This window comes from Dasypus novemcinctus, chromosome 4 (genome assembly GCF_030445035.2).
Source record: "Dasypus novemcinctus isolate mDasNov1 chromosome 4, mDasNov1.1.hap2, whole genome shotgun sequence".
NCBI classification, from domain to species: Eukaryota; Metazoa; Chordata; class Mammalia; order Cingulata; family Dasypodidae; genus Dasypus; species Dasypus novemcinctus.
The window spans coordinates 63,100,566-63,244,744 of NC_080676.1; the positions used below are offsets into that span (position 1 = coordinate 63,100,566).

Consider the following 144,179-nt stretch of genomic DNA (forward strand, 5'->3'; position numbering starts at 1 on the left):
GGGTGTATGTTAGTTTGGAGCTATGTACCCCAGAAAAACATGTTCTTAGACTTGTCCACTCCTATCTGTGTGAACTTTAGTAAACAGGATCTTTTGATGAGGTTACATAGGTAAATATGTGGCCCAGCTGAGTCAAGATGGGTCTTAATCTAATTACTGAACACCTTAAAGGGAAGGTCACACAGAGAGAGAGAAGGCGGGAGGGAGAAGCCAGAAGCTCAACACCAATGGAACGCAGAATAGAAGGGAGAAGTCAGGAGAAGCCGCCATGTGCATTGTTATATGGCAGAAAATCCAAGGACAAACGATCACTGGCAGCCTTCTGGGAACTCCAGTCTTCTGGGAGAAAGCATTGCTTTGATAATGCCTTGATTTTAGACTTCCAGCCTCAAAATAATGAACCAATAATTTTCCATTATTGAAGCAAATAATTGCATTGTATTTATGCTAGCAAAGAGGAAACTAAAACAGGTTTTGGTATCAGGAAAGGTGCTATAGAAAATGCCTAAAAACATGGAAATGGCTTTGGATTTGGAAAATGGGTAGACGCTGGAAGAATTGCAAAGTGCTTGATAGCAAAATCCTAGATTGCTTTGAGGAGACTTCTGATGAGGACTTAGAAGAATTTCCATCTCTACTTCAGCCAGCCAACTTCTCCTGGGGAATTCATTGAAAACCTTCATCAGAATTTCCAGTTTGTGACTGCCCTACAGAATTCAGAATTGCCTCTTTCCACAGTTGTGTGAACTAATTCCTATAACAAATTTCATACTATTTACATTTTATATATATATATATATAACCTGTCAGTTCTTTTCCCTGCACAACCTAATACAGAGGATATATGGGAACTCTATTTTCTGTATGACTTTCCTATAAACCTACAACTTCTCTAGTAAAAATATATATATTTGGGATTTCACATCAGCCCCTATGCCCTAGGTCACCTCTAGCAGTGAATGTGGTGCATGGCAGTCCCTGGACACCCTGCTCAGGTTATATCAGCAGTCCCAGCCCTAGGTGCCACCTGCAGGCCTCCTGCTGCCTGGCCCCCTGGTCCTGTTCCCAGTGCCCTGAATCATTCCACTGTAACCTCCCATCCAGTCTGGCTCTGCTCAGGGCACCCCACCTGTAATGACGCTGTCTCCAGGGTGCACCCCGCAGGCCATGATGGCGACACAGCCTGTAAGAAGCAGCTGCAGAAGAAGAAAACCTGGAATGGGGCCTCTGGCTGCTGGAGGCAGGAAGACCTCAAAAAAGTCCCAGAGGAGCCCCTACATGTCGAAATTCAGGTGGAGCAGCTGGCCTAGGACGTCTTAGTGTATGGAGCAGCTCAACCTCTGTCTCATGACCCAGAGATCCAGCCCAAAACAGAAAGATCAAGCTCCTGGGGCAATCCAGACCCTGTGCAGTGAAGGAACCCCCTTCCCCAGAAGGGACAGCTGATGCATTCCTTATTTGGGGACTACAGGGCTCAGAAGGAAGCAGAGTGGAGGGAGGTCCTGAGCACTCTCAGGGCCACAGACCACTCAGTCCAGGTGGAGTCTGTAAATGAGGCCACTAGAAAGAAGAGCTGAAGGATCTGCAGGCCTTGTCCAATGGGGGCAGCCAAGGCCATCCTGGACACTTCTGATGAAGAGTTTATGTTCAATTTCTTTTAGTCCTCTTCCCAGGGTGAGGTGGGAGGCTGTCTTAAAAGTGCAAAGCCTTTCCAGGAATGCTCTGCTAGGTTGATGTGGGGTTGGTTCACTCTTAGTGGATCACTGAATCAGATGTCATGGTTGTTGGGCAGATATAAGACCAACATATCGGGGCTCTGGCAGACAAGCACTTATAAGTTCTCTTTTGAAATATCCCTCCTGCCAGAAGAGAGAGGTGCATTTAGAAAAGCTTCTACAATTAAATGAAGCATTCCATGTGTTGTAAAAGGAAAGTTCTGTTCAGTTTTCATGATTAGGTTAGTGAGGGATCTGTATATTTTATCCTGGTACTTACTTTTGAAAGGGTACCTTATCAAACAATTGATTGCTTTATGCCATTATGTCACATTGCCCTAATAAATCTTTATTTTTGATTGAAAAAAAAAGGATACCGAATGAAAAAGTGCTAACCATCTATGTTCGAGAGACATAGGCAGGATAGGCATCTGAAACTCCTGTGTCTAAGCTCATGGTGCTTGGAACTGAGCAGGCATCATCCTCAGGGACTTTGTTATTGGGAGCAAAGAGCTTCTTGCCCAGTGGTTGTAGCCAAAGACCTGGATTAAGTCTCTGGGGGTCAGTCCTAGGCCCTCTGCTTTTTTGAATTAGGCTTACCGTGTGCCTTAGTTCTCCTCCATGGCTTTGATGGCATCTTTGCTGATGTCTTCCAGGTTTATATTCCAAACCAGATGGATACTTGGACACCTGCTGCCTGTTCAACATCTTCATTTGGATGTATTTTTCAGCAACCTTTAATTTTATTTTTAAAGCATTTCAAATGCGTTCTATAGCAGTGACACTTCCTCAGAGATATTTATGTTATGTCTCTTGTTTGTTTTATAAGCTACTTTTGGAACTCTTTTTTTCTTCAAAAAGCTGAAAAGTTCAACCAGTTCTTTTTTTTTGTTGTTAATTTTAATAAATTTGCCCACTCTAAAAATATGTGTATTATATATAAATTATAAATATAATTATATAAGCCAGTTAGCAGGGCTAGTTCCTTCCAAAGATTAGGGGAGAATCTCTGTCTTTGTCTTTTCCAGGTTCTAGAGGCCACCTGTATTCCTTGGCTTGTGGCCCCTTCCTCGATCTCTCCACATTCAAAGCATGTCATTCCACTTTCACAGACCTCCTCTCCAATGCTGGTTCCTCCTGCATTCCTCTTATGAAGATCCTTGTGAAGATATTACACCCCCTCTGGGTAATCCAGTATAATCTCCCTATCTCAAGATCCTTAACTAAATCATTTCTGCAAAGTCCCTTTTACCAAGAAAGGTAATATATTTACAGGTTCTCTGGATTAGGATGGAAATTTTGTGAGGACCACTATTTAGCCGATCACAGTTGACAAGGTGTCAGGTGATGGTGGCAGCCAGTTTTTGACTGGCAACTGCATCGCTTGTGTGGCTCTGTTTCTTTGCCAAAAAGCCACACCTCTTGCTGCCACCTAATGTGTGGGGGCCAGAATAGAATCCACGTCTTCTGAATGTAGTGTTTTTTCAGACACAAACCTCACACAGGGGCCATCAGCCAACGGCAAAACTGTATTTACATTAAATTTTGCAAATATCCCATCTTTGTATAGATGGTAATTAATATTTGCATAATGCTTTAAAGTTGATAATGTCCTTTTTATTTAAAAGTCATTTAAATCCCTATAGTAACCCTCTGAGACAGATATTATTAACACATTTTTACATATGAAGACGCTAAGGCTCAGAGGGGTAAAGTGGTTTGCCCAAGATCACCCAGCTGGTAAGGGCAAGACCAGAATGCAAATCCCAAAAGCTCCACTACACTCAACTCTAATAAACGGAATCTACACTTAAATCCACTTCACTAGAGGTTGCAGTTTATCTTTTGGTGACACTCTGAAGTTAACTGGGATATCCAGTGAGCTTTTGAGAGAAAATAAGGTAATAAATGTAAAAGTGCTTTGTAGCAGTATGACTCACTACTACAGCAAGTTATTGATGGCATTATTATTATTGTTGATATTTTCACCATCATCACCATCATCATCAACAACTGCTATGGAGACCAAGAGAATTCAAACAGGACAATACCTCTAATTGCTGTGTTTCAAACACTGGCCTCTGCTGCCTCATTGTCCCTGGGGACAGTGTCACAATAGCACAGCTCAGGCTTATGTGGTTTCTTGGCCACGGCACAGGTGTGACTTGACTGGCAGAAGCAGGGCCCTGAATGGCTACGCCAAGCTCCCCTGCCCTTTTGGATTGATAAGGCAGTTCCTGACTCAGAGAAGCAGCAGTTTCCAAACAAATTCTCTTTTTGTGAAAGGACAGTGATCTTTCCAGGTGCAAGGTGGTATTTGATAGTGTTTCCTGTTTTTCCCCTCTTTCTTTCCTCTTTTTTCTCTGAGACCATTTGCCCTGCACTTCAAATGTGTCTAATTTGGTGGGCAGGAGGGGACTGGGTGGTAACAGGTAAGTCCCGTGAGAGCCAGATGCAGAGCTGTTGCTTACACCTGGCTGCTCTCGGGCAGGTGGAGCGCCATTCCGCCAGCCCCCCGCCCCCTATCTTTTTTAAGACCAGCACCAGTTTCTGAAATTTGCAACTTCAAAACCAGACCAGAGGACTCCTGAGAAGAAATAGCCAATCCTCCCTCCAAGTGTAGCAAAGCAGTGATCCGGGCCCCACCTCATTTGAGTGAGACCGCGGAGAGCCTGCGCACGTGGCCCGCAGGACCACAATTAGGAAGTACTCGCTCTCTGCTCCTCACAACGGCCACCCTTGTTGGGCAAGGGGAAGGGAAGGGAGGCAGGTGCATTCAAATCGTTCTGATTTGACCACCGAGAGAAATGGAGCGCTAAAACTCAGTGTGGTCCCACAATGAGTCAGGATAGGGACAGAGAGGGGCGCCCAGAGCCCTTTGACCTTCCGCTTGGGAGTGAGTCCTGCTTACCTTGGCCAGCTCTGGGATTCACAGCATTTGGTACGGGTCTTACTTCTTGCTTTCCATTGCTATGGGGCAAGGGGCACTCACACACATGCTTATTAGACACATTCCCTCCACCTGAAATGTGCCCACCAATCCCATTCTCCCATCCCCAACAGGGCTCCCCTCTGCCTGTTCAAATCCTACCCACCCATCACACCCCACTCATATCCTTCTTCTTCTATGAAGCCTTCCCTCATCTCTGGCTTAGAGGAATCTCCTTATCCTTATAACCATCTTCATCCCTTTTCTCAGATATTTATGTATATTATTTTTAAAAATGAAAATAATTTCTCACCTATTAAGTCGGGCACCCTGCTAAACACTTTCACACTTGCTGTTTAGTCTGCTGTTTCTGTCTCTCTAATATTAGAAAGAAACTCCTTGAAGACAGAGACGGTGTGTGACTCACCACTCCATCGTCTGCCAGGCACTGTGCTCTCAATACATAGTTATTGGGCTAATAATTTTAGAAAGCTATTTGCAAAAGCCGTAAAACAGTGGGGACTTTGAAGTAAGCATGGAATGATCACCTTGTCCCAGTGCCACTCAAGGTAGCCAGGGTGACCTCAGTGAGAACTGTCCTTAGACTGCTGCCTGTGGAAGGGTCTTTGGGTCTGAGGAGGGCCAGCCAGTCTGACTCAGGGTGACCACAGGCAGATCAGCAAAGGGAATCTTCACCTAGGAAGGAGTGGGGTCAGGGAGTTCTAGGCATCTGCTAGAAGCCAGGAGGGATGCAGGGTCAAGAAGCAAGTAAGGATGGAATGGAGAGAATGAGCTGAGACAAGTTCAGGACAGATGCCGGAAGAGGAGGGCCTGGAGTTCTTATTTATGTGGCTCTTTGTGCCAGGGCCAGGCAGTGCACAGTGCAGAAAATGTATCTGTTCCCAAGTAACAGGCCTAAAGGAAGCTCCACAGGCTCTCCTTCCTGGAGGACTGGAACTATTGGTGAGGAAGTGAGTGCATTTGCTGTAAACCAATACTTACCTTTCTTAGTTTCAGGGCCTTCACCAGTTCATGAGGATCTGAGAAACAGCTAGAAAACCAAAGGAGTTGGACTGATTCTCAGTCATGGCTCTACCATGACCTGGAACAAGTTGCTTGACTTCTCAGTGTCTCATTTCCCTACCTCTCCAATGATGGGATGCAATTAGAATGTTGCTAAGCTTCCTTTCCATGTCCCTTGCTTCTCCTGCTCTAAACACATCATGAACAAAGCCCCTCCTTTCCCCTTTCCTTCTGTGCCATGGTTTGACATATCTCTTTTCACTGTGATTGATCCAACTGCCTGTAAATTATACCTTTTTACTTCAGCTTCCTTCAAGAATCCATTTCACCAGTTATACTCATTACTCCTTTTTTTTTTTTAATTGCTTCCCCCTCTCCCCCACTGTCTGCTCTCTTGTATCCATTCACTGTGTGTTCTTTTGTGTCTGCTGTATTCTCAGGGGCACTGGGAAACTGTGTCTCATTTTGTTGCATCATCTTGCTGCATCAGCTCTCCATGTGTACGGCACCACTCCTGGTCAGGCTGCCCTTTTTTTTTTTTACGTGGGGCGGCTCTCCTTGCAGGGTGCACTCCTTGCACGTGGGGCTCCCCTACGCAGGGGACACCCCTGCGTGGCAGGGCACTCCATGCATGCAGCAGCACTGTGCATGGGCCAGCTCACCACATGGGCCAGGAGGCCCTGGTTTGAACCCTGGACCTGCTATATGGTAGGCGGATGCTCTATCAGTTGAGCCACATCCACTTCCCTCATTACTTCTTGGTAATAGTCTCTTCTATTTCCTGAATTCCTTTCTTTCAGCCTTTCAATATCCTTGAATCTCTCTATTCTTAAACATAATTTCCTCATCCAGTGGCCAAGAAATCTTGCTCCATTTCAAGCTAAACGTATTGAGTATGCACTACTTCCTCCATAGTCTCCTTCTCACCTATCCCCAACTCCCTGGTTTTTGACACCCCCATAAACAGCCCCCCCCCCCCATACACACATACACTCAAATCCTCTTTCTGAGGTCCCTGGTGATCTCCTCATTATATAACCTTCTTGCAGTCTTCATCTTCCTTATACCCCTAGGGATGTTTGCATTGAAAACCAATCACTTCATCAGTCTTAAAATTATCTCCTAGTTCCCAATCTCCATTGCCTCTTTTCTGCTGTCCATGCTTCAAAACTGGAATTCTTAAGGATCCCACTTTGGGTCTTCATCTATTTCCACCCCACCGATCTTCCTGTGAGACCTTAGGATTCTAGAGATTTAATTGCCATGTCTATTTTAATGTCCCCTGAATCTGTCTTCAGCCTCTACTTCACTCCCAAATATCAGATTTGTCTTTCCATCTCCAGTGGAGTGTTTTGCAGAAGATTAAAGCTCAGCATGCTGCAAAGAGAATTCATTTCCTCCCCCTTGCACCCTAACTTTACTAAAACTCATCTATGTCCATTGTGTTCAGTTCAAGTTAGTGGCATTCACATCCGCTCTATCTCTAAAGCTGGAAATCTCCGTCATTCTCAGACACTTCCTTTCCTTTGCCCTCCACACCCTAGTCATCAAACCCTAGGAGATAAAGTTCATAAATTAGTATCATCCATCCTATATGCCTTGGTTCAAGCCCTTACTAGTTTTCAGCAGGACCACTGCAACATCTGCACTCTGTACTCCATGTCTCCTCGGATTATTTTCTTAAAAACTAAACATAACCCAGACATGCTTTTGCCTAGGGAATTGAGACAAAACTCCTTGGGTTGGGCACATAACTCTCCCTTCACAATCTGATCCCAAACTTCATCTTCAGTTTTGTCTCCTGCCTTCCCACTGTACACAGCCACTCTGAACCTCTTACAGCAACATACCCATTTCTTTCACAATTTTGATCCTTTGCACACACTGCTCCTTCTTCTGGATGTGTTTTTGCCCTTCTTTGATTGACAAACTCTGTCATATTTTCAAGACCTAACTCGGATTTCACCATCTCTGTGAGGTTGTCCCTTATTCCCTCCAGGCAGAACTATTTGCGCTGCCCTAATCTCCCACAGCACTTGTTTATATCTCCATAATAACACTTACCACACTGTATTGTAATTTCCCTTTTCATGTGTCGGTCACTCCATTATACTTTAAGATCTAGGAGGTTAAGAACCTGTACTTATGAATTTTTTATATCCCCAGGGTCCAGCCTAAGATATGCCTCATAGTCAGCCCTCAGAAAAATAAGTATCAAAGAATTCAGTGAATATACTCAAAAGTTCTCTACCCTAAAGGAAACATCACACCAAAGTGAAATTGACTTGGCTGCTAACCCCAGCTTTGTTGTTAATGATTAGGAGGAGGATGGACTTTGCAGTCAAACACACTAGAGTTCAAATCCCACCTCTACAATTTATAGCTGTGTGATCTCAGGCAAGCAACTCCCAAATCTATGCCTCAGTTTCCTTTACTCCAAATGGAATAACACCTACCTCATAGTGCTGTGGAGGATTAAATAAGAAGGTGACTATGTAAAGTGTTTCCCACAGGATCAGATACCTAAAAGTGCCATGACCATTACCATAAATTATCTGGATAGTCCTGCACCAGATCCTTCCTTTCACTGGGCCTCTCTGGAATCTGCCTTTATAGAATAAGGGCTTAGACTATTATCCCTAAAGTTCCCTCCAGCTCCATTCCTGTAAGATTCTACTGCAGATTCACTCCATTCAGCCCTGCCTAGTTTTATGACCTCCGAACATTTCTTAGGCATAAGCTTTCTCACTATAACAAAAGTCCAATTGATTTGCCGTACTAGAGCTCCACAAGGGCATGGATTGCTGTTCTCCTGGAGTATCTGGCTCAGGGCAGGGCATGAAGAATTTACTACTGTCTGCTTGGTTGAAGCAGAGGAAAAGAGGTCTGTCTCTGAGGGGTTAGTACTGACAGTAGGGACAGGGTGGTGGTGGTACAGATTCCCAATCACAAAGTAGGCTCCTGTCTTAAGTGACTTTGTGAACTTATTTAGAAAGTCCATGTTTATCCCCAGCTCATTCTTATTAGTGTCCTGTTAATACCTTAGCTTGAACTGTGGCCACTGCATCTCACACAGAGCGCATACAGGAGTCTATTTAAATTTCTTTGGATTCTCTCAGAGAGGAGGTGTCTCTCTCCCACATTTACACATTTACATTTTATTTTTGACATCTTAATATGATTATTTTTGTTCTTGTAAAGTAATGGAGTAAAAAAGAAAAATAGTTGGTTGGGTTTCTTTCCCCAACACTAAAAACAGGGACAACAGCCAATTCTTTGGAAGCCAGTTGTTTGGAGTAAGATTTGAGGTCTTGCTGAGTGAAATAATTAGGCACCTCTGAAGAACAAAGCAGCAGAGCATTGTGGGAAAACAACACACACGGGCCACTTGGCAGATCTTGGGCAGTGTCCCGGCTCCAGGGCAGTAACTCTCTTCAGAGAATCACCCAATGCAGGGGATAGAACACGAGCTTTGGCATTAGTCAGACCTGGATTCAACTTCTCTTCTATTTGCCAGCTCTGAGATTCAGACAATTTCCTAAATTCTAGAAGACTCAGTTTCCCCATCTGTAAAATGAAGATAAAAAGAGTGCATTTTGGGAAATGGACTTGGCCCAGTGGTTAGGGCATCCGTCTACCACATGGGAGGTCCGCAGTTCAAACCCCGGGCCTCCTTGACCCGTGTGGAGCTGGCCCACACACAGTGCTGATGCACTCAAGGAGTGCCCTGCCACGCAAGGGTGTCCCCTGCGTAGGGGAGCCCCACGTGCAAGGAGGGCTCCCTGTAAGGAGAGCTGCCCAGTGCGAAAGAAAGTGCAGCCTGCCCAGGAATGGTGCCGCACACACGGAGAGCTGACACAATAAGATGACACAACAAAAAAAGAAACACAGATTCCCGTGCCACTGACAACAACAGAAGCGGACAAAAAGAAGAACATGCAGCAAATGGACACAGAACAGACAGGTGGGGCCGGGGGGGGGGGGGGAAGGGGAGAGAAATAAATAAAATAAAATAAAATAAAATAAAAAAAGAGTGCATTTCCCATGGTGTGGTTGAGAGAATTAAAAGAAATAATGTATATGTGTAGATATTCAATAAATATAAATTCTGTTCTGTGGTGAAAGCACAATATTAATGGAATGAAACTTTTACATCTTTTTACCCGATCTTGTCCCATAAGGGACTTAAGACCGTTTGTATGGATGCTTCTAATATTAAAAAGTGAAAGGAATGGAGAGAGAGAGTGGAAGGAAGAAAATGAGGCAAAGGGGAAGTAAAGATGACAGAGTAAGACGGACTAAAAAAGAAAGTTTGACTTGCAAAATGCACACAAGTCCTGTGGCCTTGGTAGATGTGTGTCAAGGTTCAGTGTTTATCTGATGACCAGTCTCTCAAGAAATACCCAGCTCTTACTCACTGAAAAGCCAAAGCAATTTTTTACAAAATTTATGGTAAATAAGCCCTGGAAGTCAGAGACTCTAGCTCCCGTTCCTTCTCAGCAGTTCTTTCACTGTGTGATGTTGGACAGATTGTGTTACCACTCTGGACATTGTCTCCTCATCTGCCCATAGAGAAGACTGGACCAGATGAACTCCAAAGCCTTTTCTAGCCCCAGCATTTTATAACTTTATTCTGTTACGCAAAATATCTGCAGTCTCTTTTTCTGAGCATTTGTAATTCCTGTGATATTCTCATTGAAATTCTTCAGTATACTCCAATGAAATTAGTTCTTCATTTAGAATTGAAGGTTTATTTCTTTCAGTTTTGTCATAGGTAGATCTCATGACAGAACTCAAGGAATCAGCATTCTCAGTGTAATAACCATGTGTTACTTAAATATACCTTACAATGGAATCACTTAGAGTAATTAATACTAACTTGGGCATATCTGAGTTTCTTCAGATTAAAGGTATTTTATCATTCCTTCGACCTTTTATTATTATATTTGATAAATAATTTTTTAATCATTTCCTTTGTTCTCTTGGGAAAGTCTCAGGGCTGAGGAAGGGAGAGTCAGGAAGCAGCAGGTGAAAAGGCTGCTATACTCTGCTCATGAGAATCAGAAGTGTATCCATCAATTGCTCAGACATGATTTGCCTGCCTCTTTGGTCATGACTTCTTGATTTGTATTCCTATTTCCTATGTCATAATAGAGACTCAATTGAACTGGCTCTCATTTGGGTCAAAGGGTAAGAAGAAGAAATCTATTGGCTATTGAGGGCAGTTTAGCCTCTACAACATCTCCCTCATCCACCACTTTATTCCATGTTTTCTGAGCAAGCCCCCATGGTCTCTCAGCAGGAACAAACCAAACAGACAGCCTTCCCAGCCATTGCTTCCCTCATTTGCCCTACTCACCTTCTGCAGATCTGTGTGCCCTGCCTCACAGCTTCCCCTCAGGCACAGTAAGTAACTCACCCTAGAACACACAGCCACCAAGGGCAGAGCTGAGGTGCCAAGTCAGGTGTGTATAACCCCAAAGACAGCAACTTAATCCTCACTGCTAAACTGAATCTCCAATGGAGTGTTGTATTAAATTCTTCCATGAAAATGTTCTCAGGTTCTCCATTAAAATACCTTTTTTCTTTTTTGGGTCTCTGAGTCCTTTTATATATCAATGGTTCCCGAAAATGGTCTGCACATAGAACTATCTGGAGATCTTTTAAAACATCTGAAGCCCAGGATGCAACCAAAACCGAGGGAATCAGAATCTCTGGGGGTGGGACATAGCCATCAGGATTTTTTGAAGCTCCTTTGGTGATTCAATGTGCAATCAAGTTTTGGAACCACTGGTTTATACCAGTGTTATAACATTTAACATAGCCCAGCCTTGTGCTACAATTACTAATTTACCTCTGGTTATAAACTACAAACTACTTCAAAGCAGAAGTTTTATTTTATTTCATTTTGAAACCCCCATAACACCAAACAGAAAAAGAGTGGCTCTGTGATTATTAGCAAATGATTGCATTTGTCCAATTCAGGTTCAATTAATTTAAATGAGCAAGGTCAACTTAGCAAGAATCCAAATGACAGAATTGGAAATGCCCCATGTTCAGAAAGTAGACCTTGAAGTGGAAAAAATGCCTAGAGATTGTGATTGCTTAGAATAAAAAGTGAGGGCACTAATAAGGTGTTTAACAATTTTCTCCAATCACAAGAAAATAAACTGGAAAGTGTGAGACCTTGTTTTTAATCTCTGCTAAGGAAACAGGTGTAAGCTGCCACAGGAATTATGTGGATTCCACATTAGGAACCAAATCCTAATGTCTCAGAATGGGAAAACCCTAGAATGGTGATGAAAGAAGGCCATAGAATCAATCATTCATCTCCATGAAGGTTTTAGAAAGGATGAGACCATGTGTTGCCTTCTGTTCTTAAATGAAGAGGTTGGGTAAAACTTCCGCTAAGAACTACAAAGAACATTTCATTTTTTCAAGCTGGCAATGTGGTGAGTTCCTGATTCTCTCTGAGGATTATAAAACAATCCATTGTATTGGGTCCAGGCTATAAATTCAGGCTTGCAGATTGCTCAGAAGACAGTTCTAGAAAGCAAAAGGCAGATTGTCCAATCTGGCCGCTCCATGTGCCAGGAGTTATTAATTATGTCTGTTCTAATAACAAGAGCTGGGAAGCAGCAAACTCAAAACATGCAGGCAAAACAAAACAAAATAAGATGGTGGTTTGCCTTAATGGGAGGAAGGAAGAGGCAGCAGCTATAGCACCAAGCTGGGTAAGCTGGGTACAAAGTCTGCCAGCAACGAATTTCAGCTGCAAGTGGGCATAATCATCATAGTAGCTACAGGGGTCATGGAATCCCAGTAGGCCCCCTGATATCTGCTCAGTGATTGACGAGGTCACCTTCTTTTCTCTGCTGCTCTGGGGTGGGGGTGGGAAGATGAGAGAAGTCATCGAGAGGTACTAACCAGGATTTTTTGTTTGTGGATCATAGATCATCAGAGTTGGAAGGCACCTTTCGGATCAAATCAAATAGTCAGACCCTAACTGTTTCTACACATGAGTAAACTTCCAGAGAAGCTCAGTGACACCTTCCAGATCATACAACAATGGCAGAGCAGGACCAGAGTCTTCTATATTCATCTGCTTAATGGTCAAGGGTAGCCTCCCTTTCTTCCCACCTAAGAAATTGTCTCCCAGAATTGCTAGCAGCCTCACTGGGGCAGATGCCTAAGTGTTTTTGCCTGCATCTTAGGTAGGGCCCTGGATCAGTTTGTTTGGTGAATGGCCATCTCTACCCTTCTTAGGACTCTTCTCACTGTCGAGGCCCTAGGAATTGAGACTCCAGGAGGCTAGGTCATTTTCTTGAAATGGTACATGGAAGCCACTATTTGGTAGTCATTCATTCTACCAATGAGGCATATGTAGGGTTAACAACGGAGACCATCAGATTTACCTGAAGATGCCATTCCCTGACTTATATACCAGTCTGCTTCCTAAGAGATTTCTAAGACCAAAATCTTAGAGAGTTATGCTCCTTTCTGGTCCTCTGGACTCTGATTATATTGAGGACATGAACTTGTTCTTCTTCGTCTTCATATCCTACCTGTCAAAAAATTTTAATAAATGAACAGGCCTAGCATTTAAAGGGAGAAATGAACACTTAGAGGAGAGCAGCCAGGGCTGTGAAAAAAGATAAACGTTTGAATAGGATAAAGGATGACTTAAGAAATAAGGTATCTAACTTGGAGAAGAAAACACCCATTGGGAAAATAATTGTTGTGGGAAACTGGCTTACCTGTTCCCTATTTGTTGCACTTGCCCCCAATTATTGTAAACGTTGCTGTGCTGATGAGGAACAGCTGCTTTGGAGTTCCTAATAAATATGATGTGGAAACTAGGGTCGAAGCTGTCAGTTCAGTTCCAGAAGCTGCGAGCTCCCTGGTTCCATCCTTGGTTCCTCTCTCGTGTTTCTCTTTGTTCATTATTTCTGTAAGTTCTGCGTCGCCTTGCCTTTGAGCAAACCTATTGCTGAGCTCGTTCTCAGCAACTGGTGCCCAATGTGGGGCAAGTGCAACAAATAGGGAACAGGTAAGCCAGTTTCCCGCAACAAATAATCACCATCTTTAATTAGCCAAAGGACTGCCTTTGGGAAAATAAGGAATAGGAAACAGTAACTATGGGGAAGAAGACTTCAGATGAATATAAGAAGTTCTAGAAAAGAAAGTGAACAATCTGTCTCTAGTGAGGACACCCTCTTGATAGAGATATGGAAAGGAGGGGTGAATCGACAAAGAAGGGCAGTTGGCCTATAAATTCTACATGTAAGGAATCCCAGACACTTGGAATAGAGGAGGTTTGGTGGCACTTTTACTGGCGGCAACATTAAAGGTAGGAAATAAATATCTGGCATAAGCCTGAACTGGAGACAGTGGGTAAAACAAAACAATGACAATGGAAAAAAAAAAAAAAAAACAATTGGGTCTGAGGGTAGGACAAGCATGCTTGGCCCTAAGATCCTCTTTCTAAATTATAACAATACTGATTATTGAGTGATTCTATTTCCTAAGCCCTGTATTATAACTTCAACCTGACTGATGACAATCCTGATGCAGCAACAACTAGAAAGCTCCATTTCATACAAGTTCAACTTCAAACATAAAGGAAAATGTTTTGTAAAAACATGCTGGCAAGATTTCTGTGAAACTGGCACACTTGTGTGTGGAACACAAATTGAAACAATCCTTTGGAGAGCCATTTGGCAATATTTCTCAAGAGCCATAAAAGCTCATCTAATAATCCCACTCCTAGGGATTTACCCTAGGGAAAATAACTCCAAAGAAACCGCCTGTATGTTCAAAGCTCTTTAAAATATCAAAACCTGGAAAGAATCCAAACTCCTAACAATTCAGGAATGGTTAAATAACTTATGATATAATAACTCTGTGGAAAATTATGTAGCCATTAAAATGATAAATGGGATGACTCTGTGGCAACATGAAAGTTACAAGTAACAATGTTCAAGGAAAAGAGTGGAACACAAAAGTATGCATGTGCTCTCATTACAACTCTGTAAAAATACTTACAGCTAGAAATTAAAAGGGACAGCCAAAAGATATAAAAAGTTCTTATCTTATGGGCTTTTGTGTATAATAATTGTTTTTGTGTTTTTTAAAAAACAAAACTCTCACTATAGTTGGAGGAATTTGAGACTTATAGGACATTGATTAACATTCTTACTTTACAATTGAAGAAACTGAAGCCCTGAGAAAGATAATGTGTCTGTACCACAACTGGTTAACTACAGAATTGGAACTAGAACAGAGAAGCACAAAAGAGAAAGATTATGTGTAGATTATGTATAGAGAAAGATTATGGAAGATTATGTGTAGAGACATATGGGGGTGAAAAGGGCGAGAAAAAAAATAGGATAGCCTATAATATAAATTCTCAGGTATGGGCAGCAAACTCAATCAGTTTAGGAATATAACCTCCATTTCTCTCAACTGAAGACCAGCTACCATTCTCTCATCAAGAGATAGTGGATCTGGAAAGGGGAAAGGGAGGATTTTTGTTTTTTGTTTGTTATTTTGTTTTACCTGATCAAATATGTTTTGCCTTCCCTCTAACTGAAAGATCAAAACCACAACACTTGTAGAGGATTGCTTCAAATAGTTTATTACCTGAAGAGGAACAAAATTTATTTCATGAATTCCATGCCACACATGCTGCCTGAATTACACACACAAGCTTCCCTTCTGGAAGCTTCTCTAGCTCTGGTGATCTGAATATGAGTCCAGTCATGGGACAGAAAGGAGCATGCTCAGCCCTCCTCAGCTCTGATTCCACAAATCCAAGCCACTGCCATTTCCTTTAAAGATCATCACATTAGACCCTTCCTCTCTGTTCTCATTATACCACTTCCTGGAATCATGGTCTTGTCAATCATTCTGTAAATGTCTCAGATACTATGCTAAGCATGGAGTAATAATGATGAGTGAGACACATATAGCCCCTGCTCTAATGATACTTTCCTTTGAAGAGTAGAGAGAGACAATTAGCATGCAAACAATTAAATGTGATGATCTAAAATGGTGATGAGTACCATTAAAACCAACCAACCAACAACCGAACAACCAGAAATTTCTGATAAAAAGTAACTGGATGAAAGACAGGGAAAGCAGTGCTACTCTGGATAGATAGGGTAAGTTAGGGGAGGCCTCTCTGTGATTGAGACATGCAAAAGCCTGAGGGAAAAAGTATTCTAAGAGAAGGAATAACTAGTGCAAATGCCCTCAGACCCTGCAACTGGGTGCATGTAAGGCACAGAAAGAAGGCTACTCTTGCTGGGGCACAAGGAGTTTATCAGTCAGGTTCAACCAGAGAAGCAGAATTAGTAGGAGATGGATATTAAGAGACTGATGGTGAAGAATTGGCTAACACATTTGTGGGGGCTGGTTAGGCAAGTCCAAAATCCAGGGGGCAGGCTGCAACTCTTTGGGCATGGAGAGAAAACAATTGTCCACAGGCAGAATTTTGTCTTCTTCAGGGAAGCCTCGGCTCCATTCTCAACTTTTCAAGTCTTTGAATCAGGCCCTTCAGGTCATCTAGGATAATGTTCCTCACTTAAGGTCGACTGATTATGGACTTTAATCACATCAGTGAAATAGCTTCATACTACCACCTAGATCAGCGCTTGACTGAACAGCTGGGGACTGTAGCCGAACTGCCGCAGAAGACTGACCATCACAGTAAGCAAGACGAATGTCGCTAAACAAAGCCAGAGGGACAGAGTAGCGGCTAGACCAGGAGGGCTTGCCAGCTCTGGAAAGGGGTTTATTTGAAGTGCCATGGGAACCCATGGGAGAGTTACAAGCAAGGAGGCAATATGGTCTGGTTTATATGTTTAAAATCTTACTGGCTGCCTTTATTTCTAAGAAAATTGCAATTGTTCCCCTCAGCAACAGTCTCTGCCTCTTCTTACTGTGGCCAAAGGGGGTCTTTCTAAAAGGTGAATTTGATGTGACACTCCTCCACCTGAAAACTTTCTAAAGCTTCCCCTTACCCACGAGATAAAGCTCAAGTATCCAACAAGCTTCCACACCACCTTCAGTTCCCCCGTAGCACATTTCCTGCACCCCATACCACACTCCCTCTTCAGTCACCCCACTGGACTGCTCACCACTCTCTTAGTAGGCTGCACACCCTGCCAAGGTGGGCTTCGGGACAGGCCTTTTTGCTCTATGCTCCCTTTCCTCTCTTTTTTGTTTCTAGAACTCTTTGCATTTCTTTAAGGTTTTGTTTGGATGTCACCTCTTCTTAAAAGCCTTCCCTCATTCCTCCAGGTAGAGTAGATTAGTCATTCCCTCCATTTGTGCATAATCTTCTTTGCTCATACTTGTATTATAACACATCACATTGAATCATAATTATGTGTGTGTGTATGTGTAATAAACTCTTAGAGAGCAGGAACTGTGTCTTATTCATGTTTTTGCATCCAGAGCCAAACACAGGCTGGGCACATACTGTTGGTGGATATATAATGAATGAATTGATAGATCATTGGATGGAAGGATGGGTGGGTAGATGACTGAATGAATGACTGAATGAATGAATGCTGGCTATCGCCTTCATTTTACAACCAAAGCCACTCTGAGCTTGTTTCTCATCTGCAAAATGAAAGTTGAGATTAGGTGATTTTAAAGGTTACTTCCAGTTCTGATGTTCCAGAGTCTGAGAGTCAGTAAATCACAACAAGCTGTTGATCATTGGATTCAGACAGACTTCCTGGTCTGAATAACACAAAGGGTTCCCAGGTTCAAAGAGCCTGTGGAGCGCTGACCTCACACATCTGCTACACCGGGATAAATACCTGGGCACGGGCTGAGTGTCTTCCTGTCCCAGTTGGCAGCACTCGCAATACCCCATTGTACCTGCTGAGGGAAGAAGCCTCGAGCAGAACAGGTTTCAAGCTGGCTTAGCAACAGCACAGCTATACATTCCTGTAAATTTCCAGGGCTGAGAGGGCCTGGACAGACATGTGTGCGCCGCTATGTTACACAGCTCTAGTAGCTATCTTCCCTCACCCCATTGTCTTCTGGATGTGGTTTTCAGAATAGACTTGTACAAGTTTAGGTCAGAGGCCAGGGCAGAAAGGATTCCTAGCTCAGGCTTCAGCAGAAGAGAAAAGAGGGAGGGCGCGCTTCTTCCCTCTCTATCGGTCTAGAAGAGATTCGTTTCAAGCCAGGAAACCTGGCTCAGTGCCAAGTACAGGCCAACCTCTATGTTGGGGATTATGGGGAATAAATGGTTCCTGCTCTATAAGGAATTTACTTTCTGGTTAGGGAGATCTGTAATGTACTTAACCTGATATAAGTAAGTTATTTGGGGAGCAGAGAGGAAAAAAGGCAAAGGGATCAGGGAATAATTAATAAAGGAGGAAGTGTATTCAAAAGACACAAATGAGGATTGATCATGTCAATCAGGAAAAGTCCTGGAACAAAGGTAAGGAGAGATCAAAGTGCTGGACAGTGGGAAAAGGTGAGCATAAGGCGTGTAAGAGAAGCAAGGGGGATATTTTACCCTGTTGAAATAGGTGGGGCAGAAGAGGTCAGTGAGAAGCTTGCCTCATTCTTTACTTGACAAATATTAAGTGCCCATTCTTACCAGGCAGTGTTCCTAGCTTTGAGTGCCAATCTCCAAGGTTTAGAATGCCTCTCATAGGCAAAGAGGGCCACTGAGTGTCTTGAGAGAGGGTTGAGGGAGAGAGTATGGAGGGCCCTGCTCCCTGACTGCTCCCCTTTCTTACTTGGGTGACCACTGGCAGGAGTGACTTGGCAGTAACTCAAACTTCAGTGAAGGTTTGGATACATGACCTCTCTCATCCCTTCCTAGGTGATCAATTATCTATTTATCAACAGAATGTATTTGCAGAAAATTCCAGAAAAACACATGCACATATACACATGTGCACGTGCTCGAACACACACAGAGATCTCTCCAAGAAGGAAGGCTCCTGAAGCAAAAAAAAAAAAAAAACAGCACTATAGATGGCAGGTATCAAAAGTACCTTTCTGGCAACTGTAATAGTGGGATCAGCTCCCTCAGACACTAGCATTTAATGTGACATTTTCTCTTTCATTCTGGGAGGCAGAGGAGATCTTGACCCTCTGTGGTTTCTCATGTGCAAACTGCAGATTTCCAGGCCCATGATCAAAGGCAAGAGTGGAAGCTAAGAGAATGCTAAGAGAGAAAGAGGCAAATCAGAATATGAAACTAAGGAAGAGAAAATAGTTCTAAACCAACAGAGAGGCTCATTTTAAAGAGATTTCATCCTGCCTTGAAAAAATGCAATCAGCTTTATAATGCCTTCTTACCCAGGGAGGAGTTTACAGTGAGTTAATTTGGAAGGTATGTGCATACAAACTTACCTTAAAAAGTACTAAAGAGGCAGAGATAGAAATGAATCAAGCTTCAAAATCTAGGCAAAGCAAAGAAAGATGCTAGGAATTTAAACTAGTCTTGGGTGGCTTTTTAAAAAAAGTCACTCTTGCAGATGTGGGGAGTTGTTTGACTCTCTGCTATTTTTGAAAAGTTTTCATTTTGACTGGATTCTGGGGAATTCATTAATCCTTTACCCTGTGAACTGTCTCAAAGCCAAGGTCAGGGCTTTTATACAGAAGGGGACTTTGACAAACTTCAAACAGAATTGATATGGTAAATTCTTACAGTCCCTGAACAAATGGACCAAATGAGCAAATTTCTCCTCCATCTCACTATTTCCCATTGTGCAGAACCTCCCAGCGTAATGTAGGAGTCAGACTGCTAAAAGGAGCCCTCACCCTAGACCCAGATGACATGGGTTCTAGTATTGACTCTAATGCTTAAAGGCCATGAATCCATAAACTGGAGGTTCTTGACTTCTTAACCATTTTTGTTCCATGGACCTCTTTGCCAGTCAGGTGAAAGCCACGGACCCGTACTAAGCCCACACTATACTATGTATTATTTAATAAACATAGCACCCCCGTACCAACACATCTCCACAAGAATAATGTTTTTTGAATTTCATTTCCAACTCATGAACCCCTGTCATCAGGGATTTGCTTTCCCTCACAAGGCCTTACTTTTCTTTTATATGAAAAAATGGAAGTAGGCCTATTATCTCTGTGGTCCCTGCCAGAATGAATGCCCCACGAATTGAATTTGTTCAGACACCCAACTGGCCAGATGCTTTTCTTTTTCTCTTGGGGAAAAATAAATAATGGTAAAACAATATCTAACGGTATACCACATACTATGCCAATATGTTTAGGTTTATTATTTCACTTGCCAACAAATGGAGACACAGAATGAAATGATTGAATTAAACAGCAACAACTCCAGTGGTTTGCTGGGGATGGCTACAGATGCAGCCCAGTTTTCCATATCTTCTGAATTTCCACCTAGGATCCTAGGAAATGAGAAGTTGGGGTCTTAATGCTGGCATTAGGTACTAAAAGATCCTGAAGTATTTTATAAATCATCAAAGAAAGTTTAAATCATACTCAGTAGCACTTTAGTGTTTAGCAAAACGTGTTGCAATTTACTTCTTTGGAAACCAAGAATCAGTAAATGATATAGATGGTAACCAGATGAACTAGAATTTTCCATTACCCAGAATACCTCATTCCCTAACCATTTCAGGTAAACAGAAATTTACTATGGCATTAGAATAATAATAGCCTACAAGAACTAGATTCTGATCATCGCCGGCTTGCCAACTGTCCAGCAATGCGTCAACTGCAGAGATGGCTTGTACACTCCAGCAGGACATTGCTGGGACCCAATCAGACTCCATTTCAGAAATCATGGGCGGTGTTTCCATGGCGCTCTGCCCAAAAAGAGGTGAACTAAATCTTGCATGAGAGATGTACATCAACAGGGAGCTTTGCCTAGAACACTGTGACCTAAAAAATCATATTAAGGAACTCAGAATGCAGAGTCAGTTTCAGACACCAAGTGACCTTGTGCAAGATACCTTGCAAATTGCTTTGCCTGCTTGACTCCCCCTAATGAATGAAGACTGCCTCCGTGATTACCCACGCCAGTGCCACACCCCAGCCGGGGGCAAACATTCTGATTTTCACTGCCCTATTTTTTTTTAAGGCAGCCTGCTCCTTCTATTAATCATCTTTCTGTTTGTTTAGTTCTGGGAAGGCAAGCACTGATTCACCAAGGGAAATATCGTCTAGTAGTTAGACTGGAACAGTATCTTTCCTGCATCGTCTTTTGAAGAGCCTTCCATTTTCTCTTGGCTATCCCTTAAAAAGGGATGCATGTAATACATTCTTGTGGAGTTTAGTGCCAGGTAGGAGTGTGCTCCCCCCCCCCCCCCCCCCCCCAATTAACCAATCCATGGCTCCATTCTACCTTTATAGGATGATGGCGACTGTGTAATAAGATGCATTTCTCTTTTTGGTTAAGCTGCTTGGAAGTTCAAAATCAAACTATATACTTCATTAAAATTAATCTTGCTCTTATTCTGGGTTTTCTTCATCCTAACTGTCCTCCTCTTTCATGACTAGATCTTAATCTTCTGTCCACATTTTAATGAGCCTGTTATCTCATGTCAACTATTATAAGTTACTTCAAATCTTTTTTGGAAGTAAGTGGCATGCAAATAAATCAATAATACAGACTAATCTTCCACAAAAGCTTTCCAGATGTGAAGAGTGATTTGGATGATTAATGCTTAGTCTGTGATGAAGACTGAAATTTCATTTCTAACACAAATTAATCATTAATATTTTAAAGTTTATATATAACAACGATGAGCCTTTGCATCACCCTTACCATTTGCAAGGTAAATGCTTTTGCATATGTGATCTCATTCGTAATTAGTGTTCACACTTTACCGACAAGGAAAGTGAGGTTTAGAGAGATTAAGTGGCTTGCCAGAGATCATAGAGTTAGTAAACTCAGATCTTCTGACCCTAAGCCAAGTGTTTCACTGTTGTTTATTTCCCACAATATCATCTTCTTGCTCACTGATTTCTTGTTTAAACCAGATTCTTCTCATAATCCCTAAACAAGTTGTTTTTGTGTGTGTGTGTCAATCAAAATTGAGCAAATAAGCTCTCTTAGCAGTTAATTCTCTTGCTGAGATGATCTGCAGAAAGTCTGGAAACCACTGATTTAAGATCTAAAATCTCAAGCTTGAAATGGTCACTTTTAGGAGATCTGACCTTCCTGAGATACTGCTTTAGCTTAATTTAGAAATTATATGCAATTCTGCCAAAGGATTATGGGAAAAACAAAGTCTCTTACATGTTTTTCCCTCTAGATAAGTTATTTAAAACACCACTCTTATTCCCCTATTCCTCCCTAGTACCTTATAGCTACCCAGAATACCAAGTCAATGGCTTGTTCGGACTGTCAAGGAGAAGAATGGTCCATCGCTTCTTAGGATTAGCTTTGAAAGTACAATGATACCCTTTATGTTTAAAGTCTCAGGGTCATGATGTTATTCTACCAAGTGGGCCAACTTCCTTTAATGTGACTTTGAAAATATGGTGTCAGTAAGCACTACATCTGTATTTTTGTTTTCTCCTGTTGTGGGCTACCCATCTATTGTCAACTACTAGTTGAAACACTCTGGAGATAGTTTGTTCAAAGGTTCACTGCCTGTAGGACGTTCTGTGAGGCCAAACTCCCTGAAAGAGGAGTGCATCCAATCACATTGTCTCTGATTCTCCCTCTCCAGGATCTGGCCAGACCCAGTTCTGGTTTCCCATTAGGCCCCAGATCCTGCCCACATTCTGGGGGCTGGAGAGGCTAATCTCAAAGGGCTAGAAATGAGTCAGTTTCCAGGCTAGCTTCGGGCATGCGGCTTCCTGAAGCACAGACGAGGAAGCGCTGAATTTCAGAGTGACTTTTTTTTCTTTGCATACCATATCCGGAACTGAAACCACCAATTCATTTCACTTAAGATGTCACACTACACTCAGATCATCAATAACATTCCAGAGATAAGATACCGAGGCTTCACCAACTGAGTCATTCTGTCTCCTCTCTCTTTTCTTTTGGTGATGTTGGCTGCTGCTGCTGCTGCTGCTGCCTTTTCTTCTTTTTTATTTAGCCCTGACAACACATAATTTGGAGGCCTTTGTTTTTCACAGGTGTTTATGAGAACGAGGAGTCAAATATCTAAAAATCTGCTGAGGGGTTGACCCGTAACTTTCTGCTTTCCCTGACAAGCCAGCCTAGCTGACTGTGAGTGCAAGTTCATAGATTCAATATCCCATTCCACAGGGCAAGTGGCTTTGTTGAGAGCTTCCACATTCACATTCACGTAACAGGTCACCTCATTAACCCATGAACGTGGTTAAAAGATGGAGTCTGTGGAGAGATTCATGCAAACCACCCTCACGAACAGGAAAGCAGCTGAAAAGATACACATCCTCCTGATGTGGGCCGTAGCACCAACACGTTAGGAGGAAGAAGGGTCTCCGCCATTTACACAGCACGTTACAATTTACAAACCACTTTCACATCCTTTCTCTCTCAATTCTCACCAGAACTTGTGAGATCAGCCAGCCGAGCATTAGCCTCCCGATTTTAGAGATGAGGGGACCCGATGCTAACAAGTAGATTGATGGGCCCAAGCAGTGACAGCATAAAAGCCAGTGTCCTCATACTAGCAGCCAGCTCTATTGATTCCAAGTCCAGTAGCCTTTTAACTACTAATTAACCTACATCTACTATAATATTACATCATTATCCATGATATAAGGTTACACAGTCCTTTACTGGCATTTTTAAATTTCAGGTTTTTACAGGATCAGGGTTGGTGCTGTTGCTCATAACTTTCGTCTTACCCTTCTGGGCCTCTGCTTTCTCCATTCAAAGTGTGGAACAATGGTATAGTAAATGCACTCAGTTGTTGCTTCCATCTCTACTGGTCTCTGGATCTGCTTGTCAATGTCTCCTGTACCCACGGGATCATACAAAGATGTTACCCAAAGTGTTCATCATGGAACGTGTGTCCCCAGGATGGTGATAGTGTCGCATAGTGCTAGGTAAAAATGGTTACCAAGTTCAAATAAGTTAGAGAAAAGCAGGGTTATTCAAAATGAAACAGGTTGCCATGCTTCTCAGAGGCTTTAATGCAAATGCACATTATAAATCTCCAGCAGTGGGAAGGTATGGCTCTACGGATATACAACATTCCTTTAACGTGGCTCTAACACAGGGATCTTGTGGGATTAGTATTCCATGGAGCCCATTTGGGGACTTTCTCTAATGATCCCATTGGTCTCTGAAAGCAACTGCACAAATCGCAAGAGAATTTTTACAAGCACCCCAGCACCACAGCCTCCCCCCACCCCGCCAGTGCTGTGCTCACCAGGCCATGGAGTGTGGTACTCCAGGCCTAATACCAGCTAAAGTCGAGCAGTTCCAGCTGCGCAATCTGGATCCCATCACGCAACCACAGAAGCCTTTGTGCTTTTTAAAAAATTCCTCCAAGCCGTCTGAAAGCAAGGACTTGCACATATTGCCTGAATATGGGGCTAGAGGCAGTGCCTTTTATTGCCTTGGAAATTTACTGCCCTTTCATTTCCCTGAGTGCAGGATCCCATCATTCTCCTATTATTGGAGAAGAGGGAGGAGGCCAGCCAAGGATTTTTCATTCTGCCTGTTGTCATTCTGTCTCCCATGACTCTGTCCACATCCCTTCCTCTTTAGAAAAAAGAAATTCTAGCTTGTGTCATTTCAGAATCCTAGACTCTCAGAGAGACCCTTAGGGGTGTGGCAGACCAAAGGAGGCTTTCCTCCAGCCCGCGGCCCTCTCTTCAGTTGACTTTCCCCCCTCAGCACCCCTTCCATGGCCTCTGTTGAATGGCTCCTGCATGGAGGCTCTCCTCACCTCCAGAGGCATCCTGGCTCCACATCTCAACAGCTTAGACTATTGGAAAATTCTTATCCAAAGTCTGCCTGGTGGGAACTTCCTCTTATCAAAGGCTCCAAACAAGCCCGATCTTTTTCTGCAAGCATGGAATGTGTTTCTACCAATCTGACAGGTCACTATACTCATCTTCAAACCACCTCTTAAAAGTCCCATCCAAGAGCAGCATATAAATCCATGCTCGAGCCAAGCATATTTCCTGCTGAGTTAACCTTCAGTCATCATTTCCAATCTCTGTTGCTCTAGTGGGGTAGGCTTTGTAGTGCCAAAGTAATTATTTACCTATTTAATTGAGGATCCTCCTCTCAGAGTTTAGACTTCCTGCCCTGGGTGTAGGTCAGTAAACGCCATCAAAAAGTCTGGCTAAGTGTTTTCTACTTTTGTCCTCTGCCACAATTGTGTGTGGTTGAAGATCGCTAGCTACATGAGAGGCTGAGACAAATTATCTTTAATCCCAGAATGACATGACACGTCCTGGCACTCAACCATGCAGTGGAAACTTCGGGATGAAAGGAGGCACACAGGCAAACTGACACTTAAAATGGCCTTGCTACTTCTGTTTTCTTTGCAAGAAAAAAAAAAAAAGTATTCCCATTTTCCTCCAGTAGAGAGTCTGCAGTCTTTATTAACAATCTTGTTGGTGCTTTAAGATCTTATATGAATATTTCACATTCATCATCTTATCAATCCCCATAACAACAATTTCAGGTCAGATATCATTTTATCTTTTCATATAATTTGATTGTTTTGTAAGTGCCTTGGTATTTCTAAGGCTGTGCTTATGGGTTAGAGTTTTAATCTTTTGTTATAGTGCTAGAATCCTGAACTGTGGTGTTAAAAGTCTTGGGTTCTAATCCCTGCATGACCTTAAGCATGACACTTTCTCTCTTTGGCCCTCAGTTTCTCCATTTGTAAAATTGAAGTGTGAACAGGTGATCTCTAAGAACCCTGATCCCGGCCAACCTCTTACAACTGTATACCCTTGTTCAGAAATAAACAGAGAGAGACAAATAAATAAAATAAAATAAAAATAAAAATAAAAAAATAGCTGAGTACAAGGAAGAAGGCAAACCCTTCCCTGCTAGTTCCCACATTCACGCTGAGTGAAAAACAGCATCTCCTTAACTTGTCATCCAAAAAGAACGACTCATCCCTAATCATTAATTACAACAGGCATACTGACAATCATTTTTTAATGTAGAAATTCTGCTTGGTTCAAGTAAAGACATTTTTGAGAGAAAGTTCAAGGTCTGAAACTGTGATGGTATGTGGGACAGGGTGGGGGTGGGGACAATAAACCAGACAGTTCACCTTAGGGGTAACCTCTTTGGTTTATGTAAAATATATGACTCAAAGCAAATTTCTCTTGTAGGCTGCCGTGCCTGAGTGAGAATGAAGCCACGCTCAAAAGGGACCGAGTCCTTCATACAAATAATCAGCTACATCACTGTGTTCTGTATTGCAATGTTTAATTTCCAGAGGAAGGATAATCTTCAAACCACATAAATGATGATGCTTGGGGGGGAAGGGTGGGAAACAAAAAGGAAAACCGACCTCTCCTAAATGTAAAAATTTCTATATGAACTTGTCTATTGTTTGTATTTCACACCCACATTCTTGGTGCCCATTATCTCTGAAATCATTTCAGTTTCCAAAAACCATTTGAAATACTCCTACACCCAGGCCTTTTGATAAACAGTCCAGTTTCTACAGAGAGAGGCGATACTGTGTGTGGACATGTGTGTGTATGTGCATGATTGATACTGGGAGACAAAGAATGTCGGACTGTGGGGAGAGGGAGGGAAAGTGAGAACACACTTGTGAATTACACAGCTCATAGCCTGAGCACCTGCAAAGATAGGAGATTTGCTGTAACATATAAAGGAATTTGACAGGCATGGATCTTTCCTCCGTAGAGTTCCCCTTTGAGATTGCAAGAAACTTCAGGGGTAATTTCACTCAGATGCTAAGGATAAAAGTAAAAACAAAAGTCAGAATAAAAACAATAAGCATTTCTGAGCACTTTCAATGATCCTAAGAGCTTTGTACAGATGAACCCATACATTGCTCACAAGTCTGTGAAGTTGATCCCCTTATTATCCCATTTTACAGATGAAAAAGCTGAATCACAGAGAAGTGAGCTCCCCAGTCTCTTGATCATGAACTCTGAATCAAAAGCCTGTCTGACCATCATGAAGACTCAAGATGCCACTTTCTCTCTGGGAAGCATTTTTAGTGAGATGGAATCTCACTTTCCTCTGAGCAGCCCTGAGCTTTCTCATGGCACCAAAGCTTCTGCCTGAAGCTACAGTTACCTAAGCACATATCAAATCATCTCTGTTATAGTTCTCTATGCACATACTAAATCATCTCTGCTAGATACTAAGCTCCTTGTAATCAGGGGTGGTATTGAACGTACCTCTGCAATTCCACAGCACAGCAAAATGCCTGACACTGTGTAGGCACTTAGGAAATACCAGTTGAGTAAACGAATGAAGAAACCCAAGTTTCAGACCTGAGTTCTCACAGTCATATTAGAAAAATCAATACAGCCACTTCTCTAGAATTAAAGCTAGCTGAATCTCGAGACATATAATTTTAAATAAAATGTCCCACTCATTTTTAGCCCTGAATTCATCTTCACCCCTTGCATAGCAATGGTGGGTGGCCTGTCCATCTGACCTGGGAAATAGGCTTCCAAAGATGTATTGTAGTAAGAAAGAAAGCTTAAGTCACGTCAAATTTTGGAGTTTTTTGTACTCTACATTGTTGATCCTGAAGTCAACTTCATACAACTTAAGTTGATATAATTCATCTTCACTGTTGAGGAGCTCCTCATCCTTTTAGAAACAGAGCAGAACCCTGTAAAAACACAGTTTAAACCTCATCCCTAAAGTCCAGCCAATCCATACAGAAAAACTGAAATGTAGCAAGACACCTCTGATGAAGGTGTAATCTTACAAGGAGCTCCTCAAAATAGATGAGCCTCCAGAAAGATTACCTACTTTAATCAGCTTTTTTTTTTTTTGGTACACGGGGATAATGTGGCTTAGAACGGAGGATGGATCAATTTAATAATAGAAGTGAGAATAGACTGAGGACAGATAACTACTAAAGAAGATACCTCATTGGCCAATATCATTTTTGCTAACCTTCAGGACTGGGTTACAAGTCAGTGTTTCCTAAAATAAAACCCACCTGTTTACATTTGGGGTAAAGTTTGATTTGGGGTTAAGTGCTTGGGCTTAAGCAAGAGTAGTCCTAAGGGACTGGATGACAAGGGGTCTCTATTTTTTGAGCCTATCAAGTCAGGATGAGGTGAATTAGTTAGTTGGCCTCAGAAGAGCATGAGTCACCATTCTCACCAGCAATAAATCCAATTCCTGGCACAGAATGCATCAAATGCAAATTGACAGCTGAGATTGGAGCATGCTGGCCTCTCTCCATCCAGGGGTCTTCAGTCCATGTCCACACTGGTTGAAAATGTTACATTGTCCCCACCAGTGATCATCAAAGTGCTTTAAAAGAGTAGTGATGACTAAAAAAAATCAGTTGCTGATGACAGAAAAAAACGGGTAAAAATTAACAATGCCTCACCACACAGGAATGACATGCAGGTGAAGGCAGAAGTCCCATGCTTGAGATCTAGCTTTGATCCTGAAACAATGCATGACTTTGAACTCGCCACATGACTCTGTGAGCCTCATTTTCTCCACTGAAAAGTTGAAAAGGGTGGGCCAGGGAATGCAAAGATTCCTTTCAGCCCCAAGATTCATTGAGCCTATGAATTTATCATTTCCTTCTTTTTCTAGTGTGGTTCTTTATTTCCTGGAGTGGGCAGCTGCTCAGAAACTTCTCATCTCAGCTAATGGTCTTGACATCATCAGGTAAAGACCATTTGGGGGCAGGCAGAGTGCACGAGTCTTAACGTCAAAAGAATGACCTTGGTTTCAGTCTTAACTCTATACTTTGGTGATTGTAAGCAGGTTACTTCAGTTTCCTTTCTTAACCTCCAATTCTTCCTCTGAAAAAGGCAAGTAATAATACCGATTTCAGAGTTGTCTATTGTCAGGTGAGATAATGGTTGCCAATGTGCTTTGTAACCTGAAAACCATAAGGCATTGAGTGGATGAGGATGAGCATGAAGATGTAGATGACAAGTCAAGGACACTTTCTGATTTTCCATAAAGATACAAATGAGCTATGGGTTCAGGGTCAACAGATAAGTTCAGGGCAGGGAGGGAGTTGATGTATCTGAGCTCCTGTGCTCTGCCTACCATGAGAACTCCACCAGAGGCCCCCTGCATGAAACCTTTCCTTAGTTACCACCAGCACTGCTCCATTCCCCCAGTCCAACAGGAACTCTCACAACCTCATGCAGCTGTCTTACATCTCATACCTTCCTCCTCCTCAAGCCTGTCACTGCCAGCCCAGCTGGGGTGTCAAATCAAAACCCCTGTACAAATATGTCACCCTTACCTCTTTAGGCTTTTAGATGATCTAAAAGAAAACAGCAGAGGCGCTCCCTCCACCCACACACGTACCTTTGTTTTGAGGGCTGCCTCGACTGGCTTTGTGACAGTTAGAGCTCCTGGCCAGAAAAACTGCTCCATCTCCAAGTTGTCTTTTAGCACCTGAGTGCTGGACACATGGCAGGTTACCTGGCATTTTTCCAGTGGCAAAGCATGCTGGTGTGTGATAAGAACAACACATTACCTAGAAATCATAGCTTTTCACATAAGCCCACACTGTGCAGAGCTGCAAAAGACTTCAGGAGCTACCTGGTTTAACCAGTTGTTTATAGATGCAGAAACTGAGCCCTAGAGAAGAGAAGCGATACATAGAATCATTGAGAAGTAGAAATGGAGGGAACATTTTTTTTTCCTTTTTAAAATTTTGTATTGCAGTGACATATAAAACATAGCATTTCCATTTTAACCACATTCAAGTGTACAATTCAGTGTTGTTAATTACATTCACAGTTTTGTGCTACTATCACCACCATCTGTTACCACAACTTTTCCTTTACCCCAAACAGAAGCTATCTAACCATTAAGTAATAGTAACTTCCCATTCCCCAACCCCACCCATGTCCCCAGTATCCTGTAATCTACTTTCTGTCTATATGAATTTGCATAGTTTAGTTATTTCATTAAGTGAGATTATACAATATTTGTCTTTTTTTTCCACTGGCTTATTTTACTCAACTTGTTGTCTTGAAAGTGGTTCATCCATGGTGAAACATATATCAGAACTTCATTCCTTTTTACAACGTAATATTCCATTATATGCATATACCGCTTTTTGTTTATCCATTATCCGTTGATGGGCACTTGGGTTGTTTCCACATTTCACAGTGAATAATGACACTGTGAACATGGGTGTAGAGATATCTGTCTAAGTCCCTGCTTTCCTTTCTTTCGGGTATACACCTAAAAATCAGATTTCAGGGCCTATATTTAACTTTCTGAGGAACTGCCAACTATTTTCCATGGTAGCTGTACCATTTTACATTCCTATCAACAATAAACAAGGGTTCCAATTTTTCCACATCTTTATCAGCACTTGTTATTTTCCTCTTTTTAAATAATAGCATTTTAGTGTGTGTGAAGTGATATCTCTTTGTGGTTTTTGATTTGCATTTCCCTAATGGTTAATGATGCTGAGCATCTTTTCATGTGTTTTTTTGACATTTGTATATCTTCTTTGGGGAAACATCTATTCAAGTCCTTGTCATTTTTTTAACTGGGTCATTTGTCTTTTTGTTGTTGAGTTGTAGGAGTTCTTTATATATTCTGGATATTAAACCCTTAACAGAGATATGGCTTCCAAATCTTTTCTTCCATTCCGATGGTTGTCTTTTCACTCTTTTGATAATGTCCTTTGATTCACAGAAGGTTTTAATTTTGATGAGGAGTAATTTATCTATTTTTTTCTTTTGTTGCTTGTGCTTTGGGTATAAAATCTACACATGGTCCTGAAAATGTTTCCCTTTTTTTCTTCTGGAATTTTTTATTTTTAGACCTTATATTTAGGTCTTTAATCCAATTTGAGTTAATTTTTGTATGTGGTCTGAGGTAGGAGTCCCCTTTCATTCTTTTTCATACATATATCCAGTTTCCCAAACACCATTTGTTAAAGAGACTATTCTTTCCCCATTGAGTGGATTTGACACTCATGTCAGAAATCAATTGACCATAAATGTGAGGTTTATTTATGAATTCTTAATTCTATTCCTTTGATCTGTTTTAGTTTCTCTACTGCTAAAACAAATACCATAGAATGGGTTGACTTAACAACAGAAATTGTCTTGTAGTTTCAGAGGCTAGAAGGCTTGCCTCCTCCCAGAGTCAGTATCTTCTGACTAGCTGGCAATCTTTGGAGTTCCTTGGCTTTTCTGTCACATGATAATGTACATGGTGGCATCTTCTCCTTTCTCTTCTGCCTTCCACTGACTTCTAGCTTCTGGCTGCTCCCTGTGGCTTCTCTCAATGTACAATTTCCTTTGCTTATAAGGACTCAGCCATATTAAATTTAGGCCCACCCTCATTCAGTCTGGGCACACCTTAACTAATACCACCTTGAAAGGTCCTATTTACAAATGGGTTCATACCCACAGGACCAGGGGTTTAGACCCAAACATACCTTTTGTGTGGGACATGATCCAGCCCCCAATAATGTCTTTGTGCCAAAACCACACTGTTTGATTACTGTGGCTTTTTAATCAGTTTTAAAATCTGTAAGTATGAGTCCTCCAACTTTGTTCTTCTTTTTTCAAGATGGTTTTGACCATTTGGGGCCTCTGATCCTTTCAGATGAATTTGATGACTGGCTTTTCCATTTCTGTGAAGAAGGCTGTAGGAATTTTGATTGGCCAAAAGGGATCTTAAGAACCATCTGGCTTAAACTTCTCATTTAGCAAATGAGGAAACTGAGGCTCAGTGATGTTAACAGACTTGCTCATGAGTGAAAGAACCAGTACTGAAACCCATAACCTCTAATTTAAAGTTCAGGTATTATTTCATGAGACCCCATGTAAGGTACATAGCATGAAAGCTATGTACTTGAAATCCAGATTCTAAAGATATGTAAATAAAACAATAGGGTATTTTATCAGTGTAAGTTTCAGTGAACAAACTTACATACACTTTTGGAAGCCCCATATTACCATAGAAGAGATACATCTTATGTCCAGGATGTGATGATGAGCTTAATTAAATTTGTGGTAGAGGTTTAAAATATATGGGTATAGGCATAAAGTAACTACTAAGAACAACTTCCACCCCAACTCCAAAACCCAAAGGCTTGTAAAAGTCAATTTCTATTCATCACTGTAGTTTATCTGTGATAGTTCACAATTATGGCTTACTGAGTGAGGTTGAGGCCTGGAAAGGAATGAGTCTATGTGTTTCTTGGGCCCACAGCCTGTTTTGGAGCCAGAGCAGTGGTGTGGGGTAAATATTTAACAGTAGCTCTCTGGGGTGGGAGGTTATAGCAGGGGGGAAGCCCTAATTTGTAGTGTTTGCCAATTTCCTTCATGTGAATATTCTCACCATGGCTGATTACAGGTTACCCATGCAACATCATTGAATGTGGAGTTTGAAAGAGATGCACAGTAGCACACCATTATGCAGTAATTCTACCATATTGATACAAGAAACACGAATAACCTCAAGAGCACATCTAGTAAAGTGTGTAATAAAAATAGGAAATAGTGAGTTTTGAGGACATATTACCTTTGTTTTTAATATAATTTACTTAATTGTAAATGTATGTAAGTTTAAATGGCAATGCTTCATAACCAGCTTGCATAATTGCTGAAAATTCAATAAGCAGCTCTTGTGAGCCAGAACAAGCCTGCTCTAGCACACCCCTGGGCTAGAGAGACTTGGATTTGAATCCTGGCCTATCCTTCTGCTAGCTATGTGATGTTGGGGAAATTTTGAATTTCTTTGAGCTTTAGTTTCTTCAGCTGTAGATAGTAAAAACAATAATAATCTCATAGGTTTATTGGTGATGATTAAATGAGATAATGGTTAGCATAGTAGCTATACATAATTAATGCTAAACAAATCACTATTAGTACCTTCAAAAGTCAACTTTATTCATTCAGTAAGCATTTTTCAGGAGGTATATTTTATAACTTCATATTGTACATTGTCTCCAGTAGTATTAGGCACTATAGGGTAGAAAACGCTTCAACGATTAATCTTTTCCTGCCCTTAAAGAGTTCATGATCCAGCAAATTGGATATAAGCATAACCTAGCAGCAAGCTATGATCAGTTCATTAAAAATAGACTTAGAACTTGGAAAGAGCAGTGTGGTGGTGGCACTACCCCAGTGCTCAGAGATGGTAAGGACTGTGCCCTGATGTTCACAAAGAGGCCAGATACCATCCCAATGCTGGGAGAGGGTGGAGCCTACACTCCAGTGTTTGGGTAGAGCATGGCTACTCTGCAAGCACTTAGAAAAGATAGGTTGTGGTTCTTCCAGGCCTGGAGGACGAGCGTCAGGCAACAGATGGCTCTCAGACCTTGAAATCTAATGGAGTTTGCCCTGTGGGGTTTCAGATTTGTTTGGAACTAGTAACTAGTGACCCCTGTTTTCCTTCAATGTCTCCATTCTGGAATGGGATGTCTATACAATGCCTAGCCCACCATTATATATTAGAAGAAAACAACTTGCTTTCCAGGCTTCACAAGTTCATCAGAGGAAAAAGAATTTTGCCTCAAAATGAATCATGCTGATAAATGATTTTGTTGAGACTTTGGACTTAGCATTGCTCTAAGACTTCTGGGATGTTTTGATGCAATGAATGTATTTTGAAGAGGGAAGAACATGTCTTTTGGGAGTCTAGAGGGTGGACTGTGGTTGATTTAAATGTATACCCTAGTTAGGATGTGTTCTTGGCCTTGGTCCACATTCTGGTTGGGTGTGGACCATTATAAATAAGATCTCTTCAAGATGTTACTTCAGTTAAGGTGTGGCCTAACTGAATCAGGTTGGGCTATAATCAGATTACAAGAGTCACTTATAAGCAGAGTGAAAGTCAGAGAGAGAAGAAATGGGGAGCAGCCAAAATCTGGAAGTCAATAGAACCTGGAAGAGAAAAGAAAAGATGCCACCGCATGCATTGCCGTGTGACAGAAAATCTAAAGACCAACGACTGCCAGAATGCCACAGTCTTTGGAGAGAAAGCATTACCTTAGTAACACCTTGATTTTGGACTTCTCCTAGCCTCAAAACCATGAGCCAATAAATTTCCATTGTTTAAGCGAACTCACTGTATGGTATTTATTCTAGCAGCTGGGAAATAAAACAGAAAGGAATGGGAGAAAAGGAAGGGGTCATGGAAGCAATTGCATTAGAGCCATATATTTCTGAAGACACTTAGACATTCAGAGATGCCCAGGAAAGGATCAATCAAGAAAGGACAGTAAAAGGAAAAAAGGCAAAGACAAAGGAACATGAAAGCTTAAACAGCATAAAGTTCATTGTACCCAGTATAAAAAAGGGTTGGTTGAAAGGAAATTTGGAAAGACAGGCAATTTCCAGGTTGTTTCAGCTTTGAATGCTGAGGAATTTGATGAGGTAATGATGAGCCTGGGGAAATTTTTCCTCTGCTAAATGACCCAAATCAGATTGTTTGATTACCTATGATCATTTAAAATTTTTGTCCATTGGATAAATTTTGCTGGTAACTGTCTTTCCTCTGACAGGGATAGTTAAGTGTTAACTGGATAGCAAAATACCTTTTAAACTAAAAAAATTTCCCCTGTGGGGGGAAAAAAAATCATGTATTCGGGGATAGAAGGTGGCATTATAAGTCTCAGTTGAAAACAAAGTCATTATGTAAAGTCTTTCATAAATAATAGGAAGGCTCAAGCCAGTGGCAGTATTTCATGAGTTTCAAATTGTCTGCTGCCTCCCTCTTGTATTATGCTTCACACACAAAAAAGTCACATGACCTACATCTTTATCTGCTCCAGTCTGAAGCTACTATATATAGGCTTTGGTTATGAATGTTTTTTTCCTATGAAAAGGTCAGACCTTGCACATGTACCATAAATGCAAAGCCCTGCTTATTAAAAAGCAGGCAGGCGAGTTTGTAAAAGTCATAGAAATATTACAGATGCATGGAAAATCTCAGCAGTTTGTTGCCAAAGAAATGGCCTTCAAGCTTTCTCAGAGGGAAGATGTGGAAGCCTCTATCTTACGATTACAGAAGATTTTTCTTCCTGGCTAAGGCAACCTATAGCCATCCACACACATTTGCAGATGCATGCAGGAATCCTCCCACTCCCAGCTCTCTTGTAAACACCGGTGCACAGACACACACCCCCATCAGAGCCCCTAAGCTTCATTAACTCCTCCTCCCCACCTCAAACCCCCATGGAACATCTGGAGGTGGAGCTGGGGAAGGTACTTCAGTCAGATAGATGCAAACCCAATTTGGGGTTTCCGGTTGTACACACTGCACAATGTTGCAACACCAGAGACAACTTGGGGAGAGTTGGACTCTTGCTTTTCAGCCAAAAGTTCACAGGTTCAAATAGCCTTCCTCTGTCAGCTGCTCCTGAGGGCTAACACATGAGTCTGAATCCCTGAAAAGATGGAGCTACCTAAGGAAAGAGGCCTGCCAATTTGCTTTGGATCTTTTCTCAATAACACCAAGCTCGTTTTCAGAATGAAATTATACAGTGATTATGTGAAGGAGAGGCAATACTCCTTCTCTTTAGCAGATAAGAAATTGAGGTACAAAGAGGTTAAACTGACTTGCCCAAGTTCACTCAGTAAGAGAGAAGGGCAGGGTTCACAGCTGGGTTGTCTCCCACCACTGTCAGGGTCCCATCCATCTTCCAGAGATCCTTGTTATATGGTCAAGTAAAAAGAGCTGGGATGGACAGTACTGATCAATAAAGGAGTAGATAGCATTGTGCCTGTCCTCAATTAGTTAATACCTACCTATTAAGACAGATCTCACCCAAGGGGCATTACAAGATGGGGATACACCAGGTTCCAATGAGTAAAGTTTTAGGTTGAAGGTTAGTAGAGAATGTGATTTTGGTTTTAGGTCAGATGCTATCATCCACTCACTCCTTTACTCATTCAATAAATATTCATTGAGACTGTGCCAGGCCCCATTCTAGACACTGGGGTTCAGTGTTGTGAACAGACAGAGACACAGCGCTGACCTCAAAGAGCTTAGCCTGGGGGCCTCCTGGGTATACAGTGCCTGTTCTTCCTTTCGTTTTTTTCTTTGTGTATCCCTCTGTCTGCCTTCTAGCACTGAGCCCCTCACAGGCAGGGGCAATGTCTAATCCTCCTGTGGATCTTGTTGTCTGGCACTGAGTAGGTGTTGGGTGCAAGTGTAGGTCCTTCATTCCAAAGAAGAAAAGAGTGCTTAAAAGAAATTAGAGTTGAGATTTCTTTTGGTTACTGCACCTATTTCCTGACTAACAAAATTATTACTGCTCTTGGGCTGTAGCTGATGAGGCCACATTCACAGTATCTCATTCATATCTTCCATCTCTAAACACCATGTGTCACCCACCTGGCTGGACTTCCCCTAATCTAGTTCAGTCTGTCTTCCGAGGGTGTATGTCTAGTCTCCAAGTCCTAGGCCTCCCTCATCTGACCCCTTTTGACCCCCACAAAGTTTCCATGCTGACACCTACGAAAACTTTTAGGTCTGTGGAAGTTACCAATATGGTGATACTGAAATAAAGATATTCTTTGATTTGAATGAAACAAGGGCTGAGTACCTGGAGTTAAATAAGATAGAAAGAAAAGGGAAAAATAAAAATAAAAAACCTCATTCTAACAGCAGGAACAGTCCAAGGACAGTGGGCTGCTTCAGTGGGTAATGAATTCCCTGTCACAGGAGAGGTTCACCAGAAGGAAGGTGTATCAGTCAGGGCTCTCCAGAGAAACAGAACCAATGGTAAGTATGTATGTATGTGCATATGCATACATGTATGTGTGTATGTGTACACACAGATAGAAATTTATAAAGATATTTATTAAAAAGAATGATTGTAAGGACTGAATTCAATATGGACAGGGAGGAGAGGAAAGTGTAGTCTCAAGGCAGAGTTCCTTCTCATTCTTGAATCTTTCAGTTCTCCCATGGAAGACCTCCAGCTGATATGAGGTCCATCCTAGCCACTTCCACATTGCTGAGACTAACCTCCTTTCTTAAAGTCGTCTAGCATAGATGTTAATCCCATCTACCAAATGCCTCCACTGTAACAACAAGGCCAGTGTCTTATCAAAGAGTTTTAGCCAAGCATGGCTACTTCTCAGATTCGCTTCAACAAAGTCTTCTAAGACTTTACCTCTGAATTCTTCCCATTTTGAGAATTGATGATGTACCAAATCCCTGAAATTCCATCCCCTCTTTTTCCAGGTGAGGGATCCAACTTGAAAACTCAAGTAACTTCCATCTATCTTCATCTTTACCAGTCCTCAGAGCATAGTAACAGGGTTGGTCCCAAGGCGAAAGGCTTTCTTCTATTTTGTGACTTTGTCTTAAAATTCTAACTTTTAATTAACTCCTCACCAACTTCAAATCCCTTCTGAGTTCCCTATCAAGTCCAGGCTAAAACCCAATCGTTTTGGCCTGACATTCAAGACCCTTCACCATCAGGTTCCAACACACCAACTTTCTAGCCTCACCTTGAAGCACTCTATCTACCACCCTTGGTTCCCTAGCCTGTTAAATACATGCGGAGCCTCTGGAACACACCTTATCTTTCCCATCTCACATTTTTCTTTACACTATTCAAGAACAAACAATATTAATAATATCTGTTCCTTTATTTCTTGGATTATTTCCTTATTTGCTGGTGCTCCTTGAGAGCAGAGACTCTCTTCATCACCATGTATTTAGTCTGGTACTCTGGCTATTGGCTGGAATTAAAATACATTTTTCTTCCATGCAGGGAAGCAGGAGAGCATATTTGTTAAGAACAACGATTCTGCAGCCACATGGCCTAAGTGTGAGTCCCATCTTTGTAACTTACAAGTTATGTGACTTTAATAAAATTACTTAAACTGAGACTTAATTTCCTCATCTGTAGAATGGGAAAAATAATAGTACAAATATCATGTTGTGAGGCTTAAGTGAGTTGATTTTTCTAATGGGACTAATCCAGCACCTGCTACACAGCTAGGTGTTGACTGTTAATTCTTTAAGGCTCCTCTCTGCTTCTCCATCCTCCATGAATATTAATTTTATTTTCCATGTGTACGGCACTTTAGAGTTTACCAAGACCTTTCATATGTGTTTTCACATTTAATCATCACAGCAATATGTGAGGTAGGTGTTGCTATCTCCAGAGGTTTTGGTGACACAGGTAGAAGTGACGGGAGGGGGAATTGTTACAGGAACCCAGCTTCTAATTCTTTGTCAAGAATGTGTTCAGCTTCAACACACTGGTCCCAACCTGGACGAGTGGGACAGCTGTGGCAGTGTCTGGCACATTCCCAGAAAAGCTTCATTCCTGTGCTAAGGACTCACCAAAAGCCCATCTCGCACTGTCAAACCTGCTCTGTTGTACTGTTGGTATTTCTGGGCCAGTCTTTGCCGCACTGCCCTCTTGGGTGAAGGTGGAGGTTACTGGCTTCACACATTCCCTAGAGGTTCTATGCTTTCATTTCACCTCTGCTGCAAATTACTCTGTGACCTTTGCTGCCCCCCTGTATGTAAGCCTTTCTTACTGTAGGACTTCAAGTAATGTAACAACAGATTACCCAGGTTAGAATGGAGCTTGAAGGTCATAGAGAACAATGCCCAGAGACCAGTTTACAGATGAAAACACTGAGATCCAGGAAAGGAAATTACTTATCCTATGAGTTTATGTGCTCCTTGAGACCAATGCCATGTTCAGGCACTGGAGGAAAAAAAAAAAAAAAAGCCAAGACACCTGCCTTCAAGCCCAATGTCTAGAAACCAGGCTCTATGCATCTGAATATCTCAAAAGTCTAACCCAGGGTCTAACACACATAGGTGCTCCATAAATGCTTGCTGAATGAATGAATGAATGAATAATGAATGAATGATGGAATGGATAGGTACCTGTCACCCAAACAGTCACTGAGCTGGCTAGAATCTGGACTCCAGATTACCAAGTTGGGTGCTTGTGTGTTCTTCCTCCCCCGTTTAGACTAAAACCCCTTGTGGTTATTCATGACTTGCAGGTAGATTGTCAGTCACCTTATGGAGAAGTTTCCTCTCTTCCTCTCTTCTGAGGTGACAGGGACTAAGTGGGAAAGCAGAGTATCCAACAGAAGACCAACTTCCTCAGACCCAGGAACAGGGATACCAGGGCTGCATAAAATGCTTCCACATCTTTGTCACACACTGGCTCATGACTAATGTCTTAACAGGTGTCCAGAGTTTTCCAGATTTTAGCTCATTTCATAGCATGTCCAAGCTAGAGGGTGCCTTGGAGTTAATCGAGTTTAAGAGTTTCTTTATAGAATTTATTCTCTAACAACCCTGGGGGCTAGAAGTTCAACATCAAGGTGTTGGTTGTGCCATCCTCCCTCCAAAGTCTCTAGGGTAGAATCTGTCCTTGTCTCTTCCTAATTCTGGTGGCTCCTGGCAATCCTTGGCAATCCTTGGCTTGTAGCTGCAACCCTCTGATCTCTGCCTCAATTGTCACGTGGCATTCTTCCCTGTCTATCTCTGTCTCCATGTCCTCTCCTCTTCTTTAAGCACGCCAGTCATATTAGATTTTAGGGCCTATCCTAATCCAGCAAGACCTACTCTTAACTAATTATATCTGCAAAGAACCTCTTCACAAATAAGGTCAGACAGTCTGATGCTCCGGGTGGAAATGCATTCAACCCAGTATACCATCCACACACATACTGTTCAATCAGAAGCCACTAGCCGCATATCACTATTGAGATGTAAAATGTGGCTAATTCAATCTGAGATGTGCTGTGAGTATAAAATGTACATTGAATTTCAAAGATTTGGTATGAAGAAAAGAATATAGATTCTTTGTGACTTTTATTTTTATTTATTTATTTTTAATTTATTTATTTCTCTCCACTTCCCCCCCCCCCACCCCAGTTGTCTGTTCTCTGTTCTCTGTGTCTATTTGCTGCGTCGTTCTTTGTCCACTTCTGTTGTTATCAGTAGCACGGGAATCTGTGTTTCTTTTTGTTGCATCATCTTGCTGTGTCAGCTCTCCGTGTGTGCGGCGCCGTTCCTGGGCAGGCTGCACTTTCTTTCACGCTGGGTGGCTCTCCTTACGGGGCGTACTTCTTGCGCGTGGGGCTCCCCTACGCGGGGGACACCCCTGTGTGGCAGGGCACTCCCTGTGCGCATCAGCACTGCGCATGGGCCAGCTCCACACGGGTCAAGGAGGCCCAGGGTTTGAACAGTGGTAGGCGGACGCGCTAACCGCTGGGCCAAGTCTGCCTCCTCTTTGCTGACTTTTATATTGTTGCTTGTACAATTTTGGATATATTGAATCAAATAAAATGTTACTAAAAAATTTTTTTTTAAAGTTCATCTATGGAAAAAACAGAAAACCAAGAGTCAAAGGAGGAAAATTCTTGGTCACACAGCATGCCCCTGTTCCAACTGGCCTGGGACACAGACTTCATGGGTTCTAGGTAAGGGATTGTGTGCCCCACACTGCTGAACTGGGCGCTGAGTCAGCAGACTGCCCGAGCACAGGCTTCTCAGAGATGCAGGCTGAATATGACTTACCTTTCTCTCTTGCACTGCCGGAGTTCTCAGAGTGCTTTCACGTCCACCACGAACCTCATTTTATAGATGAGGGACACGCACAAGGTTTGAAGGGGCAAAGGACCCATGGCTTCAGAAAGTGGTAGTAGATCTTAAACCCTGTCTTCTGAGGGCAAGTCCATACCCTTCCTCTACATTTTATGACCAATCAAATAATGATGACAGGGTGGATAAGTAACAAAAGACTGACCAACGTTAACAACCCCTCCGCATTCCTCAGTCAGTCTTGAGAAACAGATTTTTAAAATAAATTAATAACTCCAGACCCTCCCTCAGGCTTGAACTCATGCTGAACTGCTTTAGCTCTCTCAACTTTGCTTTGCCTCCACTTGACACCTGATGTGTGTGTGTTTAAGGAAGGAGGAAAAACTAATAATACCTAACTGATTTCTCTGATGTTTATGATACCATTTTGGATGATTCACAAAAGCACAAAGAAAGAAATTCACTTTTGTGTGTGTGTGTGTGTGAACATGTACCCGTTTAGCAGTCTTTTTTTCTAAGCTTGTATGCAATTCCTTAATGGCTTCAGACTGATCAAATTGCTAGGCACTCGGCTCCCGTCATTTAATAGTACATCACAAATATCTGGTCAGGTCATAAGTGGATCAACTTAGAGAATGAGCATAATATTTTGAAAGCATCTGACCTGTTGAGTAACACATAGATGTTGGGATTCCCACATACTGCTTTCCACTGACTGTTCCAGGGGACAGACAAGACATTTTACCAGTCTCTGCCTGAGCTTTCCTGTTTCTGTGACCATGGTTTATAACATTGTTAAGACATGAATAATTACAATATCTTGGAATAACAGTTTATATTTTTTGCCCACCTCTTTTACATACATTCATGAACACACAAATGTACACATATACACATTTACACAAACACACACACATGTGTATATATACACTCACATACACACCCCACCTTATTAAAGGTCAAGCACTGTGCTCAGCAGACAGAGAGAGAAACATTGCACATCTAATATGTTCCTTGCAACAATCATGGAAGAGAAAGCAGGGCACACATTGTTATTATTTTAAGGATGAAGAGATTAATGACCAGGGAGTTTAAATGATCTGCCTGCTTGTATTTTAATTTTAAAATAACATCTTCAGAAATATAACTAAACAAAAGTGAGCCAATGTTCAAAGGAGAGTGGCTTACAGTTGAGGACTAGTAGAAGAGTTCGTTTATTCACAGTGAAGTCGAGACTTAAACACATTTTGGGCCTTTAATTCCAGAACTAATTTTCATTCCATGTCACTACACCTTTTTATACTATGCCACACTGCCTTCCTGATTTAACGTGGGCCACGTAGGCCACTGGTCAGGACAACCTCCCTGCTCAGTAAGGGGAGGACCACTGGGCATGGCAGGCTGTAGGACCAGAGAAGGATTGTGATTCATTTCTGCCCCAGGCACCACCTGGCCAGCCCCGTGCAAGTGCTCTGGGACCATTGAAAGTGAGAGGCTGCAGCTGCCCTGCCTGTGAGCTGGACCTCAGGAGTAATAGTGAGAAGAGGGGTGAGAGTAGCAGCTGCTGAGGTCGATATTTATATAATGACTCTCTGAGCTTGAGGCAGGAAGTGAAACTGAGGTTCTGCTGAGACACTTTCCTTCCCCCACACCTTTGCCCACATGCTGCTCCAGAGGGGTGACATGGGGAGAGTCTTAGCAGCTTATGCCTAAGTGTGTGCAGAGACATGCCAGGCTCATGGCCCTTTACAGGAGTGTCTGAGTCAAGTTTGTCCCTGTCCTAGAGGCTTCCCCTCATCATAGCCATTTCTTTCTCTCCACCTACTGAGAGAACCCTACTGTTCCCCTGCAGTTTTGCAGGAATGCTATGGTGGTGGATGCGATAATACCTATAAAACACAGGAGTCTATCAAACACCAAACATGCAAAATATTTGCCTCCTTTCCTCCCTTTTCTTTCAAATATGGTCCTTTTCCAACCATCTCAGTCATCAGAGCAAATGCTCCCATCAGCACCTGCCTTCCATCTTGTTAGCCAGGGTGTAAGAATTCTGATATATCCTCTCTAATACAAAAGTGTATTTCCATATAGATTGTGTATCATCTAAGAGGTCTTCCTATTCTGCTTCTAACCTTAGTGTGTGGAGTCCACTTGAATTGTGGAGTGTTCACAGCTGGAAAGGACCTTACACATTGTCTAGACTTCTGCTTCTCAATGTGGGAAGTGCCAGCAGCAACCGCATGCCCAAGAACTCCTCCTAGAAGTGTAGAATCTGATGCTCCACTCCAGACCTACTGAATCAGAATCTGCATTTTAATAGAATCTCCAGGTGATTCATATGCACATGACAGTTTAAGAAGCACTGCCTTAGCCCAAGACTCTCATTAGAAAGTGGGGAAAAACAAAGACTCAAAGAGGGAAAGAGATATGTCCAAGGCCACATAGCAAGAGAAGGAAATCAGATCAAGATTGAGCTTAGTGTTTCTGTCTAGTTCAATTGCTCTTCCTCTGCATGAGGCCTTAATGAAGGGTTCCAATGCCAGTCCTGTGAAACAAGCAGGAATAATCTCTCCCCCACTTTTTACTTTACTCTAAATTTCCTTTATGGGTATTTTAACAATTTACTTGGCTAATAGAAAATCAATACGAGTGATTTCCCGTTTCCTTTGCCCTCACTGTTGCTAAGTTCCACAAAATCTAGTATATTTAATTCAGGAAGGTTTCCCCCTAGGTGATTTGAAAGAAGGTTTCTGAGTGCTGGCAAGGAAAGGGAGATGTGTTATTGGATGTCTCAGTCACATTTAGCCATGCCCATCAAGACCTTGCCAGGAAGAGCTATGAATAACAGCATAATTTAGAACCATAGAATGTCAAAATTGGAAGGGCATTAAAAGCCATCCCATCTAACACCTTTAAGTCTCAATGGGACACTGAGCCACAGAGGACAATGATTTGCTCAGAGTCCTCCAGCCAGTTCATAGTAGATCTGGGACAAGAGCTCAAATCTCTTGCCTTTCAAGGAAGGGTCCATACCATGTATCCAATTCTCCCCACCCACCCACTGCCATCACCTAAGGATGTAGACAAAGTTAACACACCCCAGAATTCTGGGGAAACTCATGGACAAAATTGTGGAAATGTTGTCTGGAATGCACAGCCTATCATTATAAATGGTCACATGACCAATGAGATCTCCATCATTGTGAAGGTCCACTTGGAATGACAAGCCACAGAACCTCACTGCCCATGTCTCAGATTCGTAATAAGGAGTGGGATCATTGAAATGTAAGCAAATGTAATCTATTATGGGAAAGACAACAGAAGACCTTTCACAAACCAAAGTTCTTCAAAAGACTAGGGTTAAGATTTAAGGATGGAACTATTGGCAGGCCATGCTTTCAATTTTCATAGATTAAAAAAAATCAAGTGCCACTTGATTACAGAATTAGTTGACATGGTGCTATGTCATCTTTGCCAAGGAGCATAGAAATGATATGGTAATATTGTTTCAAACTCCCTGGATAGAGAATATTGACATAGAGATCTCCAGAAACAGGAGAGTCCACCCTGTCTTGGGTTTTACTTCATATTTTAATAAAATTCACAGAAGAAGAATATAAAGTAATGAAACCTGCACTTCCATAAATTTCATTGAACACTTCTAGTCATCTTAATGTGTCATTTTCAGATTATATCAATTGTACCACCATCAGTAGTTCATCTGGTGTTCAAGACGACCCTGTGAATCAAGCAGGAAGAGATCTATCCATACCACTGGAAACAAGGAACCCAAGTTTCAGGGAGAAGTGTCTTTCCAGAACTCGTATCACTTAATCCCAGTTAGATTCTGAATACAGTACTCTTTCTCCTACACAATGCTGCTTTTGGCTAAAGAAAGTCCATGACAGACAAAAACTCCTGATGTGTTCACATCTGTTTACAAGTTACAAAACATCTGCACATCCCCATGACATGGATGCAAACAGAACAAATTGTTGCTGAGAACCTATTGTGTGTGCATCCAAGGGCATATTACCCACTGGATTAGGGTAATGACTCTGTAAAGTGGGAGTTGTTTTTATTTTTTTGCCTATTAGGAAACTGAGAAAGTTTAAGCCAACTTGTTCAAGATCACAAAACTAATAATTGATGGAACTAGGGTTTGAATTCTGAGCCTATTTTGTTTCAAATTCTGTCATTTCAGGTCAAGCATTCCTATAATCCCTGAGTTATAGCTGAGAAAATGGGCTTAGAGATGCTAATGAACCAAGATCATTCAGCTAATAAACCACAGAGAAAGAATATAAACTGGAGTCTCTGACTTTACATCTGAGAGGCATAAAGATTACAAAAAAATAAGAAAAAAATGTAACAGCTGAGCTTTAATTTGGGCAAGGATAAAGCAGTCCTCAAGTAAAATATACTCCAATTTCTATTTATAAAATGGTGGACTTTAATGTATCACACCTCGGGAGACACAATTAAACTCATTAGATTTCACTTCCATAAATACATATTGAGCACAGACTCTCTAGCAGGTACCACACACAACACTTGAATGTATCTTCTCTCATTTGAGTCTCTTAACAATTTTTAAAGCATTGTCTTCCCCATGTTACAAAGGAAAAGTATTGGTTTGTCCAGGGTCACACAGCTTCTAAGTGTCAGGACAGAAAGTGACAATTCTGAATTCCAGTGCCTGTTTAAGCTAAAACACTCACAGGAATGTTGGGCTTCATCAGAAAGAGTATAGAAGTCAAAGAGAAAAGCATTATCGAATGCTCATGTGAAAGAAGTGTGTGGGCTCAGGAAAAATGTGGTAGTTCTATTCATGGACCCTCAAGAAAAATTTAGTGGAGCTGGGGAGGTGGGGTAAGGACAGAGGAGAACTATTCAAATTACCAATCAGATGGAGGCTTGTTGGAATAAAGATAGATTTAACAAAACTAGATTTCCTCAGTCAAAAAAGAGAAGGCTGAGAGGAGATATGGCATTGCTCAATAGAATGGAACTATGGTCTTAATCAGCAAAACTCAAAAAAACAGAACTATCCCAACCTCCCTTTACCCCAAGTTTGCAAGAGTTAAATTTAGAACAAATAAAAGGAAGTACTATTTTACATAGTAGTTAGTAAATTTAATGAGCCCAAAAGGTACTAACTGAACTGGGAGCACAGATGCACAAATGGATTTAAGATGGGTTTATTTAAATATAAGGACTTCATAAATTCCATATGGGTTTATTAAAGACACCTGAGCCCTTCAAGGTCACCTGGTCCAAACTACTACCTCATGGCCTTCTGGCATCTGCTTGGTCATGTCCAGTGGCAAAGCGCTCACTCTTTCCCAAGGCTGATCATTCCATCTGATGACAGGTCTGCATGACCTAAAATGCTTTCTTAAGCTTAAAGAACTTTCTTAGGCTTTTAAACAAAACCTACATTTGTTTGCTACACCTGTTTGGGCTCTATTTCTGCCTTTTGGACCTCACAGAACAAATCTGAAGTGTCTTCCTTTTACATCTCTTCACATACTTAAATCCAGCTGCTTTACTCCTAGTTCTTGGAGTCCATGTGATGAGTAGAAATCATACTTACCTAGTCATCGTTTTGGGGTATTTTCAGAATTCTGAAATAAGAGTACGATGTGTCATTCTCAGCTTTGGGAGAGCTAAAAGAACAAGCCTTGGACTAGAAGTCAAGACGGCTAGATTCTAGTGTTCTGTGACTGTGTGAGGTCCAAGTCACTGTATCTGCCATTAATTAGTAGGAAGATCTTAGGAGGCAGGAGCCTCACATTTCTGGACCACAGTTCTCTACCTTAAAATAAAGGAGGGTTGAAAAAAATAGCGTTTATTCTCCCTTCTGTCCATGATTCTCTGAGTTGGACATTAACCAGTGATGCCACTGAGGCCCAAATCCACTTCTTCTGAAACTCCCCTTCAACATACCATCACCACAATGTGTTTTACCAACCCCTTAAGACAGACCAATGCAATTGGATGGACTTTGCATTGACCACATTTACTGGTCACTAACTCCCTCACCCCCATTCCCTATGAAAGCATGTTCATCTTGAGAGAGAGAGTAGATTTCATCAAATTTTCATTTGTTTTCAGCTCAGCTGATTACTAATAGCCAGAGAAAGGTTAACAAATAGAAAGCAAGCAACAAATAGAACAGTTAAATTTAGTTTCAGATCTTATGACTGATCTGTGGGACAAGGACATGTTTAGGGCCACTGTGATCCCTTGTCTTGTCCATACATGAATTGGAGTTATAGGAGCCAAGAAGTCTTCTGTCTGCAGAGGCACTATGAGAAGAGAGCAACATGAGAGGGTCCCAATCATTTGTGTGTGAGACTCACTTTCATTCCTCTGAATGACTAGGGGAAAGGTCTGCCAAGGTCACACTAGCCAAGGAGCTATGCTGGAAAGTACCCAGGGGTCCAGAGACTCCCGAAGTCTCCCATCTGGTTGATGGCACAACTAAAACTAAAACTGGTCTCTCAGCCTCCAAGGTTGTGCGAGTTCTGCCTTTATACTGAATGAACTCCCTACCACGAGCCAGGCATTGCACTAGGCTCTTCAATATATGCTAGCACATTTAATCTTTATTACAATATAAGTTGTGGGGGAACAGAAACTTCATCTCTTTGTTCATAATTTTATCTCAGTATCACCTGGCACGTAATAGGAGTGCCAAAAAAAATCTATTAAATGAATTAAAGAAACAAATTAATGAGGTAAGTATTATTAACATTCCCATTTTACAGATGAATAAAAAGACTAGGAAATAGAGCCAGCATATGAACCCAGATTTTCTGATGCCCAAGTAAGTGCTCCTCCTTGGGGAGCATAGGTGACCTCTCAGTTGATTTAATAACTTAAAATAAAATTGGGCTAATCCCTTTGAAAATATACAGTAAAATTTGTGGGACAAAGATAAGTTTCTTAATGCTCATCTTTTTTCCGTTCAAAACCTTCAAAATAATTGGTGTCCTTAAATTCTCTGCCCTCAAAAGCAACGTGGAAAAGATTTAGAGGAATCTACTATTTGAAAAATATATATATACAAAAACAAGTTTGCTAGTTGAATGTGAACTGCGAGTGTCCTTTTAATGGAAGACAGATTTCCCTCAAACTTGCTGTGACCTCAGAGAATGGTGGCTTGGAATAGGAGTGAAGTAAATACAGAATGGACCCTGCAGCAGACAGCCGGTCAGGACCACGGGCCAGAGGATCTCATGGGACACCCAGGGGCCCTTCAGCCCAGTCGTCTACCTCATCCATCCCTCGCCTCCACCCCAGGCCTGCAAGGGTCAGGACACACCATAGCCCTGGAGTTCAGAGATCTGGGTTCTAAGCCAAGGAACCAATGGTCACTGACTTTGTGACAGGGGACAAGCCACTGCCCCTCTTGGCTTTGAACCAAGTCCACCCCCAGGACTCCTTTCCTCTCTGGCAGTCGGTCACTCCATTATTCCCTCTTTTCTTCCACCCAGTGGGCAATTGTAGCCAGTGGGCAATTGTAGCCACCCCGAACATTGCCGGCGCTGGCGGCCTGGAGCAGCTTCGGGGACTCCCCGCCAGTGCCACTGCCGGATCCTCTCCGTGCAGCTGCACAGCCACAGCTGCCTCGTCCTGCACCGCTGACCACTCCTATTTACCTATGCAGATGAGGCGATGAATAAACAAGGTCTGCGAAAAGTGAAAGGGCCCTCGCATCCTCTCACTTTCCCTAAGCCAAAGAGTAAAGTGTGACCAAGACGGGGCTCCCTTTCAAACACTCTCCTTCCCTTAGAGACTCAATTCCTGCACTCCGTCTGCACAGGTATATAGGGCTGAGTACAGGTGAGGGGCAATTGCTTTCTGTTTTTCAATAGGATTTTCAATTTAGTAACTTTACTTCTTCACCACGTATATCCATACACATGCGTGGACTCACCATGTGGGCTTTCCCAGTCATTCTGATATCCAAACACTGGTCAATGAATACCCATTGGTCTTGGGAAAGACAGGCCAACATTGCTATCTAACTGATCACTGCTGTCCCTGGTGCCCCTGGCCCAGTTAGGTTTGCCTTCCTTGGGCAACTCACGTCACAACTCTTTCTCACAGGCTGCTTCTTGAGACTATGGGAAATCTGACTTGTTCTTGAAGCCTCTGCTTCTAAAATATATTCTTCATAAGTCTTCTCTCATTTATCCCCCTTGCATTCCCCTTCCCCTGTTTGAAATGTCTTGATGCCTCTTTCGGAGTCCCCTGGCATGTATTTTATACATTCTTAAAGCAAATTTGACAGTCTGCTTTGTACAGTGATTATTTAGAGCCATGCCATCTTTTTTCAAGTAGACTGTGAACTCTAGGAACAAAGGTTGTATCTTGCTCATGTTGATATTCCTCACAGGCAAACAGTACATATAGATGAATTCAATAACTCATTAGGTGTCCCAGGCACTCTTCTGTCCTATGGCTTCTACTTTGGGGGAGACATCTGGGGCTATCTAAGGGTTAACTGGAAGCTTCATGATTCATCTGGTCCAACCCTAGGATACTTCTGCCAACTTCTGTTGACTTCTCCTGTTACCAAGCATGAAACAAACACAGTTGTTTCCCTTAAACCTGTTTTCTTGGTCTCCTGTGTTGCACTCCCTTGCCAGGCTCTCTTCTTTCTGTTCCACCTTTCTTTGAATGTATATATTTGCATTTCCCTCAGCACATGCTTCAAAACCATATAATCAGTTTAATTTTGTTTTTATGACTAACAGCATTGAAATGCAGATGCTAGAGCTCTTCTGTCTCCTATACCAGCAAGTATTCATTCACTTATTTCTTATTAATTCATCAAATCACAAAATATAGCCAAGACACTGAGAGATACAAACTTGAAAGGGATGCCTTTCCTGACCGCAATGTGATTTCAGTCTAGTAGGGGAGATAAGGCTGACATAGAAAAAATTATAATACAAAGTAAATGGCAATAAATTCCCCATAGAGGAGACTGAAAGATCGCGTATTATACACACCAGAAGTACGAGGGATCACTCCCCTAGGGAGGTAGATAAGGGGAGTTAAGATGAAAGATGTCCTAAGGGAGGTGGCACTGATGTGGGCCTGAAAGAATGTGGTTGAATTTCCATTCACAGGATTAAGAGAGTCCAGCAGAGAAAAAAAACATGAGCAAATCCCAGAGATGGAAAAGTACAGGAAGAGTGAGTAGTTCACCTATGCTGCAGGGCTATGTGCTCAGACAGAAACACTGAGGAATATGACTGAACCGGTAAGTTGGGGTTGATGTAGGAGGTGAAAGAGAGCCAGATGAGACCAGAGCAGGGAGACAAGTTGGGAGGCTTTTGGATTTTGCAACCTCCTGGGTGAGAAGTGATAGGGCAGTGGCAGTGAAAATGGGGGAAAGGAATGGGTATGAGAAATATTTCAACAGAGATAGCTAAATTCTTCCTAATCTCCTTGATTAATTCTCCGAAGTAGCTCATGTAAACTATTTTCATGGTAGGCATCCCGCTACCTTCCCCCATCCCCTCTTTGGAAGCATATCTTTTTTATCTTGCAGGTGCATGACTTTCTGCCCAATTACTTGTCTTCAACCAATCAGAGCAGGTCAACCGTGCAGCTCATAAGTCTCACTGTCACACTTGGCCTAGGTTGCTCCCGTGCACTGTCTCTGTCCTCAGCACTCTATGTCTAGATACTCGGAGAACAGTAGCTCTAAGTCCCTTGGGTCCTAACATAGAGGTTAAGTGTTCAGCTAAAGTCCCTGAACAAGGACCTTACTTTAGCACAGAATAAGGGAAGGATGGGGAAGGGGATGAGATGGGGGCTCTTGTTGGGCTTCATCCAGAGGGCTCTCCCTGACTCAGTGCCACCATACCCCAAGAAAGACTAAAAAGGCTGGAACCCAAGTAAGAGAGGGAGACTAGGAGGAACCAAGAGATGCTTTGTTTGGATCAGAGAACCAACCAAGCAATATAATCACCACCAGCCCTGGGAGTTGCTGGCAGAGTAGAGAAAACCTCAACTGAGAATGCAAAGGCACTACTCTGCCTCTGTTGAGTGATGTGACCTTGCATCTCTTCCCTTCTCAGAGCCTCGGTTTTGCCTTCCATAAAATGAGGGTTATGGCATCTACCTTGTCTATCCCCATTGAGCTGTTTCTAAGGCTAGAATAAAATAAGGGAGTATGGTAGCACTTTGAATGTCTAAAACACTATTCCAAAGACTTATTTTCATTCAGGTCAGACCCCATCATTAGGATAGGCAGACACAGAGAGAAAGAAGAGAAACTGTAGATCTCTGGGAGCAGAGGTTGGGGAGATCCCAGTTTTCCACAATGTAACTAGGAGGTTTGGCCATATGAGCCATCTAGCCCAGGTCCCTCTTTTGACAGATGAGGAAACCGAGACCCATGGAATGAATTGTCTATAAACACAAGGTGAGTCAGAAGAAGAACCTGGGCCCTGAGGATCCCACTTCAGTTCTATTTCCAAATCACAACCCTGGGCCTTTAAACTAAAGGTAAGAATGGAAATAATTGGTCCAGGAGCCAGGTTCACTTGACTCCTGAATTACTGGTGAATAATTCGATACTTGGAAATAAAGAAGAGCTTAGTATGGAGCTGGATCAGACCTCATTTCTTTTCATCATTCTGTTTAGAATCCTGGATAACCCTTTCCTATGATTCAGAACATTCATATTCTGAAAAGAAAGACTCAGTTCCAAATTTGGGATTTCCTACTGCACTTCTCTCCTCTGTCATCAGGCAATATTAGGCCCCAGTAAAGGAGAAGAAAGGATCCTCCTACCAGCTAGTAGCTGACATGTACCAGGAGCTTAGGAATGATCAAACTCCAATAAACATTTTACATGTACATCACCTTCTTTCATTCTCATAACAACCCTCAGTGATAAATAATCTCAGTATTCCCATTTTCACACGTGAAATAACTAAAACTTAGAGAACTCAGGTATCTTGCCCCAGTCTCAAGCTACTGCCAGTTTTGTACCTCCTAAGCCCTCTCTGAATCATGGCAAGGACATTCACAGGGGTACTGCATCTTCAATACCAAAATCTTTTTAGAATGGGCACTTCCAAAGGATTAGAACTGTTGATCAACCTGATCTTTTCACCTAAGAGATTCTGCGAAATATGGATTCTCTCTCTGCTTTGTCCTCTAGCTCATATTATCTATCTTCTGGTTGATTCATCATTACACAAGCATTTTCTGAGGATATCACTGTGCTGGGGCCTAAAAGGTATGTATATGGCAGTGTGTGTGTTTGTGTGTGAATGTGTATGTGTGGCTGAAAGAGTGAAACACACCCCTGCCGTCAGAAATTTAAAGGCTGGGGGCTGGGAAGCATATTGCCAGAAAATTCCCATCAAGGGAGGACATTTGTGGCACAAGAGAGAGGCAGAGCTGTGTGTCTGGAGGTATAGCGGGAAGAGAGTAGAGAAGGGAACACATTCATATAACTAGAGGGCCCAGTATTACGTTCAGGAAAGGCAAGCAGAAGGGGGTGCCCCGGGCAGAGAATAGAACACAGAAAGAGTCTGGGACTGGTGTTTGGAGGTCTCTGAAGCTGCGCTAAGATTCCTGTTTCTTCCCAGTTTGCCAGTCCCAAGTCAGTCCTGACTTGCATGGTTTCTTAGAACCTCAGTTTCCCCTTCTGTAAAATGTAAGCAATGACCACTGCCAATATTGGACTTAGGTGAGCAATGGGTAAGGGGTAAGCCTTAACAGAATGCATTGAGCTCATCCAGGGTAGGATGCGGAAGGAATGCAAATCGCAGTTATTTATAATGGCAGCCAAACTGAGACTCTGAAAAGACATTGCTACAGGACCGTCAAACACTCCCTCTGGAAATCCTGAAAACCTGCTGCCACGGGGCTGTGCCCAGATCCCAGCTGGAAGCAGGCTTATCTCTTCTCAGCTCCTGGCATTCCTTCTGATCCTGCCAGGATGTTCCTCATAAAACAAACACTAAGCTCCCTGCATAATTCCACCTACAGAGGAAGACGCTCCCTCCACATCCTCCTGCCCTCCCCATTCAGAGAACCAAGCTGAGTCCTAAACTCCCAAGTCGTGACAAGCTCCTTTTGTATCATCAGCACTTCCCTAGCCAGGGCTGTCCAAATTAGTCCCTTGGAGGTGGGAAGGGCACAACGAGGGAAACAATCCCATGTCCCACTAGCCTCTTAATACTGTCCTTCATTTATGGAACCTCCCATGCCAGGCCCATATTAAGCATGAAGGACTCTGATGTCCAAAGAGCTAATGGTCCAGGAAGGACTTGGGGGGACTCAAGAGAGACAGGGGGCTGTGTTTTAACATCAGCAGAGCTTTCTAACCTTCAGTTTCCTCTTCTACCAAAGAATGGAAAAGATGGCATTGATTGTAACATTTTTCTTCTTTTTTTCAAATGCAAATGAAACCCCCTTTTCAAACGTAATATCTTTTATGGGACTCCATGCATTCAACACAGCCTACCTATTGGTGATTCCCTCAAGAACTTCAGAGGGATTCCAGAACAGTGGCTCCAAACCTTACAGAACATCTGAATTCCTAGTGGATCTGGTTAAAATGCTGATTCTGATTTACATGTCTGAGTGGGACCTGAAACCCCAAATGATGTCAATTATGCTGATCCATGAACCACAGTTTAAATAGTAAGGGTCTAAAATTCCAAGAATCATAATTTGCAAACAACTGATCTCTAGGATAGATGAGACAGTAAGCTCTTCCTCCTCTCATCCCTAGAAATAGTAATAAACCAGAGCAACTGTATTAGATTATCCTTCCCTGGACTGAAGTCAGCTTCTGCAGTTGACTCCAAGCGGAGATTCCAGGATTGCCTTCTTACCTCTCTCTGGATCTAGGTGTCTAGCATCTCCACATGGCAGTTTGGAAAAATTCCTAAGAGGCTTCACCATGAGGAAGTGCTTTAAGGTGTAGCTTTTCCTCTAATAGAAAAGTACAAAAGGTTCAAGTCAGTCCTCCTCTCTACCCACACCCACCACCCCAACTTAAACAGCAGAAAGAGAGAGAGAGAGAGAGAGAGAGAGAGAGAGAGAGAGAGAGAGAGAGAGAGAGAGAGAGAGAGAGACTCCAGTGCTTCCATTGGCTCTTGAAAAAGAGCACCTTGTGACACAGCCACCTTCTCCCTGCCCTCTCCTAACCCCAGCTGATGAATGATGGAAGTCATTTCCCTCACACAGCCCTTGTTCAGCAGTCCCACCCCTTTCGGGAACTGAGATGCTCCCACTGAGGTCAAAGGTATTTTTAGTCCCTGCTTATGTGGGCTCATGCTTGGCCAACCATCCCTGGACATTAATCTTGGATTCCACAAATGCCAGGTCTCCTGATCCAGGAGGCATGGAGGTGACAGGGAAATCTGAGTACATTGGAAAATTTAGCACATGGCCTTTTGAGGATTTTGTCCACATGCCGTGTATGATAAAAACAACAACAGTAACACCTCAGAAAATGCCTTAGCATTTACAGAGCACTTTCATCGACATCATCTCTTTTGATGGTCCCAAAGTCGCATGGGGAAGATGAGGCAAAAATTATTATTTCTATCTTTTTGGAAGTAGAGACAGAGACCCAGGTGACTTGGTAAAATGACATTAGTAAGTGGCAGAGTTGAGTCTTCAGCTCCCAGGTCCCAACTCAGTACCCTAACCCATACCTCCACACAAACTTTGTTTCTTCTTCTTCTTCTTCCTCTCCTTTTTTTTTTTTTTTTTTTTTTTTTTTTTTTTTTGCAGAACTTCATTGTAAAAGTCTGGAGGCATCAGTGCTTTGAGAAAATGGAAGACTAGAGACGTGGAAGACTGAGACTGCTTTTATCAGCCAGGGTCCATCAGGAAGCAGAGGACATGCTCAAAAGCTGGCAGTTGAAGAGAGATTAATCAAAGGATAATGCACAAAGGTGTTGGCAGAATTAAGATATCCAAGAGATTGTGATGTACCCTGGGGTGAACAGCAACTGGGAGCTGTCACTAGCCCTTGGCCTGAAAAGAAAGAGGAAGATGCAGTTAAGCAGCCTGGTAAGACCTGGTAAGCTATTGGAGAAGGTTGCCCAATAGGAGTTGGGAACTTTGGCAGAGGAGCACAGCTATTGTCAACCTGCAGCCCAGGAGAGATGGTTCAAGGGAAGAAATATCCTTGCTTCTTCTTCCAACTTTCAATCACCTAATCAGTGCTGTGCTGAAACCAACAAGAACCCAGAGTGCAAGAAAACCTGCTAATGTCCTAAAGGCCTAAAGGACAGCCTCCTGCAGAGACTGGAAGAGAAGGGTGGAGAGTGGTTTTGTTGGGTCAAACAGAACACCCAGCAGACAGTTGCCAGATAAGATAGCTAAGAGATTGGGATGAAGGAGGAGGAGGAGGCACAGCAGAGCTGAGATTTGATGGAGAAGGTGTAGTTATGCCTTCTTAGACTGAAGTCACCCCAGAACCTATCAGCAACTCTCTGGTAGCCTATCTGGCTCTGGGCCCTGGAGAGAATAAAAAAGCAAACCACGTATTCCCAAGTGACCCTAGTAACTCCATGACAAGAGTTGGCTGTATTGAGGCTTGGGTCTAAATCCCAGTTCTCCTATTTTGCTTTTTGGGACCCAGGACAATTCATTTAATTTCTTTGGATTCTGTGTCCTTGTCTGTGAAACAAATATAATAATAATCCCTGTGTTGTCACTTTAGGTAGTGGAAAGCCACATAAAAATGCCCTGGATTCCAAATGCCAATGCATTATAGCAACTGGTGTTCAGCTAAATGATACCTGGATTTGAGGAAAGTTAAAAATAGAGAAACCCTAGAATCATCTGACCAACTGTCTCTCTTATAAAAACAAGAAACTGAAGAGCAAAGAAAAACAGTGACCTGCTCATGGTCCTGAAGTTCCTAGCTGAGCTGGGATCACATCAGATCTCTTCTCTTACTCAACCCTGTCCTCACAATCCCACAGAGTCCATTCCACCTGCCCTTACAAGGGCAGGTGTGAGAGTTAAATGAGATAAAGGGCAAGGAGGTGTTCTACCAATTGTAATGGTGGTTATTATAAGTGCAATTAATAACAATCTTACCCCCACAAATCTATCACAAGGCCTACAATTCTCACCACTAACTGTGTCTTCAAGAGAATGGTAAATTGTGATTGTTTTATCAGGGCAAACCACATGAATACCCAAGAATACATCAGCAGTTGATCAGAATAGCTAATGATACTTATCACTTGGCAGAGAAGAGAATCCTGAAAATACCGGGCAGGTAAGTTTTGATTGGCAGAAGGCTGGCAGGAAACACCTGAGTTTGATGGGCAGTACTTGAAGGAAGGAAAGCTCAGGTAGAGAAAGAACAGGATAGGGGCTCCAGACCTCAACTGGACAAAGGAGGAAACCCCAGGCCTGAGGGGCTGATGGGCTTGCTGGGAGTCTTCCGGAGCATTGGTGGTATTGCACTCAGCTCTCAAAGTGCTTCTAAATTAGCAGCCAGATTCTGCATGGCAGCTGGCAGTGGATATTTTCATAAGTAGCTTCCTCTATGACGAGCCTAGAACCCTAACCCTTTTGATTGGTTATAAGGGATCATATACCACATTGCATCTTTTAAATCTAAAGCCAAAACCTTGATTCTTCATGAAGTTCTCCAGGTTTTCAGACCATCTAGATCAGGCCATGTGTCACCCTTCACTGAAGTAATTCTGTCCTGTTTCTCTCACATTTCCATCACTTTCCCTCCTTCTCTGCTCCACTGGGCTCATTCATCATCCATGCATTTATTCAACAAATATTTTGGGGGCACCTATCATGGATAAGACACAGAGCTTATCAGTAGGAATATGGTGATGGAGGCCCACCCTCCCAGAACTGACAGTCCAGAGGAGGTTGTTGGAAACTGTCTAACTTTGCTGAAACACATGTACGAGCAAAGCACTGGCCCAATCCCAAGTCTAGTGCTGAGCAAAGCCATTTGAAGCTCCTACAAGGGCCATCTTCAGCACTAATATCCTAAACAGAAGCACAGAATGTCGGGACTGAAAAACCCATTGTACGTAGCACATCCAAAGAGCTCGACTCTTTCTATATAAAGACAAGGGCAGTACAGAATTGTGTCTCCAATCAATTCCCAGCTCCACTGCTTACTGTATGACCTTGGGCAGGTTACTTAACCTCTCTGAGTCTCCTATTCTGCCTCTGGAATACAGCAATAATTTTAGTGCTTCCTTCATGGAACTGTTATAAGAATTTAAGGTAATACATGTCAAGTTCTGAGAACAGTGCTTGGCAGATGAAGCACTCATGAAAAGATCACTGTCCTATAGGCAGACTAAGGCCAAGGAGGGACATGACTTACCTCTTATCAATCACCTAGTTAGAAGCAGAGCCAGGATTTGAACCTAGATCTCCCAGCACCAGGTCAGCATTCTTTCCACATTATACCTACAACTTTTCCACCAGGGAATTCACAGTGTGAGTTTAGCCATATCGCATTTGAATGTTTAAACAAACTAGGAAATTTGAGATTGTATTACCATAGATGGCCCTTCTCATTTGGGCCACTTTCTAGGTTAGATTTCTTCCACTCAGGTAACCTCATATCTTTAACCAATCATCTGCCTCTTTGTCCTTGCTAAGGAAACTGAAGCCTCTGGCCCACCCCTGCAGCCAGCACTCAGCTTTAAGTATTTCCTCCCAGTCTTATCTCACTGAATCATTGTGCCCCTGCAGCCAAAATCTTTACAATTACTTCCCCATCTCACTTTTCTTTGTTAAGATGGAGCTCAGTTCTCACAAGCCGGTTAGGTAGAGAGTTCAGAATCTGTGAGCCCCTGATATGAAGGTCTGTCGCCCTGGCAGTGGGTCAACACTCTCACCCAATTCACAGTTGAGGTGGTGGCAAGCCAGGGCTAGAGCTTAGTGGGGTTAACACCAAAAGCTTGTTCAACAGCCTGCTGATAAGTCACAACTCAACCCCTAACCACTTACAGATTTCACTGAAACACAAAGTGCCAGATAAATTTAGAAATGAATTTATCTAACACTCTTGTAGGAGCTTGTAGGGGTACTACAGTCTTAAAGTGGAAATTAGAACAGAGTTACCAGGTATAGGGGTTCAAAGTTTGGAGGCTGTAGCCAGACTGCCTGGATTAAAATTCTGGACCTACCAATTACTATGTGGCCAACTGCTTCCCTTCTCTGTGCATCACTTTCCTCATCTGTGAAATGGGGGTTGGGGGTGGGAGAGTGGAGGTACTTCCCTTAAAGGCTTATTATGAGAATTAAAGAAGTTAATAACCTATAAAGTGCTTAGAGTAGTGCCTGGTGCATAATAAGCACTGTGTGTCTGTAAAATAAATAAGCCAAGAAACAGAAAACTGGGTAAGTCTCAACTAGTAACGTGCCTACTCTGGGCATTCACAGATTGGAAGTAGACTTTATGGTCCCTTCCTGCCCCATCATTTTGAGTTTTCACTATAATTGTGATGACATTCCTTTCTGGGATAGTTAGGCCTGGAAACCCTGCTCTGTACTTCTCTCTGAGATGCTAAAGCTGGTCTTTGAAAGCACCAAGGTAGAACTTGATCCCCTTGCTGAGCAAAACACCTCTGCAGCTTTCATTTCTGACTCGGCCTTAGCTGAAGTCATTGGAGTAGGCTCCTCAGAAGCTTGGAAAGAGAGTCTGCCCATTGGTGGTCTCCATGGGGTTCTGAGATTCACGTTAGGCATCATACCATGGTGTATTAGCTGGCCTTTTTCATCTCTCACCCTCCTTCTCTGCCTTTCTCTGCCCCACCTCCTTTTGATCTCTTGAAGGTGGCTGATGACTCAGAGAATCCTCTCTTTGGTTCCACTCATGTATTCTCCCTCGGACCCTGATTCTGATCAAAGAAGTCTATGATTCATTTGGTTCTGCTTCTTTGGGGGTGTAAGAGTGGGGAGAAGAGAGACAGAGAAAAAGTACAAATTTGACATGTACAAAGGATTCTAATTCAGTGACGCCCTGTTGAATGAAGAATGGGAAAGAATGCCAACGACCTCACAGGTGCCTGAACTGAGACTTGAGTGACAGGAAGGCTCTTGACACCTGTGGAACGTCACTGGTCTTTATATAACTGTTACCCTACCCTCTGTTTGTTATGTCTTGGAGGCTGGAAGCAGAGGGATAGATGGGAGGATGCTCAGACTCAGGGTTGATCCTCTGACTCTCCTTCTCCTTGACAGCTCTAGCTCATGCTGTCATCCCACCTCACCTAGATTATATTCCAGTTTCTCAACATCCCCCAACTCCTGCCTTCAGACTTCCCTGAAGTCCTCTTTGAACAAAGTGATAAATTTCCATTCCTAGAGTTGACATCTAATTATGTCACTACCCTGCTCAAACAGTCCCAAACTCTTCAGTCTTCAGGGCAAAGTAGAACTCCTCAGTTAGCCTTCAAGTCCCACTGGTCTCATTTCCCACAGTTCCCCTACTATGGTGGATTGAATCATGTCCCCCACAAAGGCATGTTCAAGTTCTAATGCTGGTTCTGTAAATGTGAACTCATTTGTAAATGGTATCTTCAAGTCCTAGGTCCAGTCCTGTGAGTATGGACTCAATTGTTAAATAGGATCTTTGAAGACCCCATTTGGAGGAGACCAATTTGATTCAGGGTGGGTCTTAATCCATTATGACTGGAGCCCTTATAAGTAAAGGAACTGATACAGAAATACAAGCCACGGAAGCAGACAGAAAGAGACAGTTTGCCATATTACAGAGGCATAAAATGTTTGCCAGCAAGCCGCTACCTGCTGGTGAAGACTACAGACTCTGGAAAAGGCATGGCCTAATGATACTTTGATTTTGAACTTCTAGCCCCCAAACTGTGAGTCAATAAATTTCTATGTTCTAATTTGTGGTATTTTGCTGTAGCAACTTTGGCAAACCATGACACCTTCCTAACCACAGGGACTCAAAACTATACTGTGTTTTCCACTCCAGTCTGTCATTTCCTTTATCCTTCACTAAGAATACTTCACCTCCATATATCCATGGAAATCATGAACTCTAACCATGATTAACTAATTAGGTGGCCTTGAGAAAGTCACTTACCTCTCTGAGCCTCAGGTTTTTCATCTAGAAAATGATGGTGATAATAGCACCCATCTAAGAGTGCTTTCATGAGGAAAAGCCAAAATATATATATAAGCACTTAGCAGAGTACCTCAAACATGTGGTATTCAACAAGAATCAGCAACAATAATAATCATAAATATAATGGTGACGTTGATGATTGTTGTATCATTTCAAATCAGATCTTCTGTGGAGCCTTCTCTGATCTTCAAGTGTTTTTCTCCCTTCTTTTAAAGTCTCCCTTACTTGTGGCCACAACGTATTCAACACAGTATTACATTGGTTTCCCCACTTACCCTTTCTCTATCTTTGGAAGCAGGGGCTATAATTGATTCACCTCTGGATCCTGTACCTCACCTAAAAAAATGGATCCTGGCACTGAGTAGTTGCTCAAGAAAGACTTGTTTAATTTGGATATTCCCCTGGATTCTGAAGGCAGGGTCAGAGAAAGTCGATGGTGAACCTGTGGCTGCTCTGGGGGAAAAATGAGACAGTGCAGCTTACTCTGTAACCTCCCTGCCTGCATGGAGTCCTGCCTGAGCTGCTGAGGGGACAATTGGTCAGGTTTGTGAACTTTGTCCCTCATGCCCCAAAACTCTACATCCTAAAACCTGGACGAGAGCTGTTCTTGGTCACCAGAAAGAAAAAGGGACATGGGTGTGGGGGAGAAAATAGCACATTTATCACTAAGAATCTGCTTGGGAAATAGGAGATGGGAGAGAGGAAGAGGTTGTACTTTCTAAGACTTGGGGAGGAGAAATGGTAGTGGGAAGGAAATGATATGTAGCTTACATACTTCCAGGCTCAAAGGGAAGATGCTGCCTGTGTGCGGCATTATTAGGGAGATTCTCCTAGTTACATGGGGCTCGGCAGCTTGGTGAACTTGTGGTGACTGTACAAGGGCTAGACCAGCAGCCTTTATCTTGACCGCCATGTGTTTCAACATTTATATTTCTCAACCAGGCTCTGAATTCCTCCCCTTATTGGCCAGAGAGACCTCTAAGCAGGCCTTAGGTTTTTGTTGTTGATTTTAAGAACTCAGAGGGGTATACCAGCTTTCTGATTCATCTGAACCACAAGCCTTGATCATCAGGCACACAGTTGCCTCTGCCCCAACTGACCTCATTTGATTCCCTGTGTTGCTGTCATGGCCATAGCTAAAGTCTGATCACAGAACTCAGTTGCTCTAGGCTGTAGGTCACTCACTCACAGCAGCTGTCCTCTCTGAATTCCAATCTAAAAGGACAGGCTGGCCTACCCCACACCTCCCAGGAGTCTAGATCTGAAAGGAGCTCCAGGGATCATCCAGTCTATTCTAACCCTGGCCCAGAGAGGAAGGGTCACACTAGGCAGTCATAGAACCAGGCCTGGGACACAGCACTCATGCTGTCACCAGTGCACTTTCCACTACCCCAATATGCTCCACATTCCCTCCCACCCCCTGGGCTGCTCAATCCAAGGATATAACCAGTGAAGAAAGGAGGAGGTTGTGAAATAACTCCACTAGAAGCCGAGGGCTGGCTGAAAGCCCAGATGGTTCTCACCCAACTCTCCTAACCTAGTCCCAATTCAGCAATTTTCAGCCCACTCATTCACATTAACCCTTCCTCTCCATATGGTCTAGTCCTGCCTGCCATTGAGCAGTTCCTTAGGATAACCAAGCTGACTTTTGCTTGCACCTTCCTAGATACCTCCACTGGTAAGACCTTGCCACTGAGCAATCACCTTGTGCAAACTGACTCTTCCTGGCCCTTCACAATTACTCAGCAGCTCTGCAAAATAGTAAGCCAACTCTTTATTCTTATTTCATGTTCAAAGTTGATGATCTAGCTTTGTAATTTTTTTCTTTCCCTTGAGGAAGCTGTTAGGAAACACAGGGACTTCTGGTCATTGACTCTTGACTATACATTCAATACTCCTCCACCTTCTACTGGCACCAAGTCTGTGCCAAGTGACACAGAAGGTGCCAGGAAGGAATAAGGATATCCCACCTGAGAAAAGGTGCTCCCAAATGCAGTCTTGGAATTCACTCAATTTTCCCTCCAACTATCCATCCCAAGGGCCATGGACCAACTTATGCTTTCATTGCATTCCACCAGTCTGGATCATTATCTCCCATGTTTTTTTTTTTCCTGCGATTTTATAGTTTACAAAGCATGTCTTTTTTTTCTGCCCCTCCCCACCCCCATGGTCCATTTAGATTTCCCACAATGTGCTATGCACTCTTTCTTTTTAACCTCTGGACCTTTATCCTGTTGCTTCTTCCAACCTCCCCACACCTTGACACAGGACTATTCTTTAAGGTACTGCTTCATTAAGGGCTACTTCCTGCAAGAAGCCTCCCCTGGATACTCCCAGCCCACAGTAAACTCTCCCTTCTGGAATTCCACAGCCTATGTCAGCCAGACTATTCCCTGGACCTAAAGCACAAACTTGTGTCAGGCAGCTATTGAGACTTACCTTTACCTGTCATCTCCAACCTCCACCCCAGGGCTGGACTTTGCTTGTCAGAAAAGGGTAGATGATAGAGGGCATCCATTGGTGGGTACCTAGTGAATATCAAATTCAAGGACATGGGCAGGGCTTGCCTTCTCATGACTAACAAAAAGAAACACATAAGAAAAAATAACATTGAATCATAAATAGAAATCACTAAAGTATTAAATGTAACCTCTTTGTCAAAAAAGTTGGAAGGAGAAAGAGGAGGACAGGGTGGAGAGTGGTGGCTCAAGTTCAGAATGAAGTGACCTGGCTCCTTTTCCTGGCTCCTCAAGGCCCTATAATGAACATATAGCACTGAGATAGAGTTCCAGCACTGTGGATCACTAGGGAGGAGCTTGTAACCCTTCACCTCGGAGCCTCGGTTGCTTTGGCTAGAAAACCAGGGTTACTTGTTCTTGCCCTGCCCCATCTCATTGGAAAATAGATGCAAACGTGTTTTGTAAGTGTAAATGCAGGACCTATATGATGGATGACTAGTTTCCAAAGGTAGGCTTACCCTCTCTTCCCTGCCCCTACTCAGTGTCTTTCCTCTGTTAAAAGATGAGACCGTATGGATCAGTAGAGAAGCAAATGCTCCCTTTTTTACCCTCTGCTGTTGACTGATGGCTCTCTGATGCTAGAAAGGTCCCATGATCCTTGAGCTATTATTAGGGATGGTTAAATTGGCAGAGGGAAGCTAAAAACAGTCATCACAGCTTTACTAACCCCTTGGCTTCCCATTTCAGGAACCAGTTTCAAAATAAAACCTTTTCCTTTAAAGAGAATGCATTTCTACATTTCTTCACAGTAAGGGAGTTGCCTTTTCCAAGATTGAGGAGTTTGTCTTCCCTGAGTTTTCTCAGCCCCAGCCTTTAACTCTAGAATATTTGTTCCAAACTGGCACTTGAGCCTTGAAGCTCAGCCAAGTTGGGTGGACTTTCTGGTGCCTCCGCTGCTGGCTTGTCTGAGCCTGGGAGAAATGCCTCTGAATGGGCAGATCTCAGGGAATTGCAAGGGGCTTAGGGAGGGAGGAGTTTGGGAGTGAGGGACTCCGGGGTCCTTGCTCCTGAATCGATAGCTGCCTCAGAGTTACCTATGGGAATTCATACCTACCACATTTTCATCTGAAATGCTCTTGGGTTCTCAGGCTCCTGTGGCCTGCTGGCTGCAGCCAGTCATCCACTTCACCACCACCCCCTCCCCAACACACACTTGAAACCTCGCTTCATTTACCACCCCCACCTCCTCCAAGAAGCCAAGATATTTTAAAACCCTTGTTTTGATCTCCTTTGCATATCAGTTACACTATTTCTGAGCGTGTTTATTTTTATTTTTTTTTCCGGTGGTGAGCTCGTTGCTTTGAGCCCTCTGCTCGCACGTTTCCACTTCCCTTCGCTTTTCTGCCCGCTGCTGTGGCGTCCGGGCGTGCGGCTCAAGCTAGGCTGAAGGTTTCTCGTGGGTGTGTGGCCTTTGATAGAGCTGCTGGGGCGGGGGGGGGGTGGGAGCAACGGGGAGCTGGAGGGGTGGGGGCAGTTTTTCCCACCACTGGTGCGATGTTGCTCTGGACCTCGGCAGAAGCTGGAAAGAAATTCTAATTATCTTTCCATTGACCCAGTCTAATGGAAGAGAAAGGGCCCTGGACTGGGCATGAGAGAAACCAGAGTGTTAGTCCTAACTCTGACATGGACTTTGAGAAAATCTTCTACCCATCTTGGTGGTACTTAAAATTTCTAAAGCTCCCTTTTTTTTCCCCAGGATTCTAACCAATGTAAGAATGCTCCTCTATCAATTAGCAAAGTAATGGATTTATTGAGGATCTGTTTAGAGCCAGATTCTGGGCTACATATATTGGAGATACAGGGATGAGTGAGATCCCCCACCCTCAAGGAGTGATGACTGAGATTTGTGGCATAAAGAATCCTTCCATGACAGGATCCAGTCAGTTATACAAATAGTGAAAAGCCCAAGCAAAACCTTGCTACTGAGTCATGACACCTGTTTAAGCACACATGCTTCCCAACATTTTTTATAACATAGCATATTTAGAAAGTGATATTATTGTATAGCATGTTGGGCAAATGAACAAGGCTGCTCTTGTTTTGCGACAACCAACCCAGTTTGGGCTTACCCGAGCCCTTCCTGGCCGCTCCAAGAGCTAAGGAGATAATATCTGGGCCCATTTGGGGCTCAGATTTGGGAAGCTTTGGTTTAAGACAACCCTTGTCTAACTGGAAAAACACTGGTGCTCTGGCTTATGAAAAAAACAGAAAATTCCAGAGAGGACAGAAGAGGTAAGAGGGTAAGTTTTGAAACAAACCATAGAATTGAAATAAAGATTCCACCAACTGTGCAACCTTGGTGTGCAACACTAAAGCTCAGTTTCATCTATCTTTCATATGGAACAATAACATTCTATACCTCCATAGGATTAAATGAATATATCTTGGCACATCCTAGACGCTCAATAAATGTTAGCTATTATTACTATTGTTGTTAAAGTGAGTCAGGAAATTAAATGTCATCTGGTTCAATCCCCTCATTTGAAAGAAGAATCTTAGAGTTGATCAAAATCATGCAGATGGTTATTAGGTGAGCTGGGACTAGAACCTATATCTTCTGGTTTTTTTCCAATGCTTTTATATACTAAAGAGAATGACATCTCCTTCTCTATTAAAATCATCCAAATTACTAAATATTTAGAGTGAGTTGGCCTTTCCTGAATAAATGAATGAGGTGGCTTCTCAAAGTCTCGCCTAATCTTTTAAGTACGTGACCAAGGGCTGCGCTTGGTTTTAGAAAGCATAGGAATTAGCACAGCAGGTACACATCTGGCATCCTAGATTCCAAAGTTACCACATAACCAGTATGAAGGTCCCATTTTACATATGAACATATTGAACCTCTGAGTAGATAAAAATAATTCACTCAGAGCCACACAACATGTTCAAAACCAGAACTAGAACTTGGATCTCTAGACTAGATACTTGGTGTTCCTTCCACAAGAACTCACAAAGAGAAATGGGATTTAAGACTCATTGTTTGCATACACAGACCTCTTCATCCAAGACTATACACATGCTGACATGCCCTGCAAAATCAGTTGCTTATTTAAATGTTTTTCTTCCTTTCTTTTTTCCTACCTCAAGCCACAGAGGATGGACAGGAAACACAATAATGAATAATGAAATGTGCATAAATATTAATTCCAGTATCTTAAAAATAGACCATCAGAAGTCAAGACTTGTTCTGTTCATTGTGGTAGTCACTAAGCATATGTGGCTATTTAAATTTAAATTAATTGTTAAATAAAATTAAAATTCACACTAGCTGCATTTCAGGTGCTCAGTAGCCACCTGTGGCTACTGTATTGGACAGTGCAGATACAGAACATTTCCGTCACTGCAGAAAATTTTATTGAAAAATGCTAGTCTAGACAGATAACAGAACCATATAGTCCTGCACATTTACAATCACTTAGTCAAAATTTGACTCTGAGACTCTTCTTGAAACAGTAAAAAAGGAAAGCAGAGTCAATTTTGCTAGGGAAGCAAAGCTTTTCTAGCAGGCCCCCAAAAATTCCTCATATGAGATATCATAGAAAGTGTCACTGAGTGACACAATAAATAATATCCTCAGAAACTACAAGTGCAAATATAGTTTTAAATTTTAATTACAATTTTATGTTGATCTACTATAAAAGGTAAGGGTATATTTCTTCAAAATTCAACTCAATGGAAAGATTTCTTTGCAGGGGGTGAGGGGAGACAGGAAGGAGAGATGCCTACTTACCTGGCCCTAGAGAGGGATGACCAAGGTTGCTCTGAATGACAAGACAAAGCAGCCATTGGAGATCTGGGGGAGGAGATCCAAATAGAAAGAAAAGCAAGTGAAATGGCCCTCAGATTGGAAAACATTTGGAGTATTTGAGATAGGAAGGCCAGTGTTCAGTGTGGATGAGGTTGAAAATGGAAGGAGATGAGGTTGGGCAGGGAGACAATATTTTACAGCTCATGGTGAGAATGTTTTAGCAGAGAAATGACATTACAATTTATTGTTTTAGAAAGACCACTCTGGTGCATGAAAAGTTGACTACTGAGAACAACTGTGAGCAGGAAGAACATGATGGAGGCTTGGAATGAGATGGTAGGCACTGGAGATGATGAGAGATAGTCTCACTTGATATATATTTTAGATATAAGGTTAATAGATCTTGCTGATGGATTAAACAGGGGGTATGAAGGAAAAAAAGAAAACTAGATGACTGAGTTACTTGCCTGAGCAAATAGCTAGGAGGCTTGGTAGCACTTACTGTGACAGGGAACACTTGGGGAGGAGGAACTGGGGATGGAAGAGAGGTAAAGCAATACCTCTATTAAACATACAAGTAGACCTATCAAGTCTGGAGCTAGGGGAGAAGTCAGTTGGAAATAGAAATTTGGAGTTATCTGCATATAGATGCTATTTTAAAGTAAGGGGTATCAGTGAATTCATCTAGGAAAGTATGTAGACAGAACAGAGATAAAAACCCCAGAGCACTAAAAAAATGTGAGGTAGAGGAGAAGGGGTCAGACAAGGAGAGAGAAAGGTAAGGGCAAATCAAGTCAGTGTGGAATCACAGAAGCCTAGATAAGAAATTGTTCAAAGAAGTATGAACAATCAACCATGTCAGATTCTGTTGTCCAATAAGATGAGTACATTTTGGCTTTGGCTACCTTGATAAAGCTGTTAACATAGAGTGATGTGGTCAGAAAGCAATTGGAGTGGAGTTGAGAGAATGAGAACTGAAGAAGCAGAGGCAGCAAATACAGATCTTATTAAAAAGTGTGGTGGTGTTAAGGGGATCAAAGAAATGATGCGGTAGTGGGAGGGACATGAAGGTCAAGAGAGCATTTTTGTTTTGCTTTGCTTTTAGTGGTTTGAATTAAGGCATATTTGCATTTTGATGAATGGATGTAACAGAACAAGAGAAATCGATGTTGCAGGAAAGAAATATGCAAAAGGAGGTAGAATTCAGAGGACAAATGGAAGGATTGGCCATAGAAGTTGTGACACTCCCTCCACTGTAATAAGAGTGGACCCATTGTATTTATATACATGAATATGTGGGCACAGATGCGTATGTAGGTACAGATGCAGGCACATTAAAGACTTGATGGCGGAAAGAAGAAATAGTTCTCTGATAACAAGGAAGAAAGGGGAGAGATACAGCATGTTGGAAATTTAAGGATGGAGGTGAAAGTGTCAAATAGTCTATCCAGAGACTGCAAAAGTGAATTTTCTAGAAAAGTGTAGTAGGGAACTCTGGCAGCATCCGTTTGAGGTTTGTGGTTATATTATTTAAATTGAGCTGGTCAGCATGTCCACAATGATCTCAGCAGCATTCTACTGTTTGGGTGCCATCAAAGAAGGAGCGAGAGGATGCATGCATCTTGCCGGAACTGGGTTTTGCCAGGTACAATGAAGTGAAAAGCAGCAAGGGGCATTAGCATGTTGGAAAGAGAATGGTTAAGATACAGAGTCGAGGGTGTTACCGTTGGAACAGGGGTAGGCTAGTCTGCAACATCACGTCACTGTTCTGTGCCCGGATCCATCAGAATGCCAAGAGTTTTCTTTCCTCTGGCAAAGGGAGCTCTTGATTGATTTCTCTTGCTTCCTGACACATTCAGACTCCAGGGTTAAGAAACCCATTAGAAATGGAGGGTTTGGCACTCAACTAGGTGTAAGAGTCCCTCCTGAGCACAGAGTGGGGCATTGTCCTTGTGACGTGCACTCTACAGCTGAGGCTCAACACATTGCCTCAAGCTACGAGGTGGTGTGGCTGGCAGACAAATGCCCAAGACTCGAGACTCGGAGAAAAAAGACCCGGCTTTTGGTCAGTTTCCATTTTATTTACCAGCTGACAAAGTCCCCTTACACTCTCAGCCTCTGTTTCCATTCATCATACACCAGCCCTATCTAAATTACAGCTAGTTACACAGATCTGATGAGATGGAGAATGTAAAGCCATTTTCAAGTATAAGGAATTATGGAGATGTGAAAAATTACATTATTATTATCACTCTAATGTGGCATCAAGAGTAAATCTAAGCTATTCACTGGTGTGAGATTTTTATTTCAAATGTCTGCAAATATAGGTCCCCATGGCTTATAAGCAATTTGCCTTAAAATTGGAAACTGATGAAATGTTTAAAAGGAAAGGCAGTGCATTTCAAAACAGGGGCAATGGGAAGCAACGTTCGCTCTTTTTTGTGCAACATCCTATGAACCCGTGGCTCTCACAGGCCCAGGATATTGCTGCATTTGACAGCCCAGTGTGTTTAGGACAGTACAAGACTGATCCCTGAGTCATTCTGTATTCCTCAGTGAGTGACTTTACCTTTCAATGCCTCAATCATCTTCTCTGTAAAGTGGGGATAACTACCACCTCCTACTTAATTAACAGAGACATAAGCAAGATTAATTAGATTTTTTAAAAAGGAAAAAGTTACTGAAAAGTTCTCTTGGTTACTTTGAGGAGAAATAGGCATAAATGTGAAGTGTCACTATTATTAAGTGTGTGGCAATCCCTCCCGCCCCCATCATGTCCCAGGGCTACATGTGAGCTGTGTCACAGGCTATTTTTAAATTCCCATCTCTGGAAACATATGGTCCTGAACGCTGCCAAAAAGGGAAAACTGGCCTGCTTCTCTGTGCTTGCTTGTTTGTTTTGATACAAATTAACATTTTCGATGTTCCTGTTAAGGATTACCCTTTCTATCCTAAACTTTTAAGATGGGCATTCAAGAGATTATGCAACACATCCTGAAACAGACCATGGCAATGTGATGTACTCAGGCAAGGATAAAAGGCTGTCCTAGGGCAGTGGTGTGCTTATACAGATCTTCTCCCATATTGCCTCTGCCTCAAGAAGTTTGAGGGTGTGCCTGCTTGCTTATTATTATTTATTTTGCTTTTAAATTTTATTAACATCAACTATTGACTGATATAGTCAGTCTAAATATAGAATATGTCTCCAAATATATAATGTGTCTATTATAAACCTCGTTTTTGGTTTTTTACTTTAACTGACCTGACTTCCTCTTCTCTGCGTTGTAATTTGGTAAGACTGTTTGAATCTGGTCAAACTACCCACTAATTGGCTTTGATTTCTAACACCAAATCCCTGGAAAGATATCTACCTGATCTGTTGGAAAAGAAGAGAGATGAAAAAGGACATTATTTTCCTGTTTCATGGGACCTGATTTGTGGATCAAGCCAAAAGTATATCCTCATCCCCACTCCACCCCTGCCAAAGGAAAGAAAGAAAGCTATCACAGCCCCTTCACTTTTCCATAAGAGCCAGAACCCCAATCTCTTGTCTTTGGATCAAGTGATATATAAGAATAGAATTGATGAGGTTGCATAACGCTTTACTTATTCAGTATAAAAGTTAGTTTATAAATGAGGGTGATGAGGAAAACTCAGAGACAGGGCCTGCATAATCAACTAAATGGCTGAACCAAGAAGATATAAAAGGATTTTGAAGTGTTCTGAATCACCCGAGAGGTCAATTAAAAAGCCATTTAGGAAAATTCACAATAGCTCAAAGTAAAGAATTTTTAAAACTACAGATACATTCAGCCTTTAGGGTAGTCTTCATCAAGTGGTAGTAAGCCCCTTTTGTTAGAGAGGGTCAAGAAGAGGACAAGTAACCAGTTGCTGGGGTTGTGGGAACAGAAATTTTCTAGTTGGCCACAGGTGTGACCAAATGACTTTATGGTCCTGTCCAGCTCTGATAGTCTATGATTCTATGGATCAGTCAACATCTTCAAATCCTTTCTGATAGACAAATAGATACTGTAAATCCATTTTGGATTTTCAAGAATGTTTGTATGTTCATATGTAAGTAGCTTCCTAATTATCGCTTTTTCTGCCCCTCCTTGCCCAGTTTAACTCCAGACCCAAAGCTTAGGTGCCACCAAGGAAGGAAGAAGGATCATGAATATGACTTGTCCTCCTCCTACAAACAGAACTTTCACTCACTTGTCTTTCTTCCTCTTACAATTACCACTGGCCTAGTCTAGAACCACATCTTCCTTCAGCCTAGGCTCCTACATCAGCCCTCTTTTCTTGAGTATCTCCCTTACAACAGTAGATCCTCTATCTAGTCATTCTCCCAAACCATCCTTTCATCATAACCTACCATTGGTGAAAAAACTTCTCTGACTTTCCCTTACCTACAATTCTCCTCAAAACCTTAAATCCATAACTCCAGCTTGACTGGGCGTTCTAAGTGTAATTAGATTGGTCCACTGAGAAAAACCTCCACCAGGTGGCTCAGACATGCTGGACCCACCAAGACCTCTTTCCCTTCTCTGTCTACTGCATTACCTGGCTTGGGCCTCATCTGCTCTAGGAGACATTCCCAACTTCTCCAGCCCAGCAATGAGCTCCCTCTTCTCTACACTTCTAAAGAGCTCAGAGTCTGTAGCAATCATTTAAGTAGTAAATATTTTGTCACCTTGCAGTGTTACATATCTGTTTCATTTGGGTGTGTCTTGGTTTCCCAACACTGGGTTGTGAGTTCCTGGAGGGTAGGGACCATTTCTTACATTTCTTTTGTAACTCCTTGGTGCCTAGCATACTGTAGGGGCAGGCTTTAGAGCTTACAAAACACTTCCACATCTGTCTCATTTGATGCTCACAACTAGATGAAGTCAGCAAGGCAGATATTGAAAGTATCTTACAAGTGATGAAACTGAGGTTCAAAGAGTTTGTTATTCCTGCAGATGGGGCAGATTTCTAACTCTTAGCCTAATGTTCTCCCAATAATACCTATTAAATGAGTAAATAAAGGAAGAGATCATGCAGTTCAAAAATGTGTGGCTAGCCAAAGGGAAGTGGCCATGTGTTTGGTAACTGCCCCATTCTATTGATGTAAGTGGACTTCCAAAACAAGCCAAAGAAGCCACTTTGTATGTTTAGCCTCAGTTTGAATGACTGATGGTATATGTCTTTGTAAAACCGTCTATGTTCTACTAATGAAGAGATTCCAGTGATGACCATGGATGCTTGGGTTGTGTTTTCATAGGAGCCTAGTTGGAGACCAGTAACTTCAGACATTACTCTGGGCAACCTCTGGGCCTGCCCATCAGAAGGCTTCTAGGCCTCTTTCATCAAGATAGACAGAAGGGACAGCAAGCCCAGAAGGGGCTTTAAGCACCAACCCGTCCTCAGTGTCCTTCATTTCTCTAACTGCTAAATTCACCCAATCACATTTAAAGACATTTTTAAAGCCTTTGGAAGTGTGTTCCTGTTCCTCTAGAAATTACTTCTGAATTTTCTAGTAAAAACGTCTGCCAGCTTTGTTCAGCCAAGTTCCTTTCCCCCCTCTTTTCTTTGACAATGAAAGCGGCTTTGGCGCCAACGCTCAGATCTGGCAGGTGTTTGATGACACATGTTCTGTGATAAATGTTTATTACATAAGTTCATTCAAGCTAGCTAACATAGCTTTTGAGGCACCATTGCTGCTAATCATAAAACTGTCCTTGAAAACCAGAAGCCCAAGATATTCAACAAAGATCTATTTTTTTCTTTCTTCTTTTAGGTTCTTCGTGTTCTCTCAACGTCTGGTGTAATGGGAAAAGAAGCCAGGAGAAGTCAGGAGGCGGGTACCTTGGATACTAACTCTGCCATAAACTAGTTGTGTGACCCTGGTGAAGTCACTTCTCCACCCTGTGGTAGCTCATTTTTAAAAGAAAGAGGTGGGAGCAGTGACTGCCAAGGTCTCCCCAAGTTCTGACACGTCCTCATGAGAGAACAAACTAGTGGGAAAGAAAAGCAATTTCAGTCATGCAGAAACACATGCTTGCCTTTCCTCACCCAGAATGTGCTTTACATAACTGAATTTGCTTCCTTTTTTACTGGCTTATCCTCCAGCTAGGAGTGAAGAGAGCAACGTTGTCTGCACCAGCTTGGAGAGGGTGAAGATGCAGGTGTACATGTGGGGAGGGAGCACTGTGGGGGAGGATATGCTGGTGAGTAGAAGAAGTTCAGACACCAGTAATAATTTTGACTTAAACACACCCATGATTTCTGTGATGATATTATATTAAAATTAAAGGATTTCAAGGTATTTAAACTGTAAAGTCTACAGAAGAATTACTAAGAAACTTCCAGTCCCGTGGTTGTTCTAGATAAGGTATTCAGAAACTTTAAATCTGCAAATTAGATTATTTTAGGAGGAAAAAAGTCATAGCAAATAAAAAAAACAAAACCAAGCATGCATACCAGGAAGAAAGATTTTCTCTCTCTCCTAAACCTTTCAAGTAGGCCATGTAAAACCATACTTACCAGGTGTTTCAATGCAACTGAAGTTTGTAACAAAAAAGTTCACATACATTATAGCATTTGATTCTTGTAGTAGCTCTTTGAAAGAGAGCATTTGTCCCTGTCTCCATTTTGCAGATGAGGAAACTGAGGCTCAAACAGGCCCAGCAATATGTCAGAGAATTCAAATCATAGGTGGAAGTGTACAAAGTTAACCCAGGTCTTTGCCTCCTGGTCTGGAACTTTTTCTGTTAGTGTTCTACAGCATTCTTCCACTCTGTCCCACAGGAGCTGGTATTGGCCTCAGGCTGAGAAGCAAGCCTGGATCAGGGGTTCTGTCGTTGCTCTCTAAAAGACTAATGTAGAATCACAGAATATCAGAGCAGCAAAATTCCACAGTCATCACCCAAGATTTCCTCCTAGGTTGAGTACACGGAGGGACAAGTTGGTGGCAAAGCCAGCAATGAAATACCTTAATTCCCATCTCATAGTCTTCAGCAGAGACTTGGTATTAAAAAGCAAAGTGATTCCACAGATCAGTCACTAAGCAGAAGATCAGGAATTTTATTTTCAAACTGTTTGATAGTCCTGCAGGCCAGAGTTGGACTGAGTTGATTTTTGTCTCAGTATCTCCAATGACTTCTATTAACCAACTTCACCAATATAATAGAGAGGGGTAAGGCAGAAACAAAGTGACTGACCATGAGTCACTAATTCTTGCCCTTCAGCATGTTTTGAGAACGTGTTGTGAAATGCTTACCAATCAATAAGTCCATCACTGGAGAGTCGCAAGGCTGAGAGTTGTGCAAGAGGGAAAGCAGAGCATTAAAGCTGGGTTACTCAGGAGGCTCCAAATTCTGGCCAAGGTTAGGACCCACAGCAGGACCCAGGGACACAGGTACACAGAAACATTTTTAAAGGAAGCAAAGAGAGGCCAAAGGACTCTGTGTGTGTGTGTGTGTGAGAGAGAGAGAGAGAGAGAGAGAGAGAGAGAGAGAGAAAGAGAGAGAAATTAGACTCCATTCCTTGCACTGGATCTGTAACGGGGCTAGCAACTAAGTTTCTCTGACAAAGACTAAACCAAATGTTATACCTCAGACTGCTGCTAGACAGACCTTCTCTGCACTCCAGATAGTAGTCTGAGCTCCAGGCATTGCTAGTGTCTTAAGGAAAGTGAGCTGTCTGAGACAAGGGGAAAGAGCACAGAAAAAGGAGGCTGAGGACTGGTTCAAGTCCTTGCCTGTCACTTCTAGGCCTACTCTGAGAGTGGTCTCATCAACTGTTGGAGCTCCAGGCGCTTCCTTTCCACCAAGGGGAGGCAGTGGTTGCTCCGTAGACCACACAACGCTTAGATGTGATGAGGGATGTGAAAGCACTTTGCAAACCATACACATGTGAGGGGCTATTAGTAGAAACCCATCAATCTGATTTTGCAAGTTCAGATGGGAAGAGTCTCCCATTTAAAGAATGGCATTGGGGTATGACTTGTGGTTAGAGGCAAAATGAACACCAAAGATGGTCCTGTGCAGATGACAGAGGAGAACTTTTGAACTCTGCTTTGTACCAGTCCCTGTTAGCTGCAAGCAGTGGTGTGCTGGTAAATGTTTAACAACTGGTTCTCTGGGGTGAAAAATCAGCATTTGTTGATTTCTGTATTGCAAATACTTGCACCATGAGCAATTTCAAACTACCTATATGGCACCACTGACCCATGGAGTGGGCAAAAGATGCCCACTCTTGCAAGAGGGTGTGAGCCAGCTCTAGTACACCACTGGAGATTTCTCTGAAGACTTAGGGTGGTATAATGAACTGTGAAAGCCTCGGTGATGCATGGAACTATGGTTTTAACATATAGCCATAGTCTTTTCCTCCAACAATTCAGACATGGGAATTCTTATTTTTATATAAATTTGTAAGTTAACTCTTTACAGCAAATCAGAATTGCTCATTTGTTTATGGACATTGGTGAGCTGTAAAATATCATTCTATTGTATCCTAAGTAATGTTTCAAATCCAGTAACTTAAGTGATCAGCAATGTAGAACAGAAACAGCATGAAAATGAAGTCAGAAAACTTAGGATCAAGTGTCAGCAATCCCATGAGTGTGACCTTGAACAAGCCATGTGCCTTCAGAGTCTCAGTTTCTATATCTATAAAATGGGAACAGCCCTGGTTTTGCCTGCCTCACAGGGTATTGTGAGATCAAAGAAAATAGTGGCAGTGAAAGAGATTTGAGAACAGCAAAATCGTATTAGCTTCGAATTATTATTTACTCCAAAAATTGATTCTAAGACACTCTTATTCACAATTGTCATCCTCTAGACTGCGCTGGCCAAGCCACGTCCAAGAGTCTGCTTCCTCTTTGGAGCGCCAGTCCCCTAGCGTGCCTCTACTGTCTGCTGTGCTAAGTATAGCTGTGTTCAGGTGGGGCCTGTGTGACACGAAGAGACAGGCCCCAGGGGACCTGCGGGGTAGCTCTATCACACTGCTGGCCTAGGGCATCGAAAACTGTATTTGCCCACAAACCTTCACACCGAGTGACACCGCCCCAAGCTCTGTCTAGAGCCGTAACATTCCTACTGAAGAGCTAGGCAGTGGGCCTGCTTGGAAGACTTACCACAGCCAGCGGAGACCATCTTTGAGGCAAGGACCTGGGGAGGACACCTGGGGAATCAGCGTTTTACACAAGTGCCCCGGTTAACCCAGATAAAAACAGATCTTGGGAAAAACTCTCAATGGTGTGAAACTTGACAGAGCAGAATGGAAGAATGAGGTCTTCATCGATTCTATTCCCGTTCCTTGATAAAAAAGCAATACTTCTTGTGGAAAACACTGGCACTGCAGGGAGGCACCCCAAAACTCACTTCCTGCTCAGACTTTCCTCCCTCCCTGAATATATATGACTGTCCCCCACCATTGCACACCGTTATGGTCAAGATATATGGATTGGCCTGGACCAGACACACGGAATGCCAGCCTGTGAGGCCCCCCAGGCCTGCAGACAGCATAACCCCTCCCTGTCAGACACACAGCTCATACCGAGTGACCAGCACAGAGAGATGTTCAGAGTGGTTTAGCTAAAGCTCTATGTGTCTACCCACCCCTCCAGAGACACTAACTCCTGGACTAAGTTGATCAATAAAAAGACTATTGGCTCTGTACCCCTAGTCAGTACATACTAAACTCGGTCTCACTGAGTCATGTAAAGCAGTGTTTCACCTTTCAGCTACCAGCTTAGTCGATAAACACAACAACTATGTCAGGCACCAACTACATCAGGCATATGTGCAGAGCTGGAAAGTCAAGGATAAGTGAGATTCCATTTCCATCCTTAAGGGGTTCATAGTCTTGGAGGATTCAAAAATTAAGCATAATTTACAGTACCTTGTAGGTATAACTGAGAGGAGGGAGAACCTAACTTCGAGTGGGTGTCAGGAGGGGGCTGGAAAGCTTCCCAGAGTAGGAGGACACCAGATTTGCAAAGAAGGAGAGATTTCTAGACAAAAGGACTAGGTAGGCCAATGCATGGGGACCTGAACAGTAGTGTGCATTAGGTGACAAGTAGCCCCATGTTTCTGATGCAGAAGATGTGTAAGGGGTGTGAGAGGAGATGAATCTGGAAACTAAGGAAGTGAAAGGCCTCAGCTGCCAGGCCAGGAGTTTAAGTTTCATCTTAATTGGAAGATTTTCAGAAAGATTAGATTTGCATTTTGTATACATCAGTTTCTAGAGAGGCAATGTGGCAGACAGGTTGAAATAGCAAGAAGGTAAGTTAAGGACACATTGTTGTCATGATGATGGGAACGAGTGTTGTAGGGGGGGGAGGGGGGGGGTGGGGGGTGGGGTTGAATGGGACCTCACATATATATTTTTAATGTAATATTATTACAAAGTCAATAAAAAAAAAAGAAATAAAAAAAAAGGACACATTGTAATAGCTCGGGTGAGAGATGATGAGACTCTAGAAGAAAGAGTGGTGTGATAGGTGTGGAGAAGAGAGGAAGGATTTTAAAGAAATTGAGTAGAGAGTATCTATAGGACTGACTGCGTGTGGGGGTTGGGGAAAAGAGTCATCTAAACAATCCGAGATTTTCTGACAAGTGCAGCTTTTGTATCTGATATTTTAACTGAGATCGTGAACCAGAGGAAAGAACTAATTGGGAAAGAAGTTAACATGTTCAGTTTGGGATGACTCTGGATTATGTAGGTGGAGAAATTTAGTGGGTAGTTAATATAGTTCTGGTATTCAAAAAGGGAAACAGGATAAAAATACAAGAACTTTCCTGCATTAGATATAAAACTCTTGCTAAAGACATACTCATTGCCTTTTTAAGTTATTCAGTGATAAATTCCTTTTCAGAATTAATGCCAGCAAAAAATTCTCTCAAACAATCAGGACACTCCTTTCAATCAGAAAAAGAAAATTATATAAGCCATATATATTTACTTTTTTGCCCTGCCTGCCAGGAAGCTCAAAGTTATATTTAATGCTCAATCCTAATAACTATATTAAGCCTTACAACGAAAACATTTGCTTTTTATTATTTTTATGGCTTTAATTTTTTTACTCCAAATTTAATATCCTCAAATTGTTCGTCCCACATGGAAGTTGCTTTGATTTTTCTTTGGAAAGAAAAAAATACACATTTTCATTTGATATTAAGGTTGGGCCCTATCCATTTCAGACATTTTTTTAGGCCCCTAGGAAAGATTTTTCTTTACACTGTATGAGAGTAACTATTTTTTTTGCTAGGTACATTTCAGGAAACAAAAAAAACCCTCTTTAGAGAGGAAATTTTGATCCTTAGGGACCAATTAGAGCCAAAGGGCCAGAAACTATAGAGCCTAATAGAAAGGTAATGTCACTGGCTCAAGAAGAGCATCCAAAATATTTGAGGAACCAAACCTTAGCAGATGAATTCCAACTGAGCCCCAGTCCAGCCAAGTGGAGCACCTTACTCCCATGATGAGGCAGGGCCATGATATATAGTATCACAGAGTATTTGGGTAAGTTCCTCTAAGGTTATTAAGGGATACCTCTTAACCTGGGCCGAAAAGAATGCCATAATAAAATGCCTTTGCATCTTTTAATCCTGCTTAGTGTCCTGACAGTTAAGGCAGGAACTGTGGCTATTCACATTTTATAGATACGTGTCCTCTCCTGCGATATTTCTTGGAACCACTTTTCGGAAAAGAGCACAGGGATGCACTAAGACCATTCACAGTTTTAAAGTTTAATGACCCCAGTAAAAACAATGCTCGCTAATTTCCACTCGATATTTTCAGTTTCTCAAGCACTGTCACCTCCATCCTCTCCATCATAATATGTCACCCTCTGAAGTAAGTTAGGAAAGGGTTGTTATCTCCATTTCACATGTACAGAAACTGAGACTCAGAGAGATGTGCTGATCAGTTGTGCTACCTCTTGGCTAGCTTTGTAGAGTTAAGAGGGCGAACACTAATGATGCTCTGCTCCTGGGACGTACCCCACAGCTTGGAATCCTGTCAAGCTTTCAGAAGGGGACCTTGCTTCAGGCTTCAACAACTCGTTTACCGGCACAGTGCAATGCTAATGATAGAAACCACCAAATGGACAGTTTTGACTAATCTTACTTCCCCTTCACTAATGAAGGCAGCCACAAGTGGATTGGACTTTGTCCCACAAAATCAGTAGCGGACTAGGGCCCCTTCTTTCCTTTTGATAGAATTTACTTGACTCTGGTGAGTTGGCCTGAGAACAGCCAGTCAATTAAGCAGCCATCTAAATACTTTAAAAAGGAATCAATGAAAGAACATTGAAGAATAAATGATTCTCACTAGGCCTGGCTCAGAAGATCTTCTTAGCTATGTTACCTCATGCAAGTCACTTCACCTCTCTGCATCTTGGTTCCATCTGAAGAGTGGGTCAATAATAAATGCTGGTCCTGCCTCATCTCATTGACCAGTTATGAAGTTCTAAGATCACGGTCATGTTTTATAAGCACCTTACAAATGTGTTATCTAAATGTGAGGGATACTCCAGCCTATCCATGTAGGGAATTCCAAATCTCTAAATCAAGGGGCAAAGAAGTAGGATAGGAAAAGGATGGGCCTGGTGAGTCAGGCACTACTGGGTAGGGCATATGCAGCGTGTCTTCATCAGCAGGAAGAGAGCCTTGGGTATGGCACACACAGCTACACAGTGGCCCCCTTCCACATACATCCAGGCTGACAAAACCTGTCAAATAGAAAATACAGTCAGAAACTCCTTTCAAAGAATCAGTTCATCTCGGCATCTCTTTTAGGGGGTGATATTCTAGAATTAGATAGTAGTGATGATTACAAAACACTGGGCATGTACTGGAAGTCACTGAGTTATGCACTTTATAATAGTTAAAATGGGGAATTTTATGTTATATGAATTTTCCCTCAATAAAAAAAAATCAGTTCTTCTCACTTAAAAAATTTAAAAAAGAATCAATTAGTCTAACAATTTTGTTCTCCAAGGAAGATAATATTTACATGCTTCCTGTAATCAATCGATCCCACAAACCTCTTGAAACTATAGACAGGGAATTTGCAAACTGCTAAGTAATACACATCCTTTTAAGGGTGACAGACTAGGGGTGGGAAGGAAACACTAAGCTCTTTAGTACTTGCGACTATCAAAGCCATCCTGCTGTTTTAAGAGTTATGATGGATTCTCAGTTTTCCACTGAGACAAGAATTTAAAAATCACAGCCAGTGGAGCCAGTAATTTTTCTAATTTATCCTCCTCCTACCCATTTCATAGAGAAGGAAACTGAGACTCAGAGAGATGTGACCTGCTTACAGTCATACCAGAAAAAGCAGAATCAGATAAAATCATAAGCTGTCTTTCACTGTAATTATTTCAACACACATTTACTGAGCATCTACTAAATTCTGGCTGAGGAAAAAGAGATGAATAAGCCATGGAATCCATTTCAAGGAATTCGAAGTCTATGAGAGGTTAGATAGATAGATAACTTCTAGCCCAGAATATGTGCTATATTAAGAACAATACACACAGAAGTCAGAGTGTTTAAATCAGAGAAGCCCTCACCCTGGAGTTAGCATTTGAGTGCACTGGGCAGACCAAGAGGGGAAGAGCATTCCAGGTAGAGGAACAGAGTGAGGTAAAACAAGGAACAGGGAAAGAACACAGCATGCATGGCAAGACACGAATAGTTAGAAACAGCTGGAGGGTTTATAGAAGGTACTGTGGAATGCAGGTCTCAGCTGCCATCTGCACCTCATTCGGCACGCTCCCTGGGACCACGGCCTGTGTCCACCCTAATGGGCCAGCATGACACCTGGCCAAGTGCTGACGGCATTGTGGGGCTTAATGAATTCTCTTTGAAGATGAGAGGACTGTTAGGGAGAAAAGAATTTGCCACTCAAGTGAGGCCATTGGAACAGAAGGTGTGGCCTGGCTCCTGAGGCTCAGCATGCTGGCTGACCAATCCGACAGCTGGGGTCACCTCCCCTGGGGCCACCATGCCCCACTAGGGGACATCAAGTCTTTTTTCAGCAAGTCTTTCCTAAGCCACAACAGGTCTGGCTAACCCCTCACCTTTGCAGTGTTGCCAGCATAATTGATCCCAGAGCTCAGGTTCCGTCAGGCCCGTTGGTTTCCTAGGGAGTGATGGTATATTCACCACCCCCGCTTGGAGTACCAGCACAGGCCCGGCCTCCTGAGGGACGGACCGGAGGGACGTGTAAGAAGCAGATATAAATAGTGCTGTGCTGCTGTAGTCATCCTTTTGGGCGCTCTGAGCTTCCTGTCCTGAGCTAAGATTTTCGCCTGGGGTTAGCTGACGCACCAAGAGATAAACAAAGCTTTAAAGTGACACTCTCCATTGGAAAGCTAAGAAGACTTCCAAGATTCTGCTATTTCCTGCCTTCGAAGAGTATGTTTTAGCCCTCCTGTCCTCACACCCTTGTGAAGACTCTTCAAGGTGTGTGTGGGGAGAGGCGAGACCACTGGAGTATGAATCTCTCCCAGATATTCTCTCCTGTACGTTGGACCTGTAAAATGTTGATTAGACAGGCAAACCACGCAAGGACTCATTCTGGCAGGGAGGAGCCAATTACCCCAATATTCACTACTGAGCAACGCAAACAGCCCATAGTGACTAAGGTTTTTTCCACTTATACCTGGTTCTTATGCTTTCACCACACAATTGTATTAGCAAATGAGGTCCTTGAGTGAGTGAACACGGCCCTTTACAAATCCTCTTGTAAGGACGCATTCCTTAGCCAGTTACAGAAAGGAACTTTCAACTAGATAGACTTTTCAAAACACATCTCACAGCCATTTTCACCATGTGGTTGCTGTCATCCAAAAAATCAAGTGTGTGCAGAAGCAAGCAGCCAGCAGCTTGCAAGAGAATGAGAATTGGGCAATGAACAAAACTAAAAACAAGTCACAGATGCAGAGAATGCATTTACAATGCATGTTACCGACAAAGGATTGGATCCAGAATACAGAAAAAATAAAATCTTACATATCAATTAAAACACACACACACACAATAAAAATAAATTGGCAGACTATATTAACATGCAAAACCCAGAAAAGAAAATGATCATTAAACATAGGAAAGATGCTCAACTTCGGTAATAAAGAAATACAAATTTTAAAAATAGAGATCGTTTTATGCCTATCAGATTAGCCAAAAATTTAAAAGACTGACAATATCAAGTGTTTGGCAAGGATATAAAGCAACAGCAAAACACATACACATGGATGATGGGGCCGTAATGGGTACAGTCACTTTGTAGAGATATTTGTCAATGTTTACTAAATTTTAGGCACTCATATTTTGTGTCCTAGTAATTCTACTTTTAGGTATACAACCTAGAGAAATTCTTGCATATATACACTTAAGTGCCATGTATAGGGATGTGCATCATTGTTTATAATAGGGGAAAACAATTTAAGAAAACATTAGTAGGGAAAGTTTTAATAAATTGATATACATTCATACAAAGGGATGTTATATAGTGTTAAAGTGAATGAAGTTAAACTAATGTACTAATATTGGAAGATCTAAAATAATAATGTTAAATGAAAAAAGCAATTTGCAGAATAAATCAGTATTATACCATTGACACAAATGTTAAAAACATGAAACAATTCTCTGTCTATATTTTCAGACACACACTTATGGAGTAAAAATAACGAATAGGGACAGGAGAGATGCTTACCAGCTTGGGGACGGCGAATTTTCTGGGAGAAAGGGGTGGGTCTGGCAAGAGATGAGCTACAAAGGTGCTTCAGGGGCAATCACCGGACATTGTAAACCCTCCCAGGGCCCACTGGATGGAACGTGGGAGAGTATGGGCTATGGTGTGGACCATTGACCATGATGTACTTATGATGTACATGATGTACAGATGCCCAGAGATGTACTTACCAAATGCAATGGATGTGTCATGATGAAGGGAGTGAGTGTTGCTGGGGGGGGGAGTGGTGTGGTGGGGGTGGTGGGGTTGAATGGGACCTCATATTTTTTGAATGTAATATTTTTACAAAATAAATAAAATTTAAAAAAAAAAACAACAAAGAGACTGCAACGCTTTTTGGCAAGGTTTTGTTTCTTTAAAAACTCTGTCTAACAAAACATCAACATTCTTAAAAATGAAGGAGGTGGGGATGTGAATGTAAAGGTCAGGGTACATTAGGCTTCGCTGTAGAAACGATAACCTTGAATCCCAGGAGCTTAAAACAACAAAGCTTTCTCTTTTGTGCACTCTATGGGCACATCGTGGGCTGTCTGGGGCTCTGCTTATTGCTATCACTCAGGGATCCAGGCTAACAGCAGCCACCATCTCCTTGCTAGTGGCTGTGCCAGAGGGCAAGAGTGATCTCAGGCAGGTCCTTGCATCGGAAATGACAGGCTCTAGCCTGGAAGTGACACGAGTTGCCTCCTCTCTCAACACATTGGCCAGAACCAGTGACATGGCCTCACCTGACTCCAGGGGGTCAGGAAGCACAATTCTGCCATGTGCTCACAAGTGGAAAGAATTGGAAATATTGGACTAACAGCATAAAAGTTCAGCAGCACCATGGGTATTTGTTATAGTACTCTTCTCCTTTTTCCATATGTTTGAATTAGGTTTTTTATTTTCAAAATAGGAAGTAAAAGAGAGCTCTGAATTGGAGAAGAAAAGTCTTGGACTTTGGCCAGGGAAAGGGAAGATGCAAGGGTCAGGGTGGGTGGACAGAGGCATTAAAAATTGAGCCGGGTGCGTCATTCTGGTTGTCATCCCTACACTGAGGCTGTAATTATCCTTCCTTCAGAAAGGGACCTCTACACAAATGCCTCCACACAGGTTCACGCTGCTCACTTAGGTTTCCATCTGCAGAGGCTGCGCCTGCAACTGTAAGCCTGCTACAAGGAGATGTCCATATAGCATGGACTGTCAAGTCCAAAAGCATAACTAAGTCCCAGCTCTGCCCCTCACTCTTCCTATCACCTTGGGCAAGTTACCACATCTCCAGGATCTCTTTTCCTCTTCTACAAAATGGGCATAGCAATGACGCCTTCACCTCTGAATAGTTGTGATACACAAATGAGCTATGTAAAGTGCTTTGTAACTGTAACGCGCAGTACAGACATTCACTATTATTAATGACCAACATTTCACTGTAAGGGGAGCCTCAGGCAAATTTACATTTCTGGCCGACAATGACTCATACAACTTCCCTCCCCAGAGCCACCTGGTTGACAAAATAAGCCCAGGCATCATCCTGTGGTCCAACCGCTTAAAGAATCTATTGATTTCCTCTTGTGAGATTGAGTCTGGGAGCAGGGATTGAGCATTATCATCTATTCACCGGGAACTAAAAAGGGGGTGGGTAAGATTCCTAAGGGCATGGCCTGGCTGGGGCGATGCCCTAGGCCTCAGGAGAAGCCCGGGTCCCTCGGGCTCATGGAATATTTGAGCTGGAAGAGCATAAAAGGTAGAGACCATCTCTTCCAATCCCTCAGTTTCGAAATGAAGGAACTGAGGGCAGGAGAGGCGAAGAAGCTGGCCCTTCTCAAGGAGCAAAAGATGGGAGTCGGGAAGCCTGGGCTCTCACCTGGAGGCCTCTGTTAACTCAGGGTAACCAGGGCCAGCTCCTTTCTGCCAATGCCTGGTCTCCTCTGGAGACTTGAGGGGATTGAATCTGACAGTCCCATGGTTACTTCTAATGCCTGCTATTTTGAGGACACCCAGTTCTGTGAACTATGAGATGCAGTAGAATCCTCCCTAACATGGAGTTTTCCTGGGCCAGGTTTTAACTTTGCAGGCTTGGCTCTCAGTGGTTATCTTCTTGTCTCCCCACACATGTCCTAGACCCTGCGCATTGGCCTCCCTCTCTAGAAGACTGCTTCTTGGTGTCTTGCTTTTCCTCTGTCAACCCTGGGAGCTCTAATGCTTGTGACTACACTTACCTAACAAGTATTCCTATCTGTCTGCCGTACCTGCCCTGGGAATGTGGCCTGTAAACCCTGCAGTAGGCAGCCGAGAACACAGGATATAACTCATGAAGCTGCTCGTGGGTAAAGGAGTCTGGCCCCAAAAGTCACTCCCAGAGGATGCTGTGCACGGCAATATTGCTGCTGATAGCACTTCCCCAGAGATCGCAGGAAACTGTGCGGCCAGATGCAAGGGTAAGTCTGACCTGCCCGCCGCAGGTGCATCCTGCTCTGACAGGGGAAGCCAAATTCGCACAAGCGTCTCTAATACCATATCACCTGGGGCTTTGCCTCTGAGCCTGCCACAGGCCTCTCCCTGTAGTAGCTAACTCATCCCACCAGCAGTTCCCAGGAGCACAGGAAAGACTAATGCCTCCATTCGAAAATAAGGTGTATTACCTCTGCTAGGCACTTCTCAGTCTTCAAAGCACTTTCATACACATTTGCTTTCATGAAGAACTGTGAGGGAACCAGGGAAAGGATTCTCCTTCCATTTTATAAATGAGGAAGTTCATCTGAGGCCCCGAGAGGTTAAAGGACTTAAGATCAGGTTTTCTGACGTTCATTTCAATACTCTCCCTGTGGTACAATTAAAGTATTCTCGCCTTTTTGTAAAATTGCATTAATAACCAAGCCAGAACGCCAGTAATCAAATCATTCTCAAATGTAAAGGCACTCATCAGCTCACTTCTCCCCTTCTTCAACTTCTTGAACAAGCAGTTCAAGAGGGGAAACCATTTCTGAAACCAAAACAGCGTTTACTTTGTGGTTTGTGTTGTATCTGGTTTCTAGCATCCAGGTCTTCAGTATCTTTCTGCCCCTTGTCCGCTTTCACTCTCTGAGAATGGATTTTAATTTTGTCAGTACAATTGAAGGAAGGAGGCCATAAAGCAAACACTCCCCTGAACCCTGCTTGCTGTACCAGTCGTCCCATGTATGTCAGCACTCTCGAAATGGCTCATTCAGGGAACCTGAACGGCTTAAGGTTATAACAGGAACTCTCTCTACTGTTTAAAGTCATCAGTGATTCCCTACTACTTAGAGTCTTACCACTGGGTCAGCAGCATCAGCATCTCCTGGGTATTAGAAATGCAGAAGCCCAGGCCCTACCCCAGACCTACTGTGTCACCATCTATATTATAAAATGCCCAAGGGATTCATATGTACATGAAAGTTGAGAAGCACCAGCATAGAGAATATGGCCTAGACTCCTGACTCTGGTGCTAAAGCCCTTTACTCACCCTGACTGCCTGAAGGAAACACTCACTAGCACCCACGCCACCTCACGTCTTCCCTCTTTGCCTCTGTTCCTGTGAGTCTCTCTTCCCCCTGTTTTCCACTGGACCAAATCCTTCCCATTCTTTTAAAGTCTGACTTAAAATCCACCTCCTTCAAGAAGCCAAGCCAGATCTTCCTAGTTGGGAGTATATTCCCTTCCTCTAAATCCCAGTGCCACATGCCCTGTACCTCGCACTTTCTATCTTGAATTATAATGTTTATGAGCATGATTTAATTGTGATCTCTTTAAGGTCTAGATTCACTTATATGATTTCCAATACCATACAGTGCTTTGCAAAGTGCCTACCACCAACGAGTTCCTCAACACTTTTGTCTTTAATATTTGTCTTTAATTGGGGAATCCAGAGAGATTAAGAAAAGCAGAGTATTATTCTGGTTATTTTGGACTATCATTCCAAAATCCAATTCTTATCTAGACACTGAAATATTTCCCTAAAATATTCCAAACACTGTCACCATGCAGACGCATACACACCCACCACTCCCCGCCCCCCCACCCCCAGCACACTTTGTTCATTTCATTTGTTCTTCACTGTTCAAAGTGCACTTGGTCAGAAATGATTGAGAGTAGGGGGGAAATGACTATAGTACGCATGGGATGCCAATGCCAGACTGATTTAGAAACTTTCCAAGAGTGGAGAAAGAATTCGATCCTATTACAGAATGGAACATAGTATACAGATCCCACAGTATCTATCAGGATCTTCATTTGGAATAAGCAAAAGTTCCCTGGCCCTTGTTCAGTCACTTAATGGAGAAGACTCCAAAGACAGAATGCCACTGGTGTTCTTCCAATTATAGAATCATCTGATTAGAATTACAGTAAATGCATAGCTCAGTTTGCATTGTCCTGAGGTGAACCGCAAACCAAGCTGCTATGGCTGGAGCATCTGAGGGTACTGAACTCTGAAAGTCCACTGCTTCATTACAGTGGGGCACTCATAAAGGGCTAATTTGCAAAGGGGACAGACACAAATTAGGATGCTCCATTTCCGGGGACCCTGGAGCTTTGGGTCCAGAGCTAGCTGTATTATTTTATTAATATTTGTGTTTGGGGATAAAACAAATATAGCACTTACTCCAGACATTAGACTAAGCCAGATCTTTGAAAGGAGGAGGGGTTTGTCTTTAGGACAATTTCAGAATTAGTTATTCTAATTTATTTTCAGCCTGTCAGAATTGAGCCTTGGGGGACAATCTGAAAAGCAGAAGCTTTTCCAACCAGGAGGTAGTACTTTGGTCCATAGCCAAATGGGTTTTCTTGCACTGTCTGACTGGAGAAGAGCAGGGTGAGAAATCAATGGAAGAATCTTGAACGATTCTCCCACTTATTCCACTTACAGCTGGAGGCTTGAGAATTGTTAATGTGTTAGGGCCAAACCTGCCTGTTGTGCTATTACTGTTTCTAATTTAACTACCAAACTGTTAAGCATTACTGCCCCAAACCCAGTCAGGGGTAGGCGCTATGCTTTGAAGCCACCAAGTCAAAAGTGCTGTTGGATGAAACTCTGCTCTACTGGACCATGAAATGGGTTTTCAAAGGGACAGAGAATGACAGACATGCGAGCCCCAAGTAAAACACTCACCAGAGTGGTAACGCTCTTAATGGAGCAAAAAGAAGCACCATCATGTATTGGGAATCTGTCCAAGTCACCTGTAGGTCCAGGCCAAATCACAAACTGGAGGGTCTTTTGAAGATTATCTACAGAACCTCAGTTTCATCATCCACAAAGCTGGATAAATGCTGTTGCATAATGATTGATTATGCAAGTATACCTTACTCTGGTTTTGGTTTTTTTTTATGAGGCAACAGTTTGGCTTCAGAGCTACAATCTGCCAGCTGGTGACTCTCTGAGCCTCCAGTTCCTCATTCAGGTTTGTCTATCTCACAAGGTCATCACAAGCATCCAAGAAAATGATACAAATTGGGGGCTGCCCTGACTCAATTCTGGAGGATGAAGTCAACTTTATTTCCTAAAAGTACTTAGTATAGGAGAGATTATAACGTACCTCAATAATAGCCTCTTGATAGCAGTAAGGCTTTCCCCACTTTCCTTTCTGGATCTGGACCAATCTCAGGAATTGAAATTGAGGGATTTGTAGGAATCAAACCATAGATATATAGAAAAATGGATACATAGATTTAAAGAAAAAAACAAACTCATCAAGTTTAACAAATAAACTTACACCTGTCAAGGAAGTCGGTTCTCTGGAGCAAGGGAAGAGAACATTGGATAGCAGGGGTGAAGAGATAACCATGGACTACTGGTTGTTTGAACCAAACCAAACTTCCCCTCCCTACATTGGCTATTTCTGACCATAGCATCCATTACCTTTCACTTGGCTTCTGCTGATTGAACACTGTGCTCCCTGTAGTATAAATCAAACTTAATTTGGCATCAGTTCAGACCCACTGGACCATCACCAATGGAAAACCCTCATCTTACGTAGAATACATCCATAAAATACTGGTGCTGAAGTATTGTGGGGAAAGCCTAGTTGTAGCCCTGGATTAGGTGACAGGCCATCCAAGAAAGAGAGAGACAGTCCTTCCAGAGGGCAAACATAGGTGAATGGTGATTCAAAACCAGGCTAGATGCTGCCCAGGACCAACTTGTAAGGACTTCAGGTCCTCGAAACTCAGCATGCCAGAACTATACAGACTCTCATAAATCTTGCTCTGGAGATGGGGAGACAGGGCTTCTGAAAGGGGAAGTGATTGTTCACAAGTTCATATAGCCAATATGTGATAGAAGCAAATCTAGAGGTCAAATCTCTGTGCTTCAACTTCAGGATAACTGCTCCTACAGCACACTGCCATCAAGAACTGTCATAGTTCTTCAAATTCTAAGGGATGGGAACTTATTGAATAACATGGTAACATTTCTCATTTGTCTCTGAAAGTTGCAGAGTCTAGGAAAGCATTCTTGGGCTCTTGTTCAACAAACTGGTAAACACTGCCAGGGCTTTAACCTCAGAAAGTGGCAGTTCAGTGCTGTGGGAATCGATTCTAGTCTCAGCTGAGACACTAATCCTTGTGTCTGATGAACTTTGGCTCCAAACTGAAGCCCCTTTGTACTCCCCAAGAAGAAAAGGGGTGCTTGAAATCAAGAAAAATGAAGGCTTCTCTTTTAAAAAGTAACTTTCTCTTTTCAGGAGCATCCCAAGAAATTCAGAGATGGTGTCAGTTCTCTGTGCCTGTTCAAAGTCCCCTTCTTCTTTTGAAGATATGCAGATAAGGAAATGAGAACCCCAACCTGTCTATTAGAGGCTGACAATATTAAGTGCTGGTCTGTGTGTGCACATGCATGTGTTTAATTAAAGGTTTAAGACATCTTTTCTGACTTCTCACATCAACCAACCAAATTGTGTGTTCTTGAGTGAATGCCTGTAAACAATTTGTGTTTTGTCTGTTCTTATTATGCCAGCTTTCTGGAAGGTACATAGGTGTGTTCTATTCCATTCTACAGGCACAAAGGTCCTGGTTGCTGAGTAAAATCCAGGAATGGGAGGCAATTGAAAGACTTGGGCCTGGGGCTCAGCAGCTGTTTCCCAGGATGAGCACAGGTAAATGGTCTCACTGTCTGAATTCAGGATGCCACCAGCTTCCATTCTGCCCTGCACTGTCATTTTGCTAAAACACTTGTTACATCATCTGTCTCCTCTTCCTTAATACCATCTCTTTCCTAGACCGATACTCCCAGACCCACATCCCTACCAGTCCTTCAACACACACACACACAAACTTGATCCAATTGCTCCTATTCTTTTTTTAGATCCAGCTACCATATTATTTCCTCAAAAAAAGTTCCTCTTCACCCCCCACCCCCCAAAGGAGCAGGATCCACTGTTACATGGTCTCCTGAGCCATGTTCCTTTCTTTTTAACACTATGATTGCAGACACCTTTTTACCACTATGATTGCATTGTGACCATCTCCCAAGTTTCTAAACTCCTTGAGGGCAGGGACCATCCCTTCTTATTGCTCTCTACTATAATCCAAACACCTAGCTCAGAGCCTAGCACTATGGAAGACACAACAGAGAGCCAAGGGTGAGTGGAAGAATAAACTAATGCTTAAAACTTCAACAGCTCATCATGTTAATGGGGCTTCCAAAGCCTGTTTCAGTTACCCAACATCTCCCAATCTACCCTACTCTCCATTTATACCCAACGTTTCCTATACTTCCTCACCTGTGTCCTTGCTCAAGCAGTACCTACAACCCTGTTTCCCTCACCCACATTCTCAAGCAAAAGTCTTAATCTTCAATGTCCAATCCAAAAGTAATGAGACATTTTCCTTGAACTCTTCCTAAGATATCATATAACTCTTCCTCTTTAAACAGTGTCCATCCTTTGCCCAGTGTTAGACTGTGCCAGAGTTGAAACATGTGTTATCTCCTTATCCCACAGGCAGACCTGCCAGAATGCTCTGCTCATAGATGATGCTCGGATAAGACTGAGTGAATGAGTTAAAGGATCAAGTGTTTCCCACATGAGATACTGAGCTTCTCATGAGCGAGTCCATTTCATAATCACTCTGGGCACAGTGTTTTGCACATAGTAGGTACTCAGTCATGAGCGGATTCAAGTGACATGCTCCCATGAAGATGATGTAGGGAGGCCAAGCAACGTAGTGGGAATAGTGTGAGCTTTGAAATCATTCAGATTTTACCTACTATGAGACTTTAGGGAAGTGGCTTCAGCTCCCTGAGCCTCATGGTCTCCATTTGAAGATAATACTGCTGCCCTAGGAGCATTGTGATGGGGAGTGAATGTTAATGCATCTGGTATTTGCCTGGCACACAGTAGATGCTCAGTTCACATCAGTCAAATCCTTTGTTTCTTTCTCTTTCTTCAAGTCACAGAGACTGGCCAGCCTCACTCCTTCCTCTGCCCCTTGCTCCTGGGGACCAAACAGTGGTTGAGGTATTTGAACCCAGAATCTGGATCCCTCCCTTTGTTCCTAGCTGGCCATCAGGTGCCCAATAGCTTCTTCTGAAACCCTTTTCATCCTGGCCAAGGAGAAGACAACATGAACAGGCTCAAAGGATGACTCAGTTCCAGTGACTAAGGTGAGGAGGTGGTGGTGGTAGGAAGAGGGTGGGTGCTGGAGAGGAAATGAGTGAAGACGACATATGATGAGAGATGGCTCCAAGATAAAGGGAATAATTTGGTCCTGATGAGTTCCTGGTTCTGACTTTATATGGAGGATCTGGGGCCTGAGCAATTTCCCATGAATCCCTCCACCTCATCTTATGATGAGTTCCTTGCCTGCCTAACATCCTCTATCTTTCCAAGCAAATGCTGGACACTCTTCTGCCCTCTGGAGTCATTCAGCTCAGTCCTGAGAGACATTTGAATGCCACTGCTAGTGAACTGGCTTTTTAGTTTAACCTCTCCAAACCTCAGTTTTCTTACCTCTAAGTGTACCTTATCATCTAAATCAGTGCACATAGATTTTAATACTGACAATTCTTGATTTCCAAACTTGACCTCTACCCTGGACTACAGACTGGCACCTACTCCCACAACACCCCTTCAATATCCCCAAGCATTTCACATGCAGTAAGTTCAAAACTGAACACGTAGTGCTCCTTCCTATCCACCTACTCCTACTCAGATCCTCTCCTAGCTGGATATACTAACATCTACCCAATCATCCAAGCTAGATACAGAGTCACCCAAGGTTCCTCCTTCGCCTTTCACCCATAAGCTCAGTTGTTCTCCAACGTCCATGTCAATGTCAGTTCCTGGATATCTCACATCCATCTCTTCCTCTCATTCCCTCTTGTAGCTCACTGGGCCAGGCCCTTCGTCGTTGTTCACTTTGACTATTTCTGTCATCTTCTAACTGATCTTTCCTCTAACCTCCCACTTCCAGCCCATTTGCCAGACTCTCCCCAGAATGAAATGTTCAAAACTCATTTCTAATATTATTATCACCCTGCTTGACATCTTTCAATGCATTCCAAGTTCCTACAGGAAATAGTCCAGAATCCTTAATCTGGCATATAAAGTTGACAGTCCAGCACCTGCCTACCTTCTGGTTTTGCCTCCTGGACCCACCCCCAAAATGCATACATATAGAGACACACCCTAGATCCAAGCCAGGCCTTGGAGTTCTCATATCACAGAGCGCTCTTCTCCACATCTGGATCTTTGAACATGCCATTCCTTCTCACAAGTATGCACCTCTCTGCCTTTGACAAAAGTGTGTATATTTCAAGCTTCAGCTGAAACATCATTCTACTGTGTAGCACTCTCAGATGCCCATGAAAGAATTGGTAGCACCTGTGACCTCTTATTTATGCATGTATCTTTCCACTAGACCACAGATTCTTGACAAGAGGTCCATGAGCTTGAATTTAAATTCAAAAAAACATTATTCTTTTGGGGACATGTTGGTGTGAGTGTGATATATTTGTTGAATAATACACAGTATAGTAAAGACTTAGTAAGGGGTCTGCAGTTTTCACCAGACTGGCAAAGGGGTCCGTGGAACAAAAAAGGTTAAGAACTCCTGCACTAGGCTGACAGGTCCCTCCACGGAATAGTTACTCAAGTGCTTTTTGAATAAATGAAATAGTAAAGACAGGCATTAACTAGTGAATAAAGCCACTTTTGTTCTCTGGGCCCCAGTGTTTCCACCCATAAAATAAGTGTCTGATCTAGGTACTTTATACCTCTAATGGCCTCTGATTTTATACTATATCACCCTGCAAATATACAGCTCACACTCTCAGCCCACAAATCGGTTGGAGATACTGAGTTATTTTTTCCAACTAAGGAGCTAGGACTGTGGGCCCACCCACACTTTTTTGCAAACTGGCTCATCTCAAAAGCTTAGGTTGAGGTCACTGAATTGCTCAAAGCCAATGCTTTGATAAGGACCAAAAAAAAAAACAAAAACCCAGGCCACCTCTGGCTAGGACTCTGCCTTGTCACCAGCACAATCATGGGTATCATCCACCCATGTGTGTGTTCCTTTTCAGGTACTCACACAAGTAGGGTCACCATCATCAGATTGCATTGTAGATGACAAATATGTGCATTGGAAGCCACCCACATAGTCTCACCTCCCCCAGGTCACATTCTCCGTGATCCCCTCACCTCCCAGCACCACCCACACATGTTCAGCTGCCACCCACTCATTCACACACCCACAGGGTGTCAGATTGTCTGTCTGCAAGTCTGAAGTCCTACCCATTGGACCACAGCATCTTTCAGCTGGTGTGATAGGTGCACCTGTACTCCGATGGCTCTGCTCCTCTGACTGCTATCGTCAACGTGTCCCTCTCTAATCAGTGTCTTCCTCTATGATGGCATGAGGAGACCTGGGCTCACCTGCCAGTTCTCCCTGAAAAATTGTTAAACCTCTCTGAGTCTCAGTTTTCCCATCTATAAGGTGGAGCTAGTGGTCCTGCTTACCTTCCTTACATAGGTATTGTCGTAATAACAGTGAACGAACACGTGTGATGTGCCTCATAAACAAAGGCATACTGCAAACAGGGGGAGGGGGATTCATAGAGCAATACATAGAGCAATTACAATTCTTTGACTGTAACTATTCCATAGCTGTATTCTAGGGTGCTATAGCTTAATGTTTATTTATCTGAAGTCAAATGTTTTAAGGTTTTAATATATATGTATATTCGTAAGTTTTACATATGTAAATAGAAACAGTATTTGTTTATGTTTAGACACTTGTATATGTATACTTAATGAACACACACACATGTTCAAATCCTGACAATTACTTCCAGGTTTTTTTTAACTTGGGGCAAGTTCTTGAATTCACTGAAGCCTTGATTTCCCCATATTAAATATGGAGATAATGAAACCTATCCCATAGGTCTGTTGTACAAATTAAATGAAATCATGTACATGAAATATTGAACAGTATCTAGAACAGAAAGGTTTCAACAAATGTCACTATTTCCCCATTCTGTATTCCAATCTGTTCTACCAGCGCGGTGTGATCTGGGGCAAGTTGCTCATCCCCTCTGCACATGTTTTTTTATCCACAGAACAAGAGGGACATCCTTGATGAATCCATAGATTCCTTTTAACCCCAGGATGCCATCATGTGATATATTGAATATCAATTTTATTCATGCACGTGAATTTAAATAATGAGCACAGCCCAGGGGAAACTCCTTCAGCCTGGTGTTTGCTCCATTTCCTAAAGCATTTCCTTTCTCCGAACGTGCCATTTGCTCCCTCTCATATTTTCAATACAGGGCCCATTGATGGCCACAAAAAGATATGTCCAGTGCAGCTGCGAGTCCACTTGAGCTGTCAGAGCAAGCGCTCTCAAGCCCGCTCTGTCTGGGAGCTCTGTGTGTCTTCAGAGCCTGTTGTTGCAGCAATGTCTGGAATCCTCAACACCTGCACGCCAGCTTCCTGAGCATTTCCACCACCACCCTCTCCCCCCAACCTCTTCTCCCATTTGCATCTGAAATGCAGCTGCTCGGGCCCTATAGAGGGGATCCAAAGGGACAGGACAGGACGTCTCCTTGTTTGACTCTCCCTCCCGAGGCAAACCGAATCTGAAGCTCCTCTGTGCAAGGCTTTTTGTTGCCTTGTTATTATGTTTAAATAAGCCTCATCAGCAGGGGAATTTTTTTAAAATAAAATAAAATAAAACCACCACAAAAGACCAAAGCAGATGACATCTGTTCTTTTGATGAAAGCTTTTATTGTCCTGCATTAGACTGAAAAAAGAAAAAAAGACAAAAAGGATAGGGCTGGGCTTCATTTGTACCATCCCCTCTGCCCCCACCCCCCGGAACACAAAACAAACAAAATTAGTGTGTGCTGGGGGCAAGGGTGCATGGAACAAAAAATGTGCAAAAAAGAAGAAGAGGGGAGGAGAAATAAAAAGAATCCCCCCCACCACCAATTTCCACGGTAGAGTTTGGTCATCACTCCATACCAGGAATATTCAGACACTTGAAAAGCCACTTATTTTGAAAAAAGGTTCATATACATATTCCCTGTGCCCATTTCATGGGCAAAATTTTAACAACATTTTAGTCATTATGTTAGCTTTCCCAGTAACTCCAGTTTATCAAGTACTACAGGTGATTCTAATGCAAATGGTACCTGGAAAATAATTTGAGAAACAAAGATCTATATGCCAATAACTCCAAAACTCTATTTCTGTCTTAACTCTACAAACTAAACGCCCAGCCTGGCTTATAAACTGAATTTACCACCTCTCTGCCAAGGCTTGCATCTTGCCCTGCGTTTCCTTCTTACTGAATGGCACCACTATCCACCAGTGCCCTGGCTGAACTCCTGGGGATCATGTCTGATACGTCCTCCCTCAAGACCCCACACCTAACCCATTGCCAAGTCACCTGTCAATGTTGCCCCTAAAGATCACTTGAACCCATCTACTCTCCTCCAATACCTACCGCCTGAGTCCAGGCCCCCCTCATCTCTCACCTGAGGTTTTGCCGCAACATTCTAACTGGCCTCCCTTCCTCTAATTATGCCCCACTGTGACAGTTTAAAGCTGTATGGACCCAAGAAAAATATGTTCTTAAAGTTAATCCATTCCTGTGGGTGTGGACCCATTATAAGTAGGATCTTTTGGTGGAAAGTATGTTAAGTTGTGACCCACCTCTTTCAAGGTGTGTCTTAATCCTCTTACTGGAGTCCTTTCTAAGAGAATGACATTCAGACAGAGAGAGAAAGCCATGGAAGCAAGAAGCTGAAAGCAATGAACCCCGGAAGAGAAGGGAGTGACTAACTGACATACCCACATGCCTTGCCATGTGGCAGAGGAGTCCAGGATCACCAGCAGCCTGTCTTCAGGAAGAAGGTATCATCTAGATGATGCCTTTATTTTGACATTTTCATGGCCTCAGAACTGTAAGCTTGTAGATTAGTTCCCACTGTAAAAGTCACCCTGTTTCTCGTATTAATATATTGCTTTTGGCAGCCCAGCACACTAGAACACCCACCCAGCAGCCAGGATTGTTGATAATGATCACTCCTTGCCCAAAACACTTTATGATTCTAGGATAGAGTTGAAACACTTCAACTTGGCTTCCAGAAATGTGCTGGCCACTGCCTACCTCCCTGACTAAGCCCCATGCTTATCTTGCTTCATGCTTACCTTGGGCCTTTGCATATGCTGTTCCCTCTACCTGGGACAGTCTTCCTTTTGGGCTCTTCCAGATTACCTCTACTCACACGTTGTCTCCCTTTAAATGCCACTCTTCTAGGAAGCCTCCTCGGACCACACACCATAGTATGTGCTCTCAGGGCACTGTATTTTACCCATCTCAGGCCACTTGCTCGGTTTATTGTTCTTGCTGATTTAATATTTCATGTCCTCTGCTGAAGAGTCAATGATAACAGTGTGTATATCCATCTTATTCTCTCCAGTATTGACATTGCCCCAACCCTTCAACTAATAAACTTCAACATTCCTGTTCCTTGGCTGAAATGACCACTTTCAGCAAGAAGTAAAATATATCTGTAAAGTGGAATTCTTCCTCTGGGCTTTTAAGCATGTTTCAAAATAGCACCATAAATCTACATTTGCATGCAGATTCAATTTCATTTTTAGGCCCCAGTCCCTGGCCAGGTAAACCTTAGTCCAATTTCAAAAGATAAGATTTCAGGCATAAAATCAACCTGATAAAGAGAGGTCCTCACCTCCTCCTTGAAGGTCTTCAGACTATTCCCACCTAAAAATTCCCTCCCCCGTCTTCATCAGAGTGCCTGGTGTTTGGAAGATTCCTTTGACTAGATAGAACATGGTGAAGCATGGGGTAGAGGGGGTGGAACAAGGAAAGGAGTCAGTTTGCATTGATTGCTGACCATGAGCCAGGCATATTGCAGATGTCTTATATAAAGCATTTCATTTAGTCCCTTCTAGCAGCATCATGAAGTGGCCATCATCTTCCTCCATTTACCAGTATGGAAACTGTGGTCCAGACCATGGCTGGCTGTTATCACACCACTGTAAATGGCAGCGCTGGCACCTGAACTCAATCCTCCAACTCATATTGGTGAACTCTTTTATAATTTACCTTTCCAAGAGTGGAAATCCCAGAATGAGAACCTGAGCAGAATCCTGCATAGCAGACATGAAAAAGCAAAGGCAACAGGGTCAAACAAAACAAAGCAAACAAACAAAAAAGGTGATTCTATAGGAAAGCACACAGCAGTGGTGGGAAACAGGTGGAAAACCAGGAGCTTCTCTCACCGTTTGCAAATGCTGCCAGGCAGGCATCATATTGTTCATTGTCCATGGCAGATCCTTGGTCTTCTGTGAGCTTCTCTCCACATCCCTCGTTCCCTTAACTTCCTACTATCACTGTTTCAAAGGAACTGATATAAAAAATAAACAAACAAAAAGCTGAAAACCTCCCTGATTGAGGATCCAACCATTTTTCTCCAGGTCACTATAATAAGCATAAAATTCTATTTTGATGGTGAGGCTTGCCAGTAATTGGGTGGCATCTTTGTTTCTTTTCTTGTGACCCAACTTTCTTTCTAGGGTTTTCTTTCCTTGAGAAATGGAGATGGAACAAGTTTGAAAAACCAGACAGTGGGGTGGCTCCATCCAAAGACTGCTTTGTCCACTAGTTATGAATGAGTAGGAGACAATTGAATTTGCTTACCATTAAAACCCCTCTCCATACTGGGATTCTAGAGGCTGAAATCTAGTACATAAAAAGATCTGTGTTAAAAAATTCAATGTGGGGTCTATGTTGCTGCCCGATTCACTTGCTGTCCTGGCAACCAGGTGGACAAACAATGAATAATATTCTCTCTTTTCATCCTGGGCTGAAGGAGTCATGTGGATACTGGAGTGGCCAAGAGAAGAGCGGGAAGAAGTGAAAAATGATACATTAATTAGCATTTACTGAGAATTGAAGATCAGGCATTATAAAATAATGTTGCATATATAACTTAAGTGATTCTTAAATGCCCTATAAGGTTCAAATTATTAAGCCACATTTTATAGATAAATTGAAGTTTAGAGATATTCATGGCTTTCCTGAAGTCCTGTACCTCCTTTTGACTCTTCTGACTCTTTCCATTCCCACCTATACTCAAGATTTTTTTGTGCACCCTTGAAGAAATTCTTGGGATAGAAAGCAGTCAAAGCCATAGGTTCTGAGGGAACGCACCTAGAAAAACTCTAGTATCTGGTGTCTCAGGAGGGGGTGAAGAGTAGGGAAAGGCCAAGCGGAAAGCAGAGGGTCTGGGCCTTGAAACTTTGGAGGAAGGGATGGGTTGGGAGACCAATGGCATTTTGCACTTAGTGTCTTCTCCAATAGTTTTTGAACATCTCTTTTGAGGTCTAGATTATTTAAACAAGAAACTTTTAGTGAGGAGTGAGTCTCAGACTACTGATTTAAGCATTCCTCATAATTTACAAGGCTGGTTAAACGAAAGCAGAACCAATGACGGAAAGGGAGGGAGAAGGACAACAGACGCAGCAAGAGTGTGGCCTACCCTGGCCCGGCACGAGTTGGACAGCAGGTGTTGTAGCCAATCCCTACAGGAGCCAGGGAACTTTGGGCAGAGGGAAAAAACAAACAAACCAACAAAGAAACAACAAAAAAAAAAACCCTCTCAGTCTCACATTCTTTCTGTGTCCAACCAATATTACAACATTTCAAATTTCAGTGTAAAACAAATATCACAATGAATACCATAGCTAGCTGTAAAGTAAGAATGACTATTCTCATTTTATCATTAAGGCATTTCAAGTATAAAAATCATAGTGTTGCCCAGTCTTTTCTTCAATTAATATTAATTAAACTATTATATATGTAAAACTAGATTCAGCAGCAAACGAAGCACCATAAAGGTTACAGGCTAACGGATAAAACAGACATCAAACAAAAATTAGGCACAGACATGAATGTAAAATTATAAATTATGATCCAGTGATGACGGAAAATGTAAAGGATAATGTGAGGAAGGACAATGGAAGGAATAGCATAACTTAGATTGCATCATCAAAGTCCTGTCCAAAGAGGTGACCAATAAGGTATGAGCCAGGAAAGGAGTGGAGAGCCAAGCAGACAGCAGGAAGCCTGTGTGAAGGCCCTGAGCTAGAAAGTGAGGGGTCAGCGTAGCAAGGGGGACAGCTGAAAGAGAAGGCCAGCGAGGAAGGCCGGGGACCGACCCCACAGGGCCTTCTGAGCCACAATAAGAACTTCAAACATTATTTTAAGTGCAAGTAGGAAGCCATTGAAGAGTTTTAAGCAGGGAAGAGATGTGAGCTGACTAACAAAAAGAAATAAAAGAAAATAAACTTCACTAATTGTGGAAACTGAATTGGACGAGGATAACGAAGTTTCAGTGAGAGTTGATGAAAAGAGCCCGTGGAAGCCTGACTCAAACCACAAACGGTTGTTTGATTTTTCAAAAATCATTCCTTATGATTTAGAATCTAAAAAACATATTTCATTTTATTAAGCAGAATCATATCTTTTCAAATGTCTTATCAACTACAATAGCCTAAAACCACAGGGGTTTGCTTCAGGGCACAGCAATACAGTATCTGGATGACTTTGCCACTCATCCTTTTCTGTTTTCCAGGTTTTCCAAGGACGGTGTCAGAGAGAGGTAGTCATAATTGGGGAATTAATGCAAATATAGGGCATTTGCTACCTGATTCAGCCTCAATTTCATTACACAGCAGCAGCAACAAATGTCAGTGGCAGGAAGCACACAACAAGACGAATTAACCACAAGTTTTTTTTCATCCAAACTTACATACTCACTGTCATATACACAAACAGTTGGTTTGAAGGGGGATAAGGGGAGGTAGCCAACCTTTTCACATTTTTAGCCTATAGACTCTTGTGTCAAGAATGCAAGCAGACATGGAACACAGCGAATGGACATGAGAGCAGACAATGGCAGGGGGGAGAGAAATAAATGTAAAAAAATAAATCTTTAAAAAAAAAGAAAGACTCTTGTGTCAGTCATCAGAACAACAGTCAGGCGACCTTTCATGATGGAGAGTTTCGTGGGGAGATGGTGAAGGAGAGAGAAAACTTGGGCTTTGCATCATTTGTCATTCTAATAGTAATAGTTAGATACTGAATCAGTCTCATGTTACAGACACATTAATTTGATTAAGATACAATCTATGGGTCATTCAGGCATATAAAGTACTCTTGCTTAATTGCAAAATTAACAGCAGAACAGGATAAATCATTACCAAACTTGAGGTTATTCTAGGACTCATGGATTTTTTTCCCCTCCTCAATTCATTGCCTCCATCTAAAAGTCTTACTGACACCTAGTTACAGGAATAATTTAGTCTAAGGCAACAGTACGCAGCATACCAGCATTTGGAAGCTCTCAAGGTGTCAGTTAAGGGGGCTCGCTCTCACTCAGAACAGGAAGTATTTGTAGAGCCATCTCATAAATAAGCTCCAAGAGTTTCTCAGCTTCCAAAGTGTTCATAACCATGCCAGGATGGTCATGCTGCAGGACTTTATCCTCTCTGAAATACGAAGGCTGAGTTCCTAGATTTTATTTTTTATCACATTACTCTTTGCCCACCACTTTGCTTCTTTTTAAGGAGCTGCCTAATTTTCAGACCCTGGGCAACTTTCAGTAAAGTATCTGCTGAGCTCGTACTATTTTTCCAGGCACTGCGTCAAGTGATGGAAATATAAAAACAAAGAAAACCGGATTCTGGATCTCAACAAGCTCCCCTCTTGTTGGCCATTGGGTTCTCTCCCTCTATGACTCTGGGGAAAAATATCTGCCTACCATTTAGTGCCCCCTTACATGCTGTAACAGGGCCCTGCAAAGCACCACAGAGACAAGAGAAAAGGAAGGTAATTAGGTAAAGTGCCAAAAGTAGGTGTGATTTGAGTTGACCACAAAGTGAAATAGGAAGAGCTGAACATTCGGAGAGGGGAGGGGAGGACATTTCCAGCAGAGGGTACAGCATGAACCAAGTCTGGAAAGCTTGGCTGTTTTTCCCATCTTGGAAGAAATCACCAGTGGCCGTACATATCCTCTGAGTCTGGGAGAATTAAGCACTTGTCCTATACAATATAGAAGAAAGAATTCTGTGTTGGAATTTGGGAGACTCATTATTCCTGTATCTAACAACTGTAAGACCTGGAGCAGGTCATTTCACCTATCTGTGCCTCAGTTTCTTCATCTTCCAAATGAGAATAAAGATCCCTTCCCCATCTACTTCACAGGGTCATTTTGAGGATCAAGTGGCAACATTGACATGAAAGTTTAACTTCAAAGCCCTAAGGAAATTCCTAACTTTGAATCCTTTTTGCTAAAAGATAGCAAATTGAATAAGTTATTAGTGTAATTTTAAGTGAGCATTATCACAATACATTCAGGGAATCAGCAAGCCATCCATCCAGTGGCTGAAGTAGGGGGAACATGACTAACACTAGCTTGGAGGGGCTCTTGAATGCATTTGGATTTTACGTTTTATTTACTTTAGAAACATCAGTTTATCCATTATTTTATTCACTTGCCAGGTAAATAAAACCAGCTCATAGAGAACATTCAAGTGAAAAATAGAACTAAGCATTGAACCCACTTATTTTGTGCCCTTGTGAATGACCTTGACTATCACTCTACCAAGGGGTTGATTATCTGAGAGTATCTGAGAGTCATTGGTCAGATGAAAAACAGCTACAATTTGACTCAAAATATAGGAGTTTGAAATAGTCTCCAGGACCCTTTTTAGCCTTAATGCTTCTTCACCATCCTGCTGCAGCCAGACCTCAGCACATGTAACAATTTCTGGTTCTTGATATGCCAGAGTCTGAGCAATCCTGCACGCAGCTCAAAGAAACTGTTGTTTATATTATGGCTGTGAATGTAGACTATACACTCACTAGAGACTTGGTGAGATAAGACAGGGACATTTCTAGAAGAGCTTTCCTTCTGGCACCCTGAGCAGTTTGGAGAAAACTAAGGAACGAGAGAAGCAAACTCGTCACTACTTAGAAGAGAGGATTTAGCAGTGTCTGACACCTAAGATCACAAGATGGCAAAAATAAGAAAATACTAAAACACTTTACACTCATCCTACACTTTTCTTCTGAGGGACTTAACATTTTATAGGCATAGAAATGCATCTTCATAATTGGCAATTTTCTTTATCTTCGAGAATTGTAAAGTTTCTCTCATTTTTAAAAGATGTTGAGCAGATCAAGCAAAAACTCTTTGAAAATGGCTGTATCTGTAAAGATCATTGCTTAGAGATGAATCCAGAGAAGACCCTCACACTTGTTCCATCCAATCCGGAGGGAGATTTCATCTCTGTATCCTCTTGTGGTTACATGGGGAAGAAAAGACAGGTCTGCACTGCAGGTCCAGTAGCCCAGATGGAGTTGCTAGTTCCACTGTGTGTCCTGGAGCAAATCAGTCCATGTTTCTGGCTTTTGATCTCTTTCCATCATAACCCTCAGGGGGTAAAGAGACCTCTAATATCCCTTCCAGTTCTGATACTTTGCAAAACTAGGATTTCTTCGACTCTGTGCTCTATTAACTTTGCATGAACCATGAAGAAGAGGATCATAGCCAGTGCCACTGCTTCTTCACTTATAAAATGAGAATAATAACACCTACTCGGCAGTGTCTTTGGAAGGATTAGATATCATATATAGCACAGTGCCTGGTATCCAGTAACCATTCCATAAATGGTGGTTTTTAGTTAAAACCAAAAGAATTCCAATTCAAGTCCCCTCCAGCCTGATCTTTTTGTCTTCCCAGTTCCAGGTATCTTCATGGCTTGCACACATGGGCCCTGACTTATTACCAGCTACTGTAAACTCTAAGTCCAAACATTAGAACAATGCTTTAGGCCTTTTAATTCCATCCAAAGGTAACAACAGAGACTCTATGAAGTTTGCTGTGTTTTGGGGCTGGAATGTTGTGCCTTGAACATCAGTCAGCTCTGATTGTCTATGAAAGAGCCCAAAGGAGTCCTTTTCTAAGACGTACCATTTGTTCAACCTTCTTGAGGTTTTCTCCACCCCCTGAGATAGGGGAAGAGCTGGTACAGGAGATTGGGAGGTTAAAGCAGGAGTCCGCAGCACAATGTCTTCCTGGGTCTGCTTTGCCAAGTTGCCATCTTCCCAGGGCCATAGCACGTGGAAGGGTATGTGTTCAGCAGCAGAAGTAGCATTGCTGCAGGTACTGTGCAGGCTGGAAGCCCTAGAAATATCTCATTTGCTCAGTGTCCCCTTGCCCTGCAGAACCTGAACAAAGCCAGAAAATTCCATTTGCGTTTTCCTATTTAATGAGGTTGAACATTCTTAGGGAATGAAAAGTGTAGCTCCAGCCTAGCTTTTAATTAGCTTCAGGAACCTTTGTTTTCAGACTAGCCTCACTCCCAAAACTAGTCTTCCTCTGCTCTGAATGAGATAGGAATTCAATTGCACTCACCTTGTCAAGTCAGAATAAGATGGCTCTGCCCCCACCCAAGGTCAGATGGGGAGAGACCCTCAGTGGCCAGGCAAACACTGCACTTCTTGACCCAGGCAGGATACTGGAACCTGAAAAGCATTGTGAAAAGAACTCTGGTTGAGATAAATTTGGTGCTGTTTGTTGATAACTCACCAGGTGAGTTTGAGCCAGTTTCTCCAGGTATACAATGGAGAAATAGGGACTTTGGAGCTGGAATCGAACCCTGGCTCCTCAACTGAGTGCCTATGCAAATACTCTCAACTTCTGTTCCCTCTTTTGTGATAAGCAATACTGACAGCTGCCTCACAGCAAGACTGGAGGGACCAAATGAAGTCTTGGGAGCCAAGCATCTAGTATAGTGCACTGGCACATCATAGGCACTCAGTAGGACTGTTTTTTTCCTCCACCTTCCTCTCACCTGAAAAGCAGAGTTAATCACCCCACTTTTTCATTTTCACTGGGTTGTGTATTTAGAGGTTATGAGCCTGGATGTTTAAGTCAGAGACCAGGGTGCAAATCCCAGTCGGACTCCCTGCTAGCTGCATGAATTCTGGCAAGTTCCAGACCCGCTCCAAGGCTCAGTTCCTTCATATGGGAAGTGGGGATCATATCCGTAGCTCCTCCACAGATTACTGTAGGGACCAACTGGGAGAGAACACAAACAACCCTCACCTAGTGCCTGGCACATGGCAAGTATGCAATAAATATTAGCTAATAACAGCAGCAATGGCATCTGAGTGCACTGTAAAATTCAAAAATCCTCTAAGATGTCCATCTCCAATCCTTTTTTGAAAGAATGTGCCAACGTTAACGGTGCTTATGTAAATGTAAGTGGTTATTATTTATGTAGGAGAACATTACTGGATATTATGCAGGAAGAGGGAGAGAACAATGTAGAGGAAGAAAAAAATTTACGATTGGTTTCAAAGGGGAAAGAGGAGAAAATAACATCTCACCCAGCAATATAGAGGCAGCTCCATATATTAATTCAGATCTTGCTCTTGACTGCAGAAAAGTGTACCAGTAGAGTCCGTTCAGAAGAATAAAAGGAAAGGGAAGAGTTGGGGAGGGGAGGGGAGGAGAGGAGAGGTAAGGGATGGAGAGGGGAGAAAAACTTCATTCTACTTCCTATAAACTTAATCCTAAATCTGTATTTATTCAACAGAGACTTACTGAAACACCCACCACATGGGAGATGCAGGGACATAGCAGACCTAGCTCTGCCCTCAGAGAATTTGGGCTCTAATGAGGACCTTACAACAAATACATAAATAACTAATTAAAGGTAGAAAGCAAAGTGTCATAAATCATTATCATCATCATTATTATAATTCATTTTTATGGCGCTCACTTTGTTTTTTATATCATCCTTTTTTCCGAAAAGAATTTTAAACAATTTACAACATAATAGAAGAATATACCGTGAAGTAAAAAAACAAAACAAAAACAGAAATAGACATTTAGACGAAAGCAAGAATAAATGGCATAGGTTAAATAATCGTGGGACTGAGCATCAGATTCAGCTCTGAGCTTCCTGAAAGTCAGGACAAAAATGAGGAAAACAAAATAATAATTTAAATCTCATAAATGCTGGTGATCTCTTAAGCCTGGAGGCAAAGCTTAAATCAGTAATAGTGCATTCTCTATTCAAATGGCAAATGCAAAAGGCCTCTTCAGACATTCAGGTAGGCACTGTCATAAACAGTTAAGACAATTGTTTTGGAAAAATCATTTGTATGAATGGTAAAACCATTTTTTGTTATACTTATTTCTCACGGCACTGTTTTTGTCAGCTAGAAGCAAAGTAAAATGCAAGCTGTTTCACTTCTTATGTTTATGAGAAAAAACATATATACTTTAAAACACTGAACAATCTTTGCATCATTCTGCTAGACCTGCTCATTTTATTTTCAATGAGATTTCAGTGCTGCAAGGGGCTTTGATCTGTCACGGGGCTTTCTTGGGCTAATTGCTGCTGTTTTCAAGTCATCCCACTTAGACAGGTAGGTGGGAGTGAGTAGAATTAGCCAACTGTACAAAGAAATCAAAGATACTTGCTTGCAAGGGTACCTACTTCTGAGAATTACCAAGAATTTTTCATGCCACTGACTATGAAAGGAGGAAGGAAGTGACATCTTTAAGATCCTGGCTCGGGCAGCCGCAGTGAAGAAGGCCCGCTGCTCTTACTCTCGCTTCTGGCTGGTTGCTGGCCTGCTGTGAGGTCTTTCATGAATCTGAGGGAACCAACTTTAAAGCCTGTTTTTAAAGGTGATGCTTTGCCTTTTTTAATTAAAGTATTCCTTAAAATGCTTATAAGCTTGTTTAATGAGGAAACATTTTAAACCCAAAAATAAAAGACAAGCACAGAAGTTAGGAGAAGAGGTACTGAATGGAGATTTTAAAAAAAGAAAAGGAAAAACAAAAAAGAGAGAGAGAATTGCAAGGAGAGGAGGAAAGAGATAAATGTGGTCAGGAGGCAGTGGCATCTGACCACTTCTCGGGCTCAGACCCAGAGGTGTCCCAAAGAGGGGGCTCCCAGCCATCGGTCAGTTGAGAGAGAGAAGCCTGGCATGGCCAGCAGGAACCTGGCCAGAGAGCCTGGCAACACGTGCCCTCCAACACCACACACATCTGTTTGGTTTGGCACTGCTCACTGGCCAGCTGCTGGCACAGAATCAGAAGGGGCAGGTGGGAGCGTGGGGGAATGGAGAAGGAAGGGGAGAAGGGATTATGCACAGTTGTTCCAAAAAGGGCAAAGGGGAGGAAGCCAGGAGGGTAAAAGCTGAGAGGCGCCCACAGGGCAGGCAGGGGCAGGAAGCCCACAGCTGTGGTCATGGGCCCTGGTACCAGCCACCCTCTGGAGCAGGTGAAGTGGGGAGGCACCGAGGATGTGGCTTCCATGGAAATCAGGCACTGGGCCAGGTTCAGACAAATTGTTCAGAATGCTTTCTCACTCTCCCCTTTGACCCGTCCATCCACTACCACCCTAATATTGATCCTTTCAAGACTTCCAATCTAGCCACCATGTCTATTCCCTCTTTTTCCTACATGATTAAACTTTTTGTTTTTCACCTCCCGCAATGGTTGGGTTTGGGGTTTTTTGGTAATTCTTTCTAAATTGACAAAGCCTACAGCCCAACTTTATATAAGCTGTTAAGATCCTCCCATCTAGCTAGTGAGAAAAAGACTGCCCATTTACCAGAAGCCCTGGAAAGTATAAGCAATATTCCTGAAATCACTGGGCTTAGCCAATGGAAGAACAATTTAGGCAAATGTGGGCTCTTCCACCCCAGCACCATGTGCTCTGATCCCATATTTCATCCCTGTGCCAACATGTTGAATTGGTGTATGGTGAGAAATCCATATTTCTCTGTAATCTCAACATGAAATCCTACACAGGCTTAAGTTCCTTGTTCACCATTTATTCAACACTATGGGCCAGAAAACATGCTAACCCTGTCAGGGAGCTCGCCATCTGGGCAATCCCTTTCTAATCCTCTATCCAATGTCCATTATCTGCTGTGAATCCATTTAAGTAACTTCTGAAGGCTTGAAAATCTCACAAGTTCCTCACCTTTGCCGCTAAAAAAAGTTATTTTCCCATTGCTGGCATCACATATGACAAAGCAAGCAGGACTCTGCCTTGTACCTGACAGTACAGGATCAAATCACTGGCTCAGCAAAGGACACTCTCAGTACTCAGAAGGTGAAAATTGCATAATATGGAATCACCAATATTCGATCATGTATGAACCTAAAATATGACAACTTCTTATGGTTTCTCCTAATAATACAGGTTCAGGTTCTGAAGAGTGTCCGAGTCTCAAACCTTTCCTCTGTAGCTTATTAGCAGGGTGAACTTAGGCCAATTTCTTTCTCCTCTGTGACTTGAAATAAGAATAATCATAGAACCTACCTCTCAAGGTTCTTTGGAGCATCAAATGAAATAACCCATGTCACGTTGTTGGCTACTGGTTCCTGAGAATGAAAAGGGAGACAGCCCTTCATAGGTGGGGCATCTGCAGTCACAACTTTCCACCTTTAATCTCCACTCTAGTTTTTATTTCAATAATACTCTAATTTCCCACCTTGTGCCACTGCAGTTCAACACATATAAATACTGAGAACTAAGAGACACAATTAAACTGTACTACTCAGGAAAGGAACTTCAAAGCATAAATGATCTACAGATAAAAAATACCAGCAAAGTTAAATCTGATTTCTCAGCTAGTTGTTACCACCCAGGCTTCCTTTTCCAGCCAGTCCCCCCTTAAATCCCTGGAAGCCTTCTATGTTCTTCTCCACCTGGGCCTTCTTGATCCGCCCCATGGAAGATGGTCCTCCTCTGGTTTTCTTTCACATGGTTCCCAATCTTCCCTGTTTTCTTCTTGATCTTATTCTTAGGCTTCTGCTTCTGTCCAGGTTCTGGACACTCTCTTGCATCCCTCTCCCAAAAATACATCACTCCTCTGGATCTACATCTGCACAGTGATGACCCATCTCCTCCCACACCCAACCTTCATACCTGTTTTAGTTTCTTAGACTGCTTAAAGCAAATACCATGAAATGGGTCACATTGGACAATGGAAAGTTAGTCGCTTATGGCTAGAGTCCAGGAAAATGTCCAAATTGAGGCATTATGAAAGCAATTTTTCTGCCTTAAGTCTGGCTGCCAGTTATCCTTGGCTCCTCTGCCACATGCCAAAGTGCATGGCAGGTTCTGCTGGCCTCTCCCTTCTCTTCTGGGTTTTGTGGATTTCAGCTTCTTGCTTCTGTGGCTCTCTCTCTTTGTCTGAATTTCATTCTCTCATAAAGAACTTCAGTTCATTAAAGTGGTTCACACCTTAATGATTAACTTTAAGAACATGTTTTCCTGGGATACATATAGTTCCAAACAACCATAATGCCTTACAGAGTGAACAACTGCATGCAATCTCCACTCTGCCCTCAAATGAGCTTGGGCCATAAGTAATTTATTAATTAAGTACACATTTACATTTTCATATTAGCTTCCATAGACTCCTTCTGAAGTTTGGAAGTACTGAGAACTAAAACACAGATATCCATCATTATCTTACATGGGGGTTCTTCCTTAGGAGCCTCAATTGCCTCAACAAGGACTTGGTAATTGACACACTGATTGGCAACTTCTACTCCAGGCATGAGGACCTTTATGGTCTTCAGTTAGAGGACATTTAAGGAGTCAGATGACCCAGTCCATCCCTTTCTGACCTTGCATCCTGGGTCCAGTGGCTCATCTTGTCCCTGATGCTGTCACTGATTATGCAGTGGCTCATCTTGTCCCTCTCTGGCATGTCCTGGGATAAGACATGCTCCCAGCTACCCCCTTTCCTGATGGTGGAGTAGAAACAGCCTCCAAGTTTAAATTCTCACGTCACCACATCCTACAAGATCAATCACTTCATATCTTTGAACCTCAGAAATACCTAGTATAGATGCTGTGAGAATGAGGGGCAATACAGAGCATTTGTTACATAGTATGTGCTCAGTAAGAAGTAGCTCTTTTTCTTTGGATGCCTACCCATTACTGCTGGCTCATTCCCACTGATGCTGGCTGCCAACTGGCCTGCCACTTTTTTCATATCCTTGTGTGTAGCTGATGTCACAATGTGTCTGCTGCAAGGGGCATTTTCCCACTCTCACACACACATCCACCAAACCTTATCATCTAGTCTCCAAGTTCCAACTCTTTCTGCTCCTCCAAGTGAGTTCTGGTATATCTCCCTGATTGCTGTTGGCTCGTACCTGCTCATAGGAGCTGATTATTGGCATCTCTCCCCAATTCCCCATTTAGTGGCATCATGTTGAAGTTTGCCATGGTGGGGAGTATTTGCGTCCAAGAAACCAGTAAATACTACAAATTAGGGGTATCCCCTCTAGAGAACTGTTGTTAGACATTGACAGGCACACTGCTGCAGACCCTTCATTCTTTCTGTTCCCACTGGTCTTCTGTACCTTTTCTGGGCCTGATGATCTGAACTGAACACTCAAGTAATGCCCTTTTAAAGGAAGACTTCAAGTCTTCTTATGTACCCAGACTGTCCTGTGTTTCAGGGAGAATAAATAAGCTAAATGACTGGCCAAGTCTACAGACCAACACTCAGCTGAGAGTGGAAACATTACACAAGTACAGAAAGTCTAATGAATATACAATAACCTCAGGATTAACCCAACCACTAGTGAGATCTGCTCAACACAGCCAAAGTATTTTCTTCCTGCCTGACTCCCTCCTGGTGATGCAGGCACCAGGGGCTGAGGTCTTTACCTGAGTTCTCTGACAAAAACCTTCCAGGCTCTAACTGAAAATGTCCTTTGAGGCCCATCAGACATCCTCTCCATTCCTTGAATGTTCTGGCTTGGGAACATTGTTGCCCTGTAGCAGGGAGGTTGTAGAAGAAGATGAGATCCTTTACAGATGAAAAAGGAAATCCTGAGGTTCCTTCTTTATGTTGAAGCTTCTAAACCTCAAGAGTTTGCTAGGGTGTAAGCATTTTCATGGCTCAAATCCTGTTCCAAGTTGTATCTCCCCAAGGCCTGAGCAAATACCCTGCCCATCTGTGGTGTTCAAGTGAGGTTCACAGTGCCTAAAGACCAAATCTGGAGTGTGTAATTGTTACTTACTGCTGGATCACAACTTACCTTTCATAATCCCCTTGAAGAAAGATTTCATTTTGCAAAGAATTAGGTGCCTTTGCATGTGAATGGGGAGAGGGGCATATTTTTCCTCATGAAGAAACAGGTTTTCATTGATTCTAAAACAAGCCATGGCCTGCTATAGTGGAGTTTTGTCTGTCTGTGGTAGATAGCATGGATCTCCTGTTTGCAGGTTTTTGCCCCTATTTGTACTTGAAAGGCATTACTTTGGCCCAATTTGGGAATACACCCCATCTTTCAGCCCATTAAGGCTTAAAACCCTCTCTTTCCCCCAACAGCCTCCAAAAATTCTGTCCATTTTCCTCAATTCGTAATTGCAGACTGCCTGCAGAATACAAAACATTTCTTGCTACCTCACATCCTCCAACATAGTCTTCCCTCAGCTTGCTGTCCCTAATAGCCACATAGGGTAAGTTTTCATTTTGATATTGTTAATGATAATCTCCATAGGGATACCAAAGTGACAAGTGTTGGAAAGTGACAAAACTTCTGGAATTTTTAGCAACCCACATCTCTGATCCATGCTAAAATGTGCAAAGTGAGCCCATCATTCTAAAAACCCTTCTTTGTCTCCCTTCCCACATGGTCCAGGCCAATGTCTCCTATATCACCAGGTTACCACCAGTGTATTCCTAATATTGATGGCAGACAAAAACAGGCCTGACCTTAACAAGATACTTCATATCTTACAAATCACTTTCTGGCCCATTACTTTGGTGAACCTCAGAACCTCCTTGCAACCCAGGTGTGGTTGTGACTACTATGGTTTAAGTGAGCTGACATGGTTCAAATCTGATAGAGAGCCTAGTGGGTACCTGGTTGGAATCCCTTGCATCTTTCTTCACCCACCAATTTTGGCTTATCAAGGAAATGCAGTGATTATACATGGATTATGTATGACTCTTGAAAGAATCTGATTCAGGAGATCTTTTCCAAGGAAAGGATTTCAAATTGTGCTTTAATTCCATTTTAAAAGGAAAACCCATGTACTCTTTCCAATTTTCACCCCAATCACAGCAGTTTGGATTCTTGGCTAGTGACCATATCCCTGCCTTCCTTTTGACATGCTAAGGCAGGGCATCTTGGACTGAACAACTAGACAACCTCTTGCTGTACTCCAAAATCTAGGTTTGAGCCAGATCTGGATCAAGGTAAAAAACGGCCATTCTTCCAGGCCTGGCTTTTTATTTCTTGGTTTATCTTTCCACACTTTCTCTTCATGCTTTACTTCCAAATTGTCTAATGCACAAGTAAATGAAACTACAGAATTTCAGACTCCCTTAATTTCTCCTCCTGCTTTTCTAGTCCACTTCAGGAGCATTTCGTTTCTTCAGATATAGAATGCTCTTCTAGTGTGTTAGGCTGGGAGAAGGCAATATATCAGATATGGACTGGCCTTTACAGTGGAGATTTATTAACTTAGAAGTTTACAGCTCTGAGACTGTGAAAATGACCAAATCAAGGCACCTTCAGGTGATGCTTTCTCCTTGCAGACCAGCTGCTGGTGATCCTGGACACCTCTTTCACATGTCAAGGCACATCACAACATCTACTGGTCTCTCCCTTCTTTCTGGGTTTCATTGCTTTCAGCTTCTGGCTTCCTCTAGCTTTCTCTCTGTCCTTGTAGCTTTTTCTCTGTGCTTCTGTGGGTTTCTCTATGTATTTCTCTATATGCAACCCTTTTAAAAAGACTCCAGTAAGAGGATTAAGAGCCACCCTGGGTCACACCCCACCTGAGTAGTCTAATCAAAAGGCCCCACCTATAATACTTTCACATCCACAAGAATGGATTAGCTCTAAGGACATGATTTTCTGGGGTCCATAAAAGCCTTAAACTGCCACAAATGCCTACTCTCTACTCCATGTAGTAATAAAATAGAATTTATTTTAAAATACCTATCAATTAAACTTTTTACTAACTTTTTCTGGCCTTTATAATTAGATGGCTTTTTCCTCCATATGTCAGGTATCTTCAATGTTTCAGCACATTGATATGAGATTATAGAATGGAGAGGACCAGAGGCTGCTCAGTGTCAAGCTTAAGTTATCTTATTAATCAATTGGGTAGAAGATTAATTTATTCATTCAATGCATAATTACTAATCACTTATGCTGAGCTTCTGCAGTACTTAAGATCCAATAGCACATACTTGTGTCTTTTATCTACACCTTCCAATTAGACTTCGAAACTCTTCAGAGGAATCTAGTCTCAGCTTGCCACCACCTGTCCTTTTGACATTGGACAATTCACTTCATTTCTCTGGCTCAGTTTTCTCATTTTGGGGGTAGGTGAACCAAGCACTCCAAATCCAGTGCTTCACCTTCTTCCCATTCAATTCGGCAAATAAGGATTAAGCACAGAATACAAGAGCTACTAGGGGAGCTCAAAGAATGAGTGCTATTGAAGGGGAATCAGGTAATTGTTAAAGTGGGAGATGGGAAAGAGGAGTTCATCACACTATTCCATCTACTTTCATGTATATTTGAAAACACCCCTACTAAAAAGAATAAAAATAATCAAATAGAAGGAAACCCAGCAGGCTTCACATAGAAGATAGCAGCTAAGTAGAAAAGAAGCATGGATAGATTCAATGAACCAGCACTGGGTAAGGGACCATTCCAGGTAAGGACTATCATGAGCCAAGGAATGGAGAATGGAAATTACAGGGTGTTCACAAGGAGCTGGAGTAGTCCTATGTGGTTGTAGCATGGGGTGCAAGAAGGATAGCAATGAGGTGGGCTGGAAAGGTAGCATGGGGTCAGAGCCCAAGGGCCTTGAAGGCACTGTGAAGAGTGCACTTAATTCAGTTCACAAGGGAAAGTGACCTCATGGGATAAGCCTGAGTTGGCTCTGCCTCTGGTCAGTCAGTGTGGGTGCAAGCCAGAGAGCAGGGCATGTGGCAGAAACTGACAGAGGAGGATGCTGGCAGCAGCACCAACAGGTTTGTTTCTTCTTCAGGAAACAAGGTTTCCTGTAACTCAGACCCATGAATCAGCATTTCCTCTGTCAATAATACACAGCAAGAAAAGCAACAGCACAGAGTTGGGGGAATGGAAGAAGAGGAGGAATATTCCATGACATAGCTGGGTCTGTTCTCCTTTCCCCTCATGAAACACTCCTGATAAGTTCCCAAGTAACAGTGAGGTTTCATAAGGTAAGTTTCTCAGAGAACCTCACAGTATGTCATGAAGATTAAGTCCCACAGAATACTCAGTTCCCTTGTCATATCATCTGTTTCTATCACCATTATCATAGGTAAGATCATTTTCTGAATTGTCTTTTATTACATGCTAACTAAGCATCACTTACAGTAATTTATCACTACAGAGATTTGCATGTAGTATGATTTGCCTTTTAGTTACTCTACTTCCCTGTCCATTATTTGATTCTCACAATAGTTCTGTGAGGTACAAAGAGAATAGTATCACTATTTCACAATTGCAGATACTGAGGCAGGGAGATGAAATACTTCTTCTTCCCAAACAATCTATTTTGAAGAACCCCAACTCTTTAAACTTCAAATTCAAAGTTCTTTTCAAAGTCATAGTCTTTGAAGAAATATATGGGCATATTTATATAGTAACATATATCTACATAAATATTTTGAATATTACATTTGTACAAATTTATATATCTATATGTTGTGCTTATATTTATGTTTTACATATATATATTTTATATATGCCTAGAACCAGAATGAATTTCATTAACTCACTCATTCCACTCATTCATTTATCAAATATTCATCAACTGCCTACAATATGCCATTTTCCATTCTAGACACATTCAGTAGTAAACAAAATAGACAAAAAGTCCCAGTTTCGTAGAGCTTATATTTTAGCTGAGGAATTCAGACAACAAATAGGATTAAAGAATAAAATAGAGAATGTTAGAGATTATACATGCTTTGAAGAATAAAGAAAGAGAAGGGGGTGGGAAATGTTGGAAGGAGGTGATGCAATTTAAAAACGATGTGCAGGGAAGATCTCATTGAAAATATGACATTTAAGTCAAGATCTGAAGAGGTGAGGAAGCAATATATGGGGCTAGTGGTGAGAGCTGGCAGAAAGAAGAGCAAATTCAAAGACCCTGAGGTGTGATCTTGTGGGTATGTTTGAGGAACAAAAGTCAGGTGTGGCTGAATGGAAAGAAGGGGGCAGAGGTTAAAGAAGTAGGGAGTGAGGGATACAGAACAGATCACATAGACCAATATAAAGACTTGGAATTGACTCCAAGAATTTGCTAGCATTTACCAACAAACAAAAACAAAGAAGACAAAGGTAAAACGAAACAAGACAAAGGGGTAAATAAAGTGGAAAAAAACACTTAAGTGGGTAGTTCAAGTTTAGTGAGGAAAAGAGGCAGGTAAAAGTGAGGGGCACATGGAAAGAAAGAGAAGGAAGAGAAGTGGCGATGCTCCACTCACTTGTTCTTACCCTCTTCCTCTCTCAGATCTGGAATCCTGACCCAGGATCTAAGTCCTCAAGCCAACAGCCATGGTCTCTTCCTGAGGGAGCCATGCAGAGACACGATCAGACAGAGGAGCAACTATTATCACAAGCTAGGGCCTCTGCCCTGGACCTCTATGGACTGATTCATCAGTCCTCCTCTTGCCTAGGCTACTAGTAATCCCAGAAACTATTCTGAAAGCAGAATAAAACCCTCCTGAGCTCCTTCCCTCCAAGCCTTCCAAGCACCCCCAAATATTAGGCAAAGAAAGCCCAGGAGAAGGAGAGAGAAGGGTGAACACCGAAGTTCTTAGCTCAGCTCTGCTAGAACTCCCTCCCTAACTCAGGGGTTCATAGTGTCCTTGCCCTTGATACTGACCCATCCTTGAGGGTGGAGCGTGAGTGTGGATGTGGACATGGGTGTGAAGGAGAAGAGAGAGAATAATCTTGTGTTTCCTCTAAAAATCTACATTTCCTCACTATTTGTTCTTTCTTTTTATTAATCCTAGGGGCTCAAAAGGCAAGTTCATATTCATTTCACCCCCAGCCTATGTCCACCACAGCCTCACTATTTTGGGGAGTTTTAGGAAGTTTCTTTGTCTGACTTCTCCAAACACTGATGCTGGGGCCAATAAGAAGTAAGTTCAAACCTCAAAGCCTTTATGAATGTCTCTTAAATTTGCTTCTAGAAACAAATGAAGCTGATCAGAACAGGACTATACTCCAAATCATCGGTGGACACTAGGTGGAGAAGTCCCTCATTATTTTGTCAAGTAAATGAACAAACAAGAGAGATGCTGTCATCTCAGGGACATACAAACAACCCCAATCAATCTGGAGATATCATGATCAGGGTGAAGAAGTAAGAACAATCAAAACAGCTCCTTAAATTATTTCTCATTCATGCTTTATCCATGCTTCACCTCACCCCAGCTCCCCTTCCCGCTTTCACCATCCTAACATAGGACTCCTCTGAACTTTTTATTTTTAATTAAATATTTTATTTTGAAGTAATTGTAGATTTACATGTAGTTGTAAGAATTAATACACAGAGGCCCCAGTTTCCCCCAAATGGTAACATTCTGAAAAACTATAGACAATATCATAATCAAGATATTGATGTTAATATAGTCAAGACATGGCACATGGTCCATGACAACAAGATTTTACATGTTGCCATTTTATGGCCACATCCACTTCCCTTCTGCCCCTACCCCTTTATTTTTTAAACATATTTTTTATTATTTAGATTTATTTAGATTTGTTTATTTATTTCAATTACATAAAACGCTATATATATGTATGTGCATATATATATATATATATATATATGCCATATGCCCTACTCCCCATACCTTCACTTTTCCACATCAACAACTTCTTTCATTAGTGTGCTTCACATTCATTGCAACTGATGAACACATTTGTAGCATTACCACACAACATGGATTATAGTTTACATTGTAATTTACACTCTCTCCCACCCCATTCTGTAGGTTATGGCAGCATATATAATGGACTGTATCTGTCTTTGCAATGTCATTCAGGACAATTCCAAGACCTGGAAATGTCCCCGTGTTACACCTGTTTTTCCCTCTCCCTGACTTCAGCACCTTCATTGGCCACTGTCTCCACATTAATGATAAAATTTCCATTGCTAGAATCACAAGAAGTCTATAGTAGAATACCAGTAAGTCCACTCTAGTATATATTTTATTCCCCAATCCTGAGGATTCTGGAACCTGCACCTTCTTTAACCACTGACAGCCACTATTCTAGTCTCCCTTTCTGTAATTTTGTCAATTTGAAGAATGTAATATATATACAGTGCAGAGTATAAACCACAATGTAAACTATAACCCATGATAAGTAGCAATGTTTCAATATTTGCTCATCAAATGTAACAAATATACCACACTAATATGAGATGTTACAAATAGGGGAAAAGGTGAGAGGGGGATGGGTGGGGTATATGGGAATTCTGTATATTTGTGATATAACTTTTCTGTAGTCTAAAACTTTTTGAAAAATAAAGTTCAGAAAAAGAATGTAATATAAATAGAATCATGCCATATGTAACATTTTGGAAATGACTTTTTCCAATCAGAATAATTCTCAGAAGATTAATCAAGGTAGTTGTATATATAAATATTCTATTCCTTCTTTTTCCCCCTGGGTAGTATTTCATGTATGGATATATCACAGTTTGGTTAACTATTGAAAGGTATCTGGGTTCTTCTCAATTTTTGGCTATTGCAAATGAAGCTGCTGTAACCATCGTAAGTGGGATTTTGTGTGAACATAGGTCTCCATTTCTCTGGGATAAATGCCCTGGAGTACAATTGCTGGGATGTATGGTAATTGTATGTTCAGGTTTTATTTTTAATACACTACCAAAATGTTTTTTTAACAAGTCTGTACCATTTTACATTTCCAACAGCAGTGTATGAGCAATCCAGTTTCTCCCAATGCTTAATCTGGCACAATTTTATTTTTATTTTAGCCATTTTAATAGATACATAGTGATGTCACATGTGTTTAACTAGTATTTTCCTGATAACTAACAATATTAAACATCTTTTTGTGTGTTTCTTTACCATCTTTATGTCCTCTTTAGTAGAATATCTCTTCATGTCTTTTTTGGTCATTTTTGCATTGTATTGTTTGTGTTTTAACTGTTGAGTTTTGAGACTTCCTTAAGTATGCTAGATATTATCCTTTGCAAATATTTGCTCCCAGTCTTTAGTTTCTCTCTTCATCCTGTTAACAGGGTCTTTTGCTGAGTAAAAGTTTTTAATTGCAATGAAGTCTTATTTATTTTTTTCTTTTATTGATCATGCTTTTGATATCAAGTCTAAGAACTTTTTCCCTAACCCTAGATCCTGGAGATTTTCTCCTCTGTTGTTTATGTTTCCTTAAAAATTTTATAGTTGCATGTTTTACATTTAAGCCCATGACTTATTTTGAATTAATTTTTGTATAAGGTGTGAGACTTAGTCTGAGGTTCTTTTTGTTTTTTGTTTTTGTTTTCTGCCCTTGGATATCCAATTGCTCTAGCACAATTTGTTGAAAAGGCTGTCTTTCCTCCACGGAATTGCATTTGTACTTCTGTGGAAAAAAAAAGGCGGGGGGCGGATGAGGTGGGGCTTAGACATATGTGTGTGAGTCTATTTCTTGGCTTTTTTTTTTTTTTTTTTTTTTTAAAGATTTATTTATTTAATTCCCCCCCCTCCCCTGGTTGTCTGTTCTTGGTGTCTATTTGCTGCGTCTTGTTGCTTTGTCCAATTCTGTTGTCGTCAGCGGCAGGAGAAGTGTGGGCGGCGCCATTCCTGGGCAGGCTGCTCTTTCTTTTCGGCTGGGCAGCTTTCCTCACGGGCGCACTCCTTGCGCGTGGGGCTCCCCCACGCGGGGGACACCTTTGCGTGGCACGGCACTCCTTGCACGCATCAGCACTGCGCATGGCCAGCTCCACACGGGTCAAGGAGGCCCGGGGTTTGAACCGCGGACCTCCCATATGGTAGACGGACGCCCTAACCACTGGGCCAAAGTCCGTTTCCCTTCTTGGCTTTTTTATTCTTTTCCATTGATCTATGGCTCTATCTCTCTGCAAATACCACAGTCGTAATTACTGTAGCTTATCAGTCTGAGGTCAAGTATTTCTTTTTATTTACTCATTTTTTCTTCATTTTTCTTTTACAAACTTCTTTTAGCTATTCAAGCTCCATTGCCTTTCCATATAAATTTTAAAATAATCTTGTTGATATCTATATAAAAATCCTGCTGGGATTTTGATAGAAATTGCATTATATGTATTAAATGTACATATCAATTTAGGGCAAATAGGCATCTTTATTGTGTGAGACAGAATAATGGCCCCTCAAAGATATCCACAACCTAATCCTTGGAACTTGTGGATATATGACTTTTTGTGGCAAAAGGGATATTGCAGATGTGATTAAACTAAGGATGGGGAGCTTATTCTGGGTTATCCAGTGGACCCAATGTAATCACAAAGGTCTTTATAAGGGATAGGCAGGAAAGTCAGAGTCAGAGGAAAAGAGCTGTGAAGATGGAGATGCGCTGCTGACTATGAAGGTACAAGAAAAGGTCATGAGCCAAGGAATTAGGCACCTTCTAGAAGCTGAAATGGTAAGGAAATATATTCTCCCTTCAGAGTGTCAGGAATGAACCAGCCTTGTCAACACTTTGATTTTAGTCCTATAAAGCCCAATTTTGGATTTCTGAAATCCAGAACTGTAAGAGAATAAGTTTGCATTTTTTAAGCTTTTAGGTTTGTGGTAATTTACTATAGCAGCAAAAGGGAACTAAGACAAATATATTGTATTTTCCATTCAATAAAGAGAAATTGTATGTCCTTCTACCTACTTAGATCCCCTTTGATTTCTTTCATCAGCATTTTACAGTTTTTGGCATATAAATCTTGAACAGATTTTTTTAGATTTATACCTAAGTATTTCATCTTTAGAACAATTGAAAGTGGCGTTGTATTTTAATGTCAATGTCCATGTGTTCATTGCTAGTGTACAGAAATACAATTGTATTTTGTATGTTTATCTTGTATCCTGCAACCCTGCTTAACTCACTTTGAATGTCTTGAGGGTTTTAGGAAGATTTCTTGTTATTTTCTACTTAATCATGCCATTTGCAAATAAGTATAGTTTTATTTCTTTCTTTCAGAACATTGTCTTTTATTTCCTTTTCTTGTAGTATTGCATTGACTAGAACACTATGATGAATAAGAGTGGTAGGAGTAGATATCCTTGCTTAGTTCCCAATCTTAGGGAGAAAGCACTGAGTCCTTCTCATTAAGTATAATGTTAGTGGTAGAATTTTTGTACATACACTATATCAATAGAGGAGGAAGTTCTCTATTCCTAAATTTCTGAGAGTTCCTTTTTTTAATCATGAGTGAATGTTGAACATTTTCAAATGTTTTTTCTTCATTAATTAATATGATCATGGGATTTTTCTTCTTTAGATTGTTGGTATGGCAGATTAATTGATTCTTAAAAAAATATTGAACCAGCCTTGAATCTCTGGAATAAACTCCTCTTTGTCAATTTGCAAAATTCTTTTTATATATTGCTGAAATCCATTCACTATTTTTTCTATTTTGTGATATTCTGTTAAAGATTGTGTGTCTGTATTCACACTAGAGATGTTAGTTGGTAGTTTTCTTTATCTGTATTGTTTTTGTCTGGTTTTAGTATCAGGGTAATACTAGCTTCATAGAATGAATTTGGAGGTGTCCCCACCTCTTCTATTTTCTGAAAGAGATCCACCTATCAGAGTTTTATTATGTTTGTTTTATATACAATGTACAGAATTTTTAGTTGTACTTAGCAGGAAGAATAGGGAAAACTACATCTGTGCCAACTTTCCAAATGTAGAAGTCTCTTCTAAATTTTTGAAACAGGCTGTAGTAGTTTGGTATTATTTATGAACTCCAAAAATAGATATTGGATTATGTTTATAAACTGATCTGTTCCTCTGGGTGTGCTAGATTTTATTATCTTCAGAGGCTTCACTTTTACTTGATTAAATTATGATTAAATCTTTGATTGAGCCACATCAGTAGGACATTGAGGCCCCAACCCCTCAGTGGCCAAGAACACACAGAGAAAACAACATGGCAGAGGAGTTGGAGACTTTGGATACTGGAATCCTGGGAAGTAAACACACAGAAGAAGAACACAGAGGAATAGGGATGACTCCATAGACATGATGGAGGCCCTAGGAAGAGAGAGAGCCTGATCGTTTACAGCTGACCTTGTGGAGAGACCAGAGCAGCTGAGCCCAGAGAGGAATGAGCCCCAGAAGAGAGATAAGACTTATCCCAGCCTATAGCTGATATTGGAAGAAGCTGCAACAATGGAGACTTAAGAGGAAAAGGAAGCCTGAACCCTTGCAGACATCTGCAGACATCTTGCTCCAACACATGGCAATAGACTTTGGTGAGGAAAGTAGCTTTATGGGCTGGTAACTGTAAGCTTCTACCTCAAATAAATACCATTTATAAAAGCCAACAGATTTCTGATATTTGCATCAGCACCCCTTTGACTGACTACTACACAGCCTTATAACTGGATTTTTTCCCTCAGTGTCTCATCCTTGCAGAAAGCGTAATGCCCTTTTTAAAATATTAATAGGTATTTTCTTTCTCTGAAAACTCTCATAATCCACATTGCCTCTGGAATAATATAGAAATGTTTCTGCCTGGTGTTTAAAGTCTTCTCTGTTTAATTCCAGCCCACCTCTTCACTTTCTTACTCTTCCCTTCCACAGACCTTGAATATCAGTGAATTGGACTCCTTTCTTGCATTTCCTGCACACTTTCTGTACTTTCTTGCTACCTCTCCCTACTCATTCTCTACACATGGAACACCTCAATATTTAAATTCTTTAAGATCCCATTCAAGGCCTACTCAAAAACTGCAACCTATCTTTTTCCATTTCCCTTTAAACTCTCATGGCCTGTATTTTCTGAGGCACTTCTATGACATGGATTGGATACTGCTTTGTGTAGAAGTGATTTGTGAACATGAATCTATTTTCCCTACAAGACCATGAGCATCTTGAGGGATGAAACCCTATGTGATTCTTTTTGGCCTTCTCTATATGCCCTGGCATAAATAATGGCACAAAATACATGCTCAAAGAATATCTGAGGAATTAGTTCATTCAATAAGTCTCCTTGACTTCCCATCTCCAGGTATTTGGGGAGTTATTTTCTAGGACTATCTCTTGAGACAAAGATTAATTAGCATCTGGTTCCTGGAGTACTTGGGAGGAAAACATCATTCTCAGCATCAAGCCAGATCTCTTCGGAAAGCCTTTCTATGACTTTTAGACCTAGGCGGACTATCTCACCATAGTACAAGTTCATTATGGAGAAATGGAACACAGCCAGGGAATTAGAAGTCTAATTTATGGAAAGAATACCTTCTCCAGCCATCCAAATGGTAGTTCAAATTCTTCTTAACAGTATAATGCTAAATGGAGATAGATGTATTAAGAAGACAGAATGCAGAAGTAATCACCATCTATTCCCAGCTCGGCAAGCATCTATATCCAACATTTTCGTTGAGATTGGCCTTCCATCTAGAGTCCCAACTAGGAATAAATACTCTCCAGGGAATCCTTCTGCCACCAGGAGCAGAATATGAAGTAGTAGAAAGGCAGGCAGAGGTGGGGATGAGAGAAAGTGGGGAGAAAGGCAAAAGATTCCCACTCTTACAATTGACAAGATCTACCTCTTGGTGATTCTGTTGCCCCTTTCCCATTCTGAGCCTCTTTGCCTCCCACCCTATCTGCTGCAGTATCCTTTTAAATTGCTCACCCCCCCCCCCCACTGCCCCCATGTGTTTCTCTGCATCCATCCATCTATACAAGAGTACCAAAAATGATCTGCCTAAAACTTAACTCTGGTCATATTGTTCATATTTTCAAAGAAACCATTAGTTCCCTATTTCACAAGAATAATGTCCACATGCCTTAACTTGGCATTCACAGCCCTCTGCACGTTCTATCTTCACCTCCCACCTCCCCAGTCATGCCCAGGTAAAGGTGGGAATGAGATAAAAGCAGAATGGGGGGAAATGTAGGATCTAGATTCAGATCTGAGCTCAGTCTCTGATGGCTTTGTGATCTTGCCTAACTTATTTAACCTTGACAGGCCTTAGTTTCCTACAAAAAAAAAAAACATTTTTTTAAGGATAATACCTCAAAGTGTTGGTGTGAGAAATAAAGGAGGTAATCTGTATATGAAGTACATAGCATATAATAAGTGCTCGATAAATGGTAGCTATTTTTTAGTATGCAAAAGCACATTGGACAACACACCTATTCCTGAAATACCCCTGAGTCTTTTCTCAGGCCCAATGGTTGCCAAATGCCTTTGCACAAGGACTATGTTATGCCAAGTGATAAGGGGACTTGCCAAGATGAAGAGTGGGGCTGCTGGTAAGTGGCCTACTGTTAGAAGAAAACAATGAACAGAGCTCAGAGAGGGCCTGTTTGGGACACTAGTGTGAAAACAGAAATTCAGAGTAACCTGAAAGTGTGCAGGAGTTTTAGTATCTGATTTTCCTGAGAATCAGAGCAAGCACAGTCCTGCCTTCCCACAGCTGATGAGGATGCAGCCCCCATTTCCTCACACAGATGAATTGCCTGTGTTTCTTCAATAAAAAGACTCTTACAAATGCTATGTCCAGCACAGAGGAGAGGGTGGCGGTGGACAACTCAGCTTGAGGTTTAAATCCGAATTCTTTTTGCCATGGCTTGTATAGCTTTTGTACTTCATTACCGATGTGTGTTATTATAAGGGACTCAAGGAAAAAGCATCAAGAGACCCACTTCAGGAGTATGTTTATTATTATCTCCGCTGTTCAAGCCACACAAAATAAATGTCTGGCATTTCCAGAAATTGCTATCGATTCAGCAGCAGATCTTACAAGGCCAATCAATAACAGTTTCCTCCCCACTCACCCCCTCCCCCACTGTATATTTATTTGTGATCAAGCTTCTGTTCCTCCTGTGCTTTCTAGTGCTTATAATTGGTCCAGAATAAATGGATGATTTCATCTTTTTCCAGGAAAAAAAAAAAAACCTGCTATTAAAAGTATCTCCCTCCCCCATCCAAAAACAAAGCTCTGTGTGTGTGTTTGAGAGAGAGAGAAAGAGACTAAATTCAAGAATATCTGCCAGTATGGCCCATAAGTCACTGTTTGTAGGCTCTTTCTCCAGTGTCATGGTATAGTAGGAGATTGGGGTTCCAGAAAGTCACATACAGCCTCCCTTCCTGTCATGAACTTTTCCATCAATATGCTTTTCTGTCTTTGAGTGTCACCAACTGAAAGTCAAAGCAGGATAGAACTTAAAAGTGCACCAGCCCAACCCTCTCATCACATAGATTAAACATGGAAGTTCGGAAAGGGAAAGTGAGTCTAAACTCAGGTCTCTTGCCTCCCCACCAAAGACTTTCCCTTGCTTCCCTAAAACACCCACCACAGAATCTGACCACATGCCTTTCACTGGAGAGAGCAGGTCCTCACAGGCATTTGTTGTGAGGAAATTCACTAAGGCAGACGGTGGTGATACAGAAGTCCTGGCATGCATTCCTTCCCCATGGCAACTCAGGACAGCCCTGCAAGTCCTGGTTAATATGCAAGTCATTCTCCCCCAGGCCTTTAGGTCAGAACAGTGTTGCTTCCTCATCTCTTAGGGTCTATTGCCTGCCGGTCCCACCACCTTCACCTCACTGAAAGCCATGTCTATTGTTTTGAGCTACAGTCACAGCGGAGTGTTGCTGGCAGGCAAAGGGGTTATGAGAGCTTTCCCACTAGCCATGCCCAGCCCAAGTTGCTGGTCAGAAGGCTGTGACCAGGAGAAGAGCTTCCTGCTCTCCACAGTGAGTGTTCAGGAAGCCCAGCACTAAGGAATCCAGAGCTGAAAATCAGAAAAATGTTAGAACTAGATTGGAGTCTCAGAAATCACTCTGATAACCTTACCCCCAAATAAAAATAACATCAGGAGAGGAGGTGTAGATGCAATTGAAAGTGAATACCACCAACATCCCAGAGAGAATAAATTTTTTGTAAGTGTGGAGAAAGTAAAATAACTACTAAAACTACATAAAATTGATGTCTATGAAGGAAAACCTAAGTCATGACACAATTTGTTCTATGGTGGTAGCTAAATCACCTATTTCTTATCAAGGTAGAACATAAAAATAAAGCAACCTTGGCAAATATGAAGCTATAGTTTCCCAAGACCAATTTCATTTATCTCTTCCTGGGCACCCTGGGAGACTGTATTTCCCAGGCTTCTTTGTAACTTGAATGGACCTTTTGATTAGTTCTGACCCATGGACTACAAATAGAAGTAACATAAGTAGAAGATTAGAAAATTGGATGTTAGTTTTCCATCCTCTTTCTTCCCCTGCCATGGAGACCCTAGAAATCCTATGTTGAGATAGCAGAGGTACAAAACTAAAGTAGACTGGGTCCTTAAGTCACTGCTTGGGAAAGAACTGCCTTAGAGAGTTGTTTGGCCTTCAGTGGACATTGTGTGAGAAAGAAATAGATGTTTATGAGATTTGGGAAGAATAATCTAATGTGACACTTTGGCCTAACTCAACTGATGATGGCCCTTTACCCTTTCAATCGATTTCACTGGCATATTACTCAAAAACAAACAATTTGAAAAATAGTAACTTGGAATTCTTGTTTCTGGTTTGCTTAAGTTAAAATCTGTTGGTAGAGCAACCCACCACAAATATATCTAAGTGATCCCCCTGAAAACCCAGACTCTGGGCTCCACAACAAAGGAAATACCTCTTCAGCAATCCTGACTGGTCCTCCAGTGGTAGTTTGGATCTTTAGAGGGAAAGGGTGTTTCCTACCTTAAAAGGCAGTTGTTTTTGGCACAACTCTGTTAAAAAATTTCTTGCTTGAGACCAACTGAAATCATAATCCCTTTGACTTCTTGGTTCTACCCCCTAGAGCTCTGGAATAACAAAGGACAAGTCCATACTTCTCCTAAACAGGCTGGTGTTTCAATCAAGAGATTTCTTTCCAGAATCCTTGTTATTCAAACTATCACTAAGTCAAATCCCAACAAAATGTAGGCCAAAGCATTGCCCCAATTATTTTGTTGTGTTGGGATTTACTATACCAAAAAAAAAAATTTTTTTTAATAAATGGAATTTCACCTGAGGTCTACCATTCTTTTTTTTTTTTAAAGATGTATTTATTTATTGATTTTATTTCTCTCCCCTTTCCCCCCGACCCCAGTTGTCTGTTCTCTGTGTCTATTTGCTGCGTCTTCTTTGTCCATTTCTGTTGTTGTCAGTGGCAAAGGAATCTGTGTTTCTTTTTTTGTTGCATAATCTTGTTGCGTCAGCTCTCCCTGTGTGCAGCACCATTCCTGGGCAGGCTGCACTTTCTTTTGCACTGGGTGGCTCTCCTTATGGGGTGCATTCCTTGCGCGTGGGGCTCCCCTACACGGGGGACACCCCTGCATGGCATGGCACTCCTTGTGCACATCAGCACTGCACATGGGCCAGCTCCACACGGGTCAAGCAGGCCCGGGGTTTGAACTGCGGACCTCCCACGTGGTAGACGGACGCCCTAACCACTGGGCCAAGTCCACCGTCTGAGGTCTACCATTCTTTAAGTGATAGAAGATTTTCGTCATGGCAATTATTTGTTTTATTGGAATTTAACTTGTCTATCGTTTTGCTGAGTGCTCCAGTAGGAATGTGGGAAATAGCTTTCTATCACAGTAAGCTCAGAAAAAAATGTCAGTGAAACACAGGCAAATAGATTATGAATGCTATGAGAGCATCTATATCTCTTTTCATAAGCTAATGGGTTGCCTAACCTATTGATGACTGCTGTCCCCCACAGAGTCTTGTAAGCAGATTGCCAAGGAGTTTGTTGAATTTGGCAAATTGATGCACTAGGTTTGTTTGAATTCCCATTTCTATGAATTATCATTAGGTATTTTAACAATACATGAATGTGCTAAGAACACCTAATAGCGGATTAGTTATGTAAATCAGTGATTCTGTTGAAAAATCAATGTTAATACAAGTAAAACTCTACTTTCTTCTTAACAGTGGAATTCCTTCATGTTTTAGGTGGAAAGATTAAAATGTTTACATACCTCTGAAGTTTCTGTGTCCTGTAATTCACATTTTATCATTGATTATATACAATTTTATTTGAAGGACTAAAAGAACCAAATCAATATCAGTGTTTGAAAAAAAGCATGGAAAAATCTAACCTTATTAGTAAACTTTTTTTTTTTTTACATTTCAAATTAGAATATTTGGTATTGGCATAGCTGGGAAAGTGAGGGAAACACTTTTATATACTCCTTGTGGGAGCATAAATTGAGACAATCTTTCTGAAGGGCAATTTGGCAAATATATCAAAAGCCTTTAAAGTGTGCATACCTTTTGGCCCAGACCCAACAAATTCAACTCTAAGAATTCAGTGTAAGGAAATAATCCTGGGTGTGCGCACAAAGATTTATCTACAAAGATGTCTCTTGTGACATTATTTATAAAAAAAGCAAATGGGGAAAAAAAAAAATTAGTCAACAAATGGGAATTGTTTTTTTAAAAAGTATGTTACAGTCATATATACATATTATATAATACAGGCATTAAAATTGTGTTGAGAAGAACAAATCTTATGTGAAGAATTATTAATACGAAAAAAACTGATCACAACACACTAAGTCAAAAAAAGTAAACTTCAAGATGTTTTTTTAAAGATTTTATTTATTTATTTATTTATCTCCCCTTCCCCCACCCAGCCCCAGTTGTCTGTTCTCTGTGTCTATTTGCTGCGTCTTCTTTGTCCGCTTCTGTTGTTGTCAGCAGCACAGGAATCTGTATCTCTTTTTGTTGCGTCATCTTGCTGTGTCAGCTCTCCGTGTGTGCGGCGCCATTCCTGGGCAGGCTGTGCTTTCTTTCACGCTGGGCAGCTCTCCTTATGGGGTGCACTCCTTGTGCGTGGGGCTCCCCTATATAGGGACACCCCTGCGTGGCACGGCACTCCTTGCACGCATCAGCACTGCACATGGGCCAGCTGCACATGGGTCAAGCAGGCCTGGGGTTTGCACCGTGGACCTCCCATGTGGTAGACAGATGCCCTAACCACTGGGCCAAGTCCACTTTCTGAGGTTATTTTTAGATATCAATTTTGCTAATACATACAAACAAACATACAAATTAAAAACTATAAAAATTTAAGTGTTTATCTCTGATTGTTGGGATTATGGGTGGTTTTTTTACTTTCTTCTTTACATTTCCTGAACTTTTCCATATATGCCAGAGTGAACACATAATATATTTGATGTATAACATATTATAATGAGATTAATCTTATATGTAAAAGATTCTAATTTTTCAAGATGCTGTTGTTACTAGGAAATCCAACATCTCTTTCCTGGCTTAACTCACAATGCTAAATGAACCAAACCTTTCTTTGGCATTTCTAACTAGTACAGATCCAAACATAATCCATCTTTTAAAGCAAGTCTGAAAATCAATGAACAATTCCATAAACAGCTAAGACATCCAATTCAGTCCCTCTTGAAATAAAGAGATTTATAGAATTTTAAAGCTGGGAAGAGAATATTCATATCATCATCCAAAAGCATTAGATCGGATCAAATTCTAACTCTGACATTAGCTAGACCATGACCTTGAGCAAGTCCCTTGGATTTTACATGGGACCCCAAGACCAGAACTATATAAATATAGACATTTAAAAAAAAATAATGCATATGGGGAAACAGATGTGGCTCAAGCAATTGGGCTCCTGTCTACCATATAGGAGGTCCAGGGTTAGATACCCAAGGCCTCCTAGTGAAGGCATTCTGGCCTGTGTGGAGTGCCGGCCCACATGGAATGCTGCCCCACACAGGAGTGCTGCCCCATTTAGGAGTGTTGGCGCATGTAGAGAGCTGACAGCAAGATGACACAACTAAAAGAGACACAGAGGAGAGAAAATAAAAGATGCAACACACCAGGGAGCTGAGGTGGCGCAAAGGAATGATTGCCTCTCTCCCACTACAGAAGGTTCCAGGATCAGTTCCCAGAGCCGCCTAATGAGAATATAAGTAGGCACAGAAGAACGCACAGCAAATGGACACAGAGAGCAGACAACAGAGGGAGAGGGGAGAAATAAATAAATAAATCTTTTTTTTTAAAAATGGATATGAAAGATCAATGTGCATCTATCTAAAATACCACCAAGCAAGTCACACAGGTATATTGTGTAGCTTTGAGCCATCGCTAGTCTAGAATCTCAGTAACTAACACAACCAGTTTGGGTTGGAATGACACAAAAGAAGTTAACTGGTCTACTTTTTTTTTCCCCTTCTTTTCTTTCCTTTTATGGGAGTGGGGGAGGGTAGGCAGAACTTGTTTGATGTGTGAGAAAAAAACATGCAATAATGCACAAAGATTGTAAGTCATAAAAGCACAGTTTAGCAAATTAACTTAGAGTGAACCTTTGTGTAAGCTCCACCCAGGTAAAGAAATGAAACATGGCCAGCACCCAGAGGGCCTGCATCTCCCATTCACACGTCCTTCCCTCCCCAGAGCCATGACTGTCCTGACATTTTTATGATCATTTCCTTGATTTGCTTTATAGTTTTACTACTTAAGAATGAATCTCTGAGCAATATAGTTTACTTTTGTTTCTTTTCAAACATTATATAAATGGAATCATCCAGAAAAAATGACAGTCATGGTAATAGATGTAATAAATATTTTATAAAGTATAAAGTATACATGAGTGAATAGCATTGTTATCACTATCCTATAATGTGGGATAATAATGGGCATTTGGGTTTCAACCCTCCAAAGTAGGTGGCTGGTCTCACAGTTTTGGCGTTGGGTCATTTCCCACTCAGCTCTAGGTCTCCTCACCTCTTCAGATGATCAGCACAAGCTCATGTTCAGTGGCCCATTGAAGCTGTGTGTTTGTGAGTTCTTGTGCCACCTGGATGGAAAAATACTCACCTGAAACTGAGGTGGTCCATAAATACCAGCTTTGTTCAAAAACTAGCAGGCCTCCCTCTGTTGAGTGAGTTCCCCAGCTATTATCAAGGCTCTAAGGTCACATCTGGTTAATTGTTGGCTAGAAATCAATACACACAGAGAGATGGTTCCTGATAAGAGTTTATAATAAGCAAGTTCAAGTTCAAGAGACTGTCTTTTTGCTCTTATAAGCTGGCAAGAAGGTGCTGATCCCCTTTCCTGTTGGAAAAAACCATAATCCCACCCTTATTGCCACCTAATCAAGAACTATTTAATATATACTTGTATAGGTCCCCTTCCTTTCTTCAGCCAATTCATTGTATCCTTACATTCAGCTGTTTTAACTTTGCCTATAATTTTTTTCAAGAGTCCAAAGGAAATGCATCAATCTATTCTGCGGTGTCACAAGGTCTCCAGGTTATGGTTTACCCTTTGTCCTAGTTCTGGAACAATCTCACTATTCTTTGATGGTGGCGACTACCTTGTGAACTGATCCATGGGGCTCCCAGTGCCCGAGGCTCAGTATCACTGTGGGTTTCCCAGCTGGCATTTGGCCAAGCCATTCCTCCTGTGCAACCACCCATGCATGTGTACATGAGCACGAGTGTGTGTGAATGAGTGGGTGTGTGCGAGCATGTGTAGGCATACTCTCTGCTCATTACATTACCGTGGAGTATAACAATGCCTTTCATGTAGTAAATGTTGGGTGAATAAGTTAACAAATGAGCAATGCTCCACTTGGCCCCTTGCCCCAACATTCCTCCTTTTCTCACTACTTAGACCACTTGGATTCCAACTTCAAGCTCATGCTTAGACCAATTCAGAACTTAGTCAAGTAGAATTTCAAGAACCTTAGTCCAGATTCTCAAAAACTTCAGATTTCCCCAGATAAAGGATTGCTACCAGGTCTTCTCTTGGAGCCCTTGCTAACTATCTCCACTCTCACTATAGATCATCCACCTTTTTCTGAAACTCCGTGGCTGAGACCTAGCTTCCTAACTTCACATGATGCTCAACCTCTGCTTGAATCAGCGCATGGCATTGGCTTAAAACTGGTAGGTTTTCTTCTGGAACACCCAGTCTCCCTAGGGTACTCCCTGATCCTGACCAATGGCCACTTTTTATCATACTCTCCACATGCCAGGTCTACCCACCACCAGCTGTGTCTCACCTACTAGCAGTTAGTCTCACCTGCTCCCAGTTCATCGTGAACTTTACTCCCCAGTTCTACCCTTCTCCTGATCTTTGCTATTTCCTGATGCCTACTGTCTTAGTTCACTAAAAACTGCCACTGCAAAAATACCAAAAATGGGTAGGCTTTTATAACAGGGATTTATTTGAGGTAAAAGCTTATAATTCTGAGGCTGCAAAAATGTCCAAACCAAGGTATCACCAGAGGTCAACTGCTAACACATCCTGGAGTCCTGTCACATGATGAGGCAATATGGCAGGACTGCCCATCTCTCTTTACTTTCTCCTGGAGCTCAACTGTGGGTGATTAGCCAACTCTCCCTTGGCCTTGTATACTTGAGCCTCTCAGGGCTTCTCTATCTATAGCTGCAGGCAAACCTGGAGTCCTCTCTCTTACATGGCTGGGTCACAGTGACAGAGCTCCCTTTTAGTGTGTCTCTTCTCTCTGTGTCTCTGTTTATATAAGGCTCAGCAAGAGGGTGGAGACACAACCTGAGTCAATCCCCACTGATGTAATCCAATAAAAAGTGATCTAATCAAGGTTCCTACCTAAATCTAATGCAATCAAAAGGTCTCACACCCACAGGAAAGAACTAGATTAAAAAACATAATCTTTTCTGGGCATCACCATATGCAAACTGTTACAACTACTAAGCAATCCTTCAGTTTAAAAATTTAAGATAACTTAAAAAAAAAAAAACAAATAAATAAACAAACAAAAGCTGCTATAATCTACCTGAACTTTAATTTCCATTTCTATCATTCTAAATGCAAATTTAAGCTAAATCTGAGTGCAAATGGAGATACATATCATGTTCATGGACTGGAAGACTCAATATAGTTGTCAGTTATTTATAAATTGACCTATAGAATTAATGAAAATCCAATAAAAATTCCAGCAAGACTTTTTGTAGATATGGATAAGTTGATTCTAAATTTGTATGGGAAGATGAAAGCTAGAATAGCTAAAACAAATTTGAAAAAACAATAAAGTTAGAAAATTCACACTACCTGATTTCAAGATTTATTATAGAGCTGTGATAATCAAGGCAGTTTGGTATTGGTAAATGGATAGACACATAGATCATTGGAACAAAGTAGAGAATAAGAAATAGACCTACACAAATATGGTGAATTGACTTTTTACAAAAAAGCAATCAAATTTCTTTTCCAAAAAATATCACTGGAACAATTTGGCATCTAAATGCAGAAATACCAACCTACACCTCAGACTTTATAGAAAAAACTTAACTCAAAATGAATCAACGGGGGTATATGGCGACCTCATATTTTTTTAAATGTAACATTTAAAAGAAAATAAAGAAAAATAAAGAAATAAAAATTTAAAAATTTAAAAAAGTACCTTAAAAAAATAAAATAAAATAATTTTTAAAAATGAATCAAGTGTTTAAATATAAAATGTGGGAAATGGATTTGGCCCAGTGGTTAGGGCGTCCATCTACCACATGGGAGGTTCACGGTTCAAACCCCGGGCCTCCTTGACCCATGCGGAGCTGGCCCATGTGCAGTGCTGATGCATGCAAGGAATACCCTGCCACACAGGGGTGTCCACTGCGTAGGGGAGCCCCACACGCAAGGAGTGCACCCCGTAAGGAGAGCCGCCCAGTGTGAAAGAAAGTACAGACTGCCTAAGAATGGCGCCACCCACACAGAGAGCTGACACAACAAGATGATGCAACAAAAAGAGGCACAGATTCCCGTGCCACTGACATGACAACAACAGAAGAGGACAAAGAAACAAGACACAGCAAACAGACACAGAGAACCAACAACCAGGGTCGGGGGGGAGAGAAATAAATAAATAAACAGATCTTAAAAATAAATAAATAAATAAATAAGTATAAAATGTAAAACTATAAACCTTTTAGAAAAAAATAGGAGAAAATCTTTATGACCTAATGTTAGGATAAAATTTCTTAGATAAGAGTAAAAGCACAATCAATGATGAAAATTTGATAAAGTAGACTTTATTAAAATTAAAAACCTTTGTTCTATGAAAGATACTACTAAGAGAATGAAAATATATGGTACAGACATGGGGAAAATAGTTGCAAAATCATATATCTGACAAAGGACTTGTACCTAGAGTACATAAAGAACTTTCAAAACTCTATAGTAAGAAAAAGACAATCTAATTTTTAGAAAGGGCAAGAGACTTGAATAGACATTTCTTCATAGAGAATATACAGATGGTAAATAAGCATGTAAGGAGATACTCAACATCATTAGCTATTAGGACATGCAAAGTGAAATAACAATAAGACACCATTACACATCTATTGGAAGGGCTAAATTACAAAAAATACTGACCATACCAAGTGTTGATAAGGATGTAGAGCAAGTAGCACTCTCATACACTGAAGGCTGGGAAAACAGAAAGCTACAGCCACTCTGAAATATATTTTGATAGGTACTTACAAAGTTAAACATTCATTTATCATATGACCTATTGTTTTAGTCTGCTTGGCTCCTGAAAGCAATATGCCAGACAGAGGTTGGCTTTTAACAATAGGATACTTTCTTCCTGAACTCTGGCTGCTGGTGATCCTGTACTTCTCTGTCACATGGCAAGGTACATGGCAGTGTCTGCAGGTCTCTCCCTCTTTTTCTGAGTTTTGTTGCTCCCAGCTTTTTACTTCTGTGGCTTTCTCTCTATGTCTAAATTTCATTCTCTTACAAAGAACTCCAGTAAGAGGATTAAGTCCCACCCGGAATGAGGTTGGTTACAACTTAAGATTCATACTCACCAAAATATCCTGTTTACAATGGGTCCATACCCGCAGGAATGGATTAACTTTCAGAACATACTTTTCTGAGGTCCTTACAGTTTCAAACCATCACACCCAGCAATCCTACACTTTAGATTTACTTAAGTGTTTATGCAGCATTCATTAATTCAGCACCCAGAGCAGTGATCCCCAAATATTTTTGATCACATCAATTGAAGTTTGAGCATTCACCCCAATACATTTATTTATTATATATTTTATATACACATACTCTCATCAATCTATACCATTAAAGATTAATAAAACTCGGGAAGCAGACTTGGCGCAGTGGTTAGGGCATCCGTCTACCACATGGGAGGTCCACAGTTAAAACCCCAGGCCTCCTTGATCCATGTGCAGCTGGCCCATGGGCAGTGCTGACGTGGGCAAGGAGTGCCATGCCGCGCAGGGGTGTCCCCGTGCAGGGGAGCCCCTCACACAAGGAGTGCACCCCAGAAGGAGAGCCGCCCAGTGTGAAAGAAAGTCCAGCCTCCCAAGGAATGGCGCTGCACACACGGAGAATTGACGCAGCAAGATGATGCAACAAGAAGAGACACAGATTCCTGTGCCGCTGACAACAACAGAAGCGGACAACACAGAGAACAGACAACTGGGGGGGGTGGGGAAGGGGAGAGAAATAAAAATAAATCTTTTTTAAAAATTAATAAAACTTAATTTCTTTCTTTCTTGAGGTTAAAAGTAAGATAAATACATTTTCTAACATTTTCTTCTCACTCTCTAAAAGGTTTTCCTTGAAACCCCCATGCTATACACATTTTGCAGACCACTATCCTAAGGAACCTGGAAACCCAGAGTTCTGCACCGGGGAAAATGAAGAATATGGCTAAGAATAACCCAGTTGTTACTCATAAGATTTTACAGACAGTTGGGACATAAGCTATGAAAACCTCACAGATATCAAGGTCATGAGAAAGCAGGGAGATGTGTAATTACTTCCTATTGGAAAGTAAAGAGACACTTCAGAGTAAAGGGAGCTGTGAAGCAGGCATTGAAGTTTAAAAAAGAGTTGTGGTCTTCTATAAACTGAGGACACCCCTCTTTTCCCATGTTCTACTCCAATCCCAGCTACATTATAGCATGGCAGAGTCAGGGGAGGGGTATTGAAAGGGAAAGAGTCTGTACACCTGCCATGTACGGCTGTTGGTGGGTTTTTCTTTGGGTCTTTTTTTGTTTTCCTGTTTGTTTAATGTCTATTTTTTCCTCCTGCATTCAGGGCACTGTGACAAGCATTTCATTTTTGGCAAGGGACAGTACGAGGGGGCTGTGCAGAGGGAAGAAGACCTTGGGCAGAGGTGGTTGAACTTTGGCAGGATGATGTCCAATGATGCTTCATTATCTTTTTTTATGTTTAAATATAAGAACCACAACCTTAAATATAAGATCACAGGAACAGGTGATCTCTCAAGGCCTTTTCCACTTCACTGTCTCTGAGGAGCCCAGAGAAAACTAAACACCAGACACATAGGACTCCTTGAGCATCTATTTCTAAAACATGCCTTTGGCCCTGTCCAGCTTCCCTGCTTATCAGCCTCGGTGGCTCCTTCTTATTTACAAATGAAATCCACACTCCCCATGGTAGCATTCATGACTCTTCAAATTCTGGCCTTTACCTTGACTCCTACTACTTTCCTCCCAATTACCACCAGACACACCAGCTCCCATAACAGCTCAGGCAATTCCCTCCGTCCTACCCCATCTAAGCCCTACTCAACTTCCTGTCCCAGATCAGAAGTGACAAGCCTCCTCTCTCTGTCTGTCACCTCCCCAGACAGAGTCAAGCTCATCCTCTTTTGAGTTTCATCTTGTCTCTTCATTACAACTAAAAACTCTCTGAGGGTGGGTTAACATGCTGAATTATATTATTCTTCTACACAACATCTCACACCAATGAAAAGGCAGGACAATGTAACTCTCCTTCGTAAGTTGAGGCAATTCTCACCTCATCCAGGAAGCTGTTTAAACTCTCCTGAGTTCCAAAGTTAAGCTGAAACAACAGGTTGAACAAGATAAAGGGGTTTCAAGAATTCTGTTTTGATTTCTTATTTTGAACAAGTCTGTGAGACTTTCAAATGATGATTGGGAGGTGGTTTTATATAGCAATGTACATCTGAGAAGAGATAGCAATTCAATATTTAGCACAGTAAAAACTATGAGAGTGTCTGTGATAAGAGGCGTCTGAAGAGAAAACACCAATATTTGATTAGCAGAGGAAGAAGTGCCCACAAAGGAGAACAAAAAACAAAACAAAACCGAAAGAAAGTATAATAAAGAGATAGCGGGAAAATCAGGGATTTAGAAATTTCAGAGAGGAAGGAAGCAGTAAACTATGTTAAATGGTATAAAGTAAGAGCTGAAAATATTTATGGACCTTCGCAGTTGGGTGATACAGTGGCTTGGAGTTATGTACCCAAGAAAAGCATGTTCTTAAACTTAATCCTTTCTTGTGGGTGTGGACCCTCTGCAAATAAGATCTCTGAAAGATGTTACTTCAGTTGAGGTGTGGCCTAACTGAATCAGGCTGGACTTTAATCTGGATTACTGGAGTCCTTTATAAGCAGAGTGAAAGTCAAACAGAGAAAAGCCACAGGAAAGAGCTAGAAGTCAACAGAAACCAGAAGAGCCAGGAGAGGCAAACATGTCCACTGCCATATAACAGAAAAGCTGAGGATCAAGGATCACCAGTAGCCATCCACAGAGCACCACAGTCTTCTAGGAAAAAGCAATGCCTTGATGACGCCTTGATTTTACACATCTCCTAGCCTCAAGACCATAAGCCAATAGATTCCCATTGTTTAAACCAACCTATTGCATGGTATTTGACTAAGCACCCAGGAAACTGAAACAGATGGTCCTTCATGATCTTAATGGGAACAGTTTCCTTTGTGGTTAAGTTATGAACTGGTATTACGGGGTGGAGTTAAAAGGAAGACAACTCTTTCCAAAGCTTGAATTAAAAGGTAAGAAGAAAGAGAAGTCGCTTGAGGACATAGGCTTATTATGTTATTATGAAAGAAATTTGAGCATGTTTTCAAAAGGAAAGAAATTAGTAGATAACGATATCAAAGAAATAAGAGCTATAAGAGAAAGAGCGAATCTAGCAACACAGAAAAAAGAATTACACCATGACCAAGTGAGATTTAGCCCAAGAATGTAAGGTTGGTTCAACAGACAAAATACACCATACTAATAGAATAAAAAACAAAGCTAAATGATCATCTCAATAGATACAGAAGAAGCATTTGACAAAATCCAAACCCCTTTCATAATTTAAAAAAAAAGTTCAAGAAACTAGGGAAAAAGGGAATTTCTTCAACCTGATAAAGGTATTTACAAAAACTCACAGCTAACATCATACTTAATGGTGAAAGATTGAAAGCTTTTTCCCTAAAATCAGGAACAAGTCAAAGTTTCTGCTCTCATCACACCTATATTCAGCATGATGTTGGACTGTCTATCCTCAGCATTTAGTCAAGAAAAAGAAATAAACATCATCCAAATTGAAAAGAAAGAATAAAACAATCTCTATTCATAGATGACATGATCTTATATATAGGAAATCCTAAATAATCCACAAAACACTATTAAAACTAATAACAAGTCCAGGAAGGATGCAGGACATAAAAGGAATATATAAAACTAATTTTATTTCTATACACTAGCAATGAAAAATCCGAAAATGAAATTTAAAAAACAATTCCATTTACAATAACATCAAAAAAAGCTTAGGAAACAGTTAACCAAAGAACTGTAAGACTTGTACATTGAAAGCTACAAACATTATTGAAAGAAAATAAAGATCTAAATAAAGGGGAAGATATCTCACACTCAAAGATTGGAAGATTTAATGTGGTTAAGATGGTTATACTCCCCAAACCAATCTATCGATTCAATACAATCCATATCAAAATCTCAGCTAGCATTTTTGCAGAAAATGACAGTTGATCCTAATATTCCTATGGAAATGCAAGAGGCCTAGAAGAGCCAAAACAATCTTGAAAATGAACAAAGTTTGAGAACTTATACTTCCTGATTTCAAAACTTACTACAAAGCCACAGAGCCACAGTAATCAAAATAGTGTAGTACTGGCATGAGCCTAGACATGAAATTCAATGGAATAGAATTGAGAGTCCAGAAACAAACCCCTTACATTTATGGTTAATTGATCTTTTTAATAAACTTTTTTTTTAAGATACTTCAACTACATAAATATTACATAAAAATATAGGGGATTCCCATACACCCCGTCCTTACCCCTCCCACATTTTCCTATATTAACATCCTTCATTAGTATGGTACATTTGTTAAAATTGATGAACACATTTTGGAGCATTGCCACTAAGCCTGGATTATAGTTTATATTGCAGTTTACACTCTCTCCTGCACAATTTTTTAAGTTATGATAAGATATATAATGGCCTGTATCTGTCATTTCACTATCACTCAGGATAATTCCCAAGTCCCGAAAATGCCCCCATGTTACACCTATTTTTCCCTACCCCTCTCCTCAGAACCTCCAGTGGCCACTCCCTCTACATCATTGATAAAAGTACTTCCATTGCTAGAATCACAATAAGTAGTAGAATAACAGTAAGTCTACTCTAGTCCATCGTTCATTCCCCAATCCTGAGGATTCAGGAATGGGACTCTACCTCTAATTGAGAGGGGGCTTATATCCCATGGGGTTGGTGGGTGGGACTATCTTGCTTGCAGTTGCAGACTCTCTCTGTTCCTTGGGATAGGCATTGTCCATCATCATCTCCTTGTTAGTTGTCCTGGGTGATTCCAATATCTGGATGGAGAGAAGGTATTGTAACTCTGTTGAGATTCAGGGCCCAACTGGCAATGGACAGCCCAAAGATTTAAATCTCTTGGACATACAACTATCAATTCTAGTATTAACTATATGTTCAAATAGAAGGGGCAGAAGAGCCACGTGTAGGGAAACTACAACTGAGTCCAACTCTGTCACACTGTCACTCTGGGGAACATAAATTCCAAAGTAGGGCACACTGGCAGGGCACAACTCTTGAGCTGTTTGCCCTGCCTATAGTGTCTGTATATCTCCAGAGCCCTCAGGAACCCCACTATTTGAGGCAATTTTTACTGTGGCAGTCAATGAGATCCTGCTGAGATGTGCATAAGCATAACCTCTGGAACGACCTCCTGACTCACTTTGAAGTTTCTTAGCATGGGACATGACTCCCAAGGATGAGATTCCCTGGCACCAAGGGACTACTACCAAGCATCAACTAGCAATGCAATTGGGAAAAGGCCTTGACCAAAAGGGGGAAAGGGTAAAGACAAATGAGTTTATATGATTAAATGATTTTTGACAAGGGTACCAAGATAATTCATTGGGATAATTAATATTATTAGCATAATATAATATATACAGTATAATATAGTAATAGAATGATATAATTAGTATGATTTTTAACAGAAAACATAAAAGTAGATTGTTGTGACATTGGATTAGACGATTGTTTTTGAGGTTAGACCCCAAAAGCACAAGTAACAACAACTGAAAAAAATAGATAAATAGAATTTCATCAAAACTCAGAACTTTTGTGTTTCAGAGGATACCATTAAGAAAATGAAAATATAATCCATTGAATGGGGAAACTATTTGCAAGTCATATATATAATGAAGAACAAGCATTTAGAATATATAAATAACTTTTACAAATAAAAAGACAAATTATCCATAGTAAAAATAGGCAGAGTATCTGAATAGACATTTCTCCAAAGAAGACACAAATGGCCAATAAACATGGAAAAAGATGGTCAACATGACTAGCCATTAGGCAAATGCAGATCAAAACTGTAATGAGGGAAGCTGACATGACTCAACTGATAGAGCATCCATCTACCATATGGAGGGTCCAGGGTTCAATCCCCAGGACCTCCTGACCCATGTGGTAAGCTGGCCTATGCGTAGTGCTGCCGTGTACAAGGGGTGCTGTGCCATGCAGGGGCACCCCCATGTAGGGGTACCCTATGCACAAGGAGTGCCCCCTCCAAGGAGAGCTGCCCCGCAAGAAAAAAGCGCAGCCCTCCCAGGAGTGGTATCGCACACACAGAGGGCTGACACAGCAAAATGACACCACAAAAAAAGAGATGCCACTTCCCAGTGCTGCTGGATGATGCAAGCGGACACAGAAGAACACACAGAGAATAGACACAGGGAGCAGACAATGGGGGGAAGGGGAGAGAAATAAATAAAACAAATCTTTAAAAAAAAACTGTAATGAGATACCACTTCACACACACTAGGAAGGCAAACATTTTTTAAAAAGACAGACAGTAACAAGAGTTGACAAATCTGAGGCAAAACTGGAAGCTTCATACATTGCTGGCAGGAATATAAAATGGTGTAGCCACTTGGGAAAACAGTTTGGCATTCCACAAAATGTTAAACATAGAGTTGCCATATGATCCAGTAACTCCGCCCCTACATTTAGACCCAAGAACCTTGAAAACATTTGTCTGCACAAAAATTTCTATGTGAATGTTCATAGCAGCATTGTCTAGAAAAGTAAAAATGAAAACAACCCAAATGTCCATCAACTGATCGATGGAAATCAAAATGTGGTATATCCAAACAAAGAAATATTAATTGCCCATAAAAAGGAATAAAGTACTGATACATGCTGCAACATGGATGAGCCTTGAAAACATTATGCTAAGTGAAAGAAGACACTCACAAAAGACAATTTATTGTATGAATCCTTTTATATGAAATGTCCAGAAAAACTATAGAGAGAGTAAGTAGATTAATGGTTGCAAAGGGCTGGAGGGTGAGAGAGTTGAAAATGGGGAGTGACTGCTAATGGGAAAGGAGTTTCTTTTTGGGATGATGAAAATGTTCTGGAATTAGATAATGGTGAACAAGTCAAAATTTTGTGGAAAAAAAACACCAACTTTTACACTTTAAAGGGATGAATTTTATGGTATGTGAATTAAAACTCAACAAAGCTGCTATTTTAAAAAAAAAAAGGAGAGGGGAAGAGAAGGACTAATTGTTAGAATAAAGACCTAGAATATACAAAAGCCTAAAACTCCATGCCAACGGAAGAGTTAGCTTTAAATGACTCTAAGACTGAGGAAAGGTGGAAAGAATAAGTATGAAGGTAAGTTTGCAGGTAAGGGAATGGGGAGAAGTTGAGGGGACTTACTGAAGTGCCTTAGTCTTCTAGAAATTGAACATGATATTGACCTCCGAAAGCAAGGGGTTGGAAGATGGGGAGGGGACTTGAAGAAAAAAATGGTAATTAATATAATTAGATGTAGCCCATGAGGAAAATGGAGAGGAAGCTGCCTAAGAATAAATAAAAGAAGGAAGCTGGCATTTCTCAAGACTTTCTTTGCAATGCATCTGGCCTTTGGTTAGGCACAACTTGTTCTCTTTTTCCTTTCAGCACCCTGGTAATCTCAAGAGGCTTCAGGAGGCAGCACTGCCAGTCAACTGTTTAAGCAGGCGGGTCTGCAGAGGACCTCAGGACTGCACAGGACCCTGTTTTCAACTTCACTGGCCAAAGTGCAACAAGATCAAGTACTGCAAATATTTGTGATAGGAAGATTCTTTCCTCCAAAACTTGTCATGAGTTAGTCCTCCAAAATATAAATATTGGATCAGGGTGACTGACAGCAACTGAAAACTCAAAAACACAAGCAACACAGCCCAGGGATCATCCAGGTTCCCAGCAGGAGGGCAGACATGCCAGCATCAAGACAACATCTGAAGAGACGATCTTCCCCATCTGGGGCTGCGAGGGTGGGACAGGGTAAATTCCACTCTGTTGCCCCTTCTAGCTCATGGCTGCATAAGCATAAAGCTTGGCTTTCAGCCATCTCTAAAACTCAAACCACTTCTCCTCGGCATCAGCTGATAAGATAAAAAGCAATGTAAAGGAACACTCCTAACTGTTTCTAAGCATTGTTAAGGGTGCTCTAATGTCTCCAGGCAGAGTGGCCTATTACATGGCATAGTAGGTTGAAAAAAGGCCACCCAAACATATCGTCCTAATCATGAGAACTCTTAACTTCTAGCTTATTTGGAAAATGGGTCTTTGCAGATGTAATTAAATAAAGGATTTTGCCGTGAGGAGGTTACCTGGGGTTATCTGAGTGGGCCCTAATTATCATTCCGTGTCTTTGTAAGAGAGAGGCAAAGGGAAATGACACAGACACAAAAAAGAGAAGGTCCTGTGAAGACTGAGCAGAGAAAGATGAGGCAGCAAGCCATGGAATGCCAGCGTTCACCAGAAGCTGGGAGAGGCCAGGAAGGATTCCCCCTCCTGTAACCTCCAGAGGGAGTGCACCCTGCAGACACCTTGTTTGAGAGGATACATTCCTGTTGTTTTAAGCCACTTGGTTTGAGGCAATTTGTTATGGCTGCCCTAGGAAACTAAGACACATTGTGGTAATGTTCTCTTTACTCTCATCAATCCCAAAAGCACATATTTGGTTTTGAACTTGTGGAAAGTGAGAGCTGGGGAGAGAAGGGTTAGGAAGTAAGAGCTGATGGGTCTATCATCTCTCAATTTATCTGCCTCTTTGAAGGAGGTTTTCAATCTTCTTTCCAGCGACATGATTCACTCCCCACCCCTCCCCGCTGTAGATAGAACTTTTAGGGGTAAAGACATAGTTAATTGGTCCTTGTCATAACCTTTAATGGAAAGTTACTTTCAAGTATAATAAAAACACCCATTTAGAGTCAGAACAGGTAGCCTGAGTCCTGGATTACTCTGTGGCCTGGGCCTTGGTTAGTTTATTTTAGCTCTAGTTTACTCAACTGAAAAGTGGTTGTAATGCTTCCTATCCCCAATGAATGACTGTAAAAATTAGATATGTTAATGCTTGTCTTCACCTGATTACCTAGGCAAAAATCTTGAGCAAAGTTTAAAAGCTGATCTTTCTTGACATTGTAATACTACAGTAGTAAGAGTGAGGGCAAAAGGGAAGGAGGTTGAAAGGCGGGGAAACAAATACAAGGAACAGAGTACCATACTGGCCAGAGCCGCAGCAGAAATGCAGCCAGTTGCCCCATCACGAGGGATGTCTTGAGATAGGCTTAAGGAACCTCTGCAATAAAGGACAGACCCTTGTGGGGATGGGGAGGGGAACAGAGGAAGGGTGAGAGTGAAAATCATCTCACTTCCATTTCCTGTCTCTTGTTGGTCCGACTTCCTCCGGGGATTGACTTGCCTACACAGATAGGTGGTATCCTCTGGCCCCTGTGGGCAGCCACTGGAGAAGCAAGATTCCACTCATTTTCGGCATCTAGAAACAGAAAAAGAAGGCTTGCTCAGGTAGGTCCCATCTGGCTAGTCCTAGACACCAAGCTGCTTCAGGTCCCATGGTTGTAGGTGTGGTGGAGGCCATGCCAGAGTCCAGCCCTGGCATGGTGGGGCATGGGGAGCTTAGAAAGCTGGTGATGGTGGGAGATTACAGTAAAGGAGGAGCTACAGGGCTCTCCCCTGAACAAGCTGAGGACCGAGAGGGCAAGTGGGATTAAGGAGTTGGAGCAGTATGTAAATGGGGTCTGATGCTTCATGTGAAGTAGATCTGGGGAATGAGAACTGCTTTACAGATGTTGCTTTAGAATTTTTATTGCCTCCCTTTGATTATAGTCTTTGATGTCTTGAGTAGTTTTAAGAGTATAGCCCACCATTCTTTCAGATACACTAACCAGTCATTTGGTTAGGGCTTATCTCAACTTCATGTACCAAATGTAATCTAATAAAAGGCTTTGGTGAGGAATTGGTTCTCACTCAGGCAATATGGCAACTGATTGTGGACATTATAGCCAATTAGGGCTTTATACAGATTATCCTAAGTTTCTTAGGAGACAGATTTCAAGATAGCATTTTGTGAGCTGGGCATTTCTTGGGAATGTGAGGGAAGGAGGAAAGCAGGACTGAGCAATGGGAAAAGTTGAACTGTGATATGGTTTCTCTGGAGCTCTATTGTGGGAAGGAACTGGGCCTTTGTACCCTCACATTGACTTGCATCCAGGCTGGGGGTATCACCTTGGGTGAGGCAGCATTCTTTAGTTGAGGATACCTCTTGGGAAGGGAATTAGCTGTGAACCTGGCAATATTGAGTTGCAGTAATGAAAGGGGATCTGGGAGGTGCGTTGCAGCATTATGATGATCATGTTTCTAGAGAAAGGGGGAACTGGGAGAAAACTGGCCTTGAATTTCCTTTTGTGGACTGATTCCTTTTGCAAGGAAAACCCTATAACGTACCTTCACAGTTTCATAAGTAAGAGAACTTTCACTCCCCTTCCCATTTCAAGGTGTATATAAGATACTTCCATGTTTTTCAGTATCCCTTACTTTTATCCCAGCCACACCTTCAACCCCCCAACACTCCCAAGGAGAAGGAGCAGGAGCCCATCTTACTGGTAGAGGCTGACAGTCTCTGGATCACAAGCTCCCTTAGGGCAACTTTAATCTGCTGAGCTTCCCTTTGGACCCATGGGATGAACGGGTCATTGGCCTGTCCCCTCCTCACCTCTCGCCTCCTTGCTGTAAGGTCTATCTTTCAGAGGCAGATCTGGGCCTCCAGCTCTGTCTTGTCTGGCTCTTCCCTCTATGGATGGGTGGGTAAGTCAAATATACTGTGCACTACAGGCCAGAGGCCTTCAACTCAGGGGTGGAATTGGAGGCCCCACAGTGGCGTCACCTCTAAGGTACCCTCTCCATCACTTTACCAGATGCATATTATGGGTGCCCAAGAAGAAGATAAAACTTTGTTTTGATCCTTATTTGACTTGTGATCTATATATCTATTTTCTATAGTTATCATTCTCAACAAATATTTATGGAGCATGAATTATGTGTCAGGCTCTGTGGGAAAGCAGAGGTAAATAGGAAAGATAAGATACTTACTTTTAAGGAGTTTACCTTTCACCAGGAATAAATAAATAATAGACAAGTAAAAAAAAAAAAAAAACAGAACAAGCTTCCTGTACAGTTGAATATGAGGTGTTCAAAAGGAAGTTATGAGATTAAAGGAGAGGAAAGTCATAAAGGGGATAAGAATTCAGATACCAACTCTGTCCAGTCCATGAGTCAGTGAGTAGAGGTATGGGAGAAGGAAAGGGTGATAGGCCAAATGGAGGGCAGCCACAGTAGAAGACTGGGACCCCATGCTTGCTCTGCTACCAACTCATGGACTTGAGCAGTAACTTTCACTTCTCTGAGCCACAAGACAGTTGAGCAGGTCCACTCTGACATTTGCAAAGGATGTAGGCATCATCATTTGGACCTTCCTTCCCTCATCCCTCTCGCCAATCAGATTCATCCCTTAAGCCCATCCTCTTCTTTCCACCCTCATTTCCCAGCTCCAGTGATCTAACGATCATGCTCTCTCTCCTGGATGACTGCAAGGACCTCTGACCAGTCTCCTTCTTCCACATTCTATCCCATCCTGTCCATCCTCAGATGTCAAAGTATTGTATCAACAACAAAGTTGATTATATTCTGCTTAAAAGTCTCTGTGGCTCTCTACTTCCTTTTGGAATAAAGTCCACACTTAGCCCAGTATTTTGTGCTCTCAGGAAATGTGCTCAGCTTCATTTTTATCCCTTCTCCAGCTCCCCTTGTCTAAAATTCCATGCCCCAGTGTGATGGTTTGAAGGTATATGGACCCCAGAAAATCATGTTCTTAAAGCTAATCTATTCCTGTGGGTGTAAATGTATTGAAAGAGGACCTTTTGATTAGATTACTTCAGTAAAGGATGGTCCAGTGTGAGTCTTATGCTTCTTAGTGGAGTCCTTTACAAGAAAACATCCAGATGAAGAAAAAGAGAGAGCCACAGACTCAAGAAGCTGAAGCAATGAAACCCAGAAGAGAAGGGAGAAACCAGCAGCCATCACCATGTGCCTTGCCATATGACAGAAGAGTCACCTTCAAGGAGAAAGCATCGCCTGATGATGTTTTGATTTGGACTTTTTTTCTTAGCCTCAGAGCTGTAAGTATGTAAGCTAATAAATCCCC

General features: G+C 41.9%; 1 pseudogene; it reads left to right on the forward strand.

Annotated features, from left to right (window-relative positions):
• Positions 1–968: 968 nt before the first annotated feature.
• On the forward strand, positions 969–1,661 carry LOC111766243 (UPF0488 protein C8orf33 homolog pseudogene; annotated as a pseudogene).
• The last annotated feature ends 142,518 nt before the right edge of the window (positions 1,662–144,179 follow it).